The sequence below is a fragment of the Dendrobium catenatum genome, unplaced genomic scaffold (assembly GCF_001605985.2).
Source record: "Dendrobium catenatum unplaced genomic scaffold, ASM160598v2 fragScaff_scaffold_51, whole genome shotgun sequence".
NCBI lineage: Eukaryota > Viridiplantae > Streptophyta > Magnoliopsida > Asparagales > Orchidaceae > Dendrobium > Dendrobium catenatum.
The window spans coordinates 373,680-491,182 of NW_021318513.1; the positions used below are offsets into that span (position 1 = coordinate 373,680).

The 117,503-nt window shown below is 34.4% G+C and overlaps 8 protein-coding genes, 1 long non-coding RNA gene and 2 other non-coding genes across 21 annotated transcripts in view; 6 read left to right on the plus strand and 5 right to left on the minus strand.

Moving 5' to 3' along the window:
* The window catches only part of LOC110106252, a 50,617-nt gene extending 35,298 nt beyond the window's left edge, over positions 1–15,319 (minus strand). Inside the window, exons 1-9 of the mRNA XM_028694187.1 lie at positions 15,260–15,319; positions 15,045–15,105; positions 14,890–14,962; positions 14,664–14,786; positions 9,525–9,694; positions 8,847–8,996; positions 6,529–6,672; positions 1,284–1,344; positions 245–549 (exon numbers count right to left, since the gene is read on the minus strand). Of these exons, the coding sequence (XP_028550020.1) occupies positions 245–549; positions 1,284–1,344; positions 6,529–6,672; positions 8,847–8,996; positions 9,525–9,694; positions 14,664–14,786; positions 14,890–14,962; positions 15,045–15,101 (1,083 nt within the window). The 5' untranslated portion in view covers positions 15,102–15,105; positions 15,260–15,319. The remainder of the gene's footprint in view (positions 1–244; positions 550–1,283; positions 1,345–6,528; positions 6,673–8,846; positions 8,997–9,524; positions 9,695–14,663; positions 14,787–14,889; positions 14,963–15,044; positions 15,106–15,259) is intronic.
* Positions 15,320–16,911: 1,592 nt separating this feature from the next.
* On the plus strand, positions 16,912–18,771 carry LOC114579453. The gene is made up of 3 exons (XM_028694074.1): positions 16,912–17,179; positions 17,993–18,192; positions 18,301–18,771. The coding sequence occupies exons 1-3, from the start codon at positions 16,912–16,914 to the stop codon at positions 18,769–18,771; spliced, it is 939 nt and encodes a 312-aa protein (XP_028549907.1).
* Positions 18,772–21,145: 2,374 nt separating this feature from the next.
* Positions 21,146–23,514, plus strand: LOC110106237. Of its 2 annotated transcripts, XR_003700483.1 has the most exons (3): positions 21,146–21,304; positions 21,385–22,931; positions 23,052–23,514. It is a non-coding gene; the product is annotated as an uncharacterized LOC110106237 (long non-coding RNA). The 2 variants fall into 2 exon arrangements; XR_002304214.2 differs by having other exon boundaries at positions 21,385–23,514.
* Positions 21,613–21,690, plus strand: LOC114579504. The gene has a single exon (XR_003700528.1). It is a non-coding gene; the product is annotated as a small nucleolar RNA R160 (small nucleolar RNA).
* On the plus strand, positions 22,890–22,967 carry LOC114579508. The gene has a single exon (XR_003700531.1). It is a non-coding gene; the product is annotated as a small nucleolar RNA R160 (small nucleolar RNA).
* Positions 23,515–27,568: 4,054 nt separating the features above from the next.
* LOC110106232 (pentatricopeptide repeat-containing protein At5g66520) lies at positions 27,569–31,116 on the minus strand. The gene is made up of 2 exons (XM_020836041.2): positions 30,354–31,116; positions 27,569–30,257 (listed from the first exon to the last, which is right to left on the minus strand). The coding sequence occupies exons 1-2, from the start codon at positions 31,078–31,080 to the stop codon at positions 29,164–29,166; spliced, it is 1,821 nt and encodes a 606-aa protein (XP_020691700.1). The 5' UTR covers positions 31,081–31,116; the 3' UTR covers positions 27,569–29,163.
* Positions 31,117–36,576: 5,460 nt separating this feature from the next.
* LOC110106260 (GDSL esterase/lipase 7) lies at positions 36,577–39,241 on the plus strand. The gene is made up of 5 exons (XM_020836090.2): positions 36,577–36,878; positions 36,955–37,082; positions 37,174–37,422; positions 38,452–38,707; positions 38,792–39,241. Exons 1-5 carry the CDS (start codon positions 36,632–36,634, stop codon positions 39,010–39,012), a joined length of 1,101 nt encoding a protein of 366 aa, XP_020691749.1. The 5' UTR covers positions 36,577–36,631; the 3' UTR covers positions 39,013–39,241.
* Positions 39,242–46,595: 7,354 nt separating this feature from the next.
* LOC110106246 (calcium/calmodulin-regulated receptor-like kinase 2) lies at positions 46,596–66,353 on the minus strand. 4 transcript variants are annotated; one of them, XM_028694198.1, is made up of 9 exons: positions 66,292–66,353; positions 66,142–66,201; positions 62,836–63,218; positions 55,867–56,020; positions 54,577–54,703; positions 50,185–50,270; positions 50,029–50,100; positions 48,193–48,396; positions 46,596–47,065 (listed from the first exon to the last, which is right to left on the minus strand). In XM_028694198.1, exons 3-9 carry the CDS (start codon positions 63,150–63,152, stop codon positions 46,745–46,747), a joined length of 1,281 nt encoding a protein of 426 aa, XP_028550031.1. In that variant the 5' UTR covers positions 63,153–63,218; positions 66,142–66,201; positions 66,292–66,353; the 3' UTR covers positions 46,596–46,744. The 4 variants fall into 4 exon arrangements, with proteins under 4 accessions (XP_028550031.1, XP_028550033.1, XP_020691730.1 ...); XM_028694200.1 differs by adding an exon at positions 63,740–63,798 and having other exon boundaries at positions 66,142–66,350; XM_020836071.2 differs by having other exon boundaries at positions 66,142–66,350.
* A 981-nt stretch (positions 66,354–67,334) lies between these two features.
* LOC110106259 (transcription factor BIM2) lies at positions 67,335–93,006 on the plus strand. Of its 7 annotated transcripts, none has more exons than XM_028694212.1 (11): positions 67,335–67,529; positions 67,678–67,780; positions 80,690–80,777; positions 89,397–89,450; positions 89,534–89,603; positions 89,683–89,778; positions 90,760–90,841; positions 90,983–91,118; positions 91,454–91,583; positions 91,671–91,720; positions 91,804–92,026. In XM_028694212.1, the coding sequence occupies exons 2-11, from the start codon at positions 67,693–67,695 to the stop codon at positions 91,847–91,849; spliced, it is 840 nt and encodes a 279-aa protein (XP_028550045.1). In that variant the 5' UTR covers positions 67,335–67,529; positions 67,678–67,692; the 3' UTR covers positions 91,850–92,026. The 7 variants fall into 7 exon arrangements, with proteins under 7 accessions (XP_028550045.1, XP_028550050.1, XP_028550041.1 ...); XM_028694208.1 differs by lacking the exon at positions 80,690–80,777 and adding an exon at positions 70,256–70,361 and having other exon boundaries at positions 67,339–67,529; XM_028694219.1 differs by lacking the exon at positions 67,335–67,529 and adding an exon at positions 70,256–70,361 and having other exon boundaries at positions 67,752–67,780.
* Positions 93,007–100,600: 7,594 nt separating this feature from the next.
* Positions 100,601–101,501, minus strand: LOC110106248 (protein TIC 20-v, chloroplastic). Its single transcript, XM_020836075.2, has one exon. The coding sequence runs from the start codon at positions 101,436–101,438 to the stop codon at positions 100,794–100,796; it is 645 nt and encodes a 214-aa protein (XP_020691734.1). The 5' UTR covers positions 101,439–101,501; the 3' UTR covers positions 100,601–100,793.
* Positions 101,502–109,356: 7,855 nt separating this feature from the next.
* On the minus strand, positions 109,357–114,378 carry LOC110106249 (rhamnogalacturonan I rhamnosyltransferase 1-like). The gene is made up of 8 exons (XM_020836076.2): positions 113,395–114,378; positions 111,905–111,972; positions 111,709–111,797; positions 111,454–111,619; positions 111,069–111,358; positions 110,786–110,990; positions 110,002–110,159; positions 109,357–109,929 (listed from the first exon to the last, which is right to left on the minus strand). Exons 1-8 carry the CDS (start codon positions 113,756–113,758, stop codon positions 109,677–109,679), a joined length of 1,593 nt encoding a protein of 530 aa, XP_020691735.1. The 5' UTR covers positions 113,759–114,378; the 3' UTR covers positions 109,357–109,676.
* Between the last annotated feature and the right edge of the window lie 3,125 nt (positions 114,379–117,503).

The window sequence follows — 117,503 nt, forward strand, 5'->3', positions numbered from 1 at the left end:
AACAGCAAAGAGGAAATTCTAAATTTGCAACGGCACTTAAATGTCATAATTGCTTGTAAGAACACATAATCTTTGGTCCAAGAAAACAAAAAATTGAGAAAGAGGATAAAATCACACATAAATAAGTCAAATGCAATGCCATATTGACCCAACACATAAGAAGACAAGTGTCATGGACAAAAGGCCAAAGCAATTTTGAGATTGGTGCATTATAAAAAGACATTAAAAGAACATAAAAGTAAACCTTTGCAGTAGAATGGTGCATTTGACCAATTGGAAATGTTTCCCATAATTTCTTCAGAAGTATAAGCATGCCATCAGGACCTCCCTCAGGCAGTGATGTTAACTGTACAGGCCTTGCATCAAACTTATTCATCTTATCAACAAAGAGGGCGACTGCCAGATTTATACACCGCAGTGTACATAATAAACAATCAAAAGATTGTGTATCAATTGCAGACATTGACCGGATCAGTGAACTGGATTCTTGGAAACAGCTGACTAATGCTGGCACAAGATCTTGAAACCTCTTGAAAGCCGAAGAAATTACTGACAAGTTTCGTGAAAAAGAAAAGGCAGTCATAAAAATTTACAGTGGGTAAGAGTCATTACAGAAAAAAAGGTAACAAATTTATTTTAAAAAGAATATAAGAATAATAAGATAGCAGATTATTGCTACCGTAGCCACAAGAGCCATAAGAAAATTACCGCACATACTAAGGCTTCATTTGGGACGGCTTTCTTCTTGTTCTTTAAAACAGCTTTTTAGTACAAAAATTTTTTAATTTAAAATTTTTGTACTGAAAAGATGTTTTAAAAAGCAGTACGGAAGCTGTCCCAAACGAAACCTAAGATGCCTGAGAACCTACTTGGCCAGAAAACAAACTAGGATGGCTTCCTTGCAGCTAGACAACCATTAACTTCCAAATTGGTGATTAAAATGTAGCTTTTCCTACCTTTCAGTAATGCTATGTTCATAGAGCATAAAACAGTAGATTTTAATGAAATCCACAAACTCCTTGGAAATAAGACTGTGTTGCCAGCACCTGAATTAATAGAAGCTCTTCTAAATTCATTATACACCAACTCTTCTCTTTACGTTGGCACTTGACTATACTACCAAATTTGATAAAAATAATTATCCAGCTAAAGATACATGTAAGCATTTCCTCCTCAAAATAGCTATAGAACATTCCAATGCATAATCCAAATCTCAAACTCAATTTCTACATGGTAAAGCACATTGTACAAGACAAGCTAAGTTTTAAGACATATCATTATACCAGCATCATCGCAGTTTGCTTCACTTGTGTAACTGTATAAACACCTTTTATCGTTGATGTTCTGCAAGCATTAAAAATCGGTATTTCAAGAAAATATTAAGTAAGCAAGTCCTTGAAGAGATTGAGACGAATACAAAAGCTTAAAATCAACAATTCCGCAAGAATCCAATCAAGAGCACTGGTTACTAACGTATTATAAAGGTCTCAACAAAAAAGCATCAGGCAATAAGACATAAATAACAGAATCCACCATAATAAGAGTAAGCACTACCTATTCTGAAATTACTGCTGACTTAACAAATAAAAGCAGTTGCTGACATATATTTCTAATTAGTACAGATATTAGCATATTGTACAGCTAAAAAAGCATCAGCAAATTCAAGAAAAGACAAAATATACCAAAATAATTTAAACAACGTTATCTTCTCTAACATAGCTCTTCTGCGAGCTCCCATCATTGGAGAATATGCATCTCAGAGTGCTTGAGGGATCCCTAAGCTTAAGGTAATTTTTATATCATGTTGTATAGGGTATTTATGTCATTAGCACATAAATTGAGGCAAAGGCACTTTTATTTTCATATGAATATTATTGTGGCTTTAATCTTGTCAAATCTATTACTCATGAGTGAAGGATCGAGCTAAGAAGACAAACAAGTTAGGCGCCTTCTCAACCATAACTACTCGCTTATAGAGGATCAAACAGAAGCAAATATATACATGTGCAAGGCTTTTAATTTCATCAATACTAGATTATAAATTTATAATACGCTTTGCATTAGATATTCCTAAGATTTTAGGAAGACAAACCAACTCCCTTGCACATTCACGTTAGTTTTAAAAAATAGCTGTCACGAGAGCCTTGTGAGCTGTTTACTTCCTTGCAAAGCAACAACATTTGTGCTAAGAGGGAATTCCATATTTTATCGACGATTGTGCCTTTTTTATACTTTTTTTCTTTTTAAGAATTTTCAAGAGTAATAATTTCCTAAAAAGAAAAAAAGGATCACATGCCTCAAAATGAAAGAGGGTTAAAAAATGCTCAAAATATTTTCAAAAAATTCCTAAATGTATTCTTGTAGTTTTCAATATGTTTGGAATTTTTCTAAATCATATTTTTTTCCTTTCCACGCTTTATTTTTATTCACATTTTTTACTATATAAGCATTCTTTGACCTTTTAGTTCAATAGAGCACTCGTGCATGTAATCGTTATTTTGTCACTTGGATAATTACTAAAATGTAGACCATGTCTTCTCTTTTCTCACATGTGCAAAAACAAGTCTTAGATTATTATTATTATACATTGTCTCGAACTCATACGTATAAGATCAAGTATTGAACAAATACTTCTTAAGAACCCAATCAACTCTACCTTAATACGTGGGGGGTCAAATCCAGAGCAATTAAGAGGAGTGTCAAAATGAGTTTTCAGGTCGAGTTCAAGTCCAACCCCAAATTGACTGGTGTTCAACTAATCCAACCCAAACCCTACCCTATTAGGCAAACGGGTCAGGAATTCAAACCCAGACCCGACCCGTAGCGTTTCCATGTTGACCCGACCTGATCCGCTAACACTGGTCCGAGCTGTGCATCAAGCGAGGCTGGATGCGAGGTGCACGAAGCGCGCAGGGGAGGAGCAAGGGGCAAGCTACGCGAGCGAGAGCAAGTGCTGAGTGCGAGCGCGGTTACGAGGTGGAAATGCGGGTGTGACCAACTGCGAACACGCATGCTCGGTTCGAGTGCGAGCGGTCGAGCGTGCTGAGTGCAGCGCGAGCGCAGTTGAGTGCGAGGTGCGAGTGTTGTGCGGGGTGCGAAATTGTGAAGAGAACGAGAGAACAACAAGTCGTCACCACCCAGGTTGCATTCAAGTCACCTTTGGGATTTCGAGTCAACCCGAACCCGACCTGATTTTAGAAACTGATTAGAATCTTGAACCCGAACCCGACCCATCTGGAAAACGGGTTGCTTAGAACTCAAATTTTTTTGAATTGGGTCTGGGTTGGGTTTCGAGTCAGGTCAAATATGTCAAGCCCTAATTATGAGATTATAAATCATGTCAGCTCTACTTCATGTATAGATGATCAAATCAAAAAATTGGGCCTAATAGTTTCAAAAATAGAGAAAGCCTACTAATTAGTACTCTAGTTATCGAAACGCAACCCATGACAACTACACTCACATGTGGAGGATCAAGCTTGGTGGAGCTCATATTTCTTAAATATTCATATCCAATTATTTATATTTTGTAGATTTCTGAGTACTTACACAATTTGATCAAGTTCGAAATAAGGATCGCATAGGTCAATGCCTTGAGCATTTTTAGCAATAATCATAGCTCCTCAAGTACATTGAAACTTTAGAAGCATCAAGAAAATTTTATACAATTTTCTTTGATTGTTCTTCTTCTTTGTACCCATATTGACATTTTCCTTTAACTGTAAGAATATTTTGCATTTTATTTTATTTTTGTTTTATTTTTTCTAAATAATTTTTTCAAGAATTTTCTTTTATTTTCTTTTTTAATATTTTGCATGCTTTAATTATTCAGAAAATATCAAGTGTCATTTCGAATTTCTCAATATAATTTAAGGCTTTGATGATAAGATCGTTCATAATCAACACAGAAAAGATGAGTTAGCTGTTAGCATGTCTTCCAAAGCGGATGCGTTCATATTCCTTTGCATAAAAAATAAAATGCAAGCTTTAAGATGATTTAGTTTGCACCCGGAGTTTCAATGGTGTTATCTGAACTCATTTTCAATTCAATATTCCATCTTTGTTTAATAAGTATTTCATTATGAAACATGCAAGTGTATGTTACAGCATTTGAAGAATCAAATCACATGATTTAAAATGCATGCTACTTGATGCATTGGTTTGCATGCTTCTCAATATGCAATTTAGCACGCTTTTTTATGTGTCCCATCACATGTTCTCCTTGAGTCTCTTCAAACAATATCATTATGTAAATTCGCATGTTTTTTAACGTGACACGTACATGCTTCCCAATGTATCACTTTAGCATGCTTCAAGATTCATTACTCGATTCATTTTTCTTTGAAGTTTACTTGTATTTACACCTTGTCAGAGATGAGCTTTCCCAAACTTCATGCAAATATAATGCTTATACTTTTCTTATGCTTACTCGTTTTACAAGGTCTTTTTGTTCTTTCGCTTGCAAACTTAAGTGCAAGGTCATATCTCATCGTTTTTTTACAGCATTCGTTTGCAAATGGATAACAAAAATATGCCATCCCACCGTGCCAATGAAGCCATTTTGGGTGCAGTGTACAAAGCACCGAAACCTAAAAGTTCATTCAGCACCAATAAAATTGTTCAAGGGAAAGTGCTTTTTTTTTTGCAAGATCATGGCCTAAAATCTACCTAAAAATGGGTTCCTCACTGCATCAAATGACGAAAGTTTTTTTATTGTTTTGTTCGCAAACATAAAACTGAGGTCGTAGCACATCACTTCTTTATCTTGATGAAGCATTCTTTTACAAATAGATAGTAAAAATATCTTCTATACCAATGATGGCATTTTAGTGAAATGCAAAAGCATCAAAGCTTAAATTTCATCGCAACACATCAATAAAGGTGTTTAGGGAAGTGTGCATTTTTATAGAGATCACGACGTAAAATATACCTAAAAAGTTGTTCCTCAATGCATCAAATTACATGAAGAATCGAACGTGCAGTGCTTAAAAGTGTCACCCTCATCTTTTTTGTGCATCGCCAAGAGATTTCAAGGGATGAGTGAGTGAAAAAGTGTGGGGAGAGAGGCAGACAAAGAGTAGCAAAGAAAAATATGGGAGGAGCTGCTTAAGTATTCAGTTAAGAACAAAATGTTGGAGTAGAGGATGGTCTTAAAGAAGCTTTAGTATAATATTTTCATTCTATTATCATCTATTTATCTTTTTTTCTAAGAGGCCGGATGACAAACATTATGGTGCCTACTTTTGCAAACAATGAAAGGCTCATAGGAACAGAGTGTTAGCGTACGAGCTTTAGGAGGTTCGAGGAGATCAGCATTTGGGTTTGGAAATAGGAGCGAGGTAGAGCACCTGATTGGAGAAATCATGGGGTCGGGCACACCAACTTCAGTATGGGAAGGAGTTTGGAGGCTTTCTTTTTAAAAGAAATTTATTTTTTGGCCCACATCCCTCATCAACATTGTAAAACATTGTTCTCGGCATTATATATATATATATATATATATATCATTTGTTTGATATATGTGTACTGCGAACTCCCCCATAAAGTTTCATTCCCTTCATGCATGCAAATTGTTTCCTCACGTAGCAAGACGGGCAATAAAGAAGAGTCTTTCTGGATAACTTCAACATCCCGGATAGATGAAGATAGTTCATTTTGTGAACATGTGACAGTTCGGTTTTCTTTTATGCAAATAGAATGCTTGCGTCAATAATTCATTAAATCGCATCCATCTTAGTCATCAATGTTGCATTTAATCATGTTGATTTGTACAATGAGTCAACAAATAAGTATCAACCATAGAATTTGATTCGAGATAAATGTCCTTAGCAATGATGCTATAAGACCTCAACTTGAAATTTTCTCTTAATAATACTTCATTATTTTATTGTGAAAGCTTATGACCCACATTCTAAAAGTTTAGTCAAAATTGAGCATAAATATTCTCTCTATGAAATTAATTATTCCCAAATAGATTTCTTGAGCATCTCAAGTAATCAAAGTTGAATGCTCATAACATTTTCCCTTTCGAAAAATGGCATTTTTTCATCAACTAGAGCTACACTCCTATTGAATTCCTATATCAAATCCCTGAGAACTAAATGAAATCAATGTTAGCTATGACTTTAATAGAGTATTTAAGGAACTTCAGCTATGGCATGAAATAAATTTTATTTAGTTCTTTACACAATTTTGGAGAAATCTTTGAAAAAAAAAATATTTTTAAATATATTTATCTTCCACTAAATCTATGAAGAGCTTATTTCTCTCTTGATGTTGTACAATCATATTCCCTGAAAGCTCTTTCAAAGCCCACAACCAAGCATCTTAAGAGTAAGGCTCTTGCGTAGAAAAATATTATATTCTACTCCCATTAGAGAGTACAAAAGAATCAATCAAAACTAACTCATAACAAGCCAACACAAAACTGAATTGAAATTTGATAAAGACAAAAATAAACAAAAAGAGCAACATAAGACATAGTCTACATGAGATCCTAATCAAGAAAGAGAAATACAAGACACATACCGGTTCATTAAGATCATCTTCCCCACTCTTGCTGACCAATAAGGAAAGGCAATGAACTAGTCCGCCGAGAGCATTCCTGAGGTTGCTCTTATCTTGTAGATAGATTTGATAATTTCTGAGAATATCAGTATAGTTGTCAAGAACCTATAAAAAGTAAAAGAAAACACATTAAAAGCAATGAGGCAACTGATAACACCCCAGCTAATTAACAGTCGAAGAAATCAGCAAAAATGTGTAGGTCAAGCATTTTATGATGACCAATGGTATCCTCTTTTCTTAAATTAACAAGAAAAAATGTCAAAATTTTATAAGATCGATTTTAGCATGGGAATAAACAGAACAATAAAGTACAATCAAGACTTTTCACTGTCAATTCTTAAGTTTAATAAATGCAAACTATGCAACCCACTAACCCAGACAAGAAAGTGAAAAAATAAAAAATAATATGTACATACATCATAGAATGTTAAATTCCCAACATGCGCATATAAAAACCTTCACTAACCTACAAACCTCTACAAATGGAGAACTAATCAGGATAGCTCTAGTAGCCCAATAGTCATAGTGTTGCTTTACTAACACCATACATAGCATACATTTGAATTGAGCTCAACCTCCCTATAAATGAATTGTCAAAGAGTTTTAGTATGCTGACACAAAATTGCTAGGATAACACAAATCAAGATGCTGAAGATATCTAAGAACCTAAGGAGTTAACTAGTTCTAACTGCAAAGCATGTGACAATAACCAGATGAACATAGCAAAAACTTAAAAAAATGTTAAATGAGTAATTTTCTTTGGGGACTGTTTCTATGTTCTTCAGTAGGATATTTTTGTAATTTTGCATTCGTTTTTTGTGGGCTTGGACTCTATTTATAGTAACACCTATTAATGTTTTCCCGCAGTTTTGACAAAATAAATCTCAAATTTTCCTATTTGGGGAGGATTCCCTCATCATGGATGGATGGAGAAGGAGTTTGTAGTGGAGTATGTGACTCCACCAAAATCAACTTCGGAACTAGGAAGGCACTCTCTGGGTGGTTGGTGGAAGGTGGAACAGAAGTTGCTTAGCCACTTCTAGGCAGCTGCAGCAAGTAGGCAGCCGAGAGATTCACTTCCAAGTGGCGGGAGCAAGGAAGAATGGCAAGAAGATCCTCTTTGAGTGTTCTTACAACTCATGAGCAGGGGAGGATATGTTGGCGAGCAGCTGGGAGCACGCAACCCAGCTTCTTGCAGCTCTCAGCTTGTGAAAAGCAGGCACAGAGGAGCTGGACAGCTAACTGCTTTCATGGTGCAGGAACCCCGGCTATTGTAAGCAATCTTTATCCATTGTTAGCCGGTTCATGGACTGCAGTTCTGGTACAGGCTGTGTTGTGGCATCTATAGCAGGCTTCCAAAATAGGGAAAAGAAAATTGTGGCTGTTCAAGGTGTTGGAATCCGTCCAACCGCAGGAATGTGCACAGGAAGGAACCAACTATAATGTGTGACAGGCACATGTAACAATAATGTCTACAGTCTTCGTGCTTGTTCAAGTGTGGGTGTTATATGTACATTATAATTTGCATTTGTGTGACTCTACATAAGCATGCCAGACAGAGTTAAAATCCTGTTCATATGAAATTACTAAGGGGCAGTTTGGTTTGTTGCAAAAAGGTGTAAAATATTCCAAATGTAGAGGTTTTGAAAATATTGGTGTTTGGTTTGAAGTAAAAGGAATACAGAGTAAAATTTTTGAAGTAAAAGGAATTTACCCTCTAGTTCAAATCCAGTATATTTAGAATTCCTCATATTTGGGTGATTTTCAAATACACCGGAAACTCATCGTCATTGCCACTGTCAACCGCCACCGCCCACCAATGGCCACAGACCAACGTCAACCACCGCCTGCCACCCGCCGGCCACCCCCCAACCACAACCTTTTTGCACTTTACATTACATTCATTTTACTTCAAACCAAATAAAAATAATAATCTCATGCATTCCTTTTACAATCATCCAAACAATTCCAAAGTATTCCTTTTACACTGCATGTATTCCTTTTTCAGGGAACCAAACAGCCCCAACTAAAATAAAGATCAACAATCAATTTGAAAAGCAATAGTTCAAAAAGATAAAAATCAAGAACTGCAAGAAACAAAAGCCATAGCATTCGTTATAGAATATAAAGTAATGTTGTTATCGACACTATAGTTTGATTAATCAAAGAATCAAGCCGACACATACTTCAGAAGTTAAATGAATTATAGAAGCTACAATTTTACTAATTTAAGTATCAAGCCAATCTAATATAAAAGCTAAAAGCACTGGCATACGAACCTGATCAGTATATATGGTAAAGGAAGAGGGATAATTAAGAACAATGAGTTCAAAAAATTTAAAAGCCATTAGGCGGATATCAACTGCAATATGTGTCATTGCATTGAATACATAAGCCATTAATAAAGATATTATGGGCCCGGGTACATCCTGAAAAAGAGAAAAAAACCAAGTAAATAGTTAGAATCATAGAAATAAAAAATTAGAGCAAAACTTTTATCTAGGCAGACAAATCATGTCAAAGTGCAGAATTGGGAAGACTAATGAATGTGCTAACAAGGTAAAAGAATAATGAATAGAAAAATAAATATTTTAGTATCTTCACAACATTATTATTCCAAACCTAAGTCAGAGAATTAAGGAAAATATGGTCCCATAGATATACCGAGATGGATGTACCACATCCTAGTCTTAGTGTACCGTAATAAAAATAAGTAATTCAGGTGGGTTGATAATTTTAGAAAAAGAAGCACAAAAGCCAAATGAAACAAGTTCCAACAATGCATAGGCATTTTTATGTAAAACCCCAATACACCAGTATGTCATTGCAACCGCTTAAACTATTTTGCTAACAAAAAATGAAGAAATTGCAAAACACCCAGATAGAAGAAAATAAATTTGAAGGATATAGCACAGAGGCAAAAGAGAATGAAGAAAGAAAGAATAAAGATCAACTACCTCTTTCAGGGAAGGAAAGATAACAGTCTTTAAGATTTGATATAATGTTTCCCGAACCACCTTGTCATTGTCACAAATGCGCTCCCGTAGCTTTTCTATCAAGGCAAGCTTGTGAAGTTTAAACTCTGATGGGTGTTTTGACACCAAATCTCTAATACCTGCTAATGCAGCTGCAGAAAGCACCAGAAAAAAGATAAAAAGACATATTAAAGCCCATCAAAACATAAAGTAAATAAAGATTGGCACAAAATGGAACTCAGAACTACATTTGTAACAAGTAGCGTGTTGTAATTATGAAACTTAACTGATCCGCATAAACAATACTGAGATTCAGCAAACATTAACAAACCATAAAAGGAATCAATAAAAATCAATCCCCAAATCTATGCCAAGTCTTCTTCTCCATCATTTTATGACTTCAATAGATTGCACTTGAGTTTGAAGAAAATATTGAAACACAAAAACAACAAACTATCAATCTTTGACACTCTTCTAAGGCTTTCCATCTTCGCCGTTAAAATATCAACTTACTCTTCCCACAAAACAGCACGAGTTCTTTAAGTGTTGAAGGCACTAATATCAACCCATGCACATCAAGCGAACAGCTTATTCTGATTTTTTTTTTATTCAACAAAAGTTTCATTTAGTGAAAATCATCATTATAATCATTAACCTATTTAAACTTTTCATTGTACTCTTTATGAATCCTCCTCCAATGTTTCATGTACAATGTCGATTGAAATTTTTAACCTAGTATGCACAAGTTTTTTTCCACTTCAAGCTATTTAAACTAAAGTTTATCATTTATTCTTCCTAGTCATTTCATATAAATTCCATCTCCCTACATCTTTAGTGCATCTACCTAAGTTCAATAGCTATTACACAAACCATCTTTCTAATGTAATAACTTCTCATTCAATCAGTAGTTTAACCAAACATCAATCTCAATATTATCATTCCTAGCACACAAAACATGATTTCCAACAACTTCTTCAATACTTATCCCTCAAATCCATGCAGCATCATAACCACCACTAGCCTTGTTCCAACTACTAGGTTTTATGAATATTATAGTCCATAAAGCATGAACGATCCAATTGTTATTGACAAATTTTACCTTTCAATTTTTATGATTTTATAGCACAATAAAAAGAAGTTTCACCATAAATTTAGTTTCAATACCAAAAATTACACTCTCATATAAATTCTGATGGAGGACAAATATGAAAATATGATTTAAATAAGGATTTTGCATGCTTGATGATTAAGATCAAGTTAGCTAAAGCTTGATGGTGATTTAGACAATGAAATAAAACACAAATAGCAGTAACAAAAGCTTAGGCCAAGTCACTTGCGAAAAATAAAAACCACATAACAATCAATTACTCCTGACATTGCATACGAAATAGCTTTCAACAAGAAATCCCTAATCTAACAATAAGATTAGGCATGTGAGGTTCTCTCACTCAACTCCCCTACATTTACTAGGCTTTAGCGAAGTGTTGCATGATTTTTGCATGATTCAATCAAAACCACAAGTAAGGATCAATGAAGAAGGAATAAGAGAAGAAAAGAGTTCACCCTTGTCGAGGTTAAACTCGAAAAAAAACTGTAAGAACGAAGTTCCGGAATCGGCATAGCTGTTTGACAGGCGTTCTTTGAGGAGACGGCACTTAGGAACCTTCCCGCAAGCTTGGACAGCAGTCGGTGGCTGCAGAAACCTGTGAATAGCAATCTTATAACTTGGAAAATCTGAACAGCAACAATATGAAGGCTTCAGGCAGCAGTCGGAGGGTTATGGCAGCAACATGGTTGATTTCCCTTTGCTGGAGTTGATGGGCAGCAAGAAGAAAATCTGGAACTTACTAGACAACGTGCAGATTGTGCCCAGAAATCTGGACAGCACTTAGGAATCCAACAGAGGAAGAAAACCAAGAGGTGGGAGGCATGGGGAAGATGGCTAGGGCTGAGGGGAGTTACGGGATTGATTGGGAATTAATTTTAGGGAAATTAATGGGATATGAGAGAGGTAGGGGGGGCGGCTAGATGATTGGAGCTTGATTGGATTCAAATTAGGGAAGGGTTTTAATGGGAAAGGGGAGAAAAAAAGGGGGAGGCTGGTCATTCATGAAGGTATTAATTGGGATTTGAATTCTTTCCAATCTAAGGTTATTAAATTTGGAAAGAGATTTAAAGGGAAATGTCTAATTAAATTCAAATTTGGGATAATAGGAAATTTTTCAAATTGAATCCATCTTAATTTAAGAAAGGATTCAAATTCAAATTTAATTTGGAGTTTGAAATCTTTCCAAATTTAAGAGGATCTAAATTAGGTAAGCTTCCAATCCTTTCCTTAGAGGAGCCTTGGGAGAGAAAAGGAATGTTGAAGGGAAAGGGGCCGGCGGCATGGGGGAAAAGGAGAGTTTATGGAAGCATTTAAAGCCTTCCTAATTTAAGGAATTAAATTTGGGAAGAAATATCTCATCCCAATTTAATTTAAAATTCAAATAGGAAGGGATTTGGAAATTTTCCTAAAATAGGATTTATATTTTAGGTAATAATTTCAAATTTAAATAGATTTGAATTTGTAATTATTTGAGTTTCCTAAAATATGTAGAGCTAATTTAGGAAAGGTGTAATGACAATTGATGAGGGAGGGGAAAGCAAAGGGGTGGCCGGCGGTTTGGAATAGGGTTTGGTTTAGGGTTTGTGGATTGAATGGTTTGGTGGTGGGAGACGTTGGCCGGCGGCAAGGTGGGGGTGGCTAGGGGAATCCGGCGGCTAGAAGGAAAAGAGATTGAAAGAAAAAAACAATAAAACAAACCACGAACCCGACCGTCTCTAAGATTGGTGGTGGTGGGTGATCTGTTTTCCCTCCCTATGGATCTCTCTGAAGCTCTCTCCTAGAACTTTCACAACTCAAAGAACACATGTGTAAGAATTTTCTTATAATTCATTCATTATCCCTCAAAGAAGAAGAGGGAGGCTTTAAATAGCCCATACAATGAGAAAATAAAAAGTACTACAATGCCCCTAGGGCTTACACGTACCTAAGCCCTTAAGGGCAAAAAAGGGAAAAGCATAATAAACTTCATAAAAATAATACAGCAATCATAAATATGAAAATCAAAAGTAGCGCGATGTAATCGTGGTCGTAGATCGACGACCACGCCTCTAATAAACTTTCCATGTCTTGATGTCCTCATCAAATTCCCACTGTTTCTTAATAAAAAAGTGTTATTCATACGTGCTAGTTTTTTATTGATGGCAACATCTTGTGAAATATTTGAAACTTGTTATGACAATATTTTGCTAAATAATGGAAATAATGTTAATTTTCACGCTTAGATCTTTATGGCTTCTATCCATCCTTTCCTTTGCCAACAATTATAACTATTTTGTACATTTGAAGATATTGTTCATCGAATGCACATATTACCATGCATCATAACCAAATTACTTGAGCTTGCCGACAATCATAACCAAATTATAACTAGTTTGTACATTTGAAGCCTTCCTTGCCCTGCTCCTTCGTCGAGAATATTCATTGGCTCACTAGTCTCCTATTCCAAAATTACTACCATGACGGAGAACACACAACGTAACCAAATTTGAAGATATCCTTGATGTTTGAGTCGCTACAGATACTTGATCAAGTGAAGATACAAGACATTCTTGATGAATGAGTCACAAAAGATACTTAATTGACTGAAGAGGCTGGTTAATAATAATATATGGATACACATAAAAGATTTAAATTGAACATTAGATGTTGAATAACTATAGCAGCCTTCACTTTTCTAAGTCCAATACTCCAATCTTTTTAACCTGAAGAGAATAGAGATGACTCAAGCTCTACACATTAAAGAAGAATACCATAATTGAGCTTCATGGTCAATGTAATGGTCAATATGTATGTTTGTGTGCTCACTGTAGCAAATTGGTCCCGATATCAATATGGTTATTTTTATCTTAATATCTTTAGATTTCACCTAGGCTAACTACATCCATATTATGGCACCCCTAGGAGGCACTTTGGATGATTCCAAAAATTTCATCATGGAGATGGTGGAAACTTTCCACACTATAAAGCAATAGTATTTATGTAAAATAAATGTGATTATAATAGATCTTTAAAGATTTTTCCACTCATACCTTCTGTAATCAATAAATCATAGTTATTTTGGTTCTTTTTTTTTCTCATGTGTTTTCTCCCTTCTCTTGTGCTGACTTTAGTCAAAAAATATATATTCATTTAAAGTTTAAGTACATTTGGAGGTCATATGTTCAGGCAATTTACCATTATTCTAAGACCTTGATGTGATATCAAATCTAGCAGTGAAAACTATATCTACAATAAAGTTATAATCTCTTAATATCTTTGTAAATATAATGATGATCTAGACTCTTCTCTTTAATTGACTTGTTAATATTTCTTTGTTTCGAAATACGCCAATGCATGATTGAAAGCATCATGACAAAGATTAGGGATAGCATATTAGTATCACCACATCAATATAATTGTTTAGAGGTCAAAATTTTCAATCTCACCATAGTTTTCTATAGTTGACATTTTTTGTTGTTGAATTTCATAACATGGAATAAAAGGTATTTGGCTTTGCTCTCTTGTGTGCATGGAATGTTGGCAAAACATTATGATTTGACAATCAATATGTTTAATCCTCGGCTGATCTCTCTTGATCTCACTCTCTTATAGGATTTGGTTAATCCAAGAGTTTGAACGATTACAAGACTACAGAATTGAAAAAAAAAATTAGGATTAGAGGTTTAGATAAATTCAATAGCCTTAAATTAAGTTTGGCTGAACTAAAGGACTGAAGGGGGATTTAATCACCTAAATCCATTAAAACAAGCCAAAACCAATAGTCTTAGTAAAGACTGAAGGAAGTGAAAGGCATTAAATGAAATCCTATTGCTTTGGAATTTGCAAACATAGATTTAATCTTTTCAAAGTTTTTTGCATTTCAAAACACAACCATAAAGAATACGATTATTTGTTAAAATAAAGCTTATAAGAAGCTAATCCTACTTGTTATCCACACGAAGGTAAAGTATGAAACACAGGAATTAAAAGAGTAAAGCAAATTTAAGGTTTCGACAATACTAGAACACAATTACCCCTCCGTATCTTAGCATTATGATGCGATGTCTGCTGAAGGAGCTCTCTCAAAGTCAAACCCTTATTGTTAACTGCCAAACCTGCTTTCTCAGTAGCCACGCTCTGCTCCGGAAGAATAATTGCTGCTCATGCACAAACAAACGAAATTAGTACAAAACTTTGCTTCTGGAAGATTATATAGTTTATCAACCAGCTAAAAGTCCAAAACTCAGGGACACTATCTACCTTTGGATTTGATGCTTGTATCCGTAGAGTTCTTAGGAGGAGGCAATCTCCTTCCAACTTTGCGTTTTATTTTCTAATATAAATCATGAGATTAGCGGTAAATAGCATTGAAAAGCGTGCAATATAGATAAATTGGGAGAAACAAAGAAACTAACTTTGAAGTCCAAACCCCGCTTAAGCTTCTTAGAGACACTTGGCTTTGCTTTTCCCATGATTCTGCTAAAGAGTGTACTTAGATTTCCATGCAATATAACTCAGGGGTTGTTTGGATGCAGGATTTAGGCAGGTTTTGAGCTAAATCCCGCCAAACGGCCAAAAACGCAAAATCAAATATCACGGTAAATGGGAGCCGCAGTTGACGAGAAAATACCCCTTTTCGTGGTAAATCCCGGATTTACCAAGTACTTTGGTTCGGCGGATTTACGGGATTTGGCTGAAGAAGCGCGCGAAAGGGAGAAAGCTAGCTTTACGGCGAGCGAGCTCCCGTCGTTGCTTCCGATCAAAATGTCGTAAGGGAACGTCGTCGAGGGAGCCGAAGAACAGACTCGCGCAAAACTCAACACTAATGCGAGGGAACGAAGCCGAACAGCAACGAACAAATAGAAGCAAAAAAAAACAAACCCTAGACCCTTATTTTTGGTTAACTAATTAATAATTTAATATAATTTAAAATATTAATAATTAAGTAAATCTTATTAAATAATACTTAAATAATTAATTAAATTATTAGTACAAAGGTGTTTTCCCCTTTTAGCTCTAAATCCTGATTTAATAAATCCTGAAGTTCGACGGGTTTACAAGATCTGCGGAGCTTAAGCGCTAGAGAAAATGAGGAAAATAACATGTTCTTCTATCTGCATTGGCAACCGGCCAAAGGTGAGCTCAAGCACGATTATGTAGATGTTGGTCGCACGAGACAGCAAAAGATAATACCTTGTAGGAATACAATTGAGTCTTACAAAGTTGCTTCACACAAAACACATAAATAAGAAGAGCAATGAGCAAAAGCAAACCCCACCCTAAGAGAAATTTTATGTGTAGAGTTCAGACACAGATTGTACAATTTTTATATGTTGTGCAAAATTGTATGCAATATACAGGCTATGTAGTAGGTACTAATTGGAGTCTGAACGTAAGTTATGTCCGAACTCGGAACATAATAATTTTTACTACATAGGGGTTGTACAAAGAGCGTTGACAAATACAAATTAGAATATAAATTTTGAAGTATAGGCAATGGTGGATAATAAAGCATAGGAAGATTTGTTTTTTTAAAAAATAATTATCAAAATTTAATTATGTATACCAATTGATAGAAATGTTAATTAAGAAATAATTATCATTATGAATTGATTTTTGTATAAAAGCTATTGTATTAAATAATCAATTAAAATATTATTAACTTAAATTAATTGACATTATCTATAGTTTGATTTTATTTGATAAATATTTCCTAAAAGAATATTTTACTGATTAATAATTATGTTGGATGAAATGCGCAAGATGAGGGAGCAGCTGAGTGGAAAAGATGTAGCTCCACCTGAGGAGGAGTCGACGGAGTCAGAGTAGTTTAATTTAGTTAATATGAACTTGTTTATTTCTGTGAACATGTTTTATTGAACAGTTTCTTTTAATGTGATATTTTTAGTTGATTGTTAGTACTTAACTGCTTCTTTTAATGTTATAAACTGTTGTGAAACTGTTGATATGTTGTAATGTTACAATTGAATTGTTGTGGAATTGTTATTTGTATTGGTTTGCAGGTGTGGAAATTTGATTGTTGGCTGGGAAGGAATTTTTTTTTTGTCAATACTACAGGTTTCCGACGGATTTGGCACCGGAAGTTCACCGGAAACGACGATATAACGAATCGTATCGTATGTACCGTTGGCTTTATTCTGTCGGAACCCACCGGCGACATTACCGGCGCACCGTCCGCCGGTAATTACCGGCGTCTACTTTGCGTCACAAGCTAGTTCGTGGGGTTTCTACATATACTTTGCGGCGTTTTATATGCCGGTAATGACCGGCGCATACTCCGACGATAATTACCGGCGCATATGGCGCCGGAATTGGGACGTCTTTCGACGTCGAAAACGATACATTTTTTCGCCGGTAGTTCGTCGGAAAGTGCGCCGGAGATATTTCCGACGCAAAATTCGCGCCGGAAATAATTTATCGACGCATCCAAAACTGGCGTATGATTTTCCACCGAAACGTGCGTCAGAAACTTATATTTCCGTCAGAATATCTATGTTTTCCGGCGGATTTCGTTCGCCGATAATAAGGGGTTTTCCTGTAGTGAAGCAAGACAAAAAAGTGAAGATTTAATAAATCTTAAATTACAGAGTGTTCCTACTTTATGGCTCAGTAAAGATGATAAGAATAAAAAAGAATACCGGATCCTATTGTCTGCTGCCGTTGACTGTGTTAGATTTCTTCTAAAGCAAGGTTTGTCATTCCGTGGCCATGATGAGGCATCTGATTCAAATAATAAATGGAACTATTTAGAATTATTTCACTTTCTTGCTAACCACAATGAAGAAATCAAGAAGGTTAGTTTTGAAAATGCAAGTGCAAAATTGAAGTTAATTTCACCCAAAGTTCATAAGGAAATTTGTTGTGCCGCGTCGTTTGAAACATTGGCTTCTATCATAAATGATATTAGAAATTCTTATTTTTCCATTATAGTTGATGAGACGCGTGATGTATCAACGAAGGAGCAGTTGGCATTAGCAGTGAGATATGTTGATAGAAAAGGGCAGGTTATTGAAGGCTCTCATTCTTAATGATAATCCCCAAGCTTTTTATATTCACTGTTTCGCCCGTCAATTGTAATTATGCTTAGTAGCTGTTGCGAAGAATCATTGGAAAGTGAAACATCTTTTTGAGTTTGCTTTTATAAATATTGTTGGAGCTTCTTATAAGAGATCATATACTATAAAAGCAATTCAACATGAAAAAATTCTTTCACATCTTAAAGATGGCAATCTAATAAGAGGCAGAGGTTTAAATCAAGAGACTAATTTACAAAGGTCCAGTGATACACGATGGAGTTCACATTTTCATACTTTAATTAGTCTTATGAAATTATATGCTTCAGTAATCGAGGTGCTCGAGATCATTAAAGAAGAAGGGGTAAATGATCAACAATCTGTTGAAGCAGGCACTTTGATTGATGTGATGGAGTCATTTGATTTCATTTTCACAATGCATTTGATGATTGATATCTTGGGAATTACGAATGAGTTATCACAATCACTACAAAGAAAAGACCAGGACATTGAAAATGCAATGAAATTGGTGCAAATATCTAAACATCGACTACATGTACTAAGGGAGAGTGGATGGACTGTTCTATTAGATGAAGTTTCTCATTTTTGTAGTGTTTTTTAAGTTACTGTTCCAAAGATGTATGAAACATACAAAACACGTCGTCGAACAGTACGAAGAGGTGAAGAAATAACAAACTTACATCATTATCGTGTTGAGCTATTCTATATTGTAGTTGACATGCAACTTCAAGAGATAAATAATCGCTTTTCCGAATCTAGCACTGAATTGCTTCTTTGTGTGGCATGCTTAAATCCAACTGATACCTTCCAAGCTTATGATGAGAGGAAATTGATACGTTTAGCTGAGTTATATTCAAATGATTTCTCTACATTTGATCTTGTGGCTCTTAAAAGTCAATTATCAACTTATATTATTGATATGCGTACCAGTACTGAGTTCTCCTCTCTAAACAGTATTGCCTATCTTTCAAAGCAAATTGTTAAGTTCAAGAAGGATGATGTGTATCCGCTGGTTTATAGACTCATTATTTTAACATTGACTTTACCAGTTGCTACCGCTACAGTGGAAAGAGCATTTATGCAATGAAGATTGTAAAACATCGACTACGTAGTAGGATGTGTGATGATTTGCTCAACGACTGTCTAGTGCCTTATATTGAAAATGATGTATTTGATTTAATTCCTAATGAAGTTATAATGCAACATTATCAGAAAATGCAAAATAGATTATTAAGCTTGTAATAATTTTTAATTTATCAATCATAATTATTTTGCTTTGAATTATGTTCTTTTTTTATATAAATATTAATATATAATATATTCATATGCAAAATTTGCCCACCCTGAAATAAAAGGCTGGTTTCGCCCTTGCTAGCTCTGTAGACTTATTTCACAAACTCATCACATATATTAATATATAATTAAAATACAAAAAATAAACTATTTAGTTAGTCAATTAATCAGTAAAAAATTAAACAAAGCACTAGGAGAACATTATTTTTAAGAATTATAAGAATGTTACTTAATTTTATGATTAATAATTGTACATTCGTTATTTGCTTTCACTGAAATAGCAAAGATGTCAGAGAACACTTGCTATTAGAGAACACTTACTATAAGTGTCTCACATACTCTTGATTTTCTCATTTCATCATAATTCATTTAGAGATTCAGAGTTTATTAAGTTATTTATGAATATAATGCACTTATCCTAAAGTCTATTTATAACTCTATTTCTATTTATAGCTCAATTTAACCTCTCATACTTGCACATAACAAGCGGGTTATAATTGAATAGAGTAAGCACTCACACCCGTATTTATCAAGTACGATTAAAATCTCTCCCACGTCTACACAAAAAGTAAATGGGGTCAGAGCAAAAATATGACCCTTATATCAATTTAGATAAAGCATCTATCATATTTCGGATATAAAAAATTCTCAAATGTCATGTCATGAATTATGCAAAATAAATGCAACAATAAATGATTATGACTTAAATGCATGGTGTTGCCAATGCATGAATTCTTTGAACTTCCAATATTTAGACATATTACATATATAAAGTTATGCCTACTAAATATTATCCATTTCAATAACACTTGTAGATGAATATTCATAACAATATTTTAAGACTTATGCAGAACTATCATAAGAACTAGATATGCCTCATTTGTTCAATATACATAAAATTAATTGCAGAGAAAACAAACCAATAAAAAATCAATTTCTTGCAGCAAAAGTGTTTAGAATAAAGAATTCAACAATATGGTACAAGTTGCATGGTGAAAACATCGTAAAACTCGTGGAAAATATATATTTATATTCATATTTTTTTATATAAAAATTGGAATTTAAATCGGAGACATGTTTTCAAAAGTAATGCTTGTGCTCTATGAAATCCTCAACTGGCTTAACGGATGAATACACCTTTTTGGGCTCTGAATCTCTCTCTCCTCCGTCTTCTTCCTTCTCTCTTCTCTCCTCCTCATTCTCTCTTCTCTGTCAATGGGGCTTATATGAGATTTGGAAAATAGATTTAGGCTTCGTTTGGGACGCTTTTTCATTGCTTCTTAAAACGGAATTTTAGCTAAAAATTTTAATTTTTATATATATTGAAAATTCATTTTAAGAAGCAATAAAAAACCTGTCCCAAACGAAGCCTGATATTACAGAAATACACACGCAAATCATTTTGGGTTTGAATGCTGCTATGTTTGCCTCTCCAAAGACGTAGCTCTCCCTTAGAATATTTCTAGATGCTCCCAAATAACTGATACTCGAGAGTTGAGTGCCGCAGAGAAATAATGCTCTAGTGCCGCCTCTCCTAGTGCTGTAGCTAGGGGTGTAAATGAGTCACGCTGTCTCGAACTCGATTCATTAACGAGCTCGCGAGCCAAGCTTATCAAGCTTCGAGCCTACAAGCAAGCTCGTATGGTAAACGAGATCGAGTTTGAGCTCAACCCGACTCGACTCGAAAGCTTATTAAGCTACTTGATATATATACATATATATATATTTGACATCTTATTTTTTTTTTTTAATATCAAACGAGCTCGAGCTTGATATTTTCTAAACGAGTCGTTCTCGAGCCCACTAATCGAGCTCGAACTCGAGTTCGAGCTTGAGCTTAAGCTCGTTAAGGATTAAACGAGCCAGGCTTGATATGACAAATACTCGACTCGTTTACACCCCTAGCTGTAGCGCTTCATAAATACATTATAAAATTTAATTTATTATTTATGCATTTTATTTTTGAAAAAATAAATGTAAAAGAAACCCACATTTTCTCTATAATTTCAATGCATTGTTTCTCCCAAACAAATTGATGCATTGTTTCTCCCAAACAAATTGCTCAAAAACAAAGCGGCCATAAAACCATTTGAATTGCAATGGGCTTTTCTTAAACATTATAGGCGCAAGGCCCATTTTTGTATCGCATAGATTTTTAATCCAGTTTGGAACTGGAGCTTTAGGTATAAAATCTTACGCTTCCTTGAGAAACCCTAGGGTGGCTTCCGCCGAGAAGCATTATGGTGTATCGATCATCAATTTGTTCTCTTCTTCCACAGCGACGCGACTTCGTGAAGTCTCTATACATAATTTATTTTCAAATTAAGGTAATTGTACAGTATGAGAGCAGTTAATTTTATATATTTGTTTGCTAATTTATAAATTGTTAAGTTGAATTACACTATAGGCAGCCGGTTTAATCGAATTTTCGGCAATTATGCTCTACAACCCATCAATGGTGGATCCATGCAAGACTATGGATCTGGTACCAGGCGCCACATGATTGCGAGGGCAAAAAGAATTCTAAAGCACGGATTGATGCTTTGATATTTTTCTTTATATATTTATATTTTTTTTCTTGCTTTTTTGTTTGTTTTGTTTTTGCGTTGTTCTGAAAAATCTTTGATTGAAGCAAAGCAAGGGGATGATCTAATTTGATCTGAATATGATGCTGATAGCAATTCATCATGTCCTTCAAAGCTCTCTGATTGCTTTGCATGCATAATTTTTAGTGACTTGAATATCTAATCTAATTCATTATTATTGTTTGAATGAATAATCCGGATTCAAGCAAAATAAAGTTAAATTATAGGGGTTTCAAATTTCTTTATTCTCTTTGCATTCTATTTCACGCATGATTCCATGCAGTTGCACTATAGGTTCGATAGCCATTGTTTTATTAGTCTACTGTATATTTGGGCAATGAGTTTTATCATGCATATTCAGCTTCTATGATAAATTGCATATTCTTTATCAATGTATTGTTGGTTTATGATAGATAAAGAAGGTTGTTTTAGCAACTATAAATCTGAAGTGAGGTTGCCTTGTTTAAGTCAAGAAAAACATTTTTGCACTTTTTTTTTAAATATGGTTCACCACAGCAGGACACCTTACAAAATATCAAGCTTCAGATCACATTTTAGTTTTCATCTCCATCTTTAGAGGGACATCTATATCTACATCATCGAGCATGACCTCGAACTAGAGGGATATAATTATGTATTATAAGTAATATTATTACTTAACTCATGCATTCTAGACCTGCATTGTATGCTTCATATAATGATAATCATGTTGTTATATCAAAGTACTTCATCAACAAGAGCAAGTTTTAGCTTGTCTTTTGAAGGAATTACATATTGAACACAAAAGAGCAAGCATTGATCAGTTTGGATGTGATAGGTTCAGACTTAGAAGACCTCCTTGAAATGTTGTTGAAGTTCATTACTTGGCTCTCATGAGAATATTAATTGTAAAAGATGAATCTTATAATTTGTCAATAATGAAAATAATTATTTTGGTCAATATGTATGATCATTGTATTATTATCAGTGTTAATATTAATCTTATGATAAACTTCTTGACTACTTGATCTTCTAAATTTGAGTACTATGATGATTAGTCCAGATGTTCTTCTTGGATAGATGAACTGAGTATGATGACTTTCTCTCTTCTTAAATCTCTTTCATATAAAAACAGTCAGCATCAGCAGCCTCTCACTGTTATTTGTAACTCTGCATCTTATTTGAAAAAACCAAACTCCATTTTTTTTTTGTCAAACGAATTCTAATGCATGGATTTATGCCCTGCTTTCTTTTGTCAAATACTCGCAAATGTTATATCTTACTTTTTTTTTTTTGAATTTTTGTTCGTTTAGTTTTTCTATTGCTCTGAAAAGTGTTGTTGAAGCAAAGCAAAGGGATGATACAATTTGATCTGAATATGATGCTGACAGTAATTCATCATATCCTTCAAAGCTCTCTGATTGCTTTGCATACACTTTTTTCCTTAGATTAAGGCTTCATTTGGGATGGCTTTTTAATTTTTTAATTAAAAATTTGCTTTAAGAAGCAGCAAAAAAGACGTCTTAAATGAAGCCTAAATTGTTTGTTGATTCAAGTACCGATTGGCATTTTTGTTTGCATGAACAGCAGGGCTCAAGCAAAACAAAGCACTATGATGAATAATTGAATGGAAAAATTCTATTATGTATAATGGTTTTCAAATTTCTTTGATTTCTTTGCATTTCATGCAAGATTCAAAGCATTTGCACTTTCGGTTCTAAAGCAATTATTTCATTTGTACTATTATATGTTCTGGTAATGAGGTTTTTCATGCAGATTCAGTTTTTATAATAAATTGCAAGTTCTTTATCTATGAATTGTTAGTTGATGTTATATAAAGAAGATTTGTCTTAGGAAACATGAACCTATAGTAACGTTGCCTTGTAAGTAGTGGAAACTTTTTTTGTACTGTTTGATTAGCAAAATGGTTCATACGGTGCTACAATGCAAAGAATATAGTGTGTTATAGTTTATGTTGCATGATAGAACCAAGCTTTGTGACCATGCTACAAGTAGCCTTTCTACTCGCCTTAGGCTTCGTTTGGTACTGCTTTCTTTATGCTTCTTTAAAGTAGCTTTCTAGTAAAAAATTATAATGGAAAGCTGCTTTAAGAAGTAGAAAGAAAGCCATCCCAATCGAAGTCTTCATTTGGGACAATTTTTTTGCTGCTTTCTAAAATGACTTTTCATTACAAAAATTTCTAATTCATAAAATTTTTGCACTAAAAAGTTATTTTATGCAGCATAAAAAAAGCTGTTTCAAATGAAGCCTTAACGTCAATCATCTGTTCTTCGCAATAAATTGTACAGCCTATTGATCCACCCTTGCGATCACACATCTACTGTAAGAAGTCGTTTTAGGCTTTATTTGGGATAACATTTTTGTTGTAGAATGTTGATCATTTGAAGAGAAGCATAAAATTAAGTGTTGTAGAGATGAGGATAATTGGGTGAAATAGAATGTGAAATGAGTATGTATGTGAAGAAGTTGGAGTAGCTCCAATAACATGTAATATTAGAGAAGGTCGTCTTAAATGGTTTGGACACCTAAAATATTTGCTTTTGATGGAGATTAGATATATTAGATTTTACTTATGTTAAGCAAGGTAGAGGTAAGTTTGAAAAGATTTTATTAAAAAATATTAAAAATAATATTTTTTTATTAGTGTTAAATAAGAATTTGGCTTTAAATTGACACAATTGACCTCCTTATGACTCTATTGAAATTTTTATGATGGGAAGTTATTTTTTATAAAATAGTTATTAATATGTGATAATTTTTAAAAAATAGTTGATCTGTTTAAACATAATAATAATGTATTTAAAAAAAGTTTTTATAATAATTTCACAGTCATTTTTAGAGAAGGCTGCAATTTTATAGATCCCAAAATATTTTGCAAATATATTTTTTTAATAATAATTTTACATCTACAAAAAACTGCAATAGCTTCAAACAAATCCATAGATCATCGTTATGATATCAATAAAATTTGAAATTAATTAGTCCAGCCCAGTTTTTTATTTTTTTTTTGTGCGAGGAAGCACTGTCCTTAGGCCAGTGTAAACCCCGGTCGACCTAGCATGCAACCTACACTAATTTACACGGGTCAATACTTAAGGTTTTTACTGCTTGCCAAGGGATTCGAACCAGGGACCTGGGTTTTGCCCAGCCAGCTCTTCACTACCAAGACAAGCACTGGTGGGTCAGCCCAGTTAATTATTGAGTTTAAGTGGAGCTATGCCTCTAAGCTTGGGTTGACCATGCCATCGTCTCTTTATTGCACTTATGAACTGGGTTTGATCATTAATGACTTTATTTAAGGTAAAACTAAGACTATTATTTCTTTTAAAAATAATTGACCGTTATCAAAACCAAATAGGGCCTTGTTTTTATAAGACTTAATAGACGTGTTTTACAACAGTAGCTGAAAGATTATATGGCATCCAAGTAAATTCATTTATTTAAAGTGTCACGTTAGTAAATGTTCATTTATAAATTAAACAAAGTATTTAAGATTAAACTTAATTTAAATTTAGAGTCCGGTTGAAATGATGGTATCATTTTATAAAATTGATTATGAAATTGTTATGAAAAAAGTAATTTAATTATTATGGTTGTAAAAAATAACTTTTCATCACAACAATATTTAAAAAGTAGTATAAAAAAGCAAGAAAGTAATAATCAAATAAAATAATAATTATTGTTTGAAAAGAAAAATAATGAGAAAATTATTCAAAATAGGAGAAATTATTATGTGTGAAGTTCGATTGATTTGTACACATAGTGCATAAACAACGTGTATATTCATTTTATACATGCTGTGTATAAATGTGTATACATTGTGTACATTCACAAGTTTGAACGGTTCTTCCCGTCTAGACTCCAAATAGAATAAATGGGGCTTACGTAGTTTTCGAAGCCCTGAAGGATTTGGGATGGATGTATGGCTACATTTTACATCAAAATTATTTAAAAAAAATCTACTTTTAAAAAATATACTCTAGAAAAATAGAGTTTAAAATATCAGCACCATTATAAAACAAAGTAGTATTATCTTCAGCAAATACCTGTATTATGCCCATATAGCACATCATCTAGCGCATATATGTGAGAATAATACATACACCAGCAAAGCAATGTTTTACATGCATAGAAAAATGCACATTCCATCGAACTTTTATTACGTCCGGTGTAAGGACGTAGAGGAACGTCTGGTTGGAAGCAAAATCCCGCCAAAAAACTCGGTATTTGCTTGGTACAACTAGGTATTATTTGATATTAACGAGGAATACCGCTCTTTGAAGACCAATACCGAGTTATACCGAGCTGTACCGAGAAATACCGAGTTGTACCGAGTTTTTCTAGGAAAAACTCGGTACAACTTTTGTATGACTCGGTATTTCTCGGTTTAACTCGGTATTGGGTCTTCAAATGATGGTATTCCTCGTTATTGTTTGGTATTGCTCGGTACAACTCGTTTTTTGGCGGGATTTAGCCTCCGACCAGACGTTCCTCTGCGTCCGGTCGGAGGACGTAATAATTGTTCCATTCCATCACCATCTAGACAATTGAAATCTCCTTACTAGCTTACTTTTCCTACACTTCGAAATTTGAAAAAAATAATAATAACCCCAAAGATAAGTAGCTCTTCGTGAAAAATGTCTTACATGAATTTTTACTAAGGTCACATGTACAAATGAAAGTTAGTACGGCATCCATTTGGTATTGGAAACTTATCTCTAAATGATAGGCGATAAGTTTAAGGGAATTTAGGTTCATTTTGGCATCAATCATGTTGTTGATGTCAATGTATATTGTTTTGATGAGTTCTTTTCTATGCCAAGTTGAACTAATTGTGGTGCTTATTTGGTTAATTATGTTGATGATGTTGTAGGTCTCATGCAGCTTTTTAATGTCAAGTAGTTGAATTAGAAGCTTCAACATTATAACTCTTATGTGTTAGTATAATTTTTGTTAAGTTTCAATAACTCGACTAATATTTTTTGGTCAATCTGAGTGCATATTTGAAGGGATATTCTTAGAGGTGTTGAGCGAGTGCAACCTCAGTGACCAGAAGTTTTAGAATTTAAACGTTCAACACGCACATTAGAAACGAAAGACCGTTAAATAGTATAGTGAGGAAACCAATAAATCGGTTGCGGAGGGTTGTGCCTAAGGCTAAGCTGAAGCCGCTGAGAGGGAGGCGGATGGAAGTTTCGCAGGTAGGAGTGTCAATTTCGAGTCACGGGTCAAGTTTGGGTCGAATCCGAAATTGACCCGGCTCTATTCGGGTCAACCCGAACCCGACCCATTTTTGCAAGCCAGTCGGTTTTCCGAATCCAAACCCGACCCGAATGATCCGGTGCCAATAAAAAATCGCTAATTTTCTGGTAAAAAATGGATCAATCTCGGGTTGCCGGGTCAAAAACGGTGCAATTTCGGGTCAACGGGTCACCCCGAACCCAATCTGATTTTTGAAACAGATCGAATTGTTGAAACCGAACACGACCCATTTCTGATTTGGGTCAACCCAAATTTGAAATTTTTGGGTTGGATTTTCATGGTAGGTCAAATACTGATACCGCTAGTTGTAGGGATTTTTTTTTTTTTTTTTAAATTTTTCTGTTTTGGTGTGAGGAAGGTCAGGACGGACAGGCAATGAGTAGTTCGAAAAGTTCTGGCTTGTGATCGCGTGAAGCAAAACTCTGCCGGCTTTCGTCTCTCTCGTTTTAACTAAGAAGCTAAGGTTGACGAGATGCGATTGACGCTTCCTTTGCCAAATTCACGAGATTCAGATGCGATCTCAATGGATTTTAGGGGATTTATCAGAGATTTCGATGATGATACGAGGTTTCGCATTAATTGGGATTTGAAATCTCATTTGACTTCCCATTTTTTGATTTAATTCACAAGCAATGATAATAATGATTTTCCTTAATTAGTAATAGCATTAATTGAAGATGACAGTAATGCACAAGTCAATGAAACAACCTTGATTTACACGATTCCCTTGAAATTCGCGCATTTGCTTCGTTTTGCACGTCGATCTTGCCACATAACTTTCGTTGGACAACTTGACAATGTACTTTTGGATATTGTTGATGTTCAAAACTCAAAAGACAAAGTCCATTTTGAGATTGGATGCCATTTTCCTTAATTTGTATGTTGTTACTTCAAAATTCGTGCCACCACCACAACTGATCCCAATCAATCAAATAAAGTGTTGTTTTTTAATGTCGGCGACGTTCCCGACGTAATGATGAAGTCTGTTCTATGATCGGACATCATTTGGGCGACGTCATGTTTTAATTTCCTCGATTTGCTCATCGTCACCTTAGGATTCATGCCACTGTCTCGGGCGATCCCAATTGATCAAATAAAATATTTTTTTTGAATGTCGAAGACGTTCCAGACTCAACGACATAGTCTGTTCTTCGATCAGATGTCGTTTTAGCGACGTCGAGAGTCAATTTTGGGTGCCAGTCATCCTTTTAGATCGATCTCGTTTGATTTGACCTCGAGGGGTCTCGACTTAGACGAATCGGACGTCCTGATTGCAACATAGTCCTTTTGACAATCAAAAGTTGTTTGACCTTTCAAGTTGTGTGTCACGTCGACCGGCGCTACTTGATTCATCTGTTTTCGCCTTTTTTTTTTCTCCCTATTTTTGCATATAGGGGTCAACAGTCCTATTGTTAACGAGCAGAGATTGCACAATCAAAGAGCCAAAGAAAAAAAGATCAAGCGGGGATGTTAAAGAGCAATTGAAGCCCACACTTTATAAAGGTTGATTAACAAGGCAGGACTGCTTACTTAAATTGTTATTCTTGTAGCAACAAATTCCTTGTATGTTTATAAATATATTTTAAGGTGAAGATAACAAGGAAATGAAGTTACTGTATCAGGAGTCTTATTACTAGAATTCCCTATGCCAAGACCCAGCGTCTAATACTATTCTTCTTCTTCTTCCTCATCCTCTTAATAAAATTCCAGTCACTCTCATTGTTCTCTCTTTTCCATTCTTCTCTCTATAATTGCTATAAAAAATACCAAGTATCATCCTCCAACTCCAGCGTTTCTGCACACCAACTTTCAATAATTAAAAAATGAATGTTCTACTTACAAGTTTTGTTTAGGGGCTGTTTGGTAGCATCCCGGATTTGATTTAAGTAGGATTTCGTAAATCCTCTAAATCCGGATTTCGGAAATCATGAGAGGCTTAAATTCTGAAAACTGTTTGGTAACATTCATGATAAATTCTCTTAAATCTCATGTGACTGTTTGGCTATAGAATATAATTTACCGAGCGGATTCTTCCTCTAGCGCCATGGATTTCGTAAATCCGGCAAAACATAGGATTTCGGAAATCCGGGATTTAGAGCGAATCGGCGGAATTTTCCGTCTGCGGCGGATTTCCTTTGCTGTGAGATTTGGTTTTGCATTTTAGGCCGTTTGGCTGGATTTCACTCAAATCCGCCTCAAATCCAGCCTAAGTCTTGCTACCAAACAGCCCCTTACTGTGGTGACTAATACATCTTTTATGGGTTCCTGTAGCAAGTATAAAATTATATGAAAACCTCCTCATCCATCTTCGATAAGAGTCCATCACTATTTAGAGTTGCTACCAATAGTCTCCACAAGAGCAGAACCCATTGCTGAAGGAGTGAAATCTGTTTGAATCCCTTACAATTATATCCCTTCCATAGATTTTACTGAGAAGCTTTATTGCAGAATGACAATCTCCACATACTCTAAGATTCTTCACCACCCTGATGACTGTGCCTGGATTAGTACTCACTAATCCAAAGGCTATTGCCAGTTTCTCACTATGTTGCGATAAAGAGCTCTCCTTCACTTCTTCTTCCTCTATGTCCAGAAGCACCTGTGTAACATCTGGCTCATATCCTGCAAGCCTCAACCTGCTTCCCATCTCCTCCAACATCTCATAAAGCTCTCTCTTGTTGCCATGTGTGGCATTTCCTGCTATAAATTCATAAGAAACACCATCTAACTCAATTGAACTGCAACCAGGTACTTTCCTCACCCCTCTCTCCAACATCATCTTCCTCACCCTATGAACTCCATGCCAGTCATGCTTCATTGCATATATATTTGATAGCAAAACATAACCAGCATGATCGTCCGGAGCTGCTTCAATTAGTCTATATCCAGCCTTCTCACCAAGTTCAAATTTCCTGTAAATTCTACAAGCACCCACCAATGCTTTCCACATCACTATATCTGGCTCCATTGGCATTTGTTGAATCATCTTTTCCACATCATCGAAGAATCCTGCCCGGCTAAAGAGATCTACCATGCACCCATAATGCTCAATGTCGGGTTTGAGGCCATAAACCGCCGCCATCTTTCGAAAATACTCCTTTCCTTCTTCAACAAGTCCGCCATGGCTGCAAGCATTCAGTACACAAGCAAAGGAGATTTCATTGGGAAGCACTCCTGCAGCCAACATCTCTGAGAAAAGTTTTATGGCCTTCAAGCTATGACCATTTGAGGTAAAGCCAGCAATCATGGCATTCCAATTGTCCACCTTTTTCCATTTCTTTGCCTCAAAGACATGAATTGCACCTTCAATGCACCCACACTTGGAATACATGTTAATCAAAGCAGAGCTAAGGTTCTCATCAAGCTCAACTCCATGCCGGTTGATATAAGCATGTACCCATTTACCTTGACCCAATGCACCTAAATGACAAGCTGCAGATAGAACGCTAATTAGTGTGATCCTATTAGGTAAACATTCATTGCTTTCCTGCATCGACCTAAACACAGCCATGGCTTCTTCATATTTACCAGTCTCAACATAGAAGGCAAGTACAGTATTCCAGGAAACAACATCCCGTTGCTTCATTCGGTGGAAAAAGTCATGAAGGGATCCACCATCCCTATTATGAGCATAGCCCTCGAGCATGCTATTCCAAGCAACTGCATCTGGATCAGGACTCGCGTCGAATACCTTGCGGGCATCATCCATTCTGCCGGCGGCGACAGCATACAAATGTATGAGCTTGTTAAGAATGTGGGCGTTTGAACAAAACCCAAGCTTGACAACATGAGAATGAAGCTGCATTCCAATTCCAAGATCACGCAGGTGGGTGCAGGCCTTAAGGGCAAAGGTGAAGGTGAAATGGTCGGGATCAATGGAGTTGATGAGGGATTGATGGTAGAGCTTAATGGAATTGAGCGGAGTTTCGCTGATAAGATGACCTCTCATGATTATGTTGTAGATGAAGATTGGAGGTTGGTGGAGGGATACAAGAATTTTCTCGGCATCATGGAGGGTGCCGGAGCAGGAGAGCGCGTAGAACTCCGACATTCGGCCGGCTGAGTAAGGGTCGGTGATTTGGGAGGATTTGACCATTCGGGCGTGGATTTGCCGGGCTTCCTGGAGGTGGTTGCAGAGGCGGAGGAGTGAAAGGTTCGTGCTTTGAAGATCAGGATGTCTCTTCGCTGTAGTAATCTTTGGTTGGATGATGATGGAGACGGGTTCTAAAGCTAGAGAAGACATGGATTCTTTCATCAGATGGACTTAGTAGAAAGAAATCGTTTAGGGGCTCTTAAGAATCCAAAATACAATTCACATATCTTTATTATTCATTATTTTAATAGATATTTATTGTAAAAGGTAAAATAATAACATCTAAATAAAAGATGATAGTTCAACTTATATCCAATTTTATATTGATTCATACCATCAAAGTCTTCTAAATATATCAAATACTTCAACTATTGTAATAAATGTTATTTTCTTTGTTAGAAACATATGCTGCCCCATATGGCAAAGAAATTATTCTCTGTTGTCGTCGAACGTCATCTCGAGGCAAATTAGGACTCACCACGTTACTTTTTTGTTATGTCCCAGTGATGTTTACTGCTGTGTACCGAGTGACGTGGTGCATTCTGATTCAACTTCGGACGATCTAGTAATCGCACAAAATAATTTTCCCATCTATAAGGGCAACTTGCTACATCAATTAAGATAATGTTGCATCTCTCAGTGACAATCATATGATAAATATCTCACAACTTAATAGTTTTGCTTTTCATATTACAAACATGCTGCCGACATCAGTGGCGGAGCCAGAAAATTTATCAAGATGGGGCATAAATTTTTCCCTTAACTTTTTTCATCTGGGCTTGGGACCGGCATAGACAGTTTTAAAAAAATTTTATTAGTAATTATCCAAAAACATATAATATTAAATACAAGATAGTAAACAACTTACAATTTATAACGTCTACTCTTCATATTCTAAAAAAGTTGAATGATAACGTCATTATCAATAGAATCCAAAATTTCTTTTTCAACATAAGCAATTAATAAATCATTCATTCATTGATCGTCAATTCTATTTTGCAGCCAAATTTTTATAATATTCATGGCAGAAAATGCTCTTTTAATGAGGTGAACTGATCATCAGATTGCATATCCATGATATAAATATCCAATTGATTTTCAAGAACCGCCCGATCAACAAGACTAAAATCAGCTGGATAAAACTGTGTCATTTGAATCAACTTGTCTTTGTTGAATGCATGAAATCCATTATTAGAATTCAAACATGCCATGCACAAATATTTACTTCTGTAAATACTATTTCGCAGTCGATCTTCAACCTGATTCCGGCCAAACATCCCCAAAAAATTTATCATATTTTCATAATTTACTTCTACAAAAAAACTAAGGCATGAATGCATGATCCATCGTTTCATAAATCTGGTATTCCAAATACTGCTTAATAATTAACCAAAAGCGTTAATAATAGCATAAAAAGGGCTTAAGGAAGACGAATACTGTTAGTCTCCAAATCCAGGAGATGGACAGATAGAATAATAAGAACACAGCAATCAAAACATGCATAGTTATAAAGGATAAATGGAAGAAGAAACCGGTAAACCTAATTTTTTTTCTTATTTCATTAATCAGCCTCTACTCCTGATTATTTTTGGCCTCCCCCCCCCCTTGGCCGACCAGTGGCGGATCCAGCTTCTTCTTTTAGGGTGGGCAAAAAAAATTTTTTTTGTGAGGGATGGGCAAAAATGCTTAGGATTGATGAAAGTAGGGCAAAAAAATTTTTTGAGGGGGGGCAAAATGCTCAAAATATTTCAAAATCTCCTCTCAAAATATTAAAATTTTTTTTTTTGAGGGTGGGCATTTGCCCACCCTAAGCTATGGGTGGATCCGCCCATGTGGCCGACATAGCATGATTTTATCGTACATTATGGATCTATTTGGAATAATTTTCTCATTGTTTTACTTTTCAAATTGTAACTGCAATTTTGTTTAGCTATTACTTTCTCATCGCTTTTTAGAAAATTTTATTATGAGAATTTGTTTATACAATATGTTAGTTTTAATAAAAAAAATCATATTTGTATTATTCACAACAGCTTTCAAAATAGTTGTTTCCTACAACAACTTTACGATTATCTTTACAAAAATCTGCAACCGTCCAAGAAGATCATATATCTATGAGGTTTATCATGTTAAAATACCATTTGTCACGCTAACAGTTTCGTTCAACCTGATTAATCAAAACTCTATCCTAAAATTTCTCAACCTGTTCAATATGAACGAGTATTGATCCACCAAGCCAAAATCCATCTGCTTGAATGAATCCACAGTGATTGAAGCTATGCCGAGTTCAAAATCAAACTCATAATTATAAGTTGATCAGGTATAATTACAGATTATTTAGAAAAATTCGAAGAAAAAAAAAAATATCGCAGGATCCGTAAACCATTTCCAGACATAAATGTAAGACTTCATTTGGGACAGTTCTCATATTGCTTTCTAAAGCAATTTTTTAGTATAAAAATTTCTTAATATTAAAAATAGTAATAAAATCATCTCAAATGAAACCTAAATCAATGAGGTCTGGGCTCTATTGGCCTCAAGGCCACCTCTAGCCATGCAATGCCTTCTTCATGGGCTCAGTGAAATTTGTTGACCAAAGGCACAGAGAGTAAGTTAGTCGAGAGATTATTACATGCAGAGTTCGAACATAGAGAACCATTCAATTTTGTGACTGTGAACAATAAAAGCACAGTGATGAACAATAATTGCATTTTTATAGCTCACAGTCATAAAAACAAATAATTTTTTATGTCCGGATTCTGCACATAATAATTTCTCAGTGAATCAATCCTACTTGTGGCATATGTGAAGGTCTCATGGAGCCACATGCTCACATTAATATGGCTAAAAATGTGCCATGTGGCTAGCATTTGTCACATAACACTTCAAGATTGTCAGTTAATAATGTGGGTACAAAAATATTAACTTAGGACTCATTTTACATTAATTTTATTTATTTTTAAACTGTGCTTGTTTTTTTTTAATTAATTTTAAAATTCTATCAAATTATTTTTGGAAAAAATATTCAAAATAATTTTTAAATATTTTTCAAAAAATAACCACAACTACTAGTTCCCGCATTTATCTCCGACATTGTTATTATCATGATATTATTGTCAATCACTTTTACTGTCGTTTTCGTTGTGGGATAAAAGTTTGATGTTATTGTTACTGTTAATATTGTATTATCAGTACTATCATCTACTATCTTGTAGCACTAGTTGACACCACCTCGCAATCGGCTATCATCACTAGCAACGATCATCGCTAGTGCCACCCTAACGTATTTGATATTTAATAAAAATAAAAACAAAAATGAAAACAACTTAGGTTCAAGATATCAAATATATTTTCTTTTATAATTAAAAATATATAAAATAAAAATTTTAAAAATACAATAATGATGCAAAAAAACCCTAATTAGTTAAATTAAGGAGCATTCTAGCTAGCACAAATTCTTTTTAACACATGCTAAAAAGCGTTGCTAAAGCCTTCCTACAACAACACTCATAAAATCGCTGCTAAAGTCTTTCTAGCGAACGCAAAAACAACAGATTTGCAACGCTTTCTAAACAGCTGCAAATAAATTAGTAGGTGTTTAAACCCCTGCAGTAGATCCTGAAAAGTGCTGCAAAAGTCTGATTTTTTAGTAGTATATTAACATTTCAACTGACATTAATCCGACAGGATCTCTCCATAGAAAATACTAAAAAAATTTAATGAGAAATGTAAAATGTTCACACAATAATTTACACAATCTTACATTCTTTTATCTTAAGATGAATTTTAGTATTATTATTATTATTATTATTATTATAAGTAGACATTTCAATCTATTTCAAAATAAAGCTTAAAGTGGTTGAGTTGGGGATAACTCAACCCAACCAATTAGGGGTGTCAAAGTAGTACAGGTTTAGTTTGGGTTGGACCCGAAATTAATTCGGCATGAGTTTTGCAAATCCACCAACAACTGACTCTCTCACCTACGAACATTAAATAACAATAGTGGAAGAAAACCAACACACTGATGCAGGACCCTACGCGCTTTTTCATATTAACTATCTGACACACTCGTATACGATTTCAATTTCCTAAAATAATAATAATAAAAATAATAAACAAAAATTAGATTTCTAATTTTTGATTATTATTAAGAGACACTTTTGTTTAAATTAATAAGATATTTTAAATATAAAAGTTTTAACAATTAATTGATTTGAAGTAATGAAATATAGAATGAAATTTTGAGGCATTGTTTATTTTGGTGTATTTATAAATGGTTAGATTTGGAAGTTTTTAGATGGTATAAATCTACTTCCATCGGTGCTGTCGGTTATCGTCGCTTCCATCAATGCTGTCGTTTGTCGTCGCCACTGTCCACCTTCTTTGCATATACCATCTTCGTAGGATGTAGTAATAGCTGGTTGCCACCACCTTTACAATTGGTAACCATCATCATTAAACTTTACACTTGAGAAAAAATAATTTATTTATTTATTCATCTAAATAACTCTAGAATATTATATATATTATAGTCGTCCATTAAACTTAGCAGTAGATTGTGCCATTTTTTAATTTATAGTAATATTTGTGTGACTTATTTGATTGGTCCTCTCCGTGTGCGGATATCGAACATAGTCAGAAGACCAATAAAAATGCACCTCGTCACTCTTTTACTGTACCGTGGCTTGGTACCGCTCGGTACCACGGCTCGCTCAATGCTGCGACATCCGGATGTAGAGCTGCATCCGACGTCCCTACATAATAATCTCTCCTGCGAAACAGTAAACAGTATATATCATCATAATCATTTTGGGTAATCGCTAACGAAGAAGAAGGATCGGTTACCTTCCTAAGAAATCCTATGCGATGAAGTAAAGTTTATAACATCTAACACAAAATTCAATGCTCTTATAAAAGTTCGCAATAGGGTAGTTCCCAAAATTTTCATGAATTCTTTGACCAAAAAATGCCCAAACTAAGATTTGAAAACTTTCAAACATTTATTTGGGTACCATAAGATTTTTTAATATAATAAATTTATAGTCAAAATGGTGTAGTAGTTTGATCCAATGAATTTAACATATCAAAGACCATAGTCTTTTGACAATATTTGACCTCTAAATCGATTCAAATCTATCGTACATAATTTGGTCTAATCTGATGCACCCAAATTCCTATTTAGGTGACTCCATACAACATTTTTTTTAGACATTTAGGTCAATTAAGACAAATTCACAGACACATCAGATAGAGATGCTTCGAACTCAAGATCTCTTTGTTGACAGCCAAAGTATCCAACAAACAGATCCACAACTATTTTGTACTATATAAGTGTCAAAAAAATATGTGCATGAAGATATATATATTTTATTGTAAATAAATCTATGATATTTTTTATGTAATTTGAAGATTAAGCTATCATAAAAATAAATATAAAAATTTAAATATTAGAAATATAAATGTACAAAAATTTTATGGTAAGTAAAAAAGCCCCCCAAATCTTTCATAAATAAAACTCATGAGATAAATGGGAGCAGCATTAAATATACATGTTCAAGCACAAATTCGTCATACATTTCTCCATACAATTGCGAGAAAGATGGCTCCACAATTCTTCTTCAACTACAAATAGCACTTCGATCCCCTTCAGACAGACAGTAGTTGCCACCATCAAAATCTTTAAAAAAAATAAAAATATCTCCTTGAGAATATGGAGAAAACTAATGGAGAAGTACTCTACTTTCTTCTCTCCCTCTTACTCTCCATCTTCCTTTTCCTCCCCATCTCTGAATGTGGCCGCGCTCAGGCAATGTTCATCTTTGGCGATTCTCTCATCGATAATGGCAACAACAACTTCATCCCAACCATTGCGAAAGCAAACTACTTGCCTTATGGCATTGATTATGGCTTCCCCACTGGCAGATTCTGCAATGGCCTCACTGTCACTGACTACGGAGGTTTTTTCCTGCTTTTTCCATTTCATTTGCTTCAATTTGTCGCAGAAACTTTACCCTTCGTGTTCTAATATTGCAGCAAAGCTATTAGGTCTGCCATTCCCAGTGCCATATTTGAGTTTACAGTCGAAGACAACTCAGATATTACAAGGGGTTAACTATGCATCAGCTGCTGCCGGCATTCTCGATGCCACCGGCAGGCATTATGTAGATTTCCCTTCCCTTTCTTAGACTATTTTTCTTTTATTTGACAACAATTTCTCAATGCTTATATTTAGCAATCATATAAGAATGGCAGGGTGGGAGGATATCATTCAATGGCCAAATTGCTTTGTTTGAGAAGACTGTCACTACGCAGTTGCCTTTTCTGATACCAAACCTCATAAAATTGTCAGATTATCTTTCGAGCTCGGTCTTCGTCATAAATATTGGTAGCAATGATTATATCAACAACTATCTTCTTCCCAATCTTTATTCCACCAGCAGGGAATACACAGCAGATGCCTTCGCTGATCTTCTCATCAGCAATTTTGAGCGTCAATTGAAGGTTTGTCTTAAATTTCATTATTTTCTGGTTTACTGTGAGTTAATAGTTCTTTTAACTTGATTAGTTCGTGGAGTAATGGCGTTTGTTCTTATGCCAAGCAAGAAGACAAGCACAAATAATGAATCTATGGCTGCTGCTTCTCATCTTCAAATCAATGTTATTAATTACTTTTATAATATTTAATTCAGTCTTATGCTATGGACTATGATTTTATTGCAAGCTTCATTTATGTTGATAGATGATACTATAATGCTTTTAACTAAATTGGTGTCCGTTGACTAGAAACAAGTATTTTTACCCTAAGCTTAAAGTTACCGTTACTATTTCTAGGCAAACAATTTGAATTCAAATTTCATGGAGCTGTAACTTTAGCTCATTAAATTGCATCTGAGCATCCAGCTAAAAATGTCAGCCAATCCATCCATCTAGGAGCATTGAGAAAACAAATACATATGGGGTAGGTTAGTTGGTAAAAACTTCGCAGTCTAAAAGGTAAAATTTTAGAAGTTTTTAAGATTCAGAGATTAAATTATTTTTCATCAAGTTTTTTTTCGGCACTTGAATATTTTCTCATAAAATCCTTATCCCCTTTAAACCAAATAATCGAGCAGGAAAGTGAAAATCTTAAACACATCAGTTTAATAACTATAAACCGCTCAGTTCTTCAGAAACTTCTTTTGCTTGTACTGGCCTGTTAGTAGAGCTTCACACTGTAAACAGGGAATAATAGGTACGAGAAAGTAGCCACCACACCTAACCAAAAATACAAATAAAGGATCCAAGTCCTTTGAAAGCTCAAATTCAAAACACTCATCAACTGCATTATTAATTGAGCTCCCCCTTCTACCTAACAATAAATCCACCTTTCAGCAAGTCTATTAAATGTCTTGCAGAAAAGATAGTAATATTTAACCATTGTGGTAAAATGTTTTCACCATCATATACAGCTTGACAACCAGTAAAACCAAGTAGTCATTTAAGATTCTTTACAATGCTAAGAACGAACTAATGTGAACCACCATACTGCAGAGCTTATACATGCTTGGAGTCAGGAAGATGCTTCTGGTTGGAATTGGACCGCTTGGGTGCATTCCAAGCCAGCTCTATCAGCACAACAGCACCGACGGTAGCTGCATTGAGATTGTGAACAAGCAGGTCTCTTTGTTCAACGAACGGCTCGTACCTCTTCTACTTAAGCTCAATTCAACGCTACAAGGATCGTTCTTTGTGTATGAGAACATCTATGACACATTCGTTGATCTGGTTCAGAATCCTGCTAGCTATGGTATAAGATACTGAATTGGTTTATTGCTACTGTAGAAGAATATATATTTCAATGATGAAATTGAAATTGAATTGTTTCCTATAGGATTTAAGGAGAAGAACCAGGCTTGTTGTGGGAGTGGGAAGTATGGTGGACAGTTAAGTTGCTTGCCACTTCAGGTTCCATGCGCAGAGAGGGATGCATTCATATTTTGGGATTCTTTCCACCCAACACAGGCTGCAAATAAGATAGTTGCAGAGCGCTGTTACAGTCCTTTAGCTACTGATTGCCTGCCTATCAGTGGCTACATGCTTGCACAGTTATAGGAAATGCCTTCATTGATCATTTGAAATCATAAAGAGGGAGCTTGTTCTATGTTCCTCTCATTAACAGTATAATAACCACATAATCATTTGAAGTTGAAAATTTTAATGGAGTAAGGGTGGTGTTAGTGACAGATGAATAATGGTTGTTGTTAGAGAGGGTTCTTTTTCTTTAACGAAAGTAATAAATTTGAGCAAATGTTATGTTTGTGTTAGCTTTTTTAGTTTTTAATGTGCGGATTGTTCATTTGGTGAATAAAAGAAGAGGAAGTGATTTTCCAGAAGAGGTTTAGTTATCTGCTGTAAATTTTCTGTGGCTTTATCTGTGAAAGTTTGGCTGAAAAAATATTCAGTGGATGTCTAATTCTTCTTTTCAAAATAACCTTTGTTTTCATGGATTCAATTCCAAATTCCAACAGTTCCAAAATTAATTGTTGTGAGAAATTTGAACTGTTTTGCATTATTCTGATGAAATAACTGCAAAAGGGAATAATTACAAACCTTAAAACAGTCATAAATGATAAAATTTCAATTGAAAGTAAAATTAAAGCTAAAAAGTCATAAATGAAACTCATTTAAAATAGGGAAACAAATGTTAACTTCCATAATGTATGGGATTTAGAGTATATGGTATCAATAAATTGTCCCTGAATGAGGTTCTTATATTAATTAGCTAGGAAATATGTACCATTGCTTTTTAACTTTGTAATGAGCAAGGATACATTTCTCATAGTGGAAAAGCTTAAAACAGTCTCCCGACTATTAATAAATATTAAATTTAGTTTTGCATAGCCCTATTTTAGTCCCTCAACTATTAGAAATTGAGCCAATTTTGTTCTTGACCATTTAAATTATCTGAGAGATCCTGAGAAGTTCTTTTCTTGGGGGCATTTAAATAAAATACATGCTTGATGCTTCCCGTCATACGCCATGCTTCCTACTATTTGCCCTGCTTCCCACTATACGTTGTGCACGCATTTTACTAGATGCTTTGAGACTTTTCTTTGTAGAAGAGAACAACCTAGGATAACGCGAGCGAGCTAGCCGACGTGACCGAGGAAGCCGATGTGTGCTAGGCCGGCTAAGCAACGCGAGTGACAAGCCTGATGAGATGTGCTATGATATGCTTTGACACGAGCGAGACAGGCCACAGACGAAGCTAAGTTTGTTGTTTCTCTTGGCATCAATTTTTTGTGTCTATTTTGTGCTTCTAGTTCCTCTAGAGTGCCATTGTTGTTCAGAAGCTGGTAAGTACTTCTCATGAATTAACACGAGCCTTTCTTGGTGCTCTGTATGCATAATATAATGGCATAGACCCTACATTATGCATTGTAAACATAATATAATGGCATCATTATGATCAAGTTAATCACCTATTTAAAAAAGCATGCATCACATATATAGACTCTTGTTATAATATTTTTGCTAGCATTGAACATTTGAGCTAAGCTTATTTAACAGTTGACATGATATTGACTCCTTTACAAATTAGTGTCCTTATTTAGGATATTACGGAGATGGAGTTCGCATTAAGCACAAAATGATTTTTTAGTATTTTTATATTTGCGGGCATTCTTTAGAAAATGTTGAGCTGTTGCTCCTTTGTTTTTTCAGGGGCATAACTAGTGACAATGTAGAGGGAGTCTAATTCTTGTGGAGCAAAGATTTGGAGGCATTAGGGGCTTGTAATATTGGCATTTAGGCAACTCTAAAGATGACTATCACAATGATTAGTTGGGTTGGAATCATAGATCTATTTTAATTGATATTTGATGTAAATATGATCCTCATTAGGGAAGCTTAATAGAGGTTGCATTTTTTCTTAAGTGGAGTTGGTATTGTGATTGAGAGCTATCCAATCTTGATGTTGTAATTTAGAAACTAGCCACATTAATCAAATACACTCTTCTCGTAATGATAAAATAGGATCAAGTAAGAAGTTTTATCTCAACATTCAATTATAATACCTAAAATGCCCCTTACATATAATTTTTAACTTTAACTCCTCCTTTAGGCTCTGGGATCAAATTGACTCAATTTTTAATAGTAGAGGAACTAAAATGTGACAATGCCAAACTTTGGGACTGAATTGGACATTTATTGATAGTGTGTGTGTGTGTGTGGGGGGGATTTAAAAAAGCATGCATCACATATATAGACTCTTGTCATAATATTTTTGCTAGCAATGAACATTTGAGCTAAGCTTATTTAACAGTTGACATGATATTGACTCCTTTGTTAGCTTAACTAAATTACAAATTAGTGTCCTTATTTAGGATATTACGGAGATGGAGTTTGCATTAAGCACAAAATGATTTTTTAGTTTTTTTATATTTGCGGGCATTCTTTAGAAAATGTTGAGCTTTTGCTCCTTAGTTTTTTCAGGGGCATAACTAGTGACAATGTAGAGGGAGTCTAATTCTTGTGGAGCAAAGCTCAACGTGGAAGATAGAACCATTATTAGTCCTATCTTATATAATCAACAATTATAAGATATAAGATTTTGACTAGCATATAAAGTTTTATAGATACAGTATATCTTATTTAAATATTATTTTCTTCTATAAAATTTGTGGGGATAGAATGATAATTTCATACATTAGTTTTGTAAAAAGATTCACACACAGAAATGATAGAACCTCACAAACTAAGCAAGAGTAATTAAATGGAACACCGAACGCTAAAAAAAAAGTCATGGGGCTTAGCTTCTAACGCCCCATAATTAAATTTGAAATAATTATATATTTATCATTTTAATAATATAACAAAACTTCTATTAATCATCAATATAATGAATATCAAATGCAAATAACTAACAATGGCTTAACTCAAAATATTGCATTATATTTATTCTCCCAAAATTAATATACAATAGCTAGGAGATCAAAATAATTATTTATCTATCGTAAACTCCTGACTACAAAATAATAAGGAAAAATATAAACAAAATAAAAAGAAAACCTGACGATCTCTACCAATCTCACTCCAACTAGCCATGACCCCTTCCCTGAACAAAGAGGGCTTCAACTTATAGAACATATGTAAATGCGTGTCCCCTTCTAACTTCTTATGTCCCACTTATATACTATGAGCATCACCCATAGCCTGTGCAAGCATGCTAGATTGCTACATCAAATTATCAGAACTCACTCGAGCTGTTGTTGCACTCTGTGTATCCTAATAGGTATGGTCCAACTATATACTGATAAGTTTTTCTAATCAATTAATTACAAACTCAATATACATACATATGCAAAGCAATCAATCCAATGCGGAATTTAAAATCCATACTACCTAGGGGTGTCAATTTCGGGTCACGGGTCGGGTTCGGGTCGAACCCGAAATTGACTCGGCACTATTCGGGTCAACCCGAACCCGGCCCGTTTTTAAAAACGGGTCAGTTTCCTGGACCCAAACCCGACCCGCTTCGGGTTTGGGTCAACCCGACCCGACCCGAATGACCCTTTTTCAACAAAACATTTGCTAATTTTCGGGTCAAAATGGCTCAATCTCCTCTTTTCGGGTCAAAATCGTGTCAATCTCGGGTTGCCAAGTCAAAATCTGGTTTTCGGGTCAAAATCGGGTCACTTTCGGGCCAATTTCTGGTCAAAGGGTTAACCCGAACCCGACCCGATTTTTGAAACGGGTTGAAATGTTGAACCCGAACCCAAAATTTTCGGGTCGGATTGACCCTAACCCAAAATTTTCGGGTCGGATTCGAGTCGGGTTTTTGGGTCGTGTCAAATATTGACCATAATACTACCCAACTTCTACCCTACTTATAAATCAATTCCTATAGCTTTGGTTACATTTTCATTCTTTCAACAACCGCTCAGATGCTAATTGTCATCCTTGCACAGTGTTAGTTGCTTTCACTGTATACTTGATTTATATTGATGATCTATAGAAGGTTCGATATATTTTTAAAATGATAAATAGATAATTCTTCCACATTTGATTTTGAGACCTTACATAACTCGCCTAAAATAATCCACTATGAATTGAAGACTATAGAAGTCTGTCCATCCTTCAATTACAGCAAGTTGAATTACAAAATCTAAATTCTTAATTTGACCTCTTTAGTGCAATCGAAAGTATTGAAGAAACAATGAGAGATCATGGGCACTAATGTATGGATGGCCAACAAAGAATATCAAATGACAAATTGGGAGATACAATCGATGACAACAGCTCGATGATGACAATTGGGTGATGATAATTATTGATGATAATCACTAAGGTCGATTGTCGAGCAAAGTTCAAGGAGTCTTTAAATCTATAAGCTATCTCCAATTTCGGACGACCTTCATATGAAAAAATAGCTTATTTATAGATTTTTGGACTTATCTCAAATACTTCATTGGACGATTTGGGTTAATCCCCCATATCATATAATTTTTTTGGTCATTTAAATGTCTTAATGACGTTAAATTAGGTGCTATTTGGACTCGTTGGATTTCTCTCATCAGAACGCTCATTTTAGCTATAAAAACACAAATTTTGAAGATTGTTTGATCATTCAAAAAGCGTTGTAAATTTTTTCAATTATGCCTAAATTGCTTTATTTATGTTTATTTATATTCAGATCAATTGATTTTTTTTTTTTATGTTTCAGGGTTTATTTCATTAACACATTCATTTTGACTATAACTTTGTTGGAAATAAAATACGAGAAATCCTGAAGTCAATTGTAAGAGTTTCTTAATTAATTGCTGACACAAAAATGGATGGATTTTAGAATAATATATTAATTATATATTTGTTTCAATTACACTAATCCATATATTATTAGATATAAAATTTCTCATATAAATAAAAGTTATCTAATCTGATACGTTATCACAAAATTAGCTTGATCAGGCACGAATCTCGAGGCAAAAAACTAGTTGGAGACTTCAAAAATTAAATCCGGGAGCATCCAAACTCCGATTTCAACAAGCTTACAGTCAAACTGAGCGTCTCGGAAATACGAACCCAACGACACCAAGATCGACCCAATCCGAGCCCAAATGGGTCCGAATCATGGACCCGAAGTGCTGTCGGAAGGTTCAAACCGCAATTTGAGTTACCAAACGGTCTCCGATTTTGACGAGCTTATACTCGAATCGAACGGCTCGACGAGACGAATCCAACGAGCCCAAGATCACTAAATTCCGACATCATTAAGGCCTTCAAATGTCCAACGAACGATGCACGATCGTAGGATTCAATATCATAGCATTCCTCCCTTGAGCTATATATTCTGATTTTTTTTAAAATACAAAAATAAATACCTTTTATCTTTTTTTTTTTTTTAATAGATTTTTTTTAATATATTAGAAATACATTATTTAAAGGGGATGAACCAATTTCATAATATGCTGATAAGGACCAAAATGATTCCTCGACTTTTTACGAAGCAGAAATGATATCGTCTATTTTAAAAATTTTATGTTTGTATTTTATCTTTTTTATGGGGATCTAAATGATCTAGTGAAATGATTAATTTAGGCTTTGTTTGGGATAGGGGTGTCAAATTCGGGTTTCGGGTCGGATTCGGGTCTAACTTGGAACTGGCTCGGATTCAAACGGGTTGACTCGAACAGGACCCGATTTCGCAAATGGGTCGAAAATACGAACTTAAATTCGACCCATCGGGTTACCAGATTGACCCGACCGACACGGTTTTGTAAACCCGAGATGGTGAGGCGAGGCATTGTCTGCGACAACAAATTGGTGAAGGAGGCATTGGACACAGGACGACGAGGCGAGGCGAGGCAGTGCCGACGACGGCAAGTCAACAACCGCGAACACGGCAACCGCGACAGTGTCGTCACTAGCCATCAACAGGTGAGTAGACTGGCATGGGTAGATGTGATAGGTAGGTAGACACGAGCACATGTGGGCACATGCGATCAAATGCTGGCAGATTCGTTTTTGGATCATTCCAGCTCAATCCCGATTTTTCGATCAAACCGAACCCAACTCATTTCACAAACAGGTTGACGCTAACCCGAAATTTTTTAGTTGAGTTCGAGTCGGTTTTTCAGGTTGTGTCAAATATTGATACCCCTTGTTTGTGACTGCTTTTTTATTGTTTTCTAAAAAAATTTTCTAGTATAAAAATTTCTTGAATTAAAAATTATTGTACAAGAAAGTAATTTAAAAAAGCAGTAAGAAAGTTGTCTTCAACGAAGCCTTAGTCTCTATTAAAGAGTTAAAAATCATTTGATATTTTTATATAGTCTAAAACTATTTTTGTTCTTAAGAAAAATTTTGGATATCAATTCGGTCATTTTCCCACATAATATCTATAATTATTTGACTAGAATTTCTGAAAAAATATTTTTTAGATTTATAATTCACTTTATAAAAAAGAAAAAAATTAAATGTATTTTTATTATTTTAATTACACATTTGGGTAAAATAGACAAAACAATCATCATAGATAATTAATTATGTTTCTAAGGTGTATTAAGTCTGTTTTATGGTGATTATTTCAAAGATGAGGGCTAAGGCTTTGTTTCGGACAGCTTTTTTACTGCTTCTTAAAATAACTTTATAGTACAAAAGTTAAAATTTTTGTACTCAAAAGCTAATTTAAGAAGCAGTAAAAAAGCCGTCCCAAATAAAACATAAGATTATTCGAGGTAGATGAGAACATTTCACCAACATCTCGCTAACATTTTGCTTCTTTAAAATCATGTTGAGGATGCAACATACAACATTTATACCATTTCATATTGCAAATTTAGGCTTTGTTTTAAATAATTTTTTTAGTGCTTCTTAAAGCAGCTTTTAATCATAAAAATAAAAAATTTTATATTAAAAAATTATTTTAAGAAGCAATAAAAAAATGGTGCCAGGAAGCCTTAATATTAATATTAAAATGAAAACCAACACAACAAACAATAAAATTTTAATACAAAGCTCATATTAAATTAAAATAATTATAATATTTTATTGGGATTTTTACATACATAACACTTAAAATAATTCAAAATACATATTTAATACTCAAACTACTATATTTACTAATATACCATCTAAAACTCTCATTTTTCATCTTTTTTTAACACTTTGTTAAACCCTCGATAGAAATCCCATTCAATCGCGCCTCACATGAGTCTCCTGTTCCTTCGCGCGCGAAGGATCTTCTTACTCGTCCAAACCCAATGCCTTCTCCTTTGATTTCCTATCTTCCGTTCGCCCGATCGTCTTCCATTCGCCTTCTCTAGTAAGAACCCGTCGCCTTCTCTTCTGTTGTGCTACTTCAGTTCCAGCTTCAATTAACAGTGACAGATGACAAGATTCAAATGGATGATCTTTAATAACATGTTGAATACAATCTTAAAAAAACTTTAATACAGTTGAATGTAATAACATTCATATCACTGCAAAATGCTAATAAAATTCTCATGTGTTCTTAAAGATCATCATGATTGAATTCATTTTCATCAAGCAATATCATCCCTATTTTTTATTTGTAATTCGAATTTAAACCACCAAATTTTATTATTATTATTTTTAAATAAACCCTAATCCTGATCCTTAAAAAAAAATCCAAGTAAATGATTTACAAACATACAAAAAATATGACACAAAACTCAAAAAGATTAAAAGAGATCATTTTTTCCATCTATTTGAATGTAGCAATTCAGAGCCCTGATCTCTTTGTTTACAGGGAAAGGGCCAGTACAAGATAGGCTCTTGCCCGTTGTGGCAGAAGAAAAAGAAAAATGATTTAGACTAATTCTCACTCTTTATGTAATGAAAATTCTTTTAAATTGGCCAAACTGCTCAGCTCAACTTGCTGTTGTGCTATCCTACTGAAGACACTGGAAGGTTCATTTTCAGAGATGGACATGGTATGCTCTCTGGTGCTCTGTCGTTGCCGGATTCTTGAGATGGCCTGAGTAATATCGGAGATCGCCGGCCGCCTGCTAGGGTTTTTGTGTAGACAACGGTGAGCTATGTTTGCAAGAAGCCTAATTTCTTCAGTGTTGCTGTTGCCAATAAGCTTCTTATCAACTATTTCATCCCATTCAGCCCTTCCATCCCCACCACCGATCACCGCCTGAAAGTTTACAGGTTCAAAATATAAGTGGGCATATGTATATTCAGTTTTGGCCTATCAAGATCTTATCAGTCAATGATTTGTCGAACTTTTGTCTCCCCATGCAATGCTGGAGATGGAACAAATTTATGATTATCTAGTAAAAAAAATAGTAGGAATATCAAAAAAATATCCATTAATGTCAGTTGTTGATTTTTCAGACTTCAACTGAAAATGTCAACAAAAAAAATCCTATTTTTGGGTTCGTGGATGCGGTTATTTATAAAAGTACTTGTAAAATCATTATAATAAAAAATATTTTTTTTCCTAAAAACTGCTGTGATAGAAAAATCCCCCTCAAACTTAAGGGAAAAATCTATAAGATGGTGGTGAGACCTGTAATGTTTTATGGTAGAATGTTGGCTATTAAAAGAGAATCATAATACTAAGTTAAGTGTTGCAGAGATGAGGGTGCTTAGGTGGATGAGTGGATTTACCCTTAGAGACAGAATACGAAATGAGCATATACGTGAAAAGGTTGAAGTAGCTCCAGCGAAACATAAGATTAGAGAGAGTCGCCTTAGATGGTTTGGTCACATAAAACAACAGCTTTTAGATGACCCGATTAGGAAAGTAGAGGTATTAGATTTGACTTATATTAAGAAAGGTAGAGGTAGACCTAAGAAGACTTGGTTAGAAAATATTAGAAATGATCTTTCTTTATTAGATTTAAATAGAATTTGACTTTCAACATGACACAATGGAGAAAAATGATTCATTTAGCCGACCCCACGTAGTGGGACAAAGACTTGATGTTGTTGTTGTTGTAAAAACTGTTGTGATCATTATAGATTTTAAAAAAAAAATCAGATAAACTCTAACAGATGATTATAAAAAATTACTTCTCATCATACATTTTTTTAAAAAACAAAATAAAAAAAAAGATTATAATAAAACATATATATGAACATAATTTGAAAAACAAAAAGGCAAAATGCTGCCCCAAAAAGATTCACAAGTTACTTAATCAATATTTTGTCATTTTCCCGATCCCAAATAGTGGGATAAAGACTTGTTGTTGTTGTTGATTGTATGTTAAAAGATAGGGTGAAAGATGGATAAAGGATAGTTGAATGGTGAGGACTTACAAGATTTATGTACTCCATCAAGCCCTGCTGCGGATTAATGGCAGTGATGAGTTCAAATAGTATTATACCAAAACTATAGACATCACTTTGCTTTGTGAATTTGCTTGTTGACATGTAACTGGGATCCATGTAGCCGTATGTTCCCTTTAGTCCAGACCTCCTTCCATCAAACATCTCTTCTTTGGACAGACCAAAATCAGCCACCTGTTTGCATCTTAGAGTTCTTTAGAATTGTAAACGAGAAACTAACAATGGATAGGAGGGAGATGCAGTCATAAAAATCCCCAAATGGACATTCTCTGGAGCTCGATTTCAAAGTTAGGGTTTAAGAAGTGTATTTGTTATATTAATTCAGTCTCCCCATTGCTATCCTTTAACTTATGATTTATGAATGCCAAAACACTATCGAATAACAATGTAGACTGTGGGAACCTGAAACTTCTCTGTTGCAAGCCTGCAACTCCACGGTTTGTTTCAGTACTGATGGGGAAACATACAGTTTTTTGCATTAAAATATAACATAGCTAATGCTGTGGCTTGAAATTTTTAAAGGGTCGGGTTAGTATCAATAAATGGAAGTTCAGTCTTACGACCTAAAATCATCTAATTCAGTAGAAATCATGATTCCACGTATGTGCTCTATAAATAAAAACAGTGGATATTAAAGACAGCTAGAACCTCCACCTATCCACTTGAAAATCAAACAGCCATGCTGTACATTAATCCGGTACTTTGGGTCATGATTAGGTGAAATTGTTTTGTACGGATGCCGAACGCCGTCCGGAGACCAATCAGAATGCGCCACGTCGCCCCCTGCTCGGTATCTAACTCGGTACTGCTCAATACCGCGGCTCGGTACCGAGCTCGATACTACCAACATGGCGCATTCTGGTTGGTCTCTGGATGATGAACTACGTTCGGCATCCACACAAAATAATCTCTCCATGATTAGACTATGTTCCATCTTTTTTGACAGCGCATGTATTAAAGTTTTTTTAAAAAATTATATATATAGACATCCATATTTTTTTTAGAAAATAAAGGGGAATGCTTCATGAAATTATGAAATCACCCTTATGGATGCTTGCACAAGTTTTGTTAACAGGAATAAGGGCTGCTTGGATTAATTAGGTTTTAAATTAAGAACTTCAAATTTATATCAGCATTGAATAATTGTAATTATGATAATTAATCATACTATAATTAATCACATACAATAGTTTAAAATTAACTATAAAATAAGGCTGATTTGGGTTTTATTAAGATCATTAAGGTGTTGTCAATGTTATGATAATTAATATTTAGATAATAATAAGTTGATTATTAAGCCAAATTATTTCATAATTAACTATTAACTTAGGCTAATTACAAATTGAAAGGTTTTCCTACAACAACAACAACAAAATCAAGCCTTTACCCCACTATATGGGGTCGGCTACATGAATTTTTTTTCTCCATTGTGATTCTATTCTATTAAGAACGAATTGAAGAATTTTCCTAAAATTATTAATTTATCTAAAGTTATTAAAGGTTACATTAGTTGGGCTCAAATTGGGTTTAACTAGATAATGCTCCACTTCTGGAAATAGGCAATTAGGCAAAGAATCAAAACAGATTTATTTTTCATGCAATAGGAAAATAAGAACCAAACAAAAATATCATCATCTTATCTTATCCATTGTATCGATGAAATCAAAAATAATACTGAAAATGTCCAGCATATCAATAGTTACATCATCTAATGAGCACTCACAGTAAGGAATAAATGATCATAGGATCTTCACATAAACATACAGAACATGCATAAAGACAGTACAAGAGTAGGACATGCCTCACCTTAGCTCTCATTATTCTGTCAAGGAGTATATTAGCAGATTTAAGGTCCCTATGAACAACTGAAGGCGATGCCTGTCATGGGAGACCGGTTATTCGGTTATAACCAAGAAGCCATTTTAGTATCAGAAAATAAGGTTAAGGCATATATTAACAAACCCCATCATGAAGATACTCAATGCCATGTGACACATCTAAAGCAATTTGTAGCCTTTCATCCCAGTTAAGAACACGAGGACCAGCACCTGCAGAATTAGTTAACACCTTACTGATACATAAATAATTTCAATTTTCTTATTTTATCTGCAGGACATATGAAGCAGAAATATTCTTTACATAAAAAAATAACATTGTTTGGGAAAAGAAACTAGCCGGAAAGGGCAATAACATTTTAATTTTCACCAAAAATAGCAAACGTTATTCAACCACAACAACAATCCTTATATGAAGTTTCAAGTTAGAGATGCCATATAGGCTTTGTAATGAATACATAAAGCCAGTGACGACACATTTTAAGTTTCAAAAGGATATTATGGTTTCATTTGGGACGGCTTTCTTATTACTTCTTAAAGTAGTTTTTCTAATAGAAAAATTAAAAAATTTATACTAAAAAGTTGCTTTAAGAAGCAGTAAGAAAGCCATCCCAAACGAATGTTATCTTTCGAGATCGTGAGATCATAATCATGTGATTACTCCTGAGATCATGATCAACACGAGGGCAAAAAGAATGAAAAATTTTTTACTAAAAAAATGACTTAAGCCGAGAATCATGGCTGATCAAATCTACTCAGATGACCCTTTTGTTCTTCAGATGAAAAAAGGATTCTTGGAACTGATTTTCCTCATATCGTGCCCCAGGCAAGGGGTATCTAGTTATAGGATCCTAGAGGTACCGTTTCTTAGCAAATAAATCCTCTCTCCTCATTTAAAATAATTGGATTCACATTGTCACTACCCTACAAGCTATGATGTAGCCATTGATGCCACTAGAAATCAAGTTGCCATAGCCCTACTAGCTTGGACAAAGTTCTTGTAACGGCTCATTTTCACTCTCTCATTTATCTCCTATGGCACGATCATGAAATGAATAAAATTAACTACATGCATGTGAATGACAAGAAATCCTCCCATACCATAAATTTGTCCCCACAATATTATGTCCCATATAGCAAATCTTGAAGGGCAAAATTGTGACCTAGTGGACCTATTTTAGCTCTTAAGAAACTAATCAAACGTTGTTATTTATAAGATAAGGTGAAAGGACTACATTAGACCATTGGAATTCGACTAACATAACGGCCAGAAGATTTTATAATCCTTGGAGTTGATGTGGGTTCACCATAGAGAAGACAAACTAAAGAAGTGCTGATCAAGTGTAAGAATCTCCCGACCTACGATACCACGTTGGAGCTATATGAGAGGGTTAAACATCAATTTTCTTGTTTTCACCTTCAGGACAAGGTGATTCTTTGGGACGCAGGTATTGTTAGACCGGTACTTAGTGGACCGGTCCAACCGGTCCCTTAGAAGGGACATGTTCACATTTACAGGAGAATGGGCGGCGGCAAGGAGGAGAGGGAGTGGGTCGGGTGGTCCACTAGAGTTCAGATTCAAATTTGAGAGCCAAAGGAGGGTACGGCAAGGGTTATTAGGTCTTTTTGCTTTTTGTTGTAATTGTATGCCTTAAGTATGAGGGAGAGATTAGGGTTAGGGTTATTTTTTTATTGACTTCTCTTGGATTTTTCTTCTTGGTGTCTTGGGCTATAGATTTATCGTCTAGAGATTGGGAGAGATCGATCATCATCTCCAATTGAGGATCAATTGTATCTTACTTTGATTATTCTTTCCATTAGTTTGATTCTTGCAATAAAACCACTATTTGGTGTGATTTTTCCTCAAATTTTGTGAGTTTGTTCACTGATTTTGTCTATATTGATAGAAATACTTGAGATCTACAAGTATTTCTTATCAATGCCAAGAGGTCGGATAGTTAAGAAGGTTAACTTAGAGAGGTCCATGTGAGAGGCCGAGTAGGTCGACATAATTGGACATAGATTGTTGAGTCGATTCTTATAAACTTGAGGATGTCAAGCGACAACATTGAAGTTGGTAATACAAGGCAAGCTTTTGGAAGTGACATTTTTCTTAGTATAGGGGACATATTTGGATGTTTTGATATTGTCAGTTGTTTTTCATGTTTACATGAAAAATTATGAAAAACTTGACAACTATAGGCATATCAAACTTGAAAAAATCTCAATCATGTATACATGACAATCATTAAAACAATTTAATAGAGAGAACAAGGATACAAATCACCAACTGGGAGATTTATGCCTCGCATCAATACAAAGACACTCATCCCTTGGAAGTAGTAATTAAAACTATCAAAGCATTAAAAGAATCTACATCCAACAACACAAATAAGATTTGAGAGAAATCAAATTTTATTACATCATAAATTATGTTTGGCACGCTTAACGAGCCATATTTATAATTCAAGAAAGTCCCAAAATAAGTAATGCCTCGAAATCCTCCAAGGTCTTGCCTAATAATGCAAATTTCAACTCAATAAACTTAAATTCAAGAAAGAACAACAAATTTTCAATCTTAGTTTTAGCAAAATAACATATTTTCAACTTAAGTCCTGACCACAACAATTCCAATGAATCCTGAAGTGCTAGCTAAAATAGATTATAGGAAAAAGGGAAAAAATCAATAGTTAAAATCTTCTACAAAATCATAAAAATACGAATAAAAACCCACCAAAAAACATGCAACAAGCCCCGGAAATCAAAAGCCACGAAAGGAAAGAGGAAAAGATTTCTAGACTCATGTAGAAAGGAAGCCAACTAAAGCTATAGCGTCACATATAGAAATCTCGCAGATGGAAAGTAGCTATAGTGTAATACTATGAATAAAAGGAAGTAGGCAACTGAAGTCCAGCTATAGTGCATAATCCGATTAAAATTCTTCTAGATGAATCCACGCAACTAAGAATTTTGACTTCGACAAATTGAGAATAATTTTTCATGCAAAATTGGGCTTAACAGACATTTTTTACAAAGTAATCAATGAATCATTAGAAGCAGTTCATCATCTCAAGCACAAAACACTCATAATATCCACCATCAATAGTGGACGCTATCCCTGCATATAAGATAGTTACAAAAACAACATGAGGTACAGGGAATTGATTCTCAAAGAGCCGATGGAAAGAGACAAATCTATGGTATTGGTAACAATTCATAAAGTAAAGTCAAACAAAAAATATTGAAGACTAGGATTATGATAATACAAGGGCTTTTCAAAATTTTTATTTTATAATTATTTAGACGTGAAAAGGTTGGAGTAGCTCCAGTGGAAGATAAGATTAGAGAGAGTTGCCTTAGATGGTTTGGTCACACTAAACGGAGGCCTGCCAATGATCCGGTTAGGAAAGTTGAGGTATTAGATTTGACTTATGTTAAGAAAGATAGAGGTAGACCTAAAAAGACTTGGTTAGAAAATATTAGAAATGATCTTTCATTATTAAATTTAAATGAGAACTTGACTTTTAACCGGACACAATGGCGAAAAAGGATTCATGTAGCCGACCTCAGGTAGTGGGACAAAGGCTTGATGTTGTTGTTGTTGTTGAATTATTTAGATCAACTTTTTGTATAATTTTACATGACCCCATCTTTATTGGAGTTAATTTCTTAAACGTCCTCCTAAAATCCAACAAGATCTTGAGGATCCCCTTATTAAAAATGGAGATAAAGCGGAAAAGATATTCATTCTCACCGTGCCTAAGGTGGAGCAATTTCAGTGAGCTCTTCCTAGGGTGTTGGAAGTTCACAAACTCGGTGGTAAGTTTGTGACAAACTTCTTAACAATAGCAATGTTTTTGTGGGTCGCATATCTTAGTATCATGAAGGGAGGCCCTTCAAGTTAGTCAATAGGAACCTATAAAGAATGGCATGGCAAATGATTTTGAGGTTGGTAGTGTCCTCAAATCTAAAAACAAGGTGGTGCATCAATAGTAGCCTAAAGCATTCCCATAAAACTACTTGAACTTAGATGATAACTTGTTCTATGACCTCAAGCATAATCACAGAAGATGTTCCCCTTCTTGAGCATGTGTGCCACTATGAAGAAGGATGTCTTAGTTCTGCACCTGTTTAGAATAGAGGGGTACTTACATTCCATTAAATGGATCATAAATATCATCTTAATTGGGTATTTAATCCCAAATCATTTCAAAATTTTTACACGTTGAAATTGCAATTATCTTCTCATGCTAGCTAAGCCCTAAATTAAGAAAATTTTGATGTATCTATGTAATGATCAAATGATCTAAAAGCCTTCTGAAATCATGCATGCGAATAGATATCGATACTTTTTATTTGCATTTAAAGGCCAATACTGAAATCTAAATAAGAAGAAGATGATATTTGCTTTCTATAAAGAAAAAGCGGATATACATACATACATATATATAGATATATATACACACAAAAGCCAAGAAAATGTAAGTTAGCCACAATGATTTAAAAGAAATGGCCATACCATACAAAAGGCTAGCCAAACTCCCATTACTCATAAATTCATAGACAAGTATAAGCTGGCCTTTGTCTACACAATATCCAAGTAAATTCACCAGATTCCTGTGGTGTAATCGACTAAGTAAAACTACCTGTACAAAACAAATTGTGAATATCCAAGAAAAATAAGATTTATAATAAATTAAAGGCTTCAGTTGCTTGGTCATGATTAATAGGATCCATAGTTTGCAATCATTTTGCATAAAAAGGCTACATATGTTAAAAAAAGTTTAATATTCGTGTGAAGCTCGTGTTTGGCTCAATAACTATTTTGCCTGGTTATTCAATGAGTGAGCTAAGTTTGAACAAGATCTTTTAGCATGTATGCATGTAGGCTATGTACATATACATCTCTCTCTCTCTCTCTCTCTCTATATATATATATATATATATATATATATATAAAGTTCTACTTATTTTACCATTAAAAACAATCATGAATAAATTCGTAGTGTATAATTTATACTGTTTTATGCTTCAAAGGCATAATATTAAATATTGTTACAAGATAACTATTTTCAACAATTTAGCTCATAAATTAAAAAAAATTGTAGATGGATTTTATCGTTACCAATATAGATTGTTCATATTTGACTTATTTTCAGCTTACCAATAAATAATCCGATCACGAAAAAAACATTTAGAACTTGTAATTTTTGTGTTTTACTCAAATAGTCAATGAACCGGGTCAATCAAAACCACATTTTGTTCATGTTTATCTCATTTACACCCTTGGAGGAACGCTAAAGAGATTAAAGAACCCTAATTCATAATGGTTGGTTGAAACAATTCATATTGAATGCAGATTCTATTTCCTTAAAAAACAAATAAAACAGCTTTATTGCTTTCGAAAGAACTACTACAGCATTCCCTTGATGTGATACACATGCTTTTTGGAATGCTATATTTCAAACAAGATAAACTATTTGCTCTAAAGTGCCTCTTACTACATAAAAGACGTGTTTCAATACCAAAAGTTCATTGAAAATTGTTGAAGATTCCAAAAAGATTTACCATAGTCATATGGTTTAGAAAATCCAAGCTGCTTACTAATTTGGTGTGTTTTTAAATCACCAAGCACTAAGATGTTAAATAAGACTGTATGAAGACATAATAAAAAGCCAGAAAACTTATTTAGTACATTACGAGTTTAATCGACTTCAAAAAATAACTAAGAAGGATGTCCTTATAAGCATTTCAGATGAAAAAATAGATCTCTCCTTGTCGAAATAAATATATAAGCTGACAGGCACACCTCAGTTTGGAACTCTTTTTCTCCTTGTTTTGATTTATTTGCAAGCACCTTTACAGCTACCACCGCACCTGTAGGCATTATAGCCTTATAAACAGGACCAAAAGATCCCTGCCCTAGAATGGTTGTGAAATTTTGTGTGGCTTTCTGAATGTCCCTACATGGCATAGTCAGATTGTGATGCCATAGACAAAATAAAGAGGTTATCAAATGAGAAAATAAATACAGATTTGCAGGGTCAAATTTAAACATTTGCAAAAATCTACCATAACTAGAGTAATATTCTTCTAAGAAAAGGAATAAAAGAGCACAAAGTTTATTTTCCAAGAAAAATTATAAATTGAAGAGCAAAACCATAAACAAAACACACCATCAAATTACACAAGTTTAGAAGATCAGTGAATAAACTTCAATGAATTTATGCTTAACGTATGAAAAGTCCAACATAACCGAATTATTATAAAAAAAGTAGGACAAGCATGCAAAAATAATATTGAAAAAAGGAACTGATTCACACAGAAAACAAGTTGTACGAAGATCATAGCCAACTCACGGCTTTAGCACCAAAAATTAGTATAAGAAACGCACAATAACGTCATTGATTAACATTTGCAATACAAAGTGAGTGGGAGATTTGAAATGGCTAAATATTTTGAACAGATATTGTAATTGCCCCTTCTGCACATCAAAGAGGGGAGTAAATTGAGTGATAAAATCAAATAAAATCAAAATAAAAAACATATTGCTTAATAATATTTACCCCAAAAGAACAACAAACAACAACATCAAGCCTTTATCCCACTACGTGGGGTCGGCTACATGAATCCTTTTTCTCCATTGTGTCCTATTAAAAGTCAAATTCTCGTTTAAATCTAATAAAGAAAGGTCATTCCTAATATTTTCTAACCAAGTTTTTTTAGGTCTACCCATACCTTTCTTAACATAAGTCAAATCTAATACCTCTACTCTCCTAACCGGGTCATCACAAGGCCGCCGTTTTATGTGACCAAACCATCTAAGGCGACTTTCTCTAATCTTATCTTCTACTGGAACTACTCCAACCTTTTCACGTATATGCTCATTTCGTATTCTATCTCTAAGGGTAAAGCCACTCATCCACCTGAGCATCCTCATCTCTGCCACACTTAACTTAGTATTATGCTTCTCTTTTAAAGGCCAACATTCGGCACCATAAAGCATTGCAGGTCTTACTACCATCTTATAGAATTTTCTCTTAAGTTTGAGGGGTACATTTCTATCACATAACAAGCCCGATGCATTCCTCCACTTCAACCATCCAACTTGAATTCTACTGATAATATCCTCATCTATTTCACCATCACTCTGAATAATAGATCCAAGATATCTAAAACGTGTACTCTTATTAATGACTTGATCGCCCAAAGTCACAATCCCCTCACTAGGTCTATTACTACTAAAATTACCCCAAAAGAACAAGGATGATGAAATTAAAGCCAAACAACATATAGCATAAAAGTAAAGATCATGCAATCACAAAAATTCCAATTTATGGTAGTTTTGCTTTTCAATCAAGTGTACAGTCACTTCACAAGCTGTTCCTTTAAAGTTCACTGAAGGAACAATCTGTTATGTTGTATCGGACAAATTTAATGAACTTGTCAAAATGACTTGGTTCAATTCAAAGATGGTCAATAGCAGTCTGATTAAGTTGATTGAACTTGGTCAAATTTTGATTCATAATGGCTATTTTGACAATTTGATTCATTTAACTAGATGAACTTGGATGCTTTGAATTTAACCATTAGTAAAGGAACATTTTAAGAATTTTTAAAGTAAGACCAAAAGGCACAAAGAGTAAGAAAAGGAGTTTGATTTTGCATGACTTAGTAGGCTCGCATAAAAAACATGAAACTTAATAGCTTAAAACAAACTGCAACTGTGTGAATCTTATTTATAACTTCGTGATTGCTTGATTAAGCTCTCCATAATATGACGTGATTAGAAGTGCTTTGAATTTAAACAAGGAGACCTAACTTACACACTTAAGAGCAAATATTAAATACATGATTGGTAGAGTAGTGATCATTAGAACACCATGACATTCAACAATCCCACCCTATTTCAAAGATAGAAAACACTCTAGTATGCTGGTTTAATAAAATTTAAAAAAAAAAAAGTATGCTGGTTTAATATTGTTACCCCTGAGAAACTTAATTTTATAATTTTTTCATACGTTGCAGGATTTCTAATATATACATGCAATGATTAAGAAAGATATTCCAAGATGGGATCATCATTAATATTTTAAGATACATATTATCATTCCTTAATTCAATTTAGCATATAAAATAAATCAAAATCATTAGATGTCATGTAAGATGACCGTATTGAGACAACCCTTACCATAAATCATCCAAAACATAGCATTTTAAAACAAGCAGCATAAAATACATAAAAAATATCTAAAATCAAACAATAAGCATCCAATAGCAAGCAAATACTCAGGATCCAACACATGGCTCACTAATATAACCCTTCTCCTTATTTGGTCATCAGCAAAGAGGAAGCAAGAGTATTATCAAAAAAATGATGTAGCAAACAGTGACTAAAACGATTTGTAAATCAGAACTTTAAGAATAATTTAAGAAATTATGTGTTTCCACATTCATGGTGCACAACATTATGGAGAGATTTGAGATGATAGAGAAGCATGGAGTTCATGTTATCTTGTAACCAATGCAGTCATTCTAGCCTCTAGATAAGAAGAATAAATAGCAGCTATTGTAGACGGTCAGAGTTCTTGCGAAGCTCTTCATTACTTTCTGTTAAATTTAGAAAATTGGAGAGGGAAAAACTTATTTTTATTATACAAAATCATCCCTATTTATAGATCTATATATATGATATCTTAATAAAGAAATAAATAATTACAGAATCATGCATAATTTCCCTAATATAATCCTTCATAAATAAGCCACCTAAATATGAAAGGAGATCGTCGTGATCTAGGTAAGCCTTCCATGGATTCCCATCCTGTTAGTGGGATCAAGTGTTAAGGGACTGCTGGAATTTAATAGAGATTGGCGTGATCTAGGTGAGCCTCCCACGGATTCCCATCTTTACTGTGGGATCAAATGTCAAGGGACGACTGAGATTTTAACACTTCCCCTCAAGCTGGGGAATACATATATGTCATTCCCAGCTTGGTAACTAGTTCTAAAAAAATAGAGTTATCAAGTCCCTTTGTGCACCATAAAGTCCTTCATTTGGTAAAAACTTTGAGAGGAATTAGCTTCAAACATTGTTGCGGTAAAGGATAGCGATGAAGGCTATCTCAATAGACTGCAAGGTGCAAGGCAACAATGAAGGCTGCATTGAACAGTAGCCCTCAATATACTAGAAACGACAATAAAGGTTGGTGGTGGGACAACAGGGAAGTGGATTAATAATCATTCTGATCTGTCTCCCTCTCGATTCTCAAGGGAAGGCTGACAATGAAGACGACAGTAAAAAAGAAAAGAAAAATTTTAGGGCTGCGTCAAGCTTCAAGGACAAGAGCAGAAACACACATCTCAAGTGACTCAGCACTCAACATTCAGATCTCTTCCTTCCCATGTTGTTCGACTCCACCTAAATAGACTCTTGTTCGATCGGCCAGTACAGGTGCACACAAGGCCTCTGATCCATGGTCTGATTGTAGAAGGAAGTGCAGGTCTTGCACTCTTACTTGTTCCTGCCCTCGCATGAGAGGAAGCTCTCGGCTCTTTTCAAACACACATAGGAGGAGGTCTTGGTCAACTCTGGACATCTCACGCAAGAGAAGCCCTCCTAGTCAATTTCTCTCGATCTTGGATGCACGAAGGTCCTCAGAATTCTGACAATCGAGGTCGGTGGTGGGAGCATGTATTCCTCCAAATTCCAGCAATGAAGGTTGGTAGAAGGACTATTATTACTTATAATTCCCACAATGAAGACCGGTAGTGGGAACTTGTATTCCTTAAAATTCCAATAATGAAAGTCGATAGAAGTACTAGTTTTCCTTAGAATTTTAACAATGAAGGTCGGTAGTGGGAACCAATATTCTTTAGAATTCCGACAATGAAAAATAGTGGTGGGAACCTGCATTACTCAGAATTCTGACAATGAAGGATGATGGTGGGAACTTGGAGAACCAATAAGTCTGCCACAACACTTGTTAGTCCTTAAGCCCCTCATTCCTGATACCTTTGATTTTTCCTTTATCTTAGGTTTAGCCATAGTTTCCTTGCAAGACAAGCATGAGGGTCGGTCATCCCGGCTCAGGCACACACACTGCACATGCACGCAATTCCTGCTTGCTCCCTCTCTTGATCATCTTCTTCACTCAGTTCGACCATTAGGTAGGCACACACAAGAGGAGTCTCATGTGCCTTTTCTAGCCGCATGCAGAAGACCGAAAGGGGACATACCCTCACTTGCTCAGTTGCTCTAGACATACGCAAGAATTGACTGGTCCTTGATCACACGCAGCGATGAGCGCAATCCCGCTCAATCAGCTCCCAGGCACACGCACAGAATCTTTTGGCTACACGCCTCTCTCATCCCGTTTGGTCGCACGCATGCAAGAGGGGATTACGAGACATTCGTCTCTCTTGATCGAACGCAGAAACTACGGGGTTCTCGCTCGAATCCTCCATATGAGACGCACTAGATGTTTGCATCTCTTGATCAAACGAAGAGATAACGAGATGAAGCAATCTCCACCCTCGGTTGGGCGTACGAATGAACAAACAAGCCGGAATACGATCCCTTTCGTTTCTGAAGGAAAGGCCGGGCCTTCCCTTCAGAAAGTCCAACAGTAAAAAAACTCTGAATTTTGGCCAATGAAATGAAGGCTCTGATACCATGGTAAATTCATAAAATTGGTGAGGGAAAAGATTAATTTTATTTTAAAAAAGTATCCCTATTTATAGATCTATATATGATATCTTAATAAAGAAACAAATAATTACAAAATCATGCATAATTTCCCCAATATAATTCTTCCTAAATCAGCCACCAAAATATGGTAGGAGATCGGCGTGATCTAGGTAAGCCTCCCATGAATTCCCATCTTGACCATGGGATCAAGTTTTAAGGGACGGCTGGGATTTAACAAAAATCGGCGTCATCCAGGTGGGCCTCTCATGGATTCCCATCCTAGTTGTGGGATTAAGTGTCGAGGGACGACTGAGATTTTAACACTCTCTTCATATATTTTCAAGCCATATGGACATAAGAGCAGCAAACAGATCACATAACCAAGATTTGCAATTTGTGCTTGCAATTTGTGAAGCACTAGGAATAGTGTCAAGTAGTTCGATAAAAAGTATTATTAAAATAAAGTAAATACTTCCACATTGTCCAGGAGTTATGGTGATCATAATCTTGCATCAGAGTTTTCAATCAGAGTTTTCTTTAAAAACTAGAATAGTCCTGGTTTCTGGATTCATTCAACTAAGTAGAATGTCAGGATAAAATACTTCTTTTTTCAACACACAGTCCGTAAAGCGGCAGTTATTATGGCCCATAGGATCCAGGCCCTTACCAATTAAACTAGTTAGTCTAAATGATTAGGTACAAATTCTTTCCTAACTAATTTTAGAGTGTATGTGTTCACCATAAATGATAAGAGTGCACGGTAGTGAACCGAGAAACAGATAGTAAGGTAATTGCATATTCATGATCTATCTGATACTTATCAAACACTAATGTGATAAAACAGCAATTCTTAGATTGATGAATAAATTTGCATACCACGCCCACACAACTCGAGCAAAAATAAGTTTTATGAGACAAAAATCTTTGCTAGCTCTGGCATTCTGTAACTTGTAAAACAATAAGTTCTAGTTCATTCATATATAATAGTGTAAGTTGAAAAATATAAGGGTTTTACTATTTATAAAATGAATCACTGGATGCTTAGTTAAAGAATCGATATGAAGCAGGTAGTGAGGATGAAAATAATACTCGAGTAATGGAAGGAAGGCCCAGTAATTTCAAGAGAGAAAGCATCGCTGAAGAAGAGGAAGCAGATGAACAGAAAGAGGACTGATTAGGAGCACAGCAAAGGGAAAGCTCCATTATGTGAGTACAAGTACAACAACAACTACAAGCTTTTATCCCACTATGTGGGGTCGGCTACATGAATCCTTTTTCTCCATTGTGTCATATTAAAAGTTAAATTCTCGTTTAAATCTAATAGAGAAAGATCATTTCTAATATTTTGTGTGAGTACAAGTAGCAGAAAAAAAATGAAATTCCAGATAAAAAAATATAAAGTATAAAGAATTTTTGTTTTTTTAAATCAAAAGGATGAGGTAATGCCATCAAGATGAGGAAAGATTTTTTCCTTACAGAGGTTCAAAACACATATGACATGGATATATTTATCTCTGGGAGAACAGCTCAATGGTCACTTAATTACAACCACAAAGTTCTTTTGTAAACATAATCAATGGATTCATTTTTATGTATTTTAACGTTTTCTTCACGAAAGTTCTGCTAATCATTCAGCTGAGAAACCAGTCTTTTTCCTCGTTTTGTGGTTCAACACTTGTGTAAACTGAAAAAAGTTCCATTCAGATCAACCAGCAGCTAATGACCAGTTGATAACAATCTTAATATAACTTTCTTAGAGCTGATTCCATTTTATCAATTATATTGTTTCCTTTCATGGAATAACGTCCATTTGAGAAAACATTTTCCTGTTTTAATGCACAGTTTCTGCAGCACAACTTAAACTCTATAAGCAAATCTCTCATACAATGATTAGCAAACTGAGTTTTTCTTTTTTTATTTTTACAGGACAATTGACTAGGAAATACTGATAAAAACAATTATAAGAATATTACATAGAAGATGGAGAATATGAAAAGAGAAAAAGATGGTACCATTAACGCTAGATGTAGAAAATCAAAAAGAAAATTTATAGACTTAACATAGAGAAAATCACCAAGTTCTAAGACATACTTGTACAAGTATCGTGGAATGCCAGAGAACGAACTTAATAAATCCCTTTCCTGGTGCTTTCGTTGGCCCCAATAATTGCTTCTGTTCGGCAAATCTTCCTGGTCATGACTAATTGAGAGAGATACACTGGAATCCATGCTGCTATCAATGCCATTTGCACGTATGGGTAGAGATGCATTGCTAAGATCTCTTGAACTCAGACTTCGTGGAACTCGCTTTCTACACAACCTAACGGCAAAGAATGCACAACATGATAAGACGATCCCAACAGCCACACCAACAGTGACTCCAATAATAATCTTATCAGTTTGCCCCATCCCTTCGAATATTTTGATTTTCAGATTGAGATTGCATCTTGAAGGCTTAGAAAAAGGTCAAATTTTCTGCAACCAATTTGATAATGAAACTAGTTAGTCCTATATTGGTGAATTCATTTTTATGTAACAAGTAGCAGCTTCATGCTGTCATGATTACTAAACTAAGAGGTCATGAATTCAACGTAAAATGTAATGCATAAACATCAGAAACAAAAATTAATTGTTTACCAGATTGAAGTATACTTTTCAGCGGCAGAACAAAGGTAAGACTTCTTTTATATAAATGTAGATTTTTCTACAAACTAACAAAAAATTTGAAAACTTAATGAATCAAAAAGCAGTGAGGGCATGCCAAAATGGCAAGGTTTTCTAAAAAGGGCGCATCCTGCACCAAATATTCACAATAGATAGTTACCACATGATTGTTGTTGTTAAAGGTGAATATGAAATTTATGTAATTATTGAAATCAGAAAGTCAAATTATTATGCATGGAATATTTAATTTAAGTGACCTCCATCCATTCATCCATCTGTAGTTCGAGTAATGGAAATTGAGTCTTTGCAAATTCAGGGATAAAGCTACGTACATCAATCTCTCCCAAGTCCTTGTATTAACTGGAGCTCAATGCAATTAGTATGCCCTTTTCTGTTGAATTAGAAAGTAAAAATTATTAATTAAGGAAAATTAATGAGCTATTCCCTCTATGCCTACCTACCTCCTGATAGGAAGCGGATACAATTTCCTAAAAATCAGTGGATGGCAATAACAAATTAGGAAGAAGAACACACCACTACTATTTTTATTGCAAGATACAAGAATTGGTAAGGAAGATCCGGCTCTCCCAAATCCCTAGCCACCGGCTATAGCCCAAATAACCTAAGACTACTCTGAACCCAACAAACAAGACATAAAAATCAAACCCTACGTAAAAATTACTTAGAGCATACCCAAAATAATACAATTCCCAAACAATCTTCTTCATATTAATTTTTCCTCCCAATTTTCCCCCCATCCCCCTTTTTTTTTTTGAAATTGACTCTTAGGCCCCACAGCAGAAAAGAGGCAAGCTCCTGTTCCACCTAAAACAAGCAGAAGTTCCACCCAACTTACGCAGAATTGTTCCGCCTCACTAGAGCCTGTCCAAAGTGATTGGCTAGATCGGCCTCAAGTGACCGGTCTAACAATACTTCACTCCCAAAGACCCACATTGTCTGCAAGGTGGAAAGATGACGCTATCCTCAATTTCCTCGTCATCACAAATGATGAGAACCCTAAAGAGTTCATTCCTTACATTTGTGCTCCAAGGTATACCTCTCCTCACATTTAAAATAGAGCCCCTTCGCCCACTTCTCCTGTAACTTCATTTTTGTGAGCTTCTTGAAGTTGTCCCCGGGTCTTTCACCTACAATCTTCTCCTTTGGGGTTTTCCATAGAGTACCCAGTGCCAGCTCCTTGGGTGCCATAAGTTGGTGGTCATCCTATACGAAACTCCTGAGCTGCTGCCTCCCATTCCTCTCTCCAGGTGCCTCTGATCCTTCCCAAATCACAAGGCCTCATCTCTCTAATTGCAGCTCGAGTCTCTAGTTTGAGCCCTTTCATAAAGTTCCCCTCCAGTACAATCTCCGGAAGCCGATTTAGTCAGCTAGCCAGATGCACAAACTGCTCATGATATTCCACCAATGTTCCCCCTAGCATCAGAGCAAAAAATTGCTCATAGAAGTTCCATCCCCTGCTGCTTCGAAAATGTCCCAACAAGCCATCTTTTAACTCCCTCCAGGTGTGTATGGGTTGCTTCGATACCATCCTAAAGCTTTCCCCTCCAATCACATCCCGACTATCGTCAGTCTCTCCTCCTTCGTCAAACTTATTAATGGTAAAATATCTTTCCACCATGTAGGTCCACCCATGTGCATCCAAAAATAGGCATCTCCAACTTCCACGCCCTCAGATCTCCTCCGTCACCCCTATTTACTCCAAAATGTCTCATTCTCCAAGGGGGTGGTTCCCCCCAATTGTGCCAATCATCATCCCTCCTCCGCTCGTACCCAGACCTTTCACCACAAGCTCACCTTCTCCCATCAAATTCAGCCCCCTTCCTTCCAAATTCGCCACCCCTCTGATCATAATCAAGCCATCGCCTTTCAAATTCAGCCTCTATCTTTCAAATTCAACACCCCTCTGCTCACGTCCCAACCATTCATGACTCTCTCCATACCCTCTACCCGACTCCTCCATAGGAATATATTCTAGGGAAAGCATTCTCTTTTCTCCCTCCACAATCTCTGCCTCCTAATATTCCCTTCGCCTTATCGGATTAGGGTTTTCCTCACTTCCTTAGCAATCAACAACTTCCCTCGCCTCTGACGTCATCGTTTTGGTTTAGCCCTCGAGCAACTTCTTCAAAATCTCCTCCAGGATGAAAAATTTCATCTCGATCTTCTCGTGAAAAGGTTTATGCATGTGTAAAGGAATAAATCCATAGGAGCGAACATGTATAAAATCTCAGTAGCACAAAAAGAATAAATCTAAAAAGAGGCCAATAGAGAGGGGGTAGAGAGTAGCGGGGTTTAGAGCTCTATGTGGTATATTTTCACATGTAAATGACTACCGAATTAAAGCCTGCCATATATTCCAAATATATATAAAACAATCACCTGCGGTCACCAATTTACTCGCCTCCATCCCAGATATCGATCATAAACCCGAGAACAGTAGAGGGCACCCTAGATCTTCAAGACAATAGATAATGAAATAGCTCTATGGCTCTCACTCCTCTTTCTCTCCTTACAACAAAAACCTAACTAAAGCGGCAAACTCGTAGCCACAGGCAAATCCAAAAAGAAAATGGGAAAGCTACCAAATCCAACGGAAGGCAAATTGATCATCTAAAAAGAAACCACTTTGCAAAGACCACCAGAACCGCTGAAAAAAGAAGTCTTCGGAAGAAAACAAAACGAAAGATGTTATAAAGAAGACCAAAACGAATACCTGATACCTCCCCTGTGACTAAGTCACCGTTCCCTTGATGGATTTCCTTCTTCTCAACATCTGCGAGTGAGATAAACAGAATTTAAGGACTCGCCACTTGCCTGTGGCAATGGAAACCAGACAATAGAGAGCAGGAAGAAATGGGTTAACCGAGAGAGGCCCGCCTTTGCGTTAAATCTCTCAAACCGAAAAAATAAAATAAAAATTTTTTGCGTGAAATGGTGATTGGACTGCGAAGGCAACGCGGAATATTTTATAGTATGCTGCCGGCGACGACCGCATTTTTTTATTTTTTTTGGATTTGGACTACATATAAGGAATATTGACCTAATATACGGCATTAAGCATTAATTAGCTAAATATCTTTAATTTTTATTTTTTTAATATACCTGAAAATTTCTTTTAGATGGAAGTTGAGCCTCATTTGTGCAGGAGAAATTATTAGGTGTGTACGTCGAACGCAGCTCTATATTCGGAGACTAATTAAAACGAGCCAAATCAGTAATATCAAGTGTGGTACTGAGAGATACTGAGCGGTATCAAGCATTACCCAGCCGCAGTACCGAGATGGCTCATTTTGATTGATCTTCGAATGATATTCGGCATCCGCACATAATAATTATTCTATGCTAACATCAATGTATTATCTCAACCCTTTGCTGCTCGAGAAAAAATTATTAGGTCCGGTCATCGGACCTAGAAAAAGGTCCAGATATCTACTAAAATTTTGACGCGGGGAATGTACATGTGTATGCGAAATTTTAAGTCAAGCGCGTCAAAAGCGCAAGTGAAACGCATGTAAAGCGCAGTGAAAGCGCATTCAAAAGCGCAGTCAAAGCGCACCCAAAGCACAGTCAAAGCACACAGTCAAAAAGCAATATATATGACAAATTTTTAGTGGATGTTCGGACCTATTTTCTAGATCCAGTGACCGGACTTAATAATCCCTACTGCTCCAGACCATTGGAGTAATTATTCCGTTAGGTTACCGAATGTATTCGGAAACCAATAAAAAAATGCCACGTCACTAAGTATTCGATACCGTGCTCAATACAACGCGCTCGATACACTCGGTATGCTGGATATTTTCACCGGATATAATAATTTTTCAGTGGCACATTCTCGGACGATATTCTGTCTGCAAAATAATTTCTCTTCGGACGAAACCATTTTGGCGCGTGGTAGCGGTTGCAAGTTACGGAAATTGTAAACAAATATTCGAATATTATTATGGGAAAAATGAAGGCATTAGGGCCATCCCTGACTCTCTTTGCGCTCTCTTCAATCTCTCTCTCTCTCCGTTCTCTTTCAGGGCAAGATACTGGTCGCGGCCTCTCACCATTTGCTCCTCTGAGTTCCGCTTCATTCCGAGCATCCTCTTCTTCCAGGTATTCATTCCTTCCCCTTCTTTCTGTTTTCTCCTCGTCACTCCTACCGAGGCCAGGTCTAGGTTTTCCGCCGCTCGTTCTCCTTTTCGAGCCCTTTCAAATGGTTCTGAGTTTCATTATAAATTTCGGACTGGAAAACCATTTGCAGGGAATATAACAACTGATGGAGTCCGTTTCTAGGTCCAGTAAGGTTTTTGAAGACGATGACGATGACGAGGAGTTCGGCAAGAGAGAAGGGTCTTTTCACAAAGGTTGCTCCATTTTCTTTTCTAGAACTTTTTTTAATGTATTTTTTTAGATTCTCTCTGTGTAGCATTTTTACAGTGGCTGAGAGTTGACGAAACAAAAGAACGGATTTGGGCCGAGCGAAATGGAAAAAAAAAACGGATATGTTTCTTGATTCTATGATATCTGGATAGAAGTATTAAATTGCTTTATAATAATGATAACAATAATAGATATTGTGATTATATTAATCAAATGAGATATGTCTGCGTTCAGCACTGTGTCGTTTGAAGAATATAATAATATTTAGATAACGTTCTTTCTTTTGTCATTTATTTTGACCATATAGCCTGACATCTGGATGTCACCTGGATTGACTTGCACCACATGCGAGCAAAGTAAAGGTTATGATGTGTGAAATTATTATTTAAAGATGTCATCAAACTCAATAACTTACATTTTCTAATAAAACGACGACCATAGCAAGTGCATTGAACTAAGTAGTCTGGATTCATTATTCTAGATTGGTAGTTTGGAGAATGAAAACGATGTTTCATTCGAGAAAAATGAAATAAATCTGATAATGTTGTGTTACATGCATAATGAATGTATGCATCCCTTTTAGATCAAGTGCTTAAAATAATAAACCTAATCATTCATAATTATCAATCCCAAACAATAGTTAATTGTTTATCAAAAGGTTTAATTACTCTATTTAACTAATTAAATATTTAATCTGTTGAAGTTAAGGAAAAATAATCCAACTTAGGGCTCAATTGGTTGCTTGAAGTTAGAATTTAAAAAATCATGAAGTTTGCTAACTAGATCACTTGGGTGGATTTTGTTAGATCTCAACATTATTTTTTAACACCACAAACCTTCTCAAAATTCTTTCAAAAATGATGATTTTATTTTCACACTCTAAACAAGTGAAACCAATATCATATTTTCCAAAACATGTTTTTTATTTACAAGTAGCCAAATGAGAAGTTTGTTTGGAGAGATTACGCATTTGAAGTTCTCTAACCTAATTATCCTAACAAATTCATTTTTAAATTAAAACTAATTAGTATAGGATTAGCTTAAGTATCAATTTAATTAAGAATTAATTTCTGATTTATTTTGAAAATGAATATGTTAATCAGTTAGCTTATGCTTAGCTAGCCTAACTAAACATTTATTAATCTCCACTAGCTGAATAAATCCTTTGTATTCACTAATTCATTTTTTTTATCTTTAATTATGGCAATGCTAACGATCTATACTAATTAATTGTCTAAAATCGTTATTGAATTATATTTAAAATAATTAGTTCCTAATTACTCTAAAATAACATCCAAATTGTTTCTTATTACAATTGCATTTTCTAAATCAAGTGTTTTTAATCCATATTTTACCTAACTAAATTTAAGTAATCTATGATTAGTTCAAGTTAAAATCTTAACCAGCAATTTGTTATTTTGTTCAATCCATGTAATATATAATTAATTTAAAGTAACATCTTCATCATCAATTAGTTACTTTCTACCATGGATGATTAATACATAGGGGGATATATATTCATGCCATTGAATTCTTATGCATTTCTATATATATCATCTAAATATTTAAATTTATTTATAGAACAATCTCTAAATGACAAAAAATAACATTAACATGAACTTATCTATTGTAAAATACACTTTTTCATGCCTATGTTTTGATGTCATTTAGGCACTAGGTTGTTATATAAGTAAATATGAAGATTTCAATGTTAGATATGTAAATACATAAAAATTCAATGACATGTATGTAAATCCCCCTAATGTATACTAAATATTTGATGTGATGACCTATTAATTACTAATTATTTGTTGTTAATTAGTTTATTAAGACATTAGGTCAATGTGATATTTCCTAATTTTTATATTTTATTTTAAAGTTTATTATAAGTAACATGGCATTTTTTTAAAATAAATAAATAAAGAACATATAAATATATAAATATTTATAAAAAAAGATTCTTAGTATTGTGTCATTTTCATCCAATAGAGGATCAAAATAAGGGGGAATATAAATTAATATTTTACTTTTACAAATTACTTTTACAAGTGATTTATGTGGATTTAGGAGAGGAAAAAGTTGATACTTTTTCTATAAACAACAAACAACAACAACAACAACAACAAGCCTTTATCCCACTACGTGGGGTAGGCTACATGAATCCTTTTTCTCCATTGTGTCCTATTAAAGGTCAAATTCTCGTTTAAATCTAATAAAGAAAGGTCATTCCTAATATTTTCTAACCAAGCCTTTTTAGGCTATCTTTTTTTATTTTTTATTTTTCTCATTTTAAACTCCAAATTTTTAATGTTAACTTTCTCGATAGTTCTCAGTCCATGGTGTTCACGTCCTATACTATTGCTATCTAAAACACCACCTTCTTAGTCATTGCCTTCATGTTTGTTATTATTCTATATAATTATGATTGGTGTGCTTAATGAGGAAACTTTTTGTTGTAGAGTTGACTTTAACGATTGATGGGAGGAGTATTGATCAAACGGCTAGCGCACCACGTTCAAAGCATTCTGCCACAGAGCAAAGGCGCAGAAGCAAAATAAATGATAGGCAAGTTACATTGTTGATACTAGTGTTTATAAGCGTAGATAAGTGAAAATATATTAGTTTTTGTTCTAATCTACCTCTTCTATGTATCTTTTGTGTCTTCCCATTATCTTCAATCAATTTAGTGCGAGGGGTTTTGGGATCTATCATAAAAAAAAATGTGAGTGCTACTTCCACACATATGTTGGTATTAATTAGGAGTATTTATTTAGCCCAAATCAAATAAAAGAAAGTCCTAAAAATACTCCTTTGGCCATCAATCCAAGCCACCATGGATAAAGATCTTAAACTAGCCAGTTATCGATTAAAAAGCCTTCATCATATTGGTTAGTTATTACCAAGTAATTATTCAACCATTGAAAGGGATGAGGAGAGACTTATAATCCATTTAAGAGGGCCGAAGATTTAATAATTAAGCATAGATTGGATAAGGTGTGGGTTGGATTAGGTTACACGCTTTCTTTGAGTTACACGCATCAAGTTCAAATGTATAAACATGTTCCTTTATGAAATGAGACTAACATAACAAAGTTTAGATTGGAGATTCACATGTTTATAAATACTAGTTTTATTGCACGTGCATTAAATGCACGTGACAAAATTTAAAAATAAAAATTCATATTATTAAATTTTAATAACATTATCATTTTTGTAAAATAAATTAAATTTATTTTCATAAGTAATTATAATAACTACTTATTTTAATCTAGAAGTAGATATTTTTGTTAAAATTTTAGTAGAAAAAATATATTAATATGAAATCAATAGGAGCCATAAGTTTTTATTTTTTATTTTTTATTTCAATAGGAGCCATAAGTTGATAAGAGGATGAGCTCGAAATATATCAACACAATCAAAACTTTATTAATATAGCAATAAACAACTCAAACAAATAAGAGCTGAATTAAATTCCTTAAATTTTAATTTGATTCATAGACTTTTAATTTGACCCTGCTCAAATTTTTAACATTTTTAGATAAACACATAAACATCATAAAGGAAGAAAAAAAGATATTACAATATGCTAGATGATAGAACTCCATAGCCATTATCAAAGCTCTATTATTTCCAATTCAAGTAACATCTCAAATAATGGAGATGGCATAGTCCAATACATCCACCAGGAAATTTGCAATCAGGAAGCAAGTTATCAATTTAATGAAATAGGAACATGGAATAATGCACTAATAATAATCTTGTTTTGAGTGAGAAAAATAATAAAAACTTGCATCTATTTGCCAAAGTTAACTTTTCTATCAATGACAAGTTCCACAACAAGCATTAGAACGATGACTTTGACATCTCCAATGACTGCAAAGTGAACATAGCTCAATAAGTCAACTTTATGAATTGGAAATATGGAGTATGATTGATAAATTTTTAGAAATCCAAATAGCTGATGAACAAAGTACAGTTTAATATTAGTGAATCTCTAGATAAATTGTTATTCATTATTCATACATCATAAAATCAATATGATAGACAACCAACAAAAGAGCATTTGAATTTAATAAAAGCAAATATCATGAAAATAATTGAAGTATGATAAAAGAAACATATCTAACTTTATTACTGTACATTATGAAATTTAAAAGTAAGAACCCAGAATCTCCTAAATATTTTTCGACTAAAAATCATATAACCATACACAACTAAATTCAAAAAAATGTACGATAATGCTTCATGTAACCCATCACTATATTTAGGAATCAAAATCTAACATGAAATGAATAGAAGAATATTTTATCCACATAAAGGTGAAAGAATTTGCAAGGCTATATACACATCATATAGGTTAAGTAAATGTGTTCCGTAATGTACAATAAGCAAAACCTAAGGCAAAAAACCTCACTTTCATGCTTATGTTAGAACCCTTTCAATCATCCAATTAAGTGAGACCCGACATCTGCACAATGTGCATGATGATTCTCCTTGTGAAGAACCTTAAGTACTGCATGTCCGCTTGCATAACCCAAAGGATTCCCACCAAATGCATTGAATTGTTATACTTCGTATCATCCTTAATCTATAAGAGTCGCAAGTTTAGTTAACATAAATCAATCAGAAGGATTGAAGTTAGATGTTGATTACCTACAAGTCATGAGTAATATAATAATAAAATATAAGACAAACTATAATGCATAAATGAATTTTGTAACTTCCTAAAAAAATATTTCCTTGATGTTTGCACGAGAAGAGTTATATCACTCCATCCAAGCTCTATTTCATAGGAGAAGAGTTATAACTTATAACCAAATCACACAAGCAATAAAACAAGAGGATGAATATAACCATAATAGTTTTGAACAAATCTAATATAACTTCAAGAGCCCTGTAGTGTCGTGCTGATACAATATAAGTGTGATGTTGGCTATCATAAGTTATGCTTCCAAAATCAATTTCCTTTACAACACTTCACTTGGGACCTCATGTTGTGATTGAGAAATTGAGCTAATAAAAGGAAATGAAAATTTCAACAATTTATGCAAAGAAATGAACAAACCATGATTTATTTAGTATAGAATTTAACAGTTAAAAAGCAATAAATAATTTTTTTTTAATTTAGGTATGAGAAAGGAAAATATAACCAAAATACATTACAATTGGACAAGCTTACATGTTATTAAGAAATAAGAAGAATGTTCTCTGACTTCAAATTAGCATGAATGAGATACAAATCATGCATAATTGCACACAAGTTCAATAATGGGAAATAGAATTAAACTTCCCCTCAATACAACCACAAAAATAGTTTAAATAAAAATAAGATGGATCTTCATATGAGTAACTTTACTGTAATTTGATGCTTCTAATATGATAGAGGGCAAAATAATATGGATCTTTATAAGAGTAAATTAGTAACATAGTAACTACATATTATATTATTATGGCATAAAGATAATGATGAGATAAAATTGCCAATAAATTTTGTTGAAGCAGTAGTTAGCATAATGAAACAAATAAGATTTGGTAAGAAACTAAGGCTTCGTTTGGTCCGTTTTAGTACAATTTTTTTTATTTTTTACTAAAACTCCGTTGTAGAAAGCAATAAAAAAGCCGTCCCAAACGAAGCCTAAGTTTTTTCATAAGGTCCTATATAATACAAAAGAATATATTCATCTAAAAACAATTACTCACATAATTTCAAATCAATTTGTTCAGATAAGTGGAAGAAGAAACTAAGCCATCATGATGACCTCCATCATAAAGGACAGAAAGATAAAGGCGGGAGACAGTTTGTGATGGAACAATAAAATATGATAAACGAAAGAACATAGATAATAACACACACAACAAAATAGAACTGAATGGAGCAACTCAACATTAATTAAAATAAAAATACCTCAGCATGCATTAATATACACATACTGAGAAGCAAAGTTGTCATGAGCTTTCTGTCCCTCATTGCATACTTGTACCTCACAAACGAAAAGCATAGAGATTTCACAATCCTTGCAAATCAAGAAAAAAAAAAAAATTAAGCACCACAACAACTCGAGAAAATTCTTCTTAAAAAACCTGAACTTTTGAGAATATAACAATTATTGCATGAAAAATAATAAAATAATAAAAAATACTATACAAAAAATAATAATAAAAAAAATTGAATGAAATATAAAAGATAAAACAATCTTTTCAATCCTAAACTCATAAGTCGAAGAAACACTGAATGACTCAAATAAAAACACAGTTATTTGCTTAAGAATGAGAGTTTGGAGCTGCGAGATACCTGTGTTCTCTTGGAATGAAATATCAACAACTAGCTTGTATTTATTGATGATGAGAAATAGATTGTTTGTCCTAATACCTGCAAAAATTTTTTACTAATAATAATTAATGCAAATTCATGTATAATTGCAAGTAGAAGAGAAATTGTTGGATGATTAGACCATACATAATTCACTAAAACTCCTCTTCACTACAAGCATGTGATGTCGAAAGAAGGCAAATAAAATACTTTAGTGAGTCTTTCAAAATACTTCTTCGTAGCATGTGAAATCGAATGGCTAAAGTTGTAGAAGAAGGTGACTGACAAGTTTTCATCATAACTCCCAATCCAACAAGAACCACATTGTGGAAGAAAGGTAAGTTCTTTTAGTAAACTCTTCTTCACAAAGAAGAACAGAGAGCTCCCAATCCAAGATGAGCAATACATCATCCCATAGCTTAGGGTGTTCGCAGAGCATGGTAATATAACATTATAAAGTGTCACCTAACACAAGCCAAGCGTTGTTATACAAAAGAAGGTAAAAAAAACTATCAAACTAAATCCCATAGCTTAGGGTGTTCCCAGAGCATGGTAATATAACATTTATTGTTTTTTTTCTCTGTAAATGTTTGTGGGATTTAGCGTTTTTGCCTTTGTTTCTATTTAGATGAAATGCTTTTTCCACTGAATTTGTTTAAAATGTATTATCCAATATAAAAGATTCAGTATTGCTTGATATTTCATGAGCATGGGTGAACATGAAAGGAAAAAAATAATATGAAGAAGAAATTTGAAATTGAAATTATCCAAGAAAACACCCCTTCTTGCTTGACTTTGCACAAAATATAAGAGGATAAAATTGCCAAGCAAGAAAGAAGAAATTCACGAGTCAGGCAGATGAACTATAGGACAGGCTGAACGTTGAACTGATTAGAGCAGAGCTAGGAAACTAACAGAACAATATATTCATAAAGAGAAAATTGAAAATATAAAAAAGCATAAATCAAACCCTAAATTCAAAATATAACTATATAAGAAGCAATCAAATCAAAATATACAAAAGCATTTATGCACATATGAATTAATTACCTTATATTTGAATCAGAAAGAGTAAAAATTCTTTGAAGTCAAAAGAGTAGAGATAAAGAAACCAAGAAATTAAATGCAAACCACGAAGGGAAAACATGCGAGGATAGTTTAAGCAAATATATATGATGGACAGGGAGAGTGGCCTCGACGGTTACCCAAAGGGGTAGACCGTTTCCAAAGGTTCCAATGGATGCATGTATGTTCCAAAAAAATGAAATGCGAGAAACGAAATGGAGAGAGATATAGTTTCAACGGTTAGCAGGACGACTGTTTTTGAAGGGTTAAACGGTTTCATTCATTTTCAAAAAAAAAAAACTTGAAATGTGAGAGGCGAAAGGAAAACGAAGGATTCCACGGAGAAGACGAAGCTAGGGCAAGCGAGGTTCCATGCAGAAGATGAAGCTAAGGCAAGAAAATGAAGGAATCAAGGCAGATTAATGAGTATCATTATTAAATTCATATGACTAAACAAATGCAAAATGATTAGAGAACATGCTTTTAAGATCCAGTTTCTAAGGATCAAAAGGATATTTAGAATTCTGCAAATTTTATGAGAATGAATATTTTTAATAATAAATATAGTTATGGAAAATCGTGATGGGAAAAGGTTTGAAGAAAATCATTTCAAGTTCGAATTATGAATTCAATTTAATGCATGGAATATTTATAAGGTGTTGATATTTATGTCAAAGAAATTATTGGAAAAAGTAATAAATAATCATATGAAACTTTATGCTTTTTATTTACATTAAAGAGGTTTATGATAAAGTACAATAATAATTGAATCTACAGGTTTTGATAATAAAATACATTATGAAGTAATGGATTACAAACAGGACTGAGGAAAATTATTACTATATTGAATTATCAGTTTGTTTAATGTTAGGAAAATTGATTAGTCAAAGCCAATGGAAAACTGTAGGAAATAAGAAGAATCTCACCCACACATGCTAAACAATTACAAGATATGTTGATTAATAGATAGATTAGATAAATAAGAATTGTGCATTTCACAATACTAAGTATTCAAATTATATGAATCTCCACATGCATGAGAAGGATTGAAAGAGTTGCAACTGTTGCAACATGAACAAAATTGATTTTTTGGCATATTGATTGATAATAGCAATTGAGTAGCAATGTAAAATGATTAATAAAGAAAGCTCCTGCTTCATAAACTAACTTGAGATTAACTAATATGAATCTAGATAAAAGGAAGACAAGTTAAAAGAAGGAGCAATTGCGCAAACAATGAAATTTTTGCCTATTAAGTTCTCTTTTTTTTTTTTTTCTTATTTCAAAAAATGGAGTTTAACTTTATTATAATTTTCTACGATTTATTTTATGCTGTGCTGTGTTGATTTGTTGTTAGTATTGTTGCTTTAGATAGTTCAACTTAATTTTTTTTAACAGGTATCCAATCATTTATTTTGATTAATATGCAAGTTAATGTGAAAATTACTTTGATTGTATGGATTTAGCTTTATTGCTACACGCATGAGGCAATAAAGATTTGTCCCAAATAGATCCTTACTCTACCCTATTTGTCCTAAAGTTTATGTTGTTTTTCTGTTTTCCTAAGGCTAGCCATTTTACTGCTTTTAAGATTAAATATGTATGTGATATTCTATCAGATTATGTGACAATCCTAATGTTGGGACTAAATCGAAATAGTTTTTCAAAAGTTCAGAACCAAAAATGACACATTAAATTTCATGATGCAATGACATTTAAATAATTCAAAACTTTCATGATTGCATTCATTAGACCAATTTGATTGATAAAATGCATGGGTAAAAGTAAACTTTTAATAAGACTTCTGTGTTGTATCCCAACACATTTGACGTTTTAACGCACTGTCATAGAAATTGATTAAACTCAATGCACATGTTGTAGAACACAATCAATAGTGTGCTCAAGAGTTTGAAGATTATATAAAGCAATACAAGTAAAAACAAAACTGGGAGAAATAATCATTTTCATACTTGTTGGTGGATTCAAACTAACTTAGTGAAGACGTAATTGTTTTTGTGGGACGTGTAGTACAAAGTGCAGGATATGCAAGTGAAAATCGGAGCATAATAGAGTGAAGTAAAGTATTGCATTGCATCATGAACTCATCAATTAATTTAAACAAGATTCAGAAATGAACTCATAAATATATAAGCTAAAATAAAATGGCGAAAGTAAAGTGTAGATAATTAATTACCTAAATATTTGAAGCCAAAATAATCTTTGAAGCTAGAAGAGGAGATCTTTTGAAGCCGAAAGAGCATATATCCAAAATCTAAATGCAAACCACAAAAGGAAAACAAGTGAGGAAATCGTAAGTATAATATATGATGGAGAGTAACAAAAGCATCGAACGCGGACCGTCACCGATTCCTGCCGTTTCCGCAATGGCGGACCATTATCGATTCCTACTGTTTCATAAGGTTGGATAGGCATGAAAGCTTATACAGTTACCTTTGAGAGATTCGAACCGTTTCCGAAGGGTGCGACACTTTACTTGCACCTAGAGGCGACAACGTAAGAGAGCTAATGGAGAAGACGATTGTGGGATGGCAAGTTACAGAAAGCGAAGTAGTCGAAGGTTATGTTAGTAGATTCGAACCGTTTCCGAATGGTTCGACAGTTTCGTTCGGCGAGAGAGAGAGAGAGAACAGAGAAGAGGCTTGCGTGAGGCAGGTATGGTAGACGAATGTAGGGCAAGTTGAACAACAAGGCGGACAAAAAAAAAACGTCCGAGAATAGGGTTATTAAGAAGTATTAGTTTTCGGATGAATAGCAGTTTTTGAATTGAAAGCAACTTTAATAATTTCAGAAACTGTTGAATTAATTATTTGAAAGCTAACTGCTTAATACATTATTTCAAAAGCAGTTTTAAAAATCGGAAGTAATTGGTTTGAGTAGGATTATTAATTAAGCAGTATTATTGTGTTATTAATTGCTAAAAATTAATTATATATTTTCAGAATTATTATATATTTATAATATAATGAAGGGCTAGGATAATTTGTGAAGAAATAAAATGAAAGGACAAGATTTGCTAGGGGTGGAAACTCAAGCCCCTTTTATAATAGTAGTATAGATGGTTGTTCAAAAAGGAGAGGGACATGAGAAAATCTTGCATTTAAATGATAACAAATCAAAAGAAAATAGGTCTTACAATTTCTTTTTCCTGCTTCAGGATATTTGTCAGAGAGTAGTAATAGTTGAAGCCTTTGATAGAATAGCAATAGAAGGTGGACCATCCATGAAAATTTCGGACATAAAAAATGGTTTGTAGCTAACCACTTGATAATAACCTTATTCTTTTTTACTAACTTTCAATTCTTTAGAGGAATTGCAAAGCTATGAAATATAACTTTTGATTAAAAAAAGTATAATTCTTTAAGTTAATATGTAACTTTTCTAATTGAAATGCAAATGCCTTCAAAACACGGCGAAGATGGAGTTGTGATGTAATGGATATATTATAATGTGGATATTGTTAACTTAATGACTAAAAACTTACAACTGCATGGATTAAGAACTTGATTTGTAATCCTTATAAATGTATTAGGCTTGTTGGATTGACCAAATGGTATCAATAGTGATTTATAAAGGTCATTGGGTGCCTTGAAAGTGTTTTTTCACTCATCTCTAGGATAGATTTGGATTTGATTGTACCCACTTCTCAGATCATTCTTTGAAAAGAAGAAGGATCCTACAACTGAATCTAACATATATTATTCAAATGGAGAATCAAACTTATACTAGACTGCAATTTTGTTGATAGCTTTGCAATTAATGCATATTTTTCATAAGCCATCTATCTTGGGAGTTAATAAAGAAGGTTCAACGCATGAACGCAAAATTTCATGTTCAAGTCCTTTGGATATAATTCCATCAACCTATCATTTCAACTCAGCATGATCTTTCAGGTTCATCTGATAGTGAGTAAGGTTTGGTATTTGTGCTCCTTGAATATGATTAATTGTATGTTGAATGCATACAACAAGGATAAGTCACTGGGGAGTTTCTCTGAGCCAAATCTAAATTCTTTTTTGCGGAGCTTAGTATTCATTGGAAACTTCCATCTGATACTAATGAAATTGCAAAATATCAGAGTTTTTCTACTGAAAGTGAATCTAGATAAACTCTTTTTATGTTAATTCACTTTGATTTTTGATGACTCTAAAAAATGTTAATCTTTTAGAGCTTCAAGATCTGTCACTTTTGTTGATCTTTTTATGCTAATTTACTTTGATTTTTGTTTCATGGAGTTCCCTTAAGGTAGTACCATATTCTGTCCACTTATTGCATGTGAGTCTATTTTGTAATATGCATGAACTAGCTTATTATGCTCACAACAAATGCTATATCTGGTATGTTGTGGGAAAAGTAGATCAATTTTCCCACAAGTCTCTGGTAAACTCCCTTATCTATATCTGGATCCTTTTTAGCTTACTCTAATTTGAGATTTGGTTCTATTATATTTGTGTCGGTTCACAAGTCAATTTATCTGTTTCTTTAAGAAGATCAATAATGTATTTATGTTTTGAAAAAAGATTCCTCTATTGGAGTGAGCCACTTTAATTCCTAGGAAATATTTCATCTATTAAGTTCTTTGATCTCAAATTCCTTGACAAGACATTTCCTTAAAATCATTTTTTTTTTCATTATTACTGGTAAAGATAATATCATGCACATAAACTAACAAAACTATGACTCCCCTTGAGTCTGAGTGCTTAAAGAATAGTATGTGATCCCTTGGCTCTACTGATATCCATTGAGTATCATGTTCTTTGAGAATCTTCCGAACTTAGCTCTAGGTGTTTGTTTTAGCCCATATAGAATTTTTTTTAACCTACACACTATCACCCCTAGAATTCTCCTTGAATATTGTTGGAATCTCCATAAATGTTTCTTCCTCCAAGACCTAGTGTATGAATGCATTTTTTATATCCAGTTGCTCCAAATGTCAATTTTAATTGGCTGATAGGGAGAGCATGATTCTAATGGTGTTCATCTTGGCTATAGGTACAAAAGTTTTCTCGTATTTAATGTCGTATGTATGAGTGTACCCTTTCGCTACCAGTCTTGTCTTGTATCTTTTCAGTGTACCATCGACTCTGTGTTTCATAGAGAATATCCATTTGCAGTCAACTGATCTTTTTTCTATTGGTAGATTGATGATCTCCCTGGTTTTGTTCTTCTCCATGGCCTATTGTCATCTTTCATTGCACTTTTTTAATTCAAATTAGATAAGACATCATAAACATTATTATGAATATAAATATCATTTAGTATAACCAAAAAATGTTTATGTAAATTTGAGAAATTATGAAGAATACAAAGTTGGTTATGGGTACACAAGAGATTTTTTAGGTGAACTTATGTTTATCTCAATTTCAAGAGATGGTTTAGATTTTTGGATATGCTTTGGAGTATAAATTTGGATTTATACGTCTGGAATATATCTTTTCAAAGCTCATGCTATCCATAATAGCGTTGTCCTCAATTTTCCTAATTTTGGTTTCATGTTTAGGTGGATTGGTTTGTGGTGAAGCTAGAAGGTCAAGGGAGGCAAGCTCGCTTCCTCATCTTCCTCAGTTTCAATCTCCTCCGAAAATGAGGTTTGGTGAAATAGGTTTTTTGTTTATTAAAAGTGACGTCAACATATACTAAGGGTTTTTTTTTTTTTTTTTGTAGAGGGGTGATAACACTTATAACCTCTCTGGGTGAATGAATATCCAACAAAAATACACTTGAGTGCTTTTGGATCTAATTTTTCTCTATTTTAGCTGTGAATGTGAACAGAGGTAGTACACCCAAAGATTTTGTATGTAAGGTTGTTATGAGATTAAACTTTAGGCTAAAAAGAGGCAGTATATTCATTGGTATTTTTAGTCTCAGGTTTTTGAAGGTAGTCGGTTTATGAGATATGTGGCAGTCAAAAGGGTTCCCCTAGTAGGATTTGGGTATATTGTGTTGGAATAGAAGTGCACTGATGGATGCAAAAAGGTGATAATTTGTTCTTTCTGTAACTTCGTTTTATTATGGAATGTGAATGCATGAAAACTTATAAATGATACATTTTTGTTGAAAGTAAGAGGTTCTGGTTTGATTAAAACAATCTTTGGCATTGTCAGAATGGAATTTGCTTATTTTTACCCCAAATTAGTTCTAGATTATGGTGTGAAAAATGGGAAGGATAGTGCTAACATCAATTTTATTTTTGAGGAGAAAGATCCAAGAGACTCGAGTGTAGTCGTCAATGAAGGATACAAATGATTGGTCCTCTGAGATGTGATATATTTTTTAGGGTCCCAAGTTATCACTATGAATAGGGTAGAATTGAGCATGATATTGCTCATTTTTGTTTGAGAAAGAAACTTGTTTATACTTAACTAATTTATAGGTATCATAATGAAAGGATTCATTTTTCAACTCATAAAAAAGTTTTGGATACACATTTTTTAAGACATCAGAAGATGAATATCCTAATCTAAAATGATGAAACAAAATAGTAGATTTTTTTATTAGATAAGGATAACATAGAATTACTATTATTGATAATAGTGGATTTGCTCAGTTCTTCCAGTTAGTATAGTCCATTTTTCTCATTAGCAAAGTTCAATCTTCTTCTTACATATCTGATCCTAAAATAAACTACAATTAGGGTTAAATAGGACTTTGGCATTTATGATTTTTGGTAAGTTTTTATATGGAGATAGGTTTATGGATAATTGAGGTACGTGGACCATATTTTGAGAGTGAGAGAGGGAGTTAAAGATATATCTCCTTGGCGTGCTACTATAGTAAGAAAACTATCAGCAATGATGATTTTCTTTTCACTCGGGCAAGAAGTGTAGTTTATGAAGTGCAATAGAGTGTGCCATGATATATGTGTCTCTTGAGTCAAGATCCATAAACCTTTCAAATGCTTTCTAAATATACTTAATCCGATGGATTTAGAAAACTTACCTGAAAGTACAGAGAAAAAGATGCAAGTGAATTTTTAAGGGATATCAGTATCTTCTTTATTGAGCTCTCTGAAGCTTGACTATGTTTCTAGGCTGAATTGACTTATTGTTGCGTTAGCTTGTGATGTCCCCTTTTTTGTCCACTTTTTTTTTTATTTCATTTCTTACTTGGAGGCTTTCCATGTAACTTCCAGCTGGTCTACTTTGTGTCTCTTGATTTCTTTCAATAGCTGCACTAAATGGAGTCTTTATTGTCTTTAGGTTTTGAGGAATCCTAACCTTTTTTCTTTCATAGTGCCTCTTTGATTGTCACCATTGTTAAGTCTTCAACAACCTTTGGTTCCATCATTACCCCTTATTGGATTTCCCTAGCACGAATGAGAGAAATTGTCTCGTTTAGTGAATATGTCTCATATTTTCCTAGGATATGAAATCTAACCTGGTCAAACTCCGCATTTAATCTTGCAAGAAAGGCATATACTTTATCTTTCTCAATAAAACTTTTGCATGATAGCATCATCTTATGGACACTTGGTCTTTATGCAGATGTAGTAATCAAGTTCTTGTCACAAGCTTTGAAGCAGAGTGGCATATTCAATCACGATCTTACTTTTGTGCTTTCCACCTTAATATTTATTTTGAAGACTTGAGCATCATCCCTAGCTTTTGAGAAGGTTTGTCTGACGGCATCCCATATATCCTTTGCAGTAGATATGAACATGAAATTATCACTATTTTTTGGAGTCATGGAGTTTCACAACCATGACATAATCATGGACTCCACTTCATCCCAATGAGTTGATTCATCTTTCTTTTTTCCTTTCAAGTAGGTCTTCACAAATTGAGACCACTTGAAGTAATTCTTCTCATTTAAGCGATAGGAAGGTCACATATTTTGGAGGAGTCTTCTTCCTTGTTGCACCATAGAGTCCTCCATTTGGTCAAAGCTTTTGGAGAAATTAGCTTCAGACATTAGCGACGACAAATGATAGCAATAAAGGCCATATCAATCAAGTCACTAAGATATAGGGCAGCAATGAAGGCTGCATTGGTTATAAATAGGATAGCAAGGGAGTATTAGTAACAACAAGGGAAGATCAACAATGGAGGCATGACACAATTATGAAGACTTCCTAGAACAGTAGCCTTCAAAATTCCGGCAACAACAATGAAGATCGTTGGTGGGATCGCAAGGAAAGTAGATTATGTATCCTTAGGCTCTGGTACCATGTTAAATTCAGAGAATTGGAGAGGGAAAAAGGCTTGTTTTTATTCCAAAAAATTATCCCTATTTATAAATCTATACAATATATCTTAATAAGAAAATAAATAATTACATAATAATGTATAATTGCACTAAGATGACTCTTCCTATATCAGCCACCCAAATATGGAAGGATATTGACGTGATCCAGGTGAGCCTCCCACAAATCCCCATGTTGGCCATGGGATCAAGAGGGAACAAACAGTGGGATGGCTGGGAAAGTATTTGATAGATCCAGTTGGGGCTCCCACGGATCCCCATGCTGGCCATAGTATCAAGAGGGAAGAGATGACTTGGATGGCTGTGACAGTATTTGACAGTGACATCTTGGAGGTCATTAGGATTCTTTTCTTTCAAAATTAAGTTCCGAAGAGTTAATAATGTCCGTATATCTCATCAATAGAAAACCCTCAAGAATGATTGGATTCAGAAATCCCCTGAACTATATTAATGAATTTTTTTCCACATAAATTTTTCTCCTAGTTTCTTCCAAAAATTTTTGATTGTGTAGCTTATATTCACAGTCATAAATAACATCGGGGTAGGTTTGATCCTAGAGTACTCAAGTGTATTTTTTAGGCATTCCTCCATGCAGAAGTTACAAATATTATTTTCTGACCACCAAATAAGTCTTTACTTCACATTTTAATGAAAAATAAAGTTTATTGACTTAAATTTATCTTTAGTGGGTGGACAACCATTTGGAAGAAAAGTTTAATGAAAGTGCTGTTTTCCATGTTGACATCACAACTTTGGAAATCACCATCACTAAATCTCTTTAGTTTTATACAAGGACGATAAAATCAAGCTGAAAGCCCCATCATGCTCAAGACTTGAAATTGTCGTCGATTGTAATGATCAACCCATTACAATACATTCTCCTCTTTACCCTATAACCCCAGTACATATTTTTAAAAAGTTTCTCTTACACATAAAAAATTAACTCTAACTTCATTAAAATTCAACAAACCTTATTTAAAGTACTAAAAAATAAGAGTCGAAAGGATAAAATCAGAAAAGAGATGAAAACCCTGAAAAAATCTCACTTGAGAGATCTTTGAGTTACTAAAAGAAAAGAATTGTAAGATCAAATGAATTTTTTTCGTTAAAATATGAAGCAGATGGAAGCTTGAAAAGGTAAAAAAGCAAGATTAGTAGCCAAAAGATATACTCAATACTATGAAATTGATTATCAAGAAATTTTTGCTCTTATTATAAAAATAATTACAATTTGTCTTCTAATTCTAATTTCTCTAGCTATTGGAGATGGTTCATGCAATACTATTGATGTGAATCAAAATGCGATAACCAAGAATTGCAATTAAGAGATTAATAAAGGTAGTAAACTTTGCGTTGCTTCCAAAAACTCTTGTTTGCTCAAATGAAAGTTCAAGCAGATAACATGAGAGATTAAGCGATAGCAATAGGTTACACTTTGAGATTATTAGAACTTGCCAAAATAACAACCAACGATTACTAGGTGATGCAAATAACAAATATAACAAAACCTCAAGTTTAAAACCTAGATCCTTCACTCAAATCTTGGAATTGGAGGCTAGCAGAGGAGGATTGCAAGCACGCTTAAAGATGCCACTATCACACAAGTGATTCCGAGAGGACTAGTGGCCGGGGAAGAAGCCGGATTTGGGGAAGATGGTGGACACCCGTTGATGATCCAATCGTCTGCCGGAAGTTGCTCGTCGTTGACGTCCACGAGGGTGGGAAGAATACGGTTCAAGTAATCCTCGACGGTGTGGTCGAAGCCGAACCCAACGTCAAAGAATGGCGAACGGACGACGTCGATGTCTCCTTGAAAGTCATTTGCAAATCCGTGATCACGCTCCGGATCTGCCATGCATTCTTGCCGGGAGGGGAAGGAGCACCGATGGAAAGAAGAGGTAGAGGAGTTGGCGGTTGGAGGGGGAAATTAGGTTTGAAAGAGCTTGGGTTAAGTTAGGGTGGAGGTGTTCTATTCTCAAAATATGAAAATAATTTCAGGTTTTGAGTAAAAATGGAGGGAATTAATTTGAAATTTGGATTTCAGTTAATTGCAATTAAGGACCTTGAATGAGCATTAATTGAGGGGGGCAAGCATGGGGTCGGCTGCATGGAGAGAGAGGGAGAGGGGTTTTATGCCAAACCTGAAATTAATTTCAGGATTTCAAAGTTGTCATGAGCATACTTGTTTGAAATTTCAAATTAATTCATTAATGGCTAGGGGTGTTAATTGAGGAGATAATTAGGGGCTGATTTGGTGGAGTTTTGAATTTAAATTGTGAGAGAAAAGGCCAAAGAGGGGGCCGACCAAATAAAAGAAAGAGGGAGGGGAATAGGTGTTAATTAGGTGGGGCCCACACACTAATCAAAGATTTGAGGAAAATCTGAAATAAATTTCAGATTTTTTTTTTTATGAATGGGAAGTTTCCAAATTTAAGGCAATTAATTGGAATCTATTTGAATTTCAAATTTGATTTGAAATTCAATTATGAAGATTGCCTAAAATCATGGAGTTATTTAAGGAAAGTTATCAATGCCCTTGGAAAATTTGAATTTCAAATTTGTGATCCCAAGAGGGGCCGGCGGTTAGAGAGGTAGAGAGGGGAGGATGGGGGAGGGGAGGCCGACAATTGGGTGGTTGGCGGATGGGGGCCGACGGCTTGGGTGGCCCAAGGAGGCCGGCAGCAAGGGGATTTTTGGGAGGGGAAAATAAAAGCTCGGAGAAAGAGAAAGTCTTGAAAAAAAAATCAAGGAAACTACTAACCTCAAGTATCTCTTCCTCAAGAACTCACAAAGAGATTTTGGGAATCTCGGAACTCACGAAGAGATCCTTCTCCTCTCATGAACTCACTAAGAGATCAAATAAAGAAAACAAAATTTCATTCAATATTCATCTTCTCATACAATGCATGAGAAATAGGCCAAAATGAAATAAAAACTAAAAGACATAAATGCCCTTGGGGCTACAATATCAAATGACTATCCATAAGGGTAAAACAGTAAAAATTGAAAAATAAAATAAACTACTACATAAAATGACTCAAAATATAAACTCCTGATCGTGGCCGTCGATCTCCGGTGTCTCCGATGGTACACGTGTCGAAATCACTAACGATGTCCTCATCAACTATGATGCAAAAAATGCTTTTTTTACATGAGAAAATTGAAGAAGTTTATATAGATTCTCCGCCAAAATTTGATATCTCTTTTGCATAAAATAAGATATGCAAATTGACAAGGCACTATATAGTATTAAACAATCCCAAAGAGTATGGTTTAACATATTTATAAAAGCCATGCATATAATAGAATATAAACAAAGGAGATCTTAAACTTCATAAAACACTTTATAGATGAAAATATTTCAATTCTTATCTTAAATGTTGATCATATAATTGTTATAGATTATGATAATGAAGAAAATGAATTGCTCAAAAAAATTGTTGAAGAATTTGAAATTAAAAAGCTTGGCAAGCTCAAATATTTTTGGAGTCTAGAGTTGCTCAATTAGAATGAATAATATTCATATCTCAATAAAAAATATTTTATGGATCTATTGAGGGAAATAAAAATGACTTATTCCAAGCTTCGTGAAACTTTAACTGAACCAGGGGAAATACTTGACACAAATGACGGAACAAAGGTGGATATTGGACAATATCAAAGGCTAGTTGGGAAACTAGTTATCAATTTTACACTTGTCCTAATGTGAAGTCTCATAAATGAATTTGTGCACAAACTAAAAGAATCTCACCTTTAAGTTGCTTATAGAGTTCTCAGGTACCTAAAATTAAATCCCAGAAAAGGACTCTCTCTTACAAATTAAAGGATATATTATTGCTGATTATGCAAAATGGTAAGTGGATGGAAAATCTACAAAGGGTACTGTAAACTTCAGGGAGAATCTCATAACACGAAGAAGGAAGAAACAAATTGTGTTATCCAGAGATTGAGCTTGCAATTTGAATTCATTACAATTTCTCAAGGTATTTGTGAACTTCTGTGGATTAAAATTATCTTAGAAAATTTAAAAATCAAATATGAAGAGCCTATGAATATATATTTTGACAATATATCCTCCATCAGCATTGCTCATAGTATAATATAACATGATTGAAACAAGCATGTATAAGCGGCTAGACATTTCATAAAAGGGAAATTATAGAGTAGATTAATTTGTACTTCCTATATTCCAACAGGAAGTTAATTTGCCGACATATTTACTGGAGGGCTTTGCAATATTGTATTTAAAAATATTGTAAGCAAATTTAGAATAATAGATCTATATCATCCAATTTTAGAGGGAGTGTTGAAAGATTGATGGGACCAATGGTTAGGTCCATAATTGAGGGGTTAGCGAGATTGATAAAGCAAGAAAAGGAAAGAGGAAGCCACATATCTATAAGGTCGCATTGACTAAATAAGGAAATAGATGTGTCACAGATCCAAGTGCAAGAAAGGAAAATAGAGAGCCTCTGATTGCTCCCTTGGCATAAAACTTAAAGCAAAAGGAGGGGATAGATAATAAATCTTGTATTTTTTTAATTTAATGTAATTAAAGATTATATTATTTTCGTTTATTCTTTAGATCTAGGTAACTTTATGTATAAATACCCATTGAAAAAAAAAATAATCCCAGCTTTCCTAGTCACTTTTTTTTTACAATATGTTGAAGATATTATCGTGATAAATAGTGACCTGAAAGGAATAAAAAAATCAAATAAAATGGTCTAAGAATTTATATTCAAAGAGTTAGGCAAGCTAAAGTATTTTCTTGGCATTAAATTTGCACACTCTTGATATGAAATCATCATATCAATAAAAATATATAACATACATGTTGAAAGGAACCGGTAAGTTAAGATGTAAATCTATTGAGAGTCTTAAAAAATTTAATCATAAATGTAGAGTCGTAGAGATGTTTTAAAAGACAACAATAAAAAAAGCTTTTTATAAGAGATTAGTGGGAGGATTTATTATTTATCACATATTAGACCTAACATTGCTTAAATTATTGATATTGGCGAGTCAATTTATGCACAATACTAAAGAATCTATATATTTATGCAATATTTGAAGGAAACCTCAGGCAAAGGAATTCTATTTAAGAAGGGGGACGATCTGACTCTTGAAGCATACACATATGTAGATTATGTGGTTTTATGATTGACATGAGGTCAACTTCAAGATATTACACATTCATATAAGGCAACCTAGTGAATTGGAGATGTAAAAAATAAAATTTGGAGCATGATCTAGTATATAAGTAGAATTTAAGTCAATGACATTGGGAATCTTTGAATTGTTATAGTACAAATTATCTTGAAAGATTTAAAGGTTGATGGAAAGATTCTATAAGGCTATATTGTGATATCAAGTCAGCCATCTATCTTGCATATAATTAATTCCATTCACTAGGAAAGGGTATTGAAGTTGATAGATATTTTGTAAAGGAGAAGCTTACCTTATTTGTAACCATATATACACAACTTCCTAGCATTCTCACCAAAGGATTATCAAAGGTAGTCTTTCAAAAATTATCAAACAAGCTTGAAAAGAGATGACATTTGTTCGTTTGTGTGAGGGATATGGTGAAATTTCTACCAGTTGAGACCCAACACTCATCAAGACTTCTGCCCTCGTTTCTTTCTCTTCCGTTGCCAGTTCATTGATCTGTAGGATCCATACTTCTACTTCCCAATTCGCGTATTATTATAATTATTATTCAACCTATTTATCTATCTATAGACTATTATAATTATTTTGCAGTTATTATTCTATGATTTTGCATGTTTCTTATTAGAATTTTTTTTAGATTGTATAAATACCACACAAATATTGAAATAAAATACTCGTCATGATTTTATTACTTAAGTGCCTGCTTAAGCGTAACAGGCCCGAGGTTATCCTGTGGAGCTTTACTTCATCTAAATAGGGGCTACGATGCCTCAAAATGTCATTTTGTGGATTATATCTTCATTTTTATTATGTAGATAGTTTAAATGCAGTAAGTTTTACTTTTGTTGCTCCTATGGGTTTGGAATCATCTTCACCTATTCACTGTAAGTTGGTCATCCATTCAACAGATTACTGCACGAAATGTAGTTGAAATAGATGATCAGACTATGTTATTTTTTTGAGCCAGATTTCAAGTACTGAGAGGACTACTGCCAAATAGTGAACAGAAAAGAGATAAAGCATCGTTTCTTCTTGAGGTATTTTTTTTTTCATTCAGGATGGCTAGCGTTGGATAAATTTCTTATTAGTATTTTAAGAATTAAAATTACTTTGCAGGTCATTGAATATATCCGGTTCTTGCATGAGAAGGTACAAAAGTACGAGTCAATTTACCCTGGATGGATTGATGAAAATACCAAATTGTTGGCCTGGGTAATTTTTGAACCATCCCAACACCCAAACGTTCTCTCCCTTCCTCTTCTGTCTGTTTTTTGAAGACTTGTATGTTGCTCAGATTGCGTGATCTTTAACATATGTTGCAGAAGAAAAAAATAAGAGGGCATATTATATGTTTGTACTTGCATGTATCATAATCTCTTTTCCACTTCTTGGAAGCCGTGCGTCATTTTACCAACCTGCAACCATCTCAAGCACGCCTGCATGTTTTAATAACCTTCAACTTTAGGAATTTGAAATCCTCATTATATATGCTTTGATTTTTGAATTGGCATGCATCTAAATGTTGACTAATGAATTCTTAAATCATTGCTTTATATATATATATATATATATATTCATCATAGTTCTATTTTTTTAAGAGAGAACCATCATAATGGTCCATTGACTTTTTACGAAGGGTTGAAATGATCATTGATTATTTAAAATTTTCATTTTAGTTGTTTGACTTTTTAAATAGGGATCTAAATTATGTCACAGGACTAATTTGGTCTCTATTTAAAGAGTTAAGGGACCAAATTGATACTTTTATACAGTTGGGGATTATTTTGGTCCTTTAAAAAAGATTAGGGGACAGATACAATCATTTTCTCATTTTTATAATAAGTTGTAGGCTTTGAACTTAGTTTTTTGTTTCTTTTTCTTGTTTATTAATAACATTTAAATTTATCCGTTTGTAATTTTCTGTTTATTCATTTCCACAATTTTGGAGCTGTTAAGGTGCTCTGAAAGTTTTGGGTATCATTGTCCTTTTTCATGGAAAGTTTTAGTACTTCTACTCCTGGTTTTAGGTAGGTCAGTCTATGTGAGATTGGATAAGTTATTGGCATCTGTTATTTTAAGTTCGCAAAAGGAATTATGCTAATCATGCATCTGAATGCATGTTTGCTGCTCTGCTATGCATGCTTAATTCTTGCTTGACCTGTTAAATTATCTACATTTATTTATGTGGGACAGAACAATCACCAAGATTCTGGTGATAACATAGGTGATGCATCAATCATCAAGAATGGCTCTGCTCCTGGATTTGTCTTATCTGGTAATGGAATTCCCGTTGCACCAGCAATGCTATCCGCTTCACTAAATCCATTAGAGCCCGACTTAATTGCTTGTTTCTCTTTCAAGTCCTTGAAAGATCCCTCTGGTTTCACAAATAAGACTGACCAAATGCTGATTACAGAAGCTGACAACTTGGCTTCCCATTTTCAATGGATGAGAGCATCAAACCCGGGAGATTGTGCCATTAGCAATGACATGCTAGATGAACTAACAATTGATGAAGGAACAATTAGCGTGTCCTGTGCATATTCTCAAGGGTATGTGCTAATCAAGATAGTCCCCCTTCCTTATTTTAGTAGCAAAGTGCACCCGTAATTTTCTCTGTTATAATTTCATGGTTTCTTTTGCAAAGAACTGTAAAGCTTGTCTTTGTTTTTAGCGACATACACTGACCTTTCTATGGACTCAAATCTTTCAAGTAGACAGAAGTTGTATTGTAGGGACTTTGGATGTTCTCTCTCTCTCTCTCTCTCTCTCTCTCTCTCTCTCTCTCTCTTTCTCTCTGTGTTTTTCATTTAATTTTTCACATATTCTATCATCTTGTGGATTAATGCTTGTTATGAATTATTAACATATGTTCAACGTCTTGCAGGCTTTTGAATAATTTAAGCGAAGCGTTACAGAACTCTGGTATAGACCTTTCACGGGCAAGCGTATCTGTGCAAATTAATTTGGGGAGGAAATCAGGTGGTAGGAGTTCTAAGCCTTCCTTAAGTTCTAAGGTATATATTACTTTTCGTTTATTAAATTTGTTTTACCTTTTTTTAGATGTCAAATGATGTCTTTGATATATTTACTTTTCTTCCTAGCTCGGGTGGAGATATTACTGTTTTAGCACATTATATCAAGGTGCTTGCCTTAATAAAAAAAAGCACTTGCCTAGGCAGGGCCTTAATGATCGCACCCTTGTGGAAATTGTTTGAGTGCGAGAGCTTTGCCTCACCTCGCCTGGGCATTCAGGCAAAAGCACTCAGAATGCTATTGTTAACAATGGCTCATTCTCAAGTTAAACCAAATAAGGCTTCGTTTTTTACGGATTTTTTTTATGCTCTTAATACATAAATTAAAATTTTTGTATAGAAGGTTGCTTTAAGAAGCAACAAGAAAGCTATCTCAAATGAAGCTTAAATATACGCACTGACAATGCTAGTACTTTTTAACACAACTTTCGACTCGATGTGTCTAACTATTACATGCATTATGTACCAAAGTGGGAGAGGATACATTGGATATTTAGACAAACATCTTGGTCACACTTGTCTAAATTGCTCATACCATGGTTATATTTACCCCTTCTTTGTCTGAAGCTCTTTGCTCATAAAATGCAAGGAAACTTTCCCTTCTCTCCTTCACAGAAATTATTAGGTGCGGTGTGTGTCCGGAGACCAATAAAAATGTGCCACGTCATATCATTGGTGGTACCCAGCTCAGTATCCACACTCGGTATCGCTGGGTACCGCTGCGTACCCAATGCTTGTGCAGACGGTTCCCCCGTCTGCACTCCGCAGCTAATAATTTCTCCTCTAAGTGGGCTACCCTCATGTCCTCTTCTTCGCTACTCCATTCTTGCTTTTCTCTCAACCTTCTCATCTTCTCCTCTCTCTTCCACTTCCCCTTCAAAACAGCCCTTGTTCTATAGACGACCATCTCTCTTCACTGCATTGAAAGGAGGTGAGAGATGGTCCATTATTATTTGGGCTTTTTAGAAAATTTGGTGCTTTCATGATTTTGCTATACCCTGACAGAAATTTTGGTCTATTTATTCGTCGGTATTAAAAACCACTTTGCCTGTATTGTTCACTTTTACAATATATCTCGCTAACTTATAAATCCATGTTTAATGAACTTATAGACATTCAAAACTATTCAACTCTGTCCACAGTAATCACAAACCATTTTGCCTGTATTGTACGGACTTTCTGATTTCTATTTCAGGATCTTCATCTTTTATCTGGTTACTTTGTGTTGGTACAGGAATGTTTAGAGAGTATGGGTGGTGATGAATCTGAAGGAGGAAAGCGGCAGAAATCAAATCGCGGTTGACGCTGCCGCGCTTGTTTGGTTTATGTGGTTGAACTCTAAACGGAACTCTTTTAAAGAGACTTAGGCTTCGTTTGGGACGGCTTTCTTTCTACTTCTTAAAGCAACTTCTTAGTACATTTTTGTACTAGGAAGTTGCTTTAAGAAGCAATAAGAAAGCCGTCCCAAACGAAGCCTTAGGCTTTGTTTGGGACAACTTTCTTACTATTTCTTAAAGCGGCTTTCTAGTTCAAAAATTAAAATTTTAATACTAGAAGTAACTTTAATAAGCAGTAAGAAAGCCGTCCCATACGAAGCCTTACGCTTGGAAGCAATCAAATGCAACTTTTTTGAGAATTTTATACATATGAGAAGCATCTCCTCTTATCTTAGGCATCTTTTGGGATAGCTTTCTTACTGTTTTTTAAAACATTATTTGTATTAAAAAAGTTACTTTAAAAAATAATAAAAATTTATTTCAAATGAAGTCTTAGGCTTTATTTGGGATATTTTTTTTCTGTTTTTTAAAACAGTTTTTAAATACATTCAAAAAAAATTTATATAAAAAGTTATTTTTACAAAACAATAATAAGAAAGTTGTTACAAATGAATCCTTAGTTTACTGTGCAATGTTTTCTCCACTGTATTTACAGCTCCTGTAGCTTCATTGCTACCTAAATTTTTTATTATGCTTATACAACTAATTTATACATTAATTTTTAATTTTGTATTAAAATTAATGTAATAAATATATATCATATTTATTATTAATTTATGAAATAAATTTAAAATTTTAAACATTAAAGGGATTAAAATATTCCCATCCAATTGTTTTTTGGCCTTCTTCCTTACATTTCCTTTAGATTGAGCAGGTCCAATAAATGGTGAGGTTAGAAACAAGATTTTCTATGTCTATGACTTCAATTTGGTGTTGAAAATTATTTTAGATAAATTTAGTTGAAAATGAACCAAAATCAACTTTTTTTTTCTTTTTTAATGTTTGGCCAAAATTCCCAAATGTTATAACTATTATGAGAGCTGATTTTTAATTTTTAATTTTTATTTTTATGTGTATCATAAATTTTTTTCCTTTTTGAAATGCGGACAACAATTTTTTTATCATTGTAAGGCTAAATATAAGCATGAAAACTCTATAAAAAAATATTATTGTGAAACAATTATTTTAAAACGGTCATAACAATAACATCAAATATTTATCTCATTACATGAGATTAGTTACATGAATCACATTTTTTTAGTCTTGTTAGGTGTTAAATTCTCATTTAAATTTAATATTAAAAAATCATTTCTAATGTTTTTTAATCAATACCTGAACCCCAAAAGTTATTACTAGTAAAAGTATATTGCATATATTTGATTTTAAATTTACTCAAACGAAAACATTTAGACTCTAAAGTTGACATCCAAAATTCAAATTTACTTTCAACTCCCTCTCTAGTTTTATCAACAAGAAGAATATCATTTGAAAAAAAAGTATAAATCATGGTACTTCTTCTTGCAAAATGTCTAGTAAGAACATACATGACTAAAGTAAAAGGATATGAAAGTAAAGTTGATAATTGATTTAATCCAACTGAAATAAGAAATACTTGGTCAAACCACTGTGTTTGAACATCAGTAACAATTCTAGCATACATATCCTTAATGACTTGAGTGTAAGCATTATTAATCATTTTATTTTCATAAGCTTCCTCTATATTAATAAATATCATATGTATATCCTCCTAATTCTCTATTTACTTCTCAATCAGATCTCTTAATAATGTATAGCTCCATAGTAAACATGCTCGACATGAATCCAAATTGAATTTGAGAAATATTAGTATCACGCTATAATCTATACTCAATAACTTTCTCCCATAGTTTCAAAGTATAAAACATTAACTTAATTCATCTATAATTTACACACTTTTGTGCATCACCTTTAATCTTAAAAATAGGAATCAACAAACTCTAGACTCCATTCATTTCACATCTTTTTAGTCTTCTAAATAACATTGAAAAAATTCACAAGCCAATAAATTCCTTTATCTCCAAAGTACTTTCACACCTTAATTGAAATATCATGAGCTCCAATAGTTTTCCACACTTTATTTTCTTTAAAATTTTTATAATTTCAATTTTACTAATATGCCGATAAAATAAAAATCTCTTTTTTCATTTAAAGTGCTAATGTCACTAAAGTTAATCGTATTTTTACAATCTTCAATGAAAAACTTATCAAAATATTTCATCCATCTTTATTGAATATACTCTTCTAATAAAAAAAAATTATCTTCATTCTTAATGCAATTCACTTGAATTAAATCCTTCTTTTATCTCTTTGCTTCACTAACTTACGCATACATCTTTCACCCTCCTCACTATCTAATATATTATATAAATCATTAAAAGTTAGGAACCGATGCAGCGGAGAAAATAAAGATGATTGTAAAATTATTGTGGAGAGAGTAAATTTTTAAAAGATTACTATAAAAAGTAACTTCGTAATACAAAAATTTATTGAAATCAATGGCCTAACAAAAAACTAAGGATGCGGTCTCAAAAGCAAAGCAGTACAAAAGCTATCTTAAATGAAACCTAAATTTATGGGGTGATAAATGTCAAATTGTTAGATTTAATTTAAAATTAGTGCAAAATATGATAAATCAATTAAAATTTATAATGCACTTGTCTCAAGCAAATCCGATAAAGTTAAGACCCTTGATGAACAAATTTAAAAAAAAAAAAATTCTAAGCTAATTTTTTTTTTCCTTTTTCCTCTCTTTATGAAGAAAATCATATTAGGATATCCTAATCAATTTCTTGGTTATGATGGTCTCAGAGCCCTTGAATCTTCTCTGAGATGAGTGAAAATAAATCAACCAAAGCATCTTTCTATAGGGTGAGCAAAATTTTAAATAATTAAATAAATATAATAATAATAATTTAATAAATAAAAAATATAAAAAAGTAATAATTCCACTAAAAAAAGTACAAAGTACTAATAAGATGATATCACCACATATCTAAGAGAAAAGTATAAATAGACTATAATGTAAAAGTCCTAGGCTTTGTTTTAACTAATCAACCAATTGAACAGAATATGGTTAGTTTGCAAAGCCCTACATGGGATCTTAGTTGGGTACCCATTAGGTATCCACACTCTGCGTGGGCTGGCTTCGCCCACCCCTGCCCAACCATGGTGACTTTTGAGATGTTGTACCCACCCATACCCACCCACTTCCATGCTTTTTGAACACAGTCGCCACAAATTGCTGGCCTTAAGGCTTGTTATACTTTGCTTTGACTGCAAAATTTTAAGTCACATATCAAAATTTATCGTGGTCGCAGCACAGATCAGTGTTGCATGTTGTATAATGAGGATTACAGTAATATATGGTATACAATGATTAGCAATGTAAATCATTTTATCCCCAGATAATTAGTAACTACACATATCCACCCATGAGGCCATGGGCGTACCCATACCCACCCATACCCAATGGGTATGGGTGGGTATGTGGGTGGGTGTGTGTGTGGGCACCTAATATAGGGCTCTGTTAGTTTGGGCATTTTTTTTATCAGTGATTTGACAAAATTGTAAATTGAGGGTTGGCAAACTCCTAGAGAGTGGTCATGGACTTACTCACCCTAGAACCAACATGATTTCACCCCAAAGTAAAACACATAAGTAATTTACATAACACTAATTTTAAAGCAGATCCAAAGACTTTGAGGTCAATCCTTATCACTTTCTATTCGGGATATTCATATGCAATTTCTTCTTTTTTTTTCACAATGTTCTCAACAAATAATGATTGCATGTCTGCAAAGACCACTCAAGAAGCATTTAACATAACCAAAATTAGACTGTAACTCAAAATGTTAGCCTTTAACTCATTCTAAGCAGCCTAACAAGGTAGAACAATAATCAAAACAGTGACTTATGTTTCGTTTGAAATGGCTTTCGTACTGCTTCTTAAAGCATCTTTTTAATATAAAAATTTTAATTTTTATACTTAAAAGTTGTTTTAAGAAGCAGTAAGAAAGCAGTCCCAAACGAAACCTTAATGTCCAAGTAGCAGCCTAATCAGCTAAACAAACAGTGTTCCTGTAAGCTCTCTATACAATCTTTTAGTCTTGAGACAATAAATAAACAGGATTCAATTTGATTTTGGAAGAAAACAGATAAAACGCTTTCTATTTAACAAACTTACATCAACCATTTTTATGAGAAACCAAAATTAATGTCATATGAAGATTGAAAATTTATGAAAGAATGAGCTTTAGGAGCCATTAATTTCATAATTGCAAGGGATGTCACTAATAATATTAGAATAAAGCAATCCTCTGCCTTCATGCATTGTTAAAAACCCAAACAGTAAAATGAATGAAAAATAGAGAAATTAATCAGATATTTTGATAAGTAGGAAATTTTGGACTTCGTAAAATAACAGAAATAGATTGAGGAAGAACAACCAGGTAGTTAGAAGATGCCCACAACTCTAATATGTATAGTATACCTATACTATGATATAATTATATTGCAATATATTTATACTATACTGTACTATAATATACATATACTACAGCATATCTACACTATACTATAATATATACATATTATTCAATACTTATATTATATTATGCCTTACTATATTATACTATAATATAACTATACTGTACTTTACTATCCTATAATATACCATATTATATATATACTATTACTATATTATACTATAATTATACTATAATATACTATAATATAACTATATTATACATATATTGTTCCTATAATACACTACACCTATATTATACATATATATTATACTATATTATATTACACTATGCAGATACTATAACTACAAATATATTATAATATACTATATTGTCAAGGGCAGAATCAACCTTAATATAATAGCAACCCCTATTCATTCATATCCTTGATCGTCATGCACTTTGCATATATATTGAGGGTCCAAGGAGTCAGCACCCCATGACGGGGTTCGGGGGTGGCAATTTGCCCTCCTGACCTAAAGAGAGCTCCGCCCCTGCATATTGTACTACACTATACTATACTACACATATCCTATACATATAGTTTACCATACCTACACTATACATATATTATATTACACTATACTAAATTATATCTATACTATAACTATACTACACCAGACCTATGCTACACATATATTATACTATAATATACTATAATATATGATACCTATATTATAGCTATACTACACATATATTATACATATATACATGTTATACTATATTATACAAACTGCATTATATGAGTTGAAGTGAGGGTTTTTCCATTCCTGCAATATTGATTTGCATGCATAAATTACTTGATATAAGGAGGTAGATCTAGGAGGTTCTTCTCTAATATAGATTAGTCGACTAAGACTATAACACTTAGACAATTTCTTGTGAATTGATTATCATTAAACATGACCTTAGGGTCGAGCTAATCCAAATTAACTGAACTAATGTGTTTGGTAGATTCAAGTTTCGTAATCTGTAAAATAATATTCAAAATTACATGGAAAACAACACATAAGAGATATGAGGAGGCTGTAAGTATAAATAGACGCCATTAACTAGGCATTGTGAGATCACTTATTCATAGATAAGCCTTATCCATTCACCTTTTGATCAGTTAAATGATGGGGCCGACCCTCATCCTTATTCATAGATATCTATATAATTTAATTTTTTTATAAGATTTATTTATTCTTTTGACTATTTTATCAAAAGTTTGCTTAAAGATAATAAGTATTTTATTTTCCTAAATTAAATTTAGCGTCCAACAAACTCTTAAAGTTGTTATTTTCTCCTATGAAAATAAATAAGAGAACATATAAGCTTTATTCTCAATGCCAAAAGCAGCATAGCCAATCTCTTTAACTTTAGAATTTAGATAGCATACTATCCCTCTCTAGCTTGGGATCAAAAGCAAGGAATAAGTAGAACGAAACAAGAAAAAATTTGATAGAGGCAAATTAAGCTTTGTTGGGACGGCTTTCTTCCTGCTTCTTAAAGCAGCTTTTAGTACAAAAATTAAAATTTTTTCACAAGAAAAATACTTCAAGAAGCGAAAAAAAGCCGTCCCAAACTAAACATTGACCTACATCAAAACCTAAACATAATATTTCATCTCCTCTTATCTAAATCTCACTAGAAGCTCATTTATGCCTTGAACAAAACGCTCATAGGGTTCTCTCATATGTAATCAATCACTACAAAAAATAAGCTACACTAAACGAAACCCTAAGACCAATTATCTCCAAATTGTCCAAGCTGGGTGCTTCTTTTTTTTTTAAGATCCATATTTTTGGTGAGATTATTTAGATCAAACATAATAATTTGTTGCTAAAACATAATTTAGCTAATTTTATGATTACCTTGCATTTAGTACAACAATTTTATTAAAGACTAAAAATAGCATGAATAAATTGCAAAAAGACTTGCATAAACAAGAGTTATCATCTCCACTCAACAAGATTGAAAATGTAGGTGGTGATAATGAAAACTTGAATGAAACATACAGTTTAAGAACTAAAAAAGAGTTTTGGATATTTTAGCTCTTCAAAACCAAATTAATAGCATTATACTCTTTTGTACAAGTTTTAGAGCTTAAAGATTAGTGTTTTTCACAGTAAGATTTTAAAACTTGACATATATTGTGATAAATGATTTAAACTAGCTTAAGGCCATAACCCAAGCCAAACAGCTCTTATGGAGGAGTAATGTAAGAAAATAAAGCTTAATCTAAAGAAAAGTGAAATCAAGCATAGTTATGCTTAAGCACCCCAACTTCTCTTTTTTTCGCCCTAAGACCATTTTGTCCTACCTATAGCGATTCTCACATTGTCATCTCATGGCAAGTCTTTGTTCATTTCACTATCACCCCATATGCGCCATGCCTCTTATGACAGCTTTGAAATCGCTTGCCTTGCCCCCATGTGTACTCACTAACCATTAACTATTTACTAATTCTAATTTGGTTAATAGCTTGCTGGATTAGCCTGTTAAATGATGCCAGTTAATTTGATTTCGCACATGGTTAGCTAAATGATAATCTAGTTAACTATTTGCTAACTTCATATGCAGGGCTAGGCAGTTAAAATGAAAGTTAACGTTTGTAATAAAATAGCCCCAAATGGACGTTAATCTTGATAGCTAGGACTTAAGCCAATGAAGTGCAACTTTAAAGAGTTTTTACCAAACAAACATTTATGCTTATATTAGTATGTTTTCTTTCTCCAACCAAACGGCTTAATTTCACTTAGACTCGGGCTTTGTTTGGGGCGGCTTTCTTACTGCTTCTTAAGGCAGCTTTCTTAAAGAAGCATTAAGACCTTAAGAAGCAGTAAGAAAGCCGTCCCAAAGAAAGCTGCTTTAAGAAGCAGTAAGAAAGCCGTCCCAAACAAAGCCTAAAAGTAGAAAACATTTTGCCTGATTTATCCAAAATGAGCAAACAGATAGGCCCTTAGGCTCAGCTTCAATCTAAAAAAAACCGAGCTTTGTCACTATACAATCAACATATACCATAATTCTCAAAACCACTAATTTTCATCATGCAATGTTTCAAAACAAAGAAGTCATTTAATTCTTGAAAAAAAAAGGAGCAAAATAGGCCATTGCAGCACACATTCAAGACACAAGCATGCAAGTTTCTCATTTCCAGCCGCATTCTAGACAACAATTCAAAGCAAATATAGGCATTCCAGATAAATGAAAGACTACCATCACAACAGTGCAATGAACCAAGTTCAATTGTTGAATGTAGCAAGAAAATAACAATATAGACTTGTATGTTTATAAAAAATATTGATCAATACAAGAAAGGGCAAAATTTTACTTGTTCGCCAGTACAATAAAACTTCGAAGCAGGTCAATCACATTACCTGCCTATCAGCAGCATCCGCAACGATGGGGAGACGAGGCACCTGGCCCAAAAGACAAGTGGTGGATCCGTATATCATGCTGATGAGGAGGAAGAGAAAGACGGTGCTGTCAATGGACATGACTATGTCGAGGCCGACGCCATCTCGTGGGGCGAAGAAGCGCTCTATGAGATCCGGGAAGATGAGGAGGACGTCGAGGACGATGGCCTGCATCGTGTTATAGCGAACGTAACGGCTGAAGGACGAGGGGTTACGGACTACGGCGAAATAGAGGGTGAGAAAGATAAGGAAAGGGTTGAGAGGTGAAGCGCTAAAGAGGCGGATGGCAGGGGCGAAGGGGAAAATGATGAGTTGAATAGGCGGGAACTGGGCGAGAAGAAAGCGACCGAAATGGACGCCGTCGAGGAAAGGGTAGAGGTAGCAGACGGCGGAAATGATACGGTCGGGCGGCTCGGCAGAGTCGCCACCGCCACGGCCTTTTTTGGCGCGGGTAAGGAGTCGTCGGCGTCGGCGGTGGCGTTCGTGGCAGTGGGGGAGGAGGAAGTGGGGGTAGTGAGGGCGGAGGGGTTTATAAGAGAGATCGGATAGAGGTAGAGGCGAGAGGAGGAGGAGAGTTGACGAGGAAGAAGAAGCCATAGGTTTGGCTCTCCTAGGCCACTACTTCACTCTAATCGCTGGCTCTCTTTTTTTCCCTCGATTTTTTTGTTCTAGCAGTACATTTTCTACAATGTCACATTTTTTTTGTTCTAGCAGTACATTTTCTACAATGTCACATGGTTTAGTATATTTTTTAAATAATTGGTGAAGACTATTTTTTTTTTAAATTAGGTGATAAAATAATTAAGTTTAGGGGACTTTGCACGGTAGAAAAGTGAAAAAAATAAAAAAAATATATATAAAAAAATTGGATGTTTGATTTGATGAAAAGTAAATTCCAAATAAAATAAAGTAAATGCGGTGTATTACTTTTTAGTTCATTTGTTGAGGTAAAACGTTCTGGACTGTTTAAGCCGAGAACGATGACCACCGCCAACGAATACTGCCACTGTCAGTCGCCGCCTCCTGCCACCATACACCGTCGATCGTTGGCTATCGTCCACTACAAGTCGCTGCTGACAACCGTCGACCACCTACTGTCGCTCACCCAAGCCGCCTGTCACAACCACCACCGTCGGCCACCCCGAACATAACTATTTTACACTTTACATTGCATTCACTTTACTTCAAAAAAAAAGGAGATAAAATCATATATGTCATCCAAACAACTATAAACTATTATTTTTATATTGTATTCATTTTACACTGCATTCCTTAAGCTCCTTTTCCATTTGACAAAATTAGGTATCCTCAAACAATGTATCATTTGAGTTGATCTTCAGTATTGTTGCATGATAAAATATTTGCGGTGGTGAGAGAGTTGATATCTTAGCATAGATAATAATAACTTATATATGACATGAAATTTTTGACTTAAAAAAAGTGTGTAGGGGAAATTGTCTGGCTTTCTTCACATAAAATGATTTCATTACTTCGATAATCAAAATTGGGTCACAGGTAAAGTTCGAATCCAACCTGTAACAAACCCAGCACTATTTAAACCGACCCGTTTTTATAACAAACCCGGCACTAAAATATGTTTTACTAATTTTTTTATTTAATATTTAAACCTAAATCAAATTAAGATAAGATTTACTTCAATCAATTAAAAATAAACCAAGTTTAATTCAATTTGGGTAACATGGTTTATTATTTTTTGGAAATAGCATTTACTTATTTCATAACAATCTTTTAAAACCCTAGTAAATTGATTAAAAATAGGTCAAACATGGTTGATTTTGGATTTCGGGTCAACTTTAACCTGAACTGGTTTTACAAATGGGTCGAAATCCCTAACCCGAACCCGACTTGGTTAGGGTTTTGATCATGTTTTCGGATCGTGTCAAATATTGACACCCTTATTTGAGATGATATTATAAAGTATACACTTTATCATTGTTGGATAATATGTTAATACAATGTAGCTGACATTATAGATTTGCTTTTGATCGATTTAGATGGATTATTTGACTAATTTGTTAAATTAAATGATCGAACTAAATCATAGGTATAGCCAAATTACCAAATCATAGGTAGAACCGAACCAGATTGAATTGCAATATAGTTCAGTTATTTCAAATAAATTTTGGTTTAAACAAAGTAGTAACATATTAGTTTTTTTTTTTTAAACAACACATTTTATTGCAACAAAAAACGGGTACATCAAGCTTATAAACGGAATGAAAAAAAGCCTACAGAGATACAAAGGGTTAACAACTCATCAAGCTCAGTATTTGGTAGAGGCTTCCAACTACTCTGAAGCCAGACACGGGCCATCCAATTTGGAGTGAGAACAGTAACGCGCCAAGTATCCATCCCGATCGAGCAAGAAACACACCACCAAAGGTTGCCACGAGCCACGGCTTTAAAGAAGTGAGCCCTAGCCACATCATTGCCCACAAACTATACATCGCATCCGCAAATATTAAATGAAGCTTCAGCAAAATAGCAACCACCAAAAGTAAAGGATGTTGAAATAAACCATAGTGTCTTCCAACCGATGCAGCCCACAATAGGTTGGAACGAATGAACCAAAAACGCCACCACCACATGAGACCAACAAGCAAAGAGAAGAGCCAAAGGCTACCGAAACCAGCACCACAAACCCAAAATTATTTCTTATCACGTCTACCCTCCCATGAGATAAAACTAAGACAATAGGTCGGTCATTCTGCAAAGCAAAATCATCCCCAGGTTCTTCATCCCCACTCACTTCCGAAGAGAAATCGGATGAACATTGAAAACAATCTATTTGCATTCTCACACTCTCTCCCGAATCAACACCCACATGAGAGAAGAAATCCTCAGTTGATATTAGATTAACATGAACCTCAAGAAAAGGGCCAGAAACTTGAACAGTATGCATCATTGGAGAAAAATATCCCGACTAGGTGAAACAGAGGAATCTGATTTCTCAGCAAGCACACAAGAAACCTCAGCCAAAACCAAGCCGCACAGGGCAGGCACAGAATTAGCACACGACACAATATGTTGCAAGTTTATAGCACAATTACCATCCCCAGCCTCACTATCACATAAACGATGGTCATGGATGACCGAAGAATCCATGAGCACCACATTAGGATTTAGGACCTGGAGAATCACAAACAACAATAGGGGACATAGGCGGAAGCACAGGGCTAGACACAGGAACATCCTGTCCACATACTTGCAAAATAAAGGAAGGGAAAGCATTAACAGGAACCATAGGATTAGCAGCCAACCCATACAGACCAACACCTAGCAAAATAGGATTAACAGAATCATTCAAAACACCCTCACCCGCGTTGTTCACAACAAAAGCTCCATGACTAACAGGAATAGCTAGTTTCGAAGAGGAAACTAGATTGGTAGTAGTGGAAGATGAACGACAATCACCCCGCTTATGCCCAATGGATGTACAAATATCACCAAAAGGGGGAAAAACTTCCATTTGCACCTACTGAACATAGCCCAAATTCTTGGAACCCAGCCAAACCTTCTCTTGATAGCTTTTCGTAATATCCAATTCAACCAAAACTAGCGCCAGAGAGGGTCGCGAGCCAAGAGGTGGCGGTGTCAATTTTCAAAGGGCGTCCAAATAAAGATCCCAACACGTGAAGGATCTTGGGAGCAAAAAGATGGGGCCGAAGAGACATGAAAGATATCCAGATGGGGATAACAGGAGATTTCACTCCAATGTCAAGGGCAGGTGACCACTTAGTGATTTTCATATAGCAATTGAAAACTATATAAGAACGATTACAAAAAAACTCTATTGCAATCCATTAGCCATATCATTCGCAAGTTTAATCAGGACATGAGACGAATCGAGTAATGTTACCGAAAGCTTAAGGTTAAAGAAAAACTGACGGATAGCATATAAACTAGGGCGTCGGGAAGGAAAAAAGCTGACCAAAACAAACTGGAAAGGAGCGGCTAAAGAAGAAATATCTTCCTCCGAAATCCAAACAGCAGGCAATCCACGGATAGAACACGTTTTGAGAGAAAAAAAAGAACATCTAACAAATGCCCAGATAAAACATCCAAAAATGAACGTGATTTCTTAGATTCATCCAAAAAACCTAAATCTAAGAGCCTATGTGAGGCCATGTCGACCATCGGGAACGAACAAAGAGACAAAGACACAATAAAATAAAGGGCAAAAGAGAATAAAACTTTCCTGAACCCAGAGAGACACCATCAGCCGGAAAACGAAAAAACATCCAGCTGGAAAAACCAAGTGAAGCGGGGCAAAGCCCACGCGCCGGAGGAACCCGAGCACGGAGCGGAACAAGCCGAGCTAGAGGGAGTTTTTTTTAATAGAAATTCAAATTATATATTAGATTATTTAGATATGGAGTTCTAAAGTTTAGGGTTTACTAATTTATTAATGAAACTTTGACTTTATATTGAACTAAATTTTTTATTTTAAAACCAAACCATTAATGTAATCCAAATAAACCTTACTCCAAAATAAAAAATAGAAACATCCTTTAATAAATGGAATCAACTTAGCCAATGATTTAATTTGATTTTTTTATAGTTTAAACCAACTAATGCACATCCTTATTGGCATAAACTGTGAAAATTGCTACCATGTTGGAATTAGGAGTCTTGAGATGTTAGAGTTGCTATCAAAAAATGAACAATTGCTTATTTTATTTTTCTCCTTAAAGGGGAAAGGAATGACAACCAAGAAGGCAAACATCGACTTTGATAGTGATTGCGAGTGTCGGTCTTATGGTCAACAACTCACATCAACATTGGTCTGGATGGTAGGTGTTGGCTCCGAAAATTTGCGCCCCGGCCTCGACTGCGTATGAGAGTTTTAACAATGTTCATGGTCAAATTTTTAGAAAACAGATTAACTTTGGGATAAAGCACTGCCCAGAGATTTTGCCCTCATTTTGTGAGAACTTTATAATATGGTTCTAGGTTTTAGGGGTGTCAATATTTGACACGACACGAAAACCCGACTCGAACCCGACCCGAAAAATCCGGGTTGGACCCGACCCGTTTTCCACCCGGGTCGGGTTCGGGTTCCAGAAATCGACCCGTTTGAAAAACGGGTCGGGTTCGGGTTGACCCGGCGGGTTGCCGGGTCAACCCGTTTGACCCGTTTAGTTTAAAAACCGAACCCGACCCGTGACCCGAAATTGACACCCCTGCTAGGTTTTCCATAGACTGAAGCATCTATGGTTAATTATCTCTCCCAATGATGAGAGAGCACTTTTGATTAAGGCTACTTATGAAATAGGTACGAAGTACCTAACATATAGTAACAGCACGTTAAATTTTTAGAATTATAATTTTTTTATTTTTTATATGCTTAAAACGGATGATGGGGGGAATGATGACGAACCCCATCAAGATCCCAAGGTTCCGTCGTCCCGGGCCGTCATGGTCTCTAGTTTAGTTAATTAGAGGAGGTAGTCGACCCAACATAACTGAATGATCCTTGTCAGCAGGCATGAGTTGCTTCGTCCAAGAGTACCTTGTAGACTTAAAGTGATTGTTTGTTTAAGGAAACAAATTTTATTCAACCTTAGCTAACAGAAAGCTTTATGTCTTATTGAGTGTACCCCATAATTCATTACTCAAGGAGCTTTTAACCATTGGGGAACATACGAGCTTTGACCGTAACTGTGATATAGTAGTGCTATTTTGCATCAAAGCCACCCAGTTAGAGGGCACATTCCACATTCTCGTTGGTGAGAAATCATTTGAGAATGAATCGTATTGATACATTCAATTAGACATTTTGTTCTTTGTGAACTGAAGTTATTCTTAAATTTGTCATCCTTAAAAACATTTGGGATAATGAATGGATTTTTGCTTTAAGTTTTAAATAATAAATTTTATTTAAAATTTTGAATATTGTTTTTATCCATATTTTGTTCCAAACATGATTTAATTTTGAAATTTGGGATATTTTAAATATTTGAGATCCCCTCCGGTCGAGATTAGCTTTCCACACGGCCATCATCGAAAATTTATTGTAGCCATTGGGAAACATTTGCATTTCATAAGCATTTGAAGGTGTAGAGTCCCCTCCAGTTGATATAAATATTCAACATGGTCATCATCGAGGATTTAAGTAGTTCGTATATTTATTTAAATTGTGTCAATTCTGTTCACATGCTAACAGAAGATTGGGTTTAATATCGATTTTATGCTTTTAATAGATTCACATGCTAAAGTATGATATTGAGCAAAAAAGAATAAAAACTATAACAATGCCCATGTTATGATCGAGTTAGGCTTTGTTTGAAACAGCTTTTTTGTTGTTTTATAAAGCAGCTTTTTAGTACACAAATTTATTAAATTAGAAATTTTTTACTAGAAAGTCGTTTTAGAAAGCTGCAAAAAAAATGCATAAATATAGTCTAAATCACATTAAATTAATGAATAAGGTTGCCCATTATTAACCCCATACTAATTATGAAAACGAAAATAATATTTTGCTCAATTTGTTATCCACGAAATTCTCTATTCTAGTTAATTATATATATTTTATTATAAAAAACAACCACTAGTTGACTATAAAGACAAAATATTAAAACACTTTATATCATGCTATTTATATATTTAACACTTAAAACTTTAATATTTCATGACTGTCACTCTATAAATTTTAATATGTCATGTCTGTCACTCTATAAACTTTAATATTTCACTATGAACCCATATTTGATTAATGGATGATAGGTATGAAATATTAAAAATTTAGATGTTAGATATATAAATAATATGATATAAAGTGGTATATATGTAAATCCCCCATATTAAAAATTAAGAACACTACTATCACAAAGAAATTCATTTTGGATCCAACTATTCATGTATGAAAGTTTTTATTTTGTTATAAAAAATTACAAAAAAATTTAAAAGATTCATAATAATTTTAAATACATAACAATAAAATTTGAAGATATATTTATACAAAATGATCACAAAGATAATTAATTCTTGTTCAAACATGTGTCCAATATCATTCCATGTTTTTATTAAAGAGTTCTATAAATACATCCAACATCTTGATATAACTTTTTTCCTAAAACACATAAATATCTATATAATAATTTCAAAATAAATTATTTTATTATACAAATTATCACTATAAATTATTTTCATTTATTATATGACAAAACTATATTGTTTGATATCTAACATGCCAGCTGTGATCATTGGACGTCTGCAACAACTAAATAAGTTTCAGACACCGTGTCTGCGTTCAACGGTATCAGCGGAGAAGTCGACGCCGTCAAATCTCAGACTCCCAATGAGAGACGCAATCAGGACGCAATTCCACCGATAAGCGCGGCCATTCATATTCACATTCATAAGCTTTAAAGGAAATTCGTGTACTATATTTATATAAAATAAAATATAAGTAATTTTTACCTACATAATCTTTAAAATTATTGAAAATATATAATTAACATTATAATTATTATATTTACTCATATACCACATAAAACTCCTATTTTTCTCAATTCTACCACTTCATTTAAGCCTGTCAAAAATCCCGCCTTGTTGCAACACTGAAGCTTACTTAACATTTCTCGAAACCCATCGTTTCCTGAATACTTCTTCCCATAATCCAGAATCTCTTGATTACTTCCTTCTCCTCCTGCACTGCACCATAATCATTTTGCTCAAATTTACTGGCGATGGCGATGCTACTTTGATGCTCGAAAGAAGAAAAGATGCTTCTTCATCGATCACAAACCGGAATGATTGAACCATTTAACACTCAGTAGGTGGACGATACAAATCCTTTTCATCTGCCGCAAGTGCTTGCCATAACGAGCGAAGGCAATGTCATGACAATTGTAAAAGAGGCGGTTAGCGATGCTTGAAGGTGGTCGGGTTGAGAAGGTGAGGTCTTGGGTCTTCGTCACTTGTCCTGCTAAGTCGACCGAGGAGATGATGGGTAAAAGAGAAGGACGGAATCAAACTTTTTGGAGAGAGAGAGTGGAAGGAACGGTGAAGGTAAGGGCGGAGCTAATGACAATTGTTGATTATGGGCAGCGCAGGAGGAGAAGGAAGGAGGTTTCTAGTTTTCTTTAGATTGAGATTTGAAAAAATTGATGGTAGGAGAGAAGGAAGTAAGCGGTGGGGGAGAAGGGCGATGATGTGATCAAGGAAATGTTATGGTAGTTGGCTCCAGCTTACCGGAGACATCTCCATGCCGCCGTTGCTCTTGTTCCACCGACCAACCCCATCTTCGCACGAATGAACATAGACGTGAGGCAGGATTTCTAACGGCACTTGAACGATGTGGTAGAATTGAGGAAAAGGGATTTTTAGGTGGAATATCAGTAAATACAATAGTTTAAGCGTTAAATATGTATTTTCAATAGTTTTATGTATTATGTATATAAAAATCCCATACAATGTATGAAAACTTCAAAATTACAACGTGTACATGGAGACTTTACTCTGATAGAACCCTAAATCATAAACCAAAAGGTGTAAAAATAAAAAAAATTCCTTAATAATATTTTGTTTCTCTCTAAAAGTATTCAATAGCACAGAACAACTTGCTATCTCCCACATTCAAAATCCGCCATGCTTACAAAGCCTGAACTGAATTTTCTATACATTAATCAAATCTTATTTCAAGAATATAAATTAATACAACCATCTCACCGTATGTACCAGCTGCTTGAAGAGATTGTTACCTGTTCAGAGATGTAGCAGCGCAATTGGAGCTCAAAGTCCTCTTGGCGAATGAGTAGAATTTTACACATTGAGGAGGAGGAGAACAGACACGTCGAATTCTAACGAAGATCATTGTGAACTGAAGTTCTGATCCTGAAAGGGAAGAATGAGACATTCCTGAGGGTTAGAATAGAAGTAGTCCTCTTCCTTTGGTCGCTCCATGATCACTCTTCTCCTTACAGGCTTCCCCATTCGGTCTTCATGGGCAGCCTTTACAGAAGAAGAGAACTCGCCCCAGTTAATATAATCATAGTTGTACTGGTCTATCAGCTCCACGAGAAGCTTACGATCCAAGAGAAGAGTCTTTCTGAAGCCCAGGTATCTGAGAGTTGGCTCACAGTCAAATAAGGCTATTAGAGTTCAATGAGTGAGTGAAAGAAAGGATTTGAAGTACCTCCTGTGACCTTCAACCACCTTGGCCATGTTGCCATCGTACGTAGGAATAAATATGTCACTCTCCAATGATACAAGATAGTCCAAGGCTGCCATTTGTGAAGAGTGGTTCTGAAAAAATCTAAGGTCTGATGGCTCCAAAAGTGTCTCTTTCCTCACCTATTACACAGGAAGAAGAAATCAACAAAAGGAATATCACGTAGGGCTGCAAATGAACTGATCTGAGTCGAGTATGTTCGTGTTCATGTTTGAGTTCATTTATCATTAGCTTGTTCAAGTTCGGTTCATGTTTGATTCGAGTTTTATTGTTTGTGTTCATGTTGTATTCATGTTGTGTTCATGCTCGGTTCGTTTAGTGCTCATCGAGCTTTAAACAAACAAGACTTACGAGCTATGTTCGTGAACATATTTAGCAAATTTTTGACACTATCAAACAAGCACGTTCATAAACAAATCTAATGAACTTGTTCATAAATGGATGACCAAATTATAATATCATGAATCAAACTTTTATTAAGCTTTTTATCGAGCTTAATACCGAGCTTGTTCACGAGCTTCAAATGATGTTGTTCGTGAACATAAATGAACCAAACACATTAGGGTTCAAGCTTGTTTATTTAAGGATCGACTATTAAAAATGTTGTTCAAGTTTGTTTGTTTAACTAGTTAAACGATCACAAACGAGCTTTAATCAAACCGAGCAACGAATAGCTCGTTGAATGTTTGGTTCGCTTGCAGCCCTAAGAATATGGTTCAGGAACAAAGAGACATTCGAAACTACCAACCACATATGGATAAGCTGCAGTTAGACTAGTCATTCTCCTAGCTCCAGCATATATTTCCCCTGCAGCAATGTATATAGTGGTGCTGGGATCAATGTCCAATGCCTTGAGCATCAGAGCTGTTTCCTCTGGTGTCAAAGGGCAGAGACCATCTTTCCTTTTTAGTTCAGAGTCTATAACTTTTTCCTTCCACCATGGGTATGCATATCTGTAAATGGAAAGTTATATGTTACTATCAAATATATGTAACTTATCATGAATGAAAATTAATTCCTTTACATTCAACCTCATTCTGGTCAACTCCTCAGCCTCCTCCACAGTGCAGCCATGAGTGCAGCCTGAGAAAGCTAACATGTCCATTTCGTATCGGAGATGAAGGACGAGAAAAGGGCCATTTCGGCGAAGCATACCGATCACTCTCCGTCCTAATTCTTCGATTTGTGGAGTGAATCTAAGAGCGGCGTAGTTTGTTCTGCAACGCAACTTCTGAATCTCCATTGGCAAGCCATTGTTAGCAAGCCTGGAATCGGTTTTATTCAAATGAACAATCTTGTGCTTCTGGATCAATGGCAAAATCTGCTTGCAAACATAGAAATTTCAGCCATTATTACACTGCAGCATTCAACAACCTTGAATGGATTTAAAATAAATAAATAAACAACAAAGCAAACCTGATTTTTGTAATAAGAAATGTCGGACCAACTAATAGGTGGCAAGGAAAAGTACATTCCTAGCTCAACTCTTTGTTTTAATCTAGGAGGAAGCTCTTTTAATATCCTGACTTCATCCCTCAATGAAGTAATGAAATGTTCTACATCAAATATGTCTTGAAACTCACTGTCAAATTGAAATTTCTGTATGAATTACCACTGTTCAAAGTAAAAGATAAAGGAGAGGCAAAAAAACTTTTATCACCCCAAACTTACCTAGGATCACTCCAGAAAGATGTCTTATCCAATTCTGGGATAATCAGCGTCACATTTAAATATCTTGCAATAGCAACCATATCGCATATCTTCAATTTGATGTTAAAAGCAATTTAGAAACAGGCAGCCATTGATTTAGAATAGAACAAAACAAAAGCAAATCACAATATTTAATTTTCATAATTCAAGTACTTACTGCAGCTCGCATTTGATTTAGGCCACCATTGCAGGAAACCATCAAATAACCATTATTCTTATAAACCCCTAAATAAATAAAAAAAAAATCACCAAATGTTAGATGGAACAATGTTGAAATGGAAGTAAACAAACCATAAGAAGAATAAATCTATACATAACAATTACATTTACATCTAAGGCTTCGTTTGGATTGACTTTTTTTCTACTTCTTAAAGCAACTTTCTAGTACAAAAATTTTATAAAGTTGCTTTAAGAAGCAGTAAGAAAGTCATTCCAAAATAAAACCTAAGGCAGCAATAAGAATAGCAGTGAAGATTGGGCGTGGGCTGTCGCCACCCCTGGAGTTGAAATAAATCTTTTAATATTATATATTACATTATCAATCATAAATTATTTTTAAATATTAGTCAATTTATCATATTTTAATTATATAAATATATTATTGCTTATTAATTATAGAATTTTAACAAATTATTGAAGTTAATGACAATAGATAGTAAATTGCCAATTATAAATCATTATTAACAAATCTAATTCATAAAACCCTAGTTTTTTCCCCTTTCTGCCGTTTGCCCATTCCACTCTACTCAAATTCTCAAAGCCCTCTCTTCTCCTACCCATCTTCTTCACTCTTTGGAATCAGACATCTTCTTTTCCATCATTTACCCATCTAGTCCTGTCAAAGCTTTAAAATACCCCTCTCTTTGCCGCTGCTGAAAGGGAATAGGGCTAACACCAATTGTTCCCTTCATTAATGCCACCACAAAGTAAATGCAGCTAATGCGAACGCATTAAGAGCTTACGCGGCCGCATAAAGTGCTAACTTGGCCGCCTATTTCAAGTAACACTTGAGACAGGACAGGTTAGGAAGAGGACTAAATGATTATGCAAACGGCTACTCTAATGGCAAAATCACAGTTAAAACGTCCGTAAAATGAATACACAGATGGAAAATGTAAAGCTTCTCTGAAAAGGCAGGAAATATGCACAATTTTCCTTTCTTAGAACAAGCAAAATAAGAAATCATAAACGCTGTATCCATCACCGTCATAATGCCAATTATTAAAAACCATTCAGAAGAGCTTTATCAAGCCTTCAGCGATCAGCCCGGTGAGTGAAGAGACCATTATAAACAGCAATATCATAAAAACTTCCTTTTTTTATCTTCTTTTTTATTTTTGATGAGGAAGGCACAATCAGGCATATCATTCCCAAAAGAAACATAGAGAATTTGACCCTTAATTCTTGGAATAAAAATACTAATCATTTTAATGAGCCTTATAGCAATTATATACTGCTTATATATTGGAAGGAAAAAAAAAACTCCAACTTCCTAAGAAAATTCTTGTCATTTTCTGTTCCTACCAAACCAATCATCTCCCTCTCAAGGTAAAGTGCACCCAATCAAATTTAAAGAAACCACAGAAAAAAAAAAATCTACAGAAAAGAATAAATATCAAAAAGTGAAAAAAAAAAAAAAATACTCACTCTTGGGTGGTAGAACAATCTTCTGAGCAATAACTGGTGGATGATTCATCGCCGGCGATGGCGGAGAATCCAACAGAGTGAAGCAGGAGGGCCAGACCTTCAGAACCCTCGGACCCCACAACTCCCCCAGTGCAGTAAGCTGCACCACGCACGTCCACAGCAATATGGTGGTAGTCGCACGGATCATCCACAGCTTCATCCTCGACCTCGACACCATCGCACCCTTAAACCTCTGCACCGCTACAGATGCCTTCCCCTCGCGGCATGACTTCAAACACGTCGGCCTCTCTTCGTACTCAGATCCCGGCGCAGACCTCTCCAGCTTGCACATCCCCGGAACCCAAATGGCTCCGCCCCCATACATTAGCAACCCTAGTCTCCAATCTAAGTAATCCAGCAAACAAAAGCTTCCCTCCCTCTCCTCTCAATTAACAGAAACCCAAAAAAAAAAAAGAAAAAAAAAATATACAAAATCAATTACCACACCTTCGTCACCTCGTCCTGTTCAATTCACAAACTGGTATACAATAAAAACAGAATCAATGCAGCATCCTCGATTCCAATCAATGCAGCCTCGCTTAGCGAAGAAATCCCTTCAATTCAACAATCGAACAGAAACAATGCTAAAAAAAGAACGAATCCAACGAAAGACAAAACTTAGGTTTCCACACCGGTGAAAACCCCAAAATCCAACACCAAAATCAACCCGTCCTCCTCCCCACTCCACTAATCAGCTCACCACGCCTGCTTCAACCGGAAACCAGTTCCATAAAATTTCGACAAACTACGGGGAAACTCTATAAACTCGCTTATTCAGGTAAATGGATTGGAATAAATGACCGCTCCAGCGAGACGGCGGCAGATCTCGGGGTAAACTGGCTGCGACGACAATACTCCGGTGACCGGAATCCAAAGGAAAGCCGCTCTATCCTTCCAATTTATGGAGCGCAGAGAGAGAGAGAGAGAACCTCTGTCGCCTTATGCGTCGGTGGGCCGGTGACATATTACGAGCCGACGCGATCCGTACTTCTCCGATCTCGTATTCCCTACCATATTTTCCAATCCTGACCGTCCGTTCCAATTCCTTCGCGCTGTACATCGTGGACCAAAGTGGACCCATCCATCCGAACTGGACGCGTCGTGTCGGGACACATGGCTTTATCTCGAGCGCCGACAGGATTCAGAGCGGAATAGATGATGGACGGCCACGATCTCGCTGCTGGCGTTAATGCTAGTTCAAACAGCTCCATGCACGATTTCACTGTCTCGTGACGGCAGTCGTCAATCTTTCGCGTCTCCTCTATATACTTCCGTCGATTTCGCCGTTAATTTCGTGACAGCCAACCGTTAATTTTGGCAATGAGAAAATGGCTAATGCAGGCCTGTAATATATACGGGGAGTGTATACTTTCGCTGAAGACTTGAAGGTTCAAATCATGGTATTATTTTCTTGTTTATTTATTTTCTTATGATTTAAACTTTAATAAAAATTAATAATTTTGCATTAAGTTTATTTATTTGTTTTTTAAAAAATATTAAATTATGAAATAAATTTAAAATTCAACTATAATTCAATAACTCGAGGTGATTTTTTAGACTGTTGTATTTTTTTTAAAAGTGATTGTAAAATTATTATATGAGAAATAATTTTCTTAAAAGTTATTATATAATAACTTTTTAGTACAATAATTCCTAGAAATTAGTAATCAAATAAAATTATGATTATAGTCTTAAAAATAAAACAGTAAGAAACTTGTTAGTGAAATAGTTGTGGAAAAAATAATTTACCTACTCTGGTAGCAAAAGGTTGCTTTTCAAAACAGAAATTTCTAAGAAGCAATAAAAAATTAATAAGCAAATAAAATTGTTATTGTTATATAAAAAAAAAGTAGCTAGAAAATTATCCCAAACAAATCTTAAGTCTTATAAAATTTCATATGTATTATTATAGATTAAAATATAATTAGATCATTTAATTTAATATTTCGTAGGACAACAACAACATCGTCAACCCTTTATCCCATTACATGGGGTTGGCAATATTAATCTTTTTTCTCCATTGTACTGTTAAGAGTTAAATGCTCATTTAAATTGAATAAAAAAATATAACTTCTAAAACTTTCTAAGTCTTTTTAAGTCTATCTCTACCTTTATGAACATAGGTTAAATATAATACATCTACTCTCCAGACCAAGTCATATGAAGGCTTTTGTATTATGTGGTCAAACCATCTACGGCGACTCTCTCTAATCTTGTTTGCCACTGGTGCTACTCCAACATTTTCACGTGCATACTTGTTTCGCATTCTTTCTCTAAGAATGAAGCCACTCATCCACCTAAGCATCATCATTCCTACAATACTTAAATTAATTTTATGCTTCTCTTTCAATGACCAACATTTTTTCTAATAAAAAAATTGCAGGTCTCACCACTATCTTGTAGAATTTTCCCTTAAGTTTGAGAGGCAGTTTTTTATTCACATAATAAGCTCAATGCATCCCTCCACTTCAACCATCCAACTTGAATTATACTAATAATATCCACATCTATTTCATCATCACTTCGAACAATAGACCCGAGATATTTAAGCATGTGCTCTTTTTAATGACTTGATCACCCAAAGTCATAATCATCCCACTATATCTATTGTTATTATAATTACACTTTATTTATTTGGTTTTAGATCAACTCAAACAAAAGCCTTCAGACTCTTAAGTTGACCTTCATAATTCAAATTTTCTTTCAACTTCCTCTTCATCGTTATTAACAAGAAGAATATCATAAGAAAAAAAAAATAGAAGACAAAAAGAAGATTAACATGACCAATGCGAAAGGATGAAATGCATAAATCGAGAAATGGTCTGCACACTACTGCTGCTAGACCCCAAGCTTTTGATGAGAAAAATAGAGGGTTGTGTTAGGTTGTTGACAACTATCATAAAACTTGTCAAATAATCATGACATAAATATTTTAATTTAATATTTTAATATATTTATGATAAAAAAAAGCAAATCATAAAGAAAGCTGAAATTTTTTTTTTTTTGGGTTTTTTAGGCAATTACATCAAACTCACACACACGTCACAAGCTTCGAATCCAATACCCCTTAATTATAGCTAAAATTTTCATCCAACAAATCAAAATGAGCTCTGTATAAAGACTGAATTTCAGATATAATTTCTGATATACCGAAATTAAAATTGAAATTAAATTTAAAAATATTAATCGAACACTGTGAGTTTAAGAGAGCTAAAAACTGTTCAATCAATAAATGTTGTGAGTGCGAATTTTGTTGTTAGAAAGTCATTTTTATGGAAGACGAAATGAATAATAAGTAATGTACGTTGTTTTCGAAAGAAACTTTACAACTTAAATGTGATTATATAAAAAAAATTCTGTACCGGTTTACGTAAAAATAATTTCTATATAGACAGTACGTCTATAACACGTGACCTTATTCGATAATTATTCATCAATTTATTATATCAATTTTGTAAAATTTGACCCAAAAAAATTCAAGAGTTAAAAAAAAAATTATATTACTATTGTTGCGGGCTAGAAATTACGCGGCGATAGAGATTTGATTCTACGTCTTAGCGTTGTACGTATAACTAGCACACACAGAGAACACAGGATTTTTTACGTGGAAAACCCTTAAAAGGGAAAAAACCACGAGGCCTCGCCCAGTTGAAAATGATTCCACTAGATTTTGAATTGGTTACAAAGGACTGGATCACCTCCAGGGGTGAATAGATTACAATGGCTTAAGTAAGATGTTGAGTCTTCGGCAGGACGTAGGGACTGAACGTCGGGTCCTGAGTTGGACGTCGGGTCTTTGGCAGGAAGTAGAGACTGAGTGTAGGGCCTTGAACAAGACGTCGGGTCTTTGGCAGGACGTAGGGACTGAACGTCGGGCCTTGAACAAGACGTCGGGTCTTTGGTAGGACGTAGGGACTGGACGTCAGGCCTTAAGGTGGTGGTCCGGCGAGGTTCTGCGGTGGTCCGGCGAGGTTCCTGCGGTGATCCGGCGGTGGTCCGGCGAGGTTTCTGCGGTGGTCCGGCGAGGTTCTGTGGTGGTCCGGCGGTGGTCCGGCGGCTGTCGAGGAGGA

Coding starts and splice junctions, on each gene's coding strand:
- LOC110106248 (XM_020836075.2), bottom strand. CDS start 101,438: ATGGCTTCTTCTTCCTCGTCAACTCTCCTCCTCCTCTCGCCTCTACCT.
- LOC110106260 (XM_020836090.2), top strand. CDS start 36,632: ATGGAGAAAACTAATGGAGAAGTACTCTACTTTCTTCTCTCCCTCTTA. Junction 37,083..37,173: donor ATGCCACCGGCAGGCATTAT/GTAGATTTCCCT, acceptor TAAGAATGGCAG/GGTGGGAGGATATCATTCAA. Junction 37,423..38,451: donor ATTTTGAGCGTCAATTGAAG/GTTTGTCTTAAA, acceptor ACCATACTGCAG/AGCTTATACATGCTTGGAGT.
- LOC110106249 (XM_020836076.2), bottom strand. CDS start 113,758: ATGTATGGGGGCGGAGCCATTTGGGTTCCGGGGATGTGCAAGCTGGAG. Junction 111,359..111,453: donor TTTCTTATTACAAAAATCAG/GTTTGCTTTGTT, acceptor GTTTGCAAGCAG/ATTTTGCCATTGATCCAGAA. Junction 110,991..111,068: donor GAGGAGTTGACCAGAATGAG/GTTGAATGTAAA, acceptor TTCCATTTACAG/ATATGCATACCCATGGTGGA.
- LOC114579453 (XM_028694074.1), top strand. CDS start 16,912: ATGACCGGCGCATACTCCGACGATAATTACCGGCGCATATGGCGCCGG. Junction 17,180..17,992: donor TCGTTCGCCGATAATAAGGG/GTTTTCCTGTAG, acceptor TATATGCTTCAG/TAATCGAGGTGCTCGAGATC. Junction 18,193..18,300: donor TTGAAAATGCAATGAAATTG/GTGCAAATATCT, acceptor ACTGTTCCAAAG/ATGTATGAAACATACAAAAC.
- LOC110106232 (XM_020836041.2), bottom strand. CDS start 31,080: ATGAAAGAATCCATGTCTTCTCTAGCTTTAGAACCCGTCTCCATCATC. Junction 30,258..30,353: donor TGCCTTCTATGTTGAGACTG/GTAAATATGAAG, acceptor TTCTATCTGCAG/CTTGTCATTTAGGTGCATTG.
- LOC110106246 (XM_028694198.1), bottom strand. CDS start 63,152: ATGGGGCAAACTGATAAGATTATTATTGGAGTCACTGTTGGTGTGGCT. Junction 56,021..62,835: donor ATTCCACGATACTTGTACAA/GTATGTCTTAGA, acceptor TATGCCATGTAG/GGACATTCAGAAAGCCACAC. Junction 50,101..50,184: donor TTGAGTATCTTCATGATGGG/GTTTGTTAATAT, acceptor CTCCCATGACAG/GCATCGCCTTCAGTTGTTCA.
- LOC110106259 (XM_028694208.1), top strand. CDS start 67,693: ATGGAGTCCGTTTCTAGGTCCAGTAAGGTTTTTGAAGACGATGACGAT. Junction 89,451..89,533: donor ATCATCTTCACCTATTCACT/GTAAGTTGGTCA, acceptor TTTTTGAGCCAG/ATTTCAAGTACTGAGAGGAC. Junction 91,584..91,670: donor AGCCTTCCTTAAGTTCTAAG/GTATATATTACT, acceptor TTTTCTTCCTAG/CTCGGGTGGAGATATTACTG.